The sequence below is a fragment of the Argiope bruennichi genome, chromosome 3 (assembly GCF_947563725.1).
Source record: "Argiope bruennichi chromosome 3, qqArgBrue1.1, whole genome shotgun sequence".
Classification (NCBI taxonomy): domain Eukaryota; kingdom Metazoa; phylum Arthropoda; class Arachnida; order Araneae; family Araneidae; genus Argiope; species Argiope bruennichi.
Window position 1 is genome coordinate 105298015 of NC_079153.1, and position 144179 is coordinate 105442193.

Consider the following 144179-nt stretch of genomic DNA (forward strand, 5'->3'; position numbering starts at 1 on the left):
TTCGATCTCGAGATTCGAACAGAAAACCAGCAAAACACAATGACACACCCTGCCGATGTAGCCACCAAGACTCGTGTATCGAGAGCTTCTGATTGGTCAAAGATTCTGATTACGACTCGGCAATAAGTTTTAAGTATTGTGTAAATCTGGTTTTAAAAGCACAATGCTAAGAATATTAATAGATTCTGCGCATGTGCGGGAACTTGACTCTTAAAATTCCGATAAAATATAGAATTATTTTAAATGTATAATATTGTTTTGAAATATATGATTTGGAATGATTCATAGTAACTCTATGAATAATCTAGAAATAAAGATATAATTTATATTAAAAAAAGAAAAATTATAAAATTATTTGTCGATCTCGAGATTCGAACAGAAGACCAGCAAAATACAATGACACACCCTGCCGATCTAGCAACCAAGACTCGTACCCCGAGATCTTTTGAAGGGTCAAAGATTCTCATTACGACTCGGCAATAAGTTTTAAGTATTGTGTAAATCTTCTTTTAAAAGCACAATGCTAAGAATATTAATAGATTCTGCGCATGTGCGGGAACTTGACTCTTAAAATTCCGATAAAATATAGAATTATTTTAAATGTATAATATTGTTTTGAAATATATGATTTGGAATGATTCATAGTAACTCTATGAATAATGGAGAAATATAGATAAAATTTATTTAAAAAAAAGAAAAATTATAAAATTATTTGTCGATCTCGAGATTCGAACAGAAGACCAGCAAAACACAATCAAACACCCTGGCGATCTAGCCACCAAGACTCGTACCCCGAGATCTTCTGAAGGGTCAAAGATTCTCATTACGACTCGGCAATAAGTTTTAAGTATTGTGTAAATCTGGTTTTAAAAGCACAATGCTAAGAATATTAATAGATTCTGCGCATGTGCGCGAACTTGACTCTTAAAATTCCGATAAAATATAGAAATCTTTTGAATTTAAAATATGGTTTTGAAATATATGATTTGGAATGATTCATAGTAACTCTATGAATAATGGAGAAATAAAGATAAAATTTATATAAAAAAAAGAAAAATTATAAAATCTTTGTCGATCTCGAGATTCGAACAGAAGACCAGCAAAATACAATGACACACCCTGCCGATCTCGCCACCAAGACGCCTACCTTGCGAGATTCTGAAGGGTCAAATATTCTCATTACGACTCGGCAATAAGTTTTAAGTATTGTGTAAATCTGATTTTAAAAGCACAATGCTAAGAATATTAATAGATTCTGCGCATGTGCGGGAACTTGACTCTTAAATTCCGATAAAATATAGAAATATTTTAAATTTATAATATTGTTTTGAAATATATGATTTGGAATGATTCATAGTAACTCTATGAATAATGGAGAAATATAGATAAAATTTATTTAAAAAAAGAAAAATTATAAAATTATTTGTCGATCTCGAGATTCGAACAGAAGACCAGCAAAATACAATGACACACCCTGCCGATCTAGCCACCAAGTCTCGTACCCCAAGATCTTCTGAAGGGTCAAAGATTCTCATTACGACTCGGCAATAAGTTTTAAGTATTGTGTAAATCTGGTTTTAAAAGCACAATGCTAATAATATTAATAGATTCTGCGCATGTGCGGGAACTTGACTCTTAAAATTCCGATAAAATATAGAAATATTTTGAATTTAAAATATGGTTTTGAAGTATATGATTTGGAATGATTCATTGTAACTCTATTAATAATGGAGAAATATAGATAAAATTTATTAAAAAAAAGAAAATTTATAAATTACTTTTCGATCTCGAGATTCGAACAGAAAACCAGCAAAACACAATGACACACCCTGCCGATGTAGCCACCAAGACTCGTGTATCGAGAGCTTCTGAATGGTCAAAGACTCTGATTAGGACTCGACAATAAGTTTTAAGTATTGTGTAAATCTGGTTTTAAAAGCACAATGCTAAGAATATTAATAGATTCTGCGCATGTGCGGGAACTTGACTCTTAAAATTCCGATAAAATATAGAAATATTTTGAATTTAAAATATGGTTTTGAAATATATGATTTGGAATGATTCATAGTTACTCTATGAATTATGGAGAAATAAAGATAAAATTTATATAAAAAAAAGAAAAATTATAAAATCTTTGTCGATCTCGAGATTCGAACAGAAGACCAGCAAAATACAATGACACACCCTGCCGATCTACCCAACAAGACTCGCACTTCGAGAGCTTCTGAAGGGTCAAAGACTCTGATTACGACTCGGCAATAAGTTTTAAGTATTGTGTAAATCTGGTTTTAAAAGCACAATGCTAAAAATATTAATAGATTCTGCGCATGTGCGCGAACTTGACTCTTAAAATTCCGATAAAATATAGAAATATTTTGAATTTAAAATATGGTTTTGAAATATATGATTTGGAATGATTCATAGTAACTCTATGAATAATGGAGAAATAAAGATAAAATTTATTTTAAAAAAAAAGAAAAATTATAAATTATTTGTCGATCTCGAGATTCGAACAGAAGACCAGCAAAACACAATCACACATCCTGCCGATCTCGCCAACAAGACGCCTACCTCGAGAGCTTCTGAAGGGTCAAAGATTCTCATTACGACTCGGCAATAAGTTTTAAGTATTGTGTAAATCTGATTTTAAAAGCACAATGCTAAAAATATTAATAGATTCTGCGCATGTGCGGGAACTTGACTCTTAAAATTCCGATAAAATATGGAAATATTTTAAATGTATAATATTGTTTTGAAATATATGATTTGGAATGATGCATAGTAACTCTATGAATAATGGAGAAATATAGATAAAATTTATTTTAAAAAAAGAAAAATTATAAAATTATTTGTCGATCTCGAGATTCGAAGAGAAGACCAGCAAAACACAATCACACACCCTGCCGATCTAGCCACCAAGACTCGTACCTCGAGTGCTTCTGAAGGGTCAAAGATTCTCATTACGACTCGGCAATAAGTTTTAAGTATTGTGTAAATCTGATTTTAAAAGCACAATGCTAAGAATATTAATAGATTCTGCGCATGTGCGCGAACTTGACTCTTAAAATTCCGATAAAATATAGAAATATTTTGAATTTAAAATATGATTTTGAAATATATGATTTGGAATGATTCATAGTAACTCTATGAATAATGGAGAAATAAAGATAAAATTTATTTTAAAAAAAGAAAAATTATAAATTATTTGTCGATCTCAAGATTCGAACAGAAGACCAGCAAAACACAATCACACATCCTGCCGATCTCGCCACCAAGACGCCTAAGTCGAGAGCTTCTGAAGGGTCAAAGATTCTCATTACGACTCGGCAATAAGTTTTAAGTATTGTGTAAATCTGGTTTTAAAATCACAATGCTAAGAATATTAATAGATTCTGCGCATGTGCTTGAACTTGACTCTTAAAATTCCGATAAAATATAGAAATATTTTAAATTTATAATATTGTTTTGAAATATATGATTTGGAATGATTCATAGTAACTCTATGAATAACGGAGAAATATAGATAAAATTTATTTAAAAAAAAGAAAAATTTTAAAATCTTTGTCGATCTCGAGATTCGAACAGAAGACCAGCAAAATACAATGACACACCATGCCGATCTAGCCACCAAGACTCGTACCTCGAATGCTTCTGAAGGGTCAAAGATTCTCATTACGACTCGGCAATAAGTTTTAAGTATTGTGTAAATCTGGTTTTAAAAGCACAATGCTAAGAATATTAATAGATTCTGCGCATGTGCGAGAACTTGACTCTTAAAATTCCGATAAAATATAGAATTATTTTAAATGTATAATATTATTTTGAAATATATGATTTGGAATGATTCATAGTAACTCTATTAATAATCTAGAAATAAAGATAAAATTTATATAAAAAAAAGAAAAATTATAAAATCTTTGTCGATCTCGAGATTCGAACAGAAGACCAGCAAAATGCAATGACACACCCTGGCGGTCTCGCCACCAAGACGCCTACCTCGAGAGCTTCTGAAGGGTCAAAGATTCTCATTACGACTCGGCAATAAGTTTTAAGTATTGTGTAAATCTGGTTTTAAAGGCACAATGCTAAGAATATTAATAGATTCTGCGCATGTGCGGGACCTTGACTCTTAAAATTACGATAAAATATAGAAATATTTTGAATTTAAAATATGGTTTTGAAGTATATGATTTGGAATGATTCATTGTAACTCTATTAATAATGGAGAAATATAGATAAAATTTATTAAAAAAAAGAAAATTTATAAATTATTTTTCGATCCCGAGATTCGAACAGAAAACCAGCAAAACACAATGACACACCCTGCCGATGTAGCCACCAAGACTCGTGTATCGAGAGCTTCTGAATGGTCAAAGACTCTGATTACGACTCGTCAATAAGTTTTAAGTATTGTGTAAATCTGGTTTTAAAAGCACAATGCTAAGAATATTAATAGATTCTGCGCATGTGCGAGAACTTGACTCTTAAAATTCCGATAAAATATAGAATTATTTTAAATGTATAATATTATTTTGAAATATATGATTTGGAATGATTCATAGTAACTCTATTAATAATCTAGAAATAAAGATAAAATTTATATAAAAAAAAGAAAAATTATAAAATCTTTGTCGATCTCGAGATTCGAACAGAAGACCAGCAAAATGCAATGACACACCCTGGCGGTCTCGCCACCAAGACGCCTACTTCGAGAGCTTCTGAAGGGACAAAGATTCTCATTGCGACTCGGCAATAAGTTTTAAGTATTGTGTAAATCTGGTTTTAAAGGCACAATGCTAAGAATATTAATAGATTCTGCGCATGTGCGCGAACTTGACTCTTAAAATTCCGATAAAATATAGAAATATTTTGAATTTAAAATATGGTTTTGAAGTATATGATTTGGAATGATTCATTGTAACTCTATTAATAATGGAGAAATATAGATAAAATTTATTAAAAAAAAGAAAATTTATAAATTATTTTTCGATCTCGAGATTCGAACAGAAAACCAGCAAAACACAATGACACACCCTGCCGATGTAGCCACCAAGACTCGTGTATCGAGAGCTTCTGAATGGTCAAAGACTCTGATTACGACTCGGCAATAAGTTTTAAGTATTGTGTAAATATGGTTTTAAAAGCACAATGCTAAGAATATTAATAGATTCTGCGCATGTGCGGGAACTTGACTCTTAAAATTCCGATAAAATATAGAATTATTTTAAATGTATAATATTGTTTTGAAATATATGATTTGGAATGATTCATAGTAACTCTATGAATAATCTAGAAATAAAGATATAATTTATATTAAAAAAAGAACAATTATAAAATTATTTGTCGATCTCGAGATTCGAACAGAAGACCAGCAAAATACAATGACACACCCTGCCGATCTAGCAACCAAGTCTCGTACCTCGAGATCTTCTGAAGGGTCAAAGATTCTCATTACGACTCGGCAATAAGTTTTAAGTATTGTGTAAATCTTCTTTTAAAAGCACAATGCTAAGAATATTAATAGATTCTGCGCATGTGCGGGAACTTGACTCTTAAAATTCCGATAAAATATGGAAATATTTTAAATGTATAATATTGTTTTGAAATATATGATTTGGAATGATTCATAGTAACTCTATGAATAATGGAGAAATATAGATAAAATTTATTTTAAAAAAAGAAAAATTATAAAATTATTTGTCGATCTCGAGATTCGAACAGAAGACCAGCAAAACACAATCAAACACCCTGGCGATCTAGCCACCAAGACTCGTACCCCGAGATCTTCTGAAGGGTCAAAGATTCTCATTACGACTCGGCAATAAGTTTTAAGTATTGTGTAAATCTGGTTTTAAAAGCACAATGCTAAGAATATTAATAGATTCTGCGCATTCGCGAGAACTTGACTCTTAAAATTCCGATAAAATATAGAATTATTTTAAATGTATAATATTATTTTGAAATATATGATTTGGAATGATTCATAGTCACTCTATTAATAATCTAGAAATAAAGATAAAATTTATATAAAAAAAAGAAAAATTATAAAATCTTTGTCGATCTCGAGATTCGAACAGAAGACCAGCAAAATGCAATGACACACCCTGGCGATCTCGCCACCAAGACGCCTACCTCGAGAGCTTCTGAAGGGTCAAAGATTCTAATTACGACTCGGCAATAAGTTTTAAGTATTGTGTAAATCTGATTTTAAAAGCACAATGCTAAGAATATTAATAGATTCTGCGCATGTGCGGGAACTTGACTCTTAAAATTCCGATAAAATATAGAAATATTTTGAATTTAAAATATGGTTTTGAAGTATATGATTTGGAATGATTCATTGTAACTCTATTAATAATGGAGAAATATAGATAAAATTTATTAAAAAAAAGAAAATTTATAAATTATTTTTCGATCTCGAGATTCGAACAGAAAACCAGCAAAACACAATGACACACCCTGCCGATGTAGCCACCAAGACTCGTGTATCGAGAGCTTCTGATTGGTCAAAGATTCTGATTACGACTCGGCAATAAGTTTTAAGTATTGTGTAAATCTGGTTTTAAAAGCACAATGCTAAGAATATAAATAGATTCTGCGCATGTGCGGGAACTTGACTCTTAAAATTCCGATAAAATATAGAATTATTTTAAATGTATAATATTGTCACAATCAAACACCCTGGCGATCTAGCCACCAAGACTCGTACCCCGAGATCTTCTGAAGGGTCAAAGATTCTCATTACGACTCGGCAATTAGTTTTAAATATTGTGTAAATCTGGTTTTAAAGGCACAATGCTAAGAATATTAATAGATTCTGCGCATGAGGTCGAACTTGACTCTTAAAATTCCGATAAAATATAGAAATATTTTGAATTTAAAATATGGTTTTGAAATATATGATTTGGAATGATTCATAGTATTTCTATGAATAATGGAGAAATATAGATAAAATTTATATAAAAAAAAGAAAAATTATAAAATCTTTGTCGATCTCGAGATTCGAACAGAAGACCAGCAAAATACAATGACACACCCTGCCGAACTAGCCACCAAGTCTCGTACCTCGATATCTTCTGAAGGGTCAAAGATTCTCATTACGACTCGGCAATAAGTTTTAAGTATTGTGTAAATCTGATTTTAAAAGCACAATGCTAAGAATATTAATAGATTCTGCGCATGTGCGGGAACTTGACTCTTAAATTCCGATAAAATATAGAAATATTTTAAATTTATAATATTGTTTTGAAATATATGATTTGGAATGATTCATAGTAACTCTATGAATAATGGAGAAATATAGATAAAATTTATTTTAAAAAAAGAAAAATTATAAAATTATTTGTCGATCTCGAGATTCGAACAGAAGACCAGCAAAACACAATCACACACCCTGCCGATCTCGCCACCAAGACGCCTAAGTCGAGAGTTTCTGAAGGGTCAAAGATTCTCATTACGACTCGGCAATGAGTTTTAAGTATTGTGTAAATCTGGTTTTAAAATCACAATGCTAAGAATATTAATAGATTCTGCGCATGTGCGCGAACTTCACTCTTAAAATTCCGATAAAATATAGAAATATTTTGAATTTAAAATATGGTTTTGAAGTATATGATTTGGAATGATTAATTGTAACTCTATTAATAATGGAGAAATATAGATAAAATTTATTAAAAAAAAAAGAAAATTTATAAAATCTTTTTCGATCTCGAGATTCGAACAGAAAACCAGCAAAACACAATGACACACCCTGCCGATGTAGCCACCAAGACTCGTGTATCGAGAGCTTCTGATTGGTCAAAGATTCTGATTACGACTCGGCAATAAGTTTTAAGTATTGTGTAAATCTGGTTTTAAAAGCACAATGCTAAGAATATTAATAGATTCTGCGCATGTGCGGGAACTTGACTCTTAAAATTCCGATAAAATATAGAATTATTTTAAATGTATAATATTGTTTTGAAATATATGATTTGGAATGATTCATAGTAACTCTATGAATAATCTAGAAATAAAGATATAATTTATATTAAAAAAAGAAAAATTATAAAATTATTTGTCGATCTCGAGATTCGAACAGAAGACCAGCAAAATACAATGACACACCCTGCCGATCTAGCAACCAAGACTCGTACCCCGAGATCTTTTGAAGGGTCAAAGATTCTCATTACGACTCGGCAATAAGTTTTAAGTATTGTGTAAATCTTCTTTTAAAAGCACAATGCTAAGAATATTAATAGATTCTGCGCATGTGCGGGAACTTGACTCTTAAAATTCCGATAAAATATAGAATTATTTTAAATGTATAATATTGTTTTGAAATATATGATTTGGAATGATTCATAGTAACTCTATGAATAATGGAGAAATATAGATAAAATTTATTTAAAAAAAAGAAAAATTATAAAATTATTTGTCGATCTCGAGATTCGAACAGAAGACCAGCAAAACACAATCAAACACCCTGGCGATCTAGCCACCAAGACTCGTACCCCGAGATCTTCTGAAGGGTCAAAGATTCTCATTACGACTCGGCAATAAGTTTTAAGTATTGTGTAAATCTGGTTTTTAAAGCACAATGCTAAGAATATTAATAGATTCTGCGCATGTGCGCGAACTTGACTCTTAAAATTCCGATAAAATATAGAAATCTTTTGAATTTAAAATATGGTTTTGAAATATATGATTTGGAATGATTCATAGTAACTCTATGAATAATGGAGAAATAAAGATAAAATTTATATAAAAAAAAGAAAAATTATAAAATCTTTGTCGATCTCGAGATTCGAACAGAAGACCAGCAAAATACAATGACACACCCTGCCGATCTCGCCACCAAGACGCCTACCTTGCGAGATTCTGAAGGGTCAAATATTCTCATTACGACTCGGCAATAAGTTTTAAGTATTGTGTAAATCTGATTTTAAAAGCACAATGCTAAGAATATTAATAGATTCTGCGCATGTGCGGGAACTTGACTCTTAAATTCCGATAAAATATAGAAATATTTTAAATTTATAATATTGTTTTGAAATATATGATTTGGAATGATTCATAGTAACTCTATGAATAATGGAGAAATATAGATAAAATTTATTTAAAAAAAGAAAAATTATAAAATTATTTGTCGATCTCGAGATTCGAACAGAAGACCAGCAAAATACAATGACACACCCTGCCGATCTAGCCACCAAGTCTCGTACCCCAAGATCTTCTGAAGGGTCAAAGATTCTCATTACGACTCGGCAATGAGTTTTAAGTATTGTGTAAATCTGGTTTTAAAATCACAATGCTAAGAATATTAATAGATTCTGCGCATGTGCGGGAACTTGACTCTTAAATTCCGATAAAATATAGAAATATTTTAAATTTATAATATTGTTTTGAAATATATGATTTGGAATGATTCATTGTAACTCTATTAATAATGGAGAAATATAGATAAAATTTATTAAAAAAAAAGAAAATTTATAAATTATTTTTCGATCCCGAGATTCGAACAGAAAACCAGCAAAACACAATGACGCACCCTGCCGATGTAGCCACCAAGACTCGTGTATCGAGAGCTTCTGAATGGTCAAAGACTCTGATTAAGACTCGGCAATAAGTTTTAAGTATTGTGTAAATCTGGTTTTAAAAGCACAATGCTAAGAATATTAATAGATTCTGCGCATGTGCGCGAACTTGACTCTTGAAATTCCGATAAAATATAGAAATATTTTAAATGTATAATATTGTTTTGAAATATATGATTTGGAATGATTCATAGTAACTCTATGAATAATGGAGAAATATAGATAAAATTTATTTTAAAAAAAGAAAAATTATAAAATTATTTGTCAATCTCGAGATTCGAACAGAAGACCAACAAAACACAATCAAACACCCTGGCGATCTAGCCACCAAGACTCGTACCCCGAGATCTTCTGAAGGGTCAAAGATTCTCATTACGACTCGGGAATAAGTTTTAAGTATTGTGTAAATCTGGTTTTAAAAGCACAATGCTAAGAATATTAATAGATTCTGCGCATGTGCGCGAACTTGACTCTTAAAATTCCGATAAAATATAGAAATATTTTGAATTTAAAATATGGTTTTGAAATATATGATTTGGAATGATTCATAGTAACTCTATGAATAATGGAGAAATAAAGATAAAATTTATATAAAAAAAAGAAAAATTATAAAATCTTTGTCGATCTCGAGATTCGAACAGAAGACCAGCAAAATACAATGACACACCCTTCCGATCTCGCCACCAAGACGCCTACCTCGCGAGATTCTGAAGGGTCAAAGATTCTCATTACGACTCGGCAATAAGTTTTAAGTATTGTGTAAATCTGATTTTAAAAGCACAATGCTAAGAATATTAATAGATTCTGCGCATGTGCGGGAACTTGACTCTTAAATTCCGATAAAATATAGAAATATTTTAAATTTATAATATTGTTTTGAAATATATGATTTGGAATGATTCATAGTAACTCTATGAATAATGGAGAAATATAGATAAAATTTATTTAAAAAAAGAAAAATTATAAAATTATTTGTCGATCTCGAGATTCGAACAGAAGACCAGCAAAATACAATGACACACCCTGCCGATCTAGCCACCAAGTATCGTACCCCGAGATCTTCTGAAGGGTCAAAGATTCTCATTACGACTCGGCAATGAGTTTTAAGTATTGTGTAAATCTGGTTTTAAAATCACAATGCTAAGAATATTAATAGATTCTGCGCATGTGCGCCAACTTAATATTCTTAAAATTCCGATAAAATATAGAAATATTTTGAATTTAAAATATGGTTTTGAAATATATGATTTGGAATGATTCATAGTTACTCTATGAATTATGGAGAAATAAAGATAAAATTTATATAAAAAAAAAGAAAAATTATAAAATCTTTGTCGATCTCGAGATTCGAACAGAAGACCAGCAAAATACAATGACACACCCTGCCGAACTCGCCACCAAGACGCCTACCTCGAGAGCTTCTGAAGGGTCAAAGATTCTCATTACGACTCGGCAATAAGTTTTAAGTATTGTGTAAATCTGATTTTAAAAGCACAATGCTAAGAATATTAATAGATTCTGCGCATGTGCGGGAACTTGACTCTTAAATTCCGATAAAAAAAAGAAATATTTTAAATTTATAATATTGTTTTGAAATATATGATTTGGAATGATTCATTGTAACTCTATTAATAATGGAGAAATATAGATAAAATTTATTAAAAAAAAAAGAAAATTTATAAATTATTTTTCGATCCCGAGATTCGAAAAGAAAACCAGCAAAACACAATGACACACCCTGCCGATGTAGCCACCAAGACTCGTGTATCGAGAGCTTCTGAATGGTCAAAGACTCTGATTAAGACTCGGCAATAAGTTTTAAGTATTGTGTAAATCTGGTTTTAAAAGCACAATGCTAAGAATATTAATAGATTCTGCGCATGTGCGAGAACTTGACTCTTAAAATTCCGATAAAATATAGAATTATTTTACATGTATAATATTATTTTGAAATATATGATTTGGAATGATTCATAGTAACTCTATGAATAATCTAGAAATAAAGATAAAATTTATATAAAAAAAGAAAAATTATAAAATCTTTGTCGATCTCGAGATTCGAACAGAAGACCAGCAAAATGCAATGACACACCCTGGCGATCTCGCCACCAAGACGCCTACCTCGAGAGCTTCTGAAGGGTCAAAGATTCTCATTACGACTCGGCAATAAGTTTTAAGTATTGTGTAAATCTGGTTTTAAAGGCACAATGCTAAGAATATTAATAGATTCTGCGCATGTGCGCGAACTTGACTCTTGAAATTCCGATAAAATATAGAAATATTTTAAATGTATAATATTGTTTTGAAATATATGATTTGGAATGATTCATAGTAACTCTATGAATAATGGAGAAATATAGATAAAATTTATTTTAAAAAAAGAAAAATTATAAAATTATTTGTCGATCTCGAGATTCGAACAGAAGACCAGCAAAATACAATGACACACCCTGGCGATCTAGCCACCAAGACTCGTACCCCGAGATCTTCTGAAGGGTCAAAGATTCTCATTACGACTCGGCAATGAGTTTTAAGTATTGTGTAAATCTGGTTTTAAAAGCACAATGCTAAGAATATTAATAGATTCTGCGCATGTGCGGGAACTTGACTCTTAAAATTCCGATAAAATATAGAATTATTATAATGTATAATATTGTTTTCAAATATATGATTTGGAATGATTCATAGTAACTCTATGAATAATCTAGAAATAAAGATATAATTTATATAAAAAAAGAAAAATTATAAAATTATTTGTCGATCTCGAGATTCGAACAGAAAACCAGCAAAATACAATGACACACCCTGCCGATCTAGCAACCAAGTCTCGTACCTCGAGATCTTCTGAAGAATCAAAGATTCTCATTACGACTCGGCAATAAGTTTTAAGTATTGTGTAAATCTTCTTTTAAAAGCTCAATGCTAAGAATATTAATAGATTCTGCGCATGTGCGGGAACTTGACTCTTAAAATTCCGATAAAATATGGAAATATTTTAAATGTATAAAATTGTTTTGAAATATATGATTTGGAATGATTCATAGTAACTCTATGAATAATGGAGAAATATAGATAAAATTTATTTTAAAAAAAGAAAAATTATAAAATTATTTGTCGATCTCGAGATTCGAACAGAAGACCAGCAAAACACAATCAAACACCCTGGCGATCTAGCCACCAAGACTCGTACCCCGAGATCTTCTGAAGGGTCAAAGATTCTCATTACGACTCGGCAATGAGTTTTAAGTATTGTGTAAATCTGGTTTTAAAAGCACAATGCTAAGAATATTAATAGATTCTGCGCATGTGCGCGAACTTGACTCTTAAAATTCCGATAAAATATAGAAATATTTTGAATTTAACATTTGGTTTTGAAATATATGATTTGGAATGATTCATAGTAACTCTATGAATAATGGAGAAAGAAAGATAAAATTTATATAAAAAAAAAGAAAAATTATAAAATCTTTGTCGATCTCGAGTTTCGAACAGAAGACCAGCAAAACACAATGACACACCCTGCCGATCTCGCCACCAAGACGCGTACCTCGCGAGATTCTGAAGGGTCAAAGATTCTCATTACGACTCGGCAATAAGTTTTAAGTATTGTGTAAATCTGATTTTAAAAGCACAATGCTAAGAATATTAATAGATTCTGCGCATGTGCGGGAACTTGACTCTTAAATTCCGATAAAATATAGAAATATTTTAAATTTATAATATTGTTTTGAAATATATGATTTGGAATGATTCATAGTAACTCTATGAATAATGGAGAAATATAGATAAAATTTATTTAAAAAAAGAAAAATTATAAAATTATTTGTCGATCTCGAGATTCGAACAGAAGACCAGCAAAATACAATGACACACCCTGCCGATCTAGCCACCAAGTATCGTACCCCGAGATCTTCTGAAGGGTCAAAGATTCTCATTACGACTCGGCAATGAGTTTTAAGTATTGTGTAAATCTGGTTTTAAAATCACAATGCTAAGAATATTAATAGATTCTGCGCATGTGCGCCAACTTAATATTCTTAAAATTCCGATAAAATATAGAAATATTTTGAATTTAAAATATGGTTTTGAAATATATGATTTGGAATGATTCATAGTTACTCTATGAATTATGGAGAAATAAAGATAAAATTTATATAAAAAAAAAGAAAAATTATAAAATCTTTGTCGATCTCGAGATTCGAACAGAAGACCAGCAAAATACAATGACACACCCTGCCGAACTCGCCACCAAGACGCCTACCTCGAGAGCTTCTGAAGGGTCAAAGATTCTCATTACGACTCGGCAATAAGTTTTAAGTATTGTGTAAATCTGATTTTAAAAGCACAATGCTAAGAATATTAATAGATTCTGCGCATGTGCGGGAACTTGACTCTTAAATTCCGATAAAAAAAAGAAATATTTTAAATTTATAATATTGTTTTGAAATATATGATTTGGAATGATTCATTGTAACTCTATTAATAATGGAGAAATATAGATAAAATTTATTAAAAAAAAAAGAAAATTTATAAATTATTTTTCGATCCCGAGATTCGAAAAGAAAACCAGCAAAACACAATGACACACCCTGCCGATGTAGCCACCAAGACTCGTGTATCGAGAGCTTCTGAATGGTCAAAGACTCTGATTAAGACTCGGCAATAAGTTTTAAGTATTGTGTAAATCTGGTTTTAAAAGCACAATGCTAAGAATATTAATAGATTCTGCGCATGTGCGAGAACTTGACTCTTAAAATTCCGATAAAATATAGAATTATTTTACATGTATAATATTATTTTGAAATATATGATTTGGAATGATTCATAGTAACTCTATGAATAATCTAGAAATAAAGATAAAATTTATATAAAAAAAGAAAAATTATAAAATCTTTGTCGATCTCGAGATTCGAACAGAAGACCAGCAAAATGCAATGACACACCCTGGCGATCTCGCCACCAAGACGCCTACCTCGAGAGCTTCTGAAGGGTCAAAGATTCTCATTACGACTCGGCAATAAGTTTTAAGTATTGTGTAAATCTGGTTTTAAAGGCACAATGCTAAGAATATTAATAGATTCTGCGCATGTGCGCGAACTTGACTCTTGAAATTCCGATAAAATATAGAAATATTTTAAATGTATAATATTGTTTTGAAATATATGATTTGGAATGATTCATAGTAACTCTATGAATAATGGAGAAATATAGATAAAATTTATTTTAAAAAAAGAAAAATTATAAAATTATTTGTCGATCTCGAGATTCGAACAGAAGACCAGCAAAATACAATGACACACCCTGGCGATCTAGCCACCAAGACTCGTACCCCGAGATCTTCTGAAGGGTCAAAGATTCTCATTACGACTCGGCAATGAGTTTTAAGTATTGTGTAAATCTGGTTTTAAAAGCACAATGCTAAGAATATTAATAGATTCTGCGCATGTGCGGGAACTTGACTCTTAAAATTCCGATAAAATATAGAATTATTATAATGTATAATATTGTTTTCAAATATATGATTTGGAATGATTCATAGTAACTCTATGAATAATCTAGAAATAAAGATATAATTTATATAAAAAAAGAAAAATTATAAAATTATTTGTCGATCTCGAGATTCGAACAGAAAACCAGCAAAATACAATGACACACCCTGCCGATCTAGCAACCAAGTCTCGTACCTCGAGATCTTCTGAAGAATCAAAGATTCTCATTACGACTCGGCAATAAGTTTTAAGTATTGTGTAAATCTTCTTTTAAAAGCTCAATGCTAAGAATATTAATAGATTCTGCGCATGTGCGGGAACTTGACTCTTAAAATTCCGATAAAATATGGAAATATTTTAAATGTATAAAATTGTTTTGAAATATATGATTTGGAATGATTCATAGTAACTCTATGAATAATGGAGAAATATAGATAAAATTTATTTTAAAAAAAGAAAAATTATAAAATTATTTGTCGATCTCGAGATTCGAACAGAAGACCAGCAAAACACAATCAAACACCCTGGCGATCTAGCCACCAAGACTCGTACCCCGAGATCTTCTGAAGGGTCAAAGATTCTCATTACGACTCGGCAATGAGTTTTAAGTATTGTGTAAATCTGGTTTTAAAAGCACAATGCTAAGAATATTAATAGATTCTGCGCATGTGCGCGAACTTGACTCTTAAAATTCCGATAAAATATAGAAATATTTTGAATTTAACATTTGGTTTTGAAATATATGATTTGGAATGATTCATAGTAACTCTATGAATAATGGAGAAAGAAAGATAAAATTTATATAAAAAAAAAGAAAAATTATAAAATCTTTGTCGATCTCGAGTTTCGAACAGAAGACCAGCAAAACACAATGACACACCCTGCCGATCTCGCCACCAAGACGCGTACCTCGCGAGATTCTGAAGGGTCAAAGATTCTCATTACGACTCGGCAATAAGTTTTAAGTATTGTGTAAATCTGATTTTAAAAGCACAATGCTAAGAATATTAATAGATTCTGCGCATGTGCGGGAACTTGACTCTTAAATTCCGATAAAATATAGAAATATTTTAAATTTATAATATTGTTTTGAAATATATGATTTGGAATGATTCATAGTAACTCTATGAATAATGGAGAAATATAGATAAAATTTATTTAAAAAAAGAAAAATTATAAAATTATTTGTCGATCTCGAGATTCGAACAGAAGACCAGCAAAATACAATGACACACCCTGCCGATCTAGCCACCAAGTCTCGTACCCCGAGATCTTCTGAAGGGTCAAAGATTCTCATTACGACTCGGCAATGAGTTTTAAGTATTGTGTAAATCTGGTTTTAAAATCACAATGCTAAGAATATTTATAGATTCTGCGCATGTGCGCGAACTTGACTCTTAAAATTCCGATAAAATATAGAAATATTTTGAATTTAAAATATGGTTTTGAAATATATGATTTGGAATGATTCATAGTTACTCTATGAATTATGGAGAAATAAAGATAAAATTTATATAAAAAAAAGAAAAATTATAAAATCTTTGTCGATCTCGAGATTCGAACAGAAGACCAGCAAAATACAATGACACACCCTGCCGATCTCGCCACCAAGACGCCTACCTCGCGAGATTCTGAAGGGTCAAAGATTCTCATTACGACTCGGCAATAAGTTTTAAGTATTGTGTAAATCTGATTTTAAAAGCACAATGCTAAGAATATTAATAGATTCTGCGCATGTGCGGGAACTTGACTCTTAAATTCCGATAAAATATAGAAATATTTTAAATTTATAATATTGTTTTGAAATATATGATTTGGAATGATTCATAGTAACTCTATGAATAATGGAGAAATATAGATAAAATTTATTTAAAAAAAGAAAAATTATAAAATTATTTGTCGATCTCGAGATTCGAACAGAAGACCAGCAAAATACAATGACACACCCTGCCGATCTAGCCACCAAGTATCGTACCCCGAGATCTTCTGAAGGGTCAAAGATTCTCATTACGACTCGGCAATGAGTTTTAAGTATTGTGTAAATCTGGTTTTAAAATCACAATGCTAAGAATATTAATAGATTCTGCGCATGTGCGCCAACTTAATATTCTTAAAATTCCGATAAAATATAGAAATATTTTGAATTTAAAATATGGTTTTGAAATATATGATTTGGAATGATTCATAGTTACTCTATGAATTATGGAGAAATAAAGATAAAATTTATATAAAAAAAAAGAAAAATTATAAAATCTTTGTCGATCTCGAGATTCGAACAGAAGACCAGCAAAATACAATGACACACCCTGCCGAACTCGCCACCAAGACGCCTACCTCGAGAGCTTCTGAAGGGTCAAAGATTCTCATTACGACTCGGCAATAAGTTTTAAGTATTGTGTAAATCTGATTTTAAAAGCACAATGCTAAGAATATTAATAGATTCTGCGCATGTGCGGGAACTTGACTCTTAAATTCCGATAAAAAAAAGAAATATTTTAAATTTATAATATTGTTTTGAAATATATGATTTGGAATGATTCATTGTAACTCTATTAATAATGGAGAAATATAGATAAAATTTATTAAAAAAAAAAGAAAATTTATAAATTATTTTTCGATCCCGAGATTCGAAAAGAAAACCAGCAAAACACAATGACACACCCTGCCGATGTAGCCACCAAGACTCGTGTATCGAGAGCTTCTGAATGGTCAAAGACTCTGATTAAGACTCGGCAATAAGTTTTAAGTATTGTGTAAATCTGGTTTTAAAAGCACAATGCTAAGAATATTAATAGATTCTGCGCATGTGCGAGAACTTGACTCTTAAAATTCCGATAAAATATAGAATTATTTTACATGTATAATATTATTTTGAAATATATGATTTGGAATGATTCATAGTAACTCTATGAATAATCTAGAAATAAAGATAAAATTTATATAAAAAAAGAAAAATTATAAAATCTTTGTCGATCTCGAGATTCGAACAGAAGACCAGCAAAATGCAATGACACACCCTGGCGATCTCGCCACCAAGACGCCTACCTCGAGAGCTTCTGAAGGGTCAAAGATTCTCATTACGACTCGGCAATAAGTTTTAAGTATTGTGTAAATCTGGTTTTAAAGGCACAATGCTAAGAATATTAATAGATTCTGCGCATGTGCGCGAACTTGACTCTTGAAATTCCGATAAAATATAGAAATATTTTAAATGTATAATATTGTTTTGAAATATATGATTTGGAATGATTCATAGTAACTCTATGAATAATGGAGAAATATAGATAAAATTTATTTTAAAAAAAGAAAAATTATAAAATTATTTGTCGATCTCGAGATTCGAACAGAAGACCAGCAAAATACAATGACACACCCTGGCGATCTAGCCACCAAGACTCGTACCCCGAGATCTTCTGAAGGGTCAAAGATTCTCATTACGACTCGGCAATGAGTTTTAAGTATTGTGTAAATCTGGTTTTAAAAGCACAATGCTAAGAATATTAATAGATTCTGCGCATGTGCGGGAACTTGACTCTTAAAATTCCGATAAAATATAGAATTATTATAATGTATAATATTGTTTTCAAATATATGATTTGGAATGATTCATAGTAACTCTATGAATAATCTAGAAATAAAGATATAATTTATATAAAAAAAGAAAAATTATAAAATTATTTGTCGATCTCGAGATTCGAACAGAAAACCAGCAAAATACAATGACACACCCTGCCGATCTAGCAACCAAGTCTCGTACCTCGAGATCTTCTGAAGAATCAAAGATTCTCATTACGACTCGGCAATAAGTTTTAAGTATTGTGTAAATCTTCTTTTAAAAGCTCAATGCTAAGAATATTAATAGATTCTGCGCATGTGCGGGAACTTGACTCTTAAAATTCCGATAAAATATGGAAATATTTTAAATGTATAAAATTGTTTTGAAATATATGATTTGGAATGATTCATAGTAACTCTATGAATAATGGAGAAATATAGATAAAATTTATTTTAAAAAAAGAAAAATTATAAAATTATTTGTCGATCTCGAGATTCGAACAGAAGACCAGCAAAACACAATCAAACACCCTGGCGATCTAGCCACCAAGACTCGTACCCCGAGATCTTCTGAAGGGTCAAAGATTCTCATTACGACTCGGCAATGAGTTTTAAGTATTGTGTAAATCTGGTTTTAAAAGCACAATGCTAAGAATATTAATAGATTCTGCGCATGTGCGCGAACTTGACTCTTAAAATTCCGATAAAATATAGAAATATTTTGAATTTAACATTTGGTTTTGAAATATATGATTTGGAATGATTCATAGTAACTCTATGAATAATGGAGAAAGAAAGATAAAATTTATATAAAAAAAAAGAAAAATTATAAAATCTTTGTCGATCTCGAGTTTCGAACAGAAGACCAGCAAAACACAATGACACACCCTGCCGATCTCGCCACCAAGACGCGTACCTCGCGAGATTCTGAAGGGTCAAAGATTCTCATTACGACTCGGCAATAAGTTTTAAGTATTGTGTAAATCTGATTTTAAAAGCACAATGCTAAGAATATTAATAGATTCTGCGCATGTGCGGGAACTTGACTCTTAAATTCCGATAAAATATAGAAATATTTTAAATTTATAATATTGTTTTGAAATATATGATTTGGAATGATTCATAGTAACTCTATGAATAATGGAGAAATATAGATAAAATTTATTTAAAAAAAGAAAAATTATAAAATTATTTGTCGATCTCGAGATTCGAACAGAAGACCAGCAAAATACAATGACACACCCTGCCGATCTAGCCACCAAGTCTCGTACCCCGAGATCTTCTGAAGGGTCAAAGATTCTCATTACGACTCGGCAATGAGTTTTAAGTATTGTGTAAATCTGGTTTTAAAATCACAATGCTAAGAATATTTATAGATTCTGCGCATGTGCGCGAACTTGACTCTTAAAATTCCGATAAAATATAGAAATATTTTGAATTTAAAATATGGTTTTGAAATATATGATTTGGAATGATTCATAGTTACTCTATGAATTATGGAGAAATAAAGATAAAATTTATATAAAAAAAAAGAAAAATTATAAAATCTTTGTCGATCTCGAGATTCGAACAGAAGACCAGCAAAATACAATGACACACCCTGCCGAACTCGCCACCAAGACGCCTACCTCGAGAGCTTCTGAAGGGTCAAAGATTCTCATTACGACTCGGCAATAAGTTTTAAGTATTGTGTAAATCTGATTTTAAAAGCACAATGCTAAGAATATTAATAGATTCTGCGCATTTGCGGGAACTTGACTCTTAAATTCCGATAAAATATAGAAATATTTTAAATTTATAATATTGTTTTGAAATATATGATTTGGAATGATTCATTGTAACTCTATTAATAATGGAGAAATATAGATAAAATTTATTAAAAAAAAAAGAAAATTTATAAATTATTTTTCGATCCCGAGATTCGAACAGAAAACCAGCAAAACACAATGACACACCCTGCCGATGTAGCCACCAAGACTCGTGTACCGAGAGCTTCTGAATGGTCAAAGACTCTGATTAAGACTCGGCAATAAGTTTTAAGTATTGTTTAAATCTGGTTTTAAAAGCACAATGCTAAGAATATTAATAGATTCTGCGCATGTGCGAGAACTTGACTCTTAAAATTCCGATAAAATATAGAATTATTTTACATGTATAATATTATTTTGAAATATATGATTTGGAATGATTCATAGTAACTCTATGAATAATCTAGAAATAAAGATAAAATTTATATAAAAAAAGAAAAATTATAAAATCTTTGTCGATCTCGAGATTCGAACAGAAGACCAGCAAAATGCAATGACACACCCTGGCGATCTCGCCACCAAGACGCCTACCTCGAGAGCTTCTGAAGGGTCAAAGATTCTCATTACGACTCGGCAATAAGTTTTAAGTATTGTGTAAATCTGGTTTTAAAGGCACAATGCTAAGAATATTAATAGATTCTGCGCATGTGCGCGAACTTGACTCTTGAAATTCCGATAAAATATAGAAATAATTTAAATGTATAATATTGTTTTGAAATATATGATTTGGAATGATTCATAGTAACTCTATGAATAATGGAGAAATATAGATAAAATTTATTTTAAAAAAAGAAAAATTATAAAATTATTTGTCGATCTCGAGATTCGAACAGAAGACCAGCAAAATACAATGACACACCCTGCCGATCTAGCAACCAAGTCTCGTACCTCGAGATCTTCTGAAGGGTCAAAGATTCTCATTACGACTCGGCAATGAGTTTTAAGTATTGTGTAAATCTGGTTTTAAAGGCAGAATGCTAAGAATATTAATAGATTCTGCGCATGTGCGCGAACTTGACTCTTAAAATTCCGATAAAATATAGAAATATTTTGAATTTAAAATATGGTTTTGAAATATATGATTTGGAATGATTCATAGTAACTCTATGAATAATGGAGAAATAAAGATAAAATTTATATAAAAAAAAAGAAAAATTATAAAATCTTTGTCGATCTCGAGTTTCGAACAGAAGACCAGCAAGATACAATGACACACCCTGCCGATCTCGCCACCAAGACGCGTACCTCGCGAGATTCTGAAGGGTCAAAGATTCTCATTACGACTCGGCAATAAGTTTTAAGTATTGTGTAAATCTGATTTTAAAAGCACAATGCTAAGAATATTAATAGATTCTGCGCATGTGCGGGAACTTGACTCTTAAATTCCGATAAAATATAGAAATATTTTAAATTTATAATATTGTTTTGAAATATATGATTTGGAATGATTCATAGTAACTCTATGAATAATGGAGAAATATAGATAAAATTTATTTAAAAAAAGAAAAATTATAAAATTATTTGTCGATCTCGAGATTCGAACAGAAGACCAGCAAAATACAATGACACACCCTGCCGATCTAGCCACCAAGTCTCGTACCCCGAGATCTTCTGAAGGGTCAAAGATTCTCATTACGACTCGGCAATGAGTTTTAAGTATTGTGTAAATCTGGTTTTAAAATCACAATGCTAAGGATATTAATAGATTCTGCGCATGTGCGCGAACTTGACTCTTAAAATTCCGATAAAAAATAGAAATATTTTGAATTTAAAATATGGTTTTGAAATATATGATTTGGAATGATTCATAGTTACTCTATGAATTATGGAGAAATAAAGATAAAATTTATATAAAAAAAAAAGAAAAATTATAAAATCTTTGTCGATCTCGAGATTCGAACAGAAGACCAGCAAAATACAATGACACACCCTGCCGAACTCGCCACCAAGACGCCTACCTCGAGAGCTTCTGAAGGGTCAAAGATTCTCATTACGACTCGGCAATAAGTTTTAAGTATTGTGTAAATCTGATTTTAAAAGCACAATGCTAAGAATATTAATAGATTCTGCGCATGTGCGGGAACTTGACTCTTAAATTCCGATAAAATATAGAAATATTTTAAATTTATAATATTGTTTTGAAATATATGATTTGGAATGATTCATTGTAACTCTATTAATAATGGAGAAATATAGATAAAATTTATTAAAAAAAAAGAAAATTTATAAATTATTTTTCGATCCCGAGATTCGAACAGAAAACCAGCAAAACACAATGACACACCCTGCCGATGTAGCCACCAAGACTCGTGTATCGAGAGCTTCTGAATGGTCAAAGACTCTGATTAAGACTCGGAAATAAGTTTTAAGTATTGTGTAAATCTGGTTTTAAAAGCACAATGCTAAGAATATTAATAGATTCTGCGCATGTGCGCGAACTTGACTCTTAAAATTCCGATAAAATATAGAAATAATTTAAATGTATAATATTGTTTTGAAATATATGATTTGGAATGATTCATAGTAACTCTATGAATAATGGAGAAATATAGATAAAATTTATTTTAAAAAAAGAAAAATTATAAAATTATTTGTCGATCTCGAGATTAGAACAGAAGACCAGCAAAATACAATGACACACCCTGCCGATCTAGCAACCAAGTCTCGTACCTCGAGATCTTCTGAAGGGTCAAAGATTCTCATTACGACTCGGCAATAAGTTTTAAGTATTGTGTAAATCTTCTTTTAAAAGCTCAATGCTAAGAATATTAATAGATTCTGCGCATGTGCGGGAACTTGACTCTTAAAATTCCGATAAAATATAGAAATATTTTGAATTTAAAATATGGTTTTGAAATATATGATTTGGAATGATTCATAGTTACTCTATGAATTATGGAGAAATAAAGATAAAATTTATATAAAAAAAAGAAAAATTATAAAATCTTTGTCGATCCCGAGATTCGAACAGAAAACCAGCAAAACACAATGACACACCCTGCCGATGTAGCCACCAAGACTCGTGTATCGAGAGCTTCTGAATGGTCAAAGACTCTGATTACGACTCGGCAATAAGTTTTAAGTATTGTGTAAATCTGGTTTTAAAAGCACAATGCTAAGAATATTAATAGATTCTGCGCATGTGCGAGAACTTGACTCTTAAAATTCCGATAAAATATAGAATTATTTTACATGTATAATATTATTTTGAAATATATGATTTGGAATGATTCATAGTAACTCTATGAATAATCTAGAAATAAAGATAAAATTTATATAAAAAAAAGAAAAATTATAAAATCTTTGTCGATCTCGAGATTCGAACAGAAGACCAGCAAAATGCAATGACACACCCTGGCGATCTCGCCACCAAGACGCCTACCTCGAGATCTTCTGAAGGGTCAAAGATTCTCATTACGACTCGGCAATAAGTTTTAAGTATTGTGTAAATCTGATTTTAAAAGCACAATGCTAAGAATATTAATAGATTCTGCGCATGTGCGGGAACTTGACTCTTAAAATTCCGATAAAATATAGAAATATTTTGAATTTAAAATATGGTTTTGAAGTATATGATTTGGAATGATTCATTGTAACTCTATTAATAATGGAGAAATATAGATAAAATTTATTAAAAAAAAGAAAATTTATAAATTATTTTTCGATCTCGAGATTCGAACAGAAAACCAGCAAAACACAATGACACACCCTGCCGATGTAGCCACCAAGACTCGTGTATCGAGAGCTTCTGAATGGTCAAAGACTCTGATTACGACTCGGCAATAAGTTTTAAGTATTGTGTAAATCTGGTTTTAAAAGCACAATGCTAAGAATATTAATAGATTCTGCGCATGTGCGGGAACTTGACTCTTAAAATTCCGATAAAATATAGAATTATTTTAAATGTATAATATTGTTTTCAAATATATGATTTGGAATGATTCATAGTAACTCTATGAATAATCTAGAAATAAAGATATAATTTATATAAAAAAAGAAAAATTATAAAATTATTTGTCGATCTCGAGATTCGAACAGAAGACCAGCTAATACAATGACACACCCTGCCGATCTAGCAACCAAGTCTCGTACCTCGAGATCTTCTGAAGAATCAAAGATTCTCATTACGACTCGGCAATAAGTTTTAAGTATTGTGTAAATCTTCTTTTAAAAGCACAATGCTAAGAATATTAATAGATTCTGCGCATGTGCGGGAACTTGACTCTTAAAATTCCGATAAAATATGGAAATATTTTAAATGTATAATATTGTTTTGAAATATATGATTTGGAATGATTCATAGTAACTCTATGAATAATGGAGAAATATAGATAAAATTTATTTTAAAGTAGAAAAATTATAAAATTATTTGTCGATCTCGAGATTCGAACAGAAGACCAGCAAAACACAATCAAAACCCTGGCGATCTAGCCACCAAGACTCGTACCCCGAGATCTTCTGAAGGGTCAAAGATTCTCATTACGACTCGGCAATGAGTTTTAAGTATTGTGTAAATCTGGTTTTAAAAGCACAATGCTAAGAATATTAATAGATTCTGCGCATAAGCGCGAACTTGACTCTTAAAATTCCGATAAAATATAGAAATATTTTGAATTTAAAATATGGTTTTGAAATATATGATTTGGAATGATTCATAGTAACTCTATGAATAATGGAGAAATAAAGATAAAATTTATATAAAAAAAAAGAAAAATTATAAAATCTTTGTCGATCTCGAGATTCGAACAGAAGACCAGCAAAATACAATGACACACCCTGCCGATCTCGCCACCAAGACGCCTACCTCTCGAGATTCTGAAGGGTCAAAGATTCTCATTACGACTCGGCAATAAGTTTTAAGTATTGTGTAAATCTGATTTTAAAAGCACAATGCTAAGAATATTAATAGATTCTGCGCATGTGCGGGAACTTGACTCTTAAATTCCGATAAAATATAGAAATATTTTAAATTTATAATATTGTTTTGAAATATATGATTTGGAATGATTCATAGTAACTCTATGAATAATGGAGAAATATAGATAAAATTTATTTAAAAAAAGAAAAATTATAAAATTATTTGTCGATCTCGAGATTCGAACAGAAGACCAGCAAAATACAATGACACACCCTGCCGATCTAGCCACCAAGTCTCGTACCCCGAGATCTTCTGAAGGGTCAAAGATTCTCATTACGACTCGGCAATGAGTTTTAAGTATTGTGTAAATCTGGTTTTAAAATCACAATGCTAAGAATATTAATAGATTCTGCGCATGTGCGCTTACTTGACTCTTAAAATTCCGATAAAATATAGAAATATTTTGAATTTAAAATATGGTTTTGAAATATATGATTTGGAATGATTCATAGTTACTCTATGAAATATGGAGAAATAAAGATAAAATTTATATAAAAAAAAGAAAAATTATAAAATCTTTGCCGATCTCGAGATTCGAACAGAAGACCAGCAAAATACAATGACACACCCTGCCGATCTACCCAACAAGACTGGCACTTCGAGAGCTTCTGAAGGGTCAAAGATTCTCATTAAGACTCGGCAATAAGTTTTAAGTATTGTGTAAATCTGATTTTAAAAGCACAATGCTAAGAATATTAATAGATTCTGCGCATGTGCGGGAACTTGACTCTTAAATTCCGATAAAATATAGAAATATTTTAAATTTATAATATTGTTTTGAAATATATGATTTGGAATGATTCATAGTAACTCTATGAATAATGGAGAAATATAGAAAAAATTTATTTAAAAAAAGAAAAATTATAAAATTATTTGTCGATCTCGAGATTCGAACAGAAGACCAGCAAAATACAATGACACACCCTGCCGATCTAGCCACCAAGTCTCGTACCCCGAGATCTTCTGAAGGGTCAAAGATTCTCATTACGACTCGGCAATGAGTTTTAAGTATTGTGTAAATCTGGTTTTAAAATCACAATGCTAAGAATATTAATAGATTCTGCGCATGTGCGCGAACTTGACTCTTAAAATTCCGATAAAATATAGAAATATTTTGAATTTAAAATATGGTTTTGAAATATATGATTTGGAATGATTCATAGTAACTCTATGAATAATGGAGAAATATAGATAAAATTTATTTTAAAAAAAGAAAAATTATAAAATTATTTGTCGATCTCGAGATTCGAACAGAAGACCAGCAAAACACAATCAAACACCCTGCCGATGTAGCCACCAAGACTCGTGTATCGAGAGATTCTGAATGGTCAAAGACTCTGATTACGACTCGGCAATAAGTTTTAAGTATTGTGTAAATCTGGTTTTAAAAGCACAATGCTAAGAATATTAATAGATTCTGCGCATGTGCGCGAACTTGACTCTTAAAATTCCGATAAAATATAGAAATATTTTGAATTTAAAATATGGTTTTGAAATATATGATTTGGAATGATTCATAGTAACTCTATGAATAATGGAGAAATATAGATAAAATTTATTTTAAAAAAAGAAAAATTATAAAATTATTTGTCGATCTCGAGATTCGAACAGAAGACCAGCAAAACACAATCAAACACCCTGGCGATCTAGCCACCAAGACTCGTACCCCGAGATCTTCTGAAGGGTCAAAGATTCTCATTACGACTCGGCAATGAGTTTTAAGTATTGTGTAAATCTGGTTTTAAAAGCACAATGCTAAGAATATTAATAGATTCTGCGCATGTGCGCGAACTTGACTCTTAAAATTCCGATAAAATATAGAAATATTTTGAATTTAAAATATGGTTTTGAAATATATGATTTGGAATGATTCATAGTAACTCTATGAATAATGGAGAAATATAGATAAAATTTATTTTAAAAAAAGAAAAATTATAAAATTATTTGTCGATCTCGAGATTCGAACAGAAGACCAGCAAAACACAATCAAACACCCTGGCGATCTAGCCACCAAGACTCGTACCCCGAGATCTTCTGAAGGGTCAAAGATTCTCATTACGACTCGGCAATGAGTTTTAAGTATTGTGTAAATCTGGTTTTAAAAGCACAATGCTAAGAATATTAATAGATTCTGCGCATGTGCGCGAACTTGACTCTTAAAATTCCGATAAAATATAGAAATATTTTGAATTTAAAATATGGTTTTGAAGTATATGATTTGGAATGACTCATTGTAACTCTATTAATAATGGAGAAATATAGATAAAATTTATTAAAAAAAAGAAAATTTATAAATTATTTTTCGATCTCGAGATTCGAACAGAAAACCAGCAAAACACAATGACACACCCTGCCGATGTAGCCACCAAGACTCGTGTATCGAGAGCTTCTGAATGGTCAAAGACTCTGATTACGACTCGGCAATAAGTTTTAAGTATTGTGTAAATCTGGTTTTAAAAGCACAATGCTAAGAATATTAATAGATTCTGCGCATGTGCGGGAACTTGACTCTTAAATTCCGATAAAATATAGAAATATTTTAAATTTATAATATTGTTTTGGAATATATGATTTGGAATGATTCATAGTTACTCTATGAATTATGGAGAAATAAAGATAAAATTTATATAAAAAAAAGAAAAATTATAAAATTATTTGTCGATCTCGAGATTCTAACAGAAGACCAGCAAAACACAATCAAACACCCTGGCGATCTAGCCACCAAGACTCGTACCCCGAGATCTTCTGAAGGGTCAAAGATTCTCATTACGACTTGGCAATGAGTTTTAAGTATTGTGTAAATCTGGTTTTAAAAGCACAATGCTAAGAATATTAATAGATTCTGCGCATAAGCGCGAACTTGACTCTTAAAATTCCGATAAAATATAGAAATATTTTGAATTTAAAATATGGTTTTGAAATATATGATTTAGAATGATTCATAGTAACTCTATGAATAATGGAGAAATAAAGATAAAATTTATATAAAAAAAAAGAAAAATTATAAAATCTTTGTCGATCTCGAGATTCGAACAGAAGACCAGCAAAATACAATGACACACCCTGCCGATCTCGCCACCAAGACGCCTACCTCGCGAGATTCTGAAGGGTCAAAGATTCTCATTACGACTCGGCAATAAGTTTTAAGTATTGTGTAAATCTGATTTTAAAAGCACAGTGCTAAGAATATTAATAGATTCTGCGCATGTGCGGGAACTTGACTCTTAAATTCCGATAAAATATAGAAATATTTTAAATTTATAATATTGTTTTGAAATATATGATTTGGAATGATTCATAGTAACTCTATGAATAATGGAGAAATATAGATAAAATTTATTTAAAAAAAGAAAAATTATAAAATTATTTGTCGATCTCGAGATTCGAACAGAAGACCAGCAAAATACAATGACACACCCTGCCGATCTAGCCACCAAGTCTCGTACCCCGAGGTCTTCTGAAGGGTCAAAGATTCTCATTACGACTCGGCAATGAGTTTTAAGTATTGTGTAAATCTGGTTTTAAAATCACAATGCTAAGAATATTAATAGATTCTGCGCATGTGCGCGAACTTGACTCTTAAAATTCCGATAAAATATAGAAATATTTTGAATTTAAAATATGGTTTTGAAATATATGATTTGGAATGATTCATAGTTACTCTATGAATTATGGAGAAATAAAGATAAAATTTATATAAAAAAAAGAAAAATTATAAAATCTTTGCCGATCTCGAGATTCGAACAGAAGACCAGCAAAATAGAATGACACACCCTGCCGATCTACCCAACAAGACTGGCACTTCGAGAGCTTCTGAAGGGTCAAAGATTCTCATTACGACTCGGCAATAAGTTTTAAGTATTGTGTAAATCTGATTTTAAAAGCACAATGCTAAGAATATTAATAGATTCTGCGCATGTGCGGGAACTTGACTCCTAAATTCCGATAAAATATAGAAATATTTTAAATTTATAATATTGTTTTGAAATATATGATTTGGAATGATTCATAGTAACTCTATGAATAATGGAGAAATATAGATAAAATTTATTTAAAAAAAGAAAAATTATAAAATTATTTGTCGATCTCGAGATTCGAACAGAAGACCAGCAAAATACAATGACACACCCTGCCGATCTAGCCACCAAGTCTCGTACCCCGAGATCTGCTGAAGGGTCAAAGATTCTCATTACGACTCGGCAATGAGTTTTAAGTATTGTGTAAATCTGGTTTTAAAAGCACAATGCTAAGAATATTAATAGATTCTGCGCATGTGCGAGAACTTGACTCTTAAAATTCCGATAAAATATAGAATTATTTTACATGTATAATATTATTTTGAAATATATGATTTGGAATGATTCATAGTAACTCTATGAATAATCTAGAAATAAAGATAAAATTTATATAAAAAAAAGAAAAATTATAAAATCTTTGTCGATTTCGAAATTCGAACAGAAGACCAGCAAAATGCAATGACACACCCTGGCGATCTCGCCACCAAGACGCCTACCTCGAGAGCTTCTGAAGGGTCAAAGATTCTCATTACGACTCGGCAATAAGTTTTAAGTATTGTGTAAATCTGGTTTTAAAGGCACAATGCTAAGAATATTAATAGATTCTGCGCATGTGCGCGAACTTGACTCTTAAAATTCCGATAAAATATAGAAATATTTTGAATTTAAAATATGGTTTTGAAATATATGATTTGGAATGATTCATAGTAACTCTATGAATAATGGAGAAATATAGATAAAATTTATTTTAAAAAAAGAAAAATTATAAAATTATTTGTCGATCTCGAGATTCGAACAGAAGACCAGCAAAATACAATGACACACCCTGCCGATCTCGCCACCAAGACACGTGACTCGAGAGCTTCTGAAGGGTCAAAGATTCTCATTACGACTCGGCAATAAGTTTTAAGTATTGTGTAAATCTGATTTTAAAAGCACAATGCTAAGAATATTAATAGATTCTGCGCATGTGCGGGAACTTGACTCTTAAATTCCGATAAAATATAGAAATATTTTAAATTTATAATATTGTTTTGAAATATATGATATGGAATGATTCATAGTAACTCTATGAATAATGGAGAAATATAGATAAAATTTATTTAAAAAAAGAAAAATTATAAAATTATTTGTCGATCTCGAGATTCGAACAGAAGACCAGCAAAATACAATGACACACCCTGCCTATCTAGCCACCAAGTCTCGTACCCCGAGATGTTCTGAAGGGTCAAAGATTATAATTACGACTCGGCAATAAGTTTAAGTATTGTGTAAATCTGATTTTAAAAGCACAATGCTAAGAATATTAATAGATTCTGCGCATGTGCGGGAACTTGACTCTTAAAATTCCGATAAAATATAGAAATATTTTGAATTTAAAATATGGTTTTGAAGTATATGATTTGGAATGATTCATTGTAACTCTATTAATAATGGAGAAATATAGATAAAATTTATTAAAAAAAAGAAAATTTATAAATTATTTTTCGATCTCGAGATTCGAACAGAAAACCAGCAAAACACAATGACACACCCTGCCGATGTAGCCACCAAGACTCGTGTATCGAGAGCTTCTGAATGGTCAAAGACTCTGATTACGACTCGGCAATAAGTTTTAAGTATTGTGTAAATCTGGTTTTAAAAGCACAATGCTAAGAATATTAATAGATTCTGCGCATGTGCGGGAACTTGACTCTTAACATTCCGATAAAATATAGAATTATTTTAAATGTATAATATTGTTTTGAAATATATGATTTGGAATGATTCATAGTAACTCTATGAATAATCTAGAAATAAAGATATAATTTATATAAAAAAAAGAAAAATTATAAAATTATTTTTCGATCTCGAGATTCGAACAGAAGACCAGCAAAATACAATGACACACCCTGCCGATCTAGCAACCAAGTCTCGTACCTCGAGATCTTCTGAAGAATCAAAGATTCTCATTACGACTCGGCAATAAGTTTTAAGTATTGTGTAAATCTTCTTTTAAAAGCACAATGCTAAGAATATTAATAGATTCTGCGCATGTGCGGGAACTTGACTCTTAAAATTCCGATAAAATATGGAAATATTTTAAATGTATAATATTGTTTTGAAATATATGATTTGGAATGATTCATAGTAACTCTATGAATAATGGAGAAATATAGATAAAATTTATTTTAAAAAAAGAAAAATTATAAAATTATTTGTCGATCTCGAGATTCGAACAGAAGACCAGCAAAACACAATCAAACACCCTGGCGATCTAGCCCCCAAGACTCCTACCCCGAGATCTTCTGAAGGGTCAAAGATTCTCATTACGACTCGGCAATGAGTTTTAAGTATTGTGTAAATCTGGTTTTAAAAGCACAATGCTAAGAATATTAATAGATTCTGCGCATAAGCGCGAACTTGACTCTTAAAATTCCGATAAAATATAGAAATATTTTGAATTTAAAATATGGTTTTGAAATATATGATTTGGAATGATTCATAGTAACTCTATGAATAATGGAGAAATATAGATAAAATTTATTTAAAAAAAGAAAAATTATAAAATTATTTGTCGATCTCGAGATTCGAACAGAAGACCAGCAAAATACAATGACACACCCTGCCGATCTAGCCACCAAGTCTCGTACCCCGAGATCTTCTGAAGGGTCAAAGATTCTCATTACGACTCGGCAATGAGTTTTAAGTATTGTGTAAATCTGGTTTTAAAATCACAATGCTAAGAATATTAATAGATTCTGCGCATGTGCGCGAACTTGACTCTTAAAATTCCGATAAAATATAGAAATATTTTGAATTTAAAATATGGTTTTGAAATATATGATTTGGAATGATTCATAGTTACTCTATGAATTATGGAGAAATAAAGATAAAATTTATATAAAAAAAAGAAAAATTATAAAATCTTTGCCGATCTCGAGATTCGAACAGAAGACCAGCAAAATACAATGACACACCCTGCCTATCTAGCCACCAAGTCTCGTACCCCGAGATCTTCTGAAGGTTCAAAGATTCTCATTACGACTCGGCAATGAGTTTTAAGTATTGTGTAAATCTGGTTTTAAAATCACAATGCTAAGAATATTAATAGATTCTGCGCATGTGCGCGAACTTGACTCTTAAAATTACGATAAAATATAGAAATATTTTGAATTTAAAATATGGTTTTGAAGTATATGATTTGGAATGATTCATTGTAACTCTATTAATAATGGAGAAATATAGATAAAATTTATTAAAAAAAAGAAAATTTATAAATTATTTTTCGATCTAGAGATTCGAACAGAAAACCAGCAAAACACAATGACACACCCTGCCGATTTAGCCACCAAGACTCGTGTATCGAGAGCTTCTGAATGGCCAAAGACTCTGATTACGACTCGGCAATAAGTTTTAAGTATTGTGTAAATCTGGTTTTAAAAGCACAATGCTAAGAATATTAATAGATTCTGCGCATGTGCGGGAACTTGACTCTTAAAATTCCGATAAAATATAGAATTATTTTAAATGTATAATATTGTTTTGAAATATATGATTTGGAATGATTCATAGTAACTCTATGAATAATCTAGAAATAAAGATATAATTTATGTAAAAAAAAGAAAAATTATAAAATTATTTGTCGATCTCGAGATTCGAACAGAAAACCAGCAAAATGCAATGACACACCCTGCCGATCTAGCAACCAAGTCTCGTACCTCGAGATCTTCTGAAGGGTCAAAGATTCTCATTACGACTCGGCAATAAGTTTTAAGTATTGTGTAAATCTTCTTTTAAAAGCACAATGCTAAGAATATTAATAGATTCTGCGCATGTGCGGGAACTTGACTCAAAAAATTCCGATAAAATATGGAAATATTTTAAATGTATAATATTGTTTTGAAATATATGATTTGGAATGATTCATAGTAACTCTATGAATAATGGAGAAATATAGATAAAATTTATTTTAAAAAAAGAAAAATTATAAAATTATTTGTCGATCTCGAGATTCGAACAGAAGACCAGCAAAACACAATCAAACACCCTGGCGATCTAGCCACCAAGACTCGTACCCCGAGATCTTCTGAAGGGTCAAAGATTCTCATTACGACTCGGCAATGAGTTTTAAGTATTGTGTAAATCTGGTTTTAAAAGCACAATGCTAAGAATATTAATAGATTCTGCGCATGTGCGCGAACTTGACTCTTAAAATTCCGATAAAATATAGAAATATTTTGAATTTAAAATATGGTTTTGAAATATATGATTTGGAATGATTCATAGTAACTCTATGAATAATGGAGAAATAAAGATAAAATTTATATAAAAAAAAGAAAAATTATAAAATCTTTGTCGATCTCGAGATTCGAACAGAAGACCAGCAAAATACAATGACACACCCTGCCGATCTCGCCACCAAGACGCGTACCTCGCGAGATTCTGAAGGGTCAAAGATTCTCATTACGACTCGGCAATAAGTTTTAAGTATTGTGTAAATCTGGTTTTAAAAGCACAATGCTAAGAATATTAATAGATTCTGCGCATGTGCGGGAACTTGACTCTTAAAATTCCGATAAAATATAGAATTATTTTAAATGTATAATATTGTTTTGAAATATATGATTTGGAATGATTCATAGTAACTCTATGAATAATCTAGAAATAAAGATATAATTTATGTAAAAAAAAGAAAAATTATAAAATTATTTGTCGATCTCGAGATTCGAACAGAAAACCAGCAAAATGCAATGACACACCCTGCCGATCTAGCAACCAAGTCTCGTACCTCGAGATCTTCTGAAGGGTCAAAGATTCTCATTACGACTCGGCAATAAGTTTTAAGTATTGTGTAAATCTTCTTTTAAAAGCACAATGCTAAGAATATTAATAGATTCTGCGCATGTGCGGGAACTTGACTCAAAAAATTCCGATAAAATATGGAAATATTTTAAATGTATAATATTGTTTTGAAATATATGATTTGGAATGATTCATAGTAACTCTATGAATAATGGAGAAATATAGATAAAATTTATTTTAAAAAAAGAAAAATTATAAAATTATTTGTCGATCTCGAGATTCGAACAGAAGACCAGCAAAACACAATCAAACACCCTGGCGATCTAGCCACCAAGACTCGTACCCCGAGATCTTCTGAAGGGTCAAAGATTCTCATTACGACTCGGCAATGAGTTTTAAGTATTGTGTAAATCTGGTTTTAAAAGCACAATGCTAAGAATATTAATAGATTCTGCGCATGTGCGCGAACTTGACTCTTAAAATTCCGATAAAATATAGAAATATTTTGAATTTAAAATATGGTTTTGAAATATATGATTTGGAATGATTCATAGTAACTCTATGAATAATGGAGAAATAAAGATAAAATTTATATAAAAAAAAGAAAAATTATAAAATCTTTGTCGATCTCGAGATTCGAACAGAAGACCAGCAAAATACAATGACACACCCTGCCGATCTCGCCACCAAGACGCGTACCTCGCGAGATTCTGAAGGGTCAAAGATTCTCATTACGACTCGGCAATAAGTTTTAAGTATTGTGTAAATCTGGTTTTAAAAGCACAATGCTAAGAATATTAATAGATTCTGCGCATGTGCGGGAACTTGACTCTTAACATTCCGATAAAATATAGAATTATTTTAAATGTATAATATTGTTTTGAAATATATGATTTGGAATGATTCATAGTAACTCTATGAATAATCTAGAAATAAAGATATAATTTATATAAAAAAAAGAAAAATTATAAAATTATTTGTCGATCTCGAGATTCGAACAGAAGACCAGCAAAATACAATGACACACCCTGCCGATCTAGCAACCAAGTCTCGTACCTCGAGATCTTCTGAAGAATCAAAGATTCTCATTACGACTCGGCAATAAGTTTTAAGTATTGTGTAAATCTTCTTTTAAAAGCACAATGCTATGAATATTAATAGATTCTGCGCATGTGCGGGAACTTGACTCTTAAAATTCCGATAAAATATGGAAATATTTTAAATGTATAATATTGTTTTGAAATATATGATTTGGAATGATTCATAGTAACTCTATGAATAATGGAGAAATATAGATAAAATTTATTTTAAAAAAAGAAAAATTATAAAATTATTTGTCGATCTCGAGATTCGAACAGAAGACCAGCAAAATACAATGACACACCCTGCCGATCTAGCAACCAAGTCTCGTACCTCGAGATCTTCTGAAGAATCAAAGATTCTCATTACGACTCGGCAATAAGTTTTAAGTATTGTGTAAATCTTCTTTTAAAAGCACAATGCTAAGAATATTAATAGATTCTGCGCATGTGCGGGAACTTGACTCAAAAAATTCCGATAAAATATGGAAATATTTTAAATGTATAATATTGTTTTGAAATATATGATTTGGAATGATTCATAGTAACTCTATGAATAATGGAGAAATATAGATAAAATTTATTTTAAAAAAAGAAAAATTATAAAATTATTTGTCGATCTCGAGATTCGAACAGAAGACCAGCAAAACACAATCAAACACCCTGGCGATCTAGCCACCAAGACTCGTACCCCGAGATCTTCTGAAGGGTCAAAGATTCTCATTACGACTCGGCAATGAGTTTTAAGTATTGTGTAAATCTGGTTTTAAAAGCACAATGCTAAGAATATTAATAGATTCTGCGCATGTGCGCGAACTTGACTCTTAAAATTCCGATAAAATATAGAAATATTTTGAATTTAAAATATGGTTTTGAAATATATGATTTGGAATGATTCATAGTAACTCTATGAATAATGGAGAAATAAAGATAAAATTTATATAAAAAAAAGAAAAATTATAAAATCTTTGTCGATCTCGAGATTCGAACAGAAGACCAGCAAAATACAATGACACACCCTGCCGATCTCGCCACCAAGACGCGTACCTCGCGAGATTCTGAAGGGTCAAAGATTCTCATTACGACTCGGCAATAAGTTTTAAGTATTGTGTAAATCTGGTTTTAAAAGCACAATGCTAAGAATATTAATAGATTCTGCGCATGTGCGGGAACTTGACTCTTAACATTCCGATAAAATATAGAATTATTTTAAATGTATAATATTGTTTTGAAATATATGATTTGGAATGATTCATAGTAACTCTATGAATAATCTAGAAATAAAGATATAATTTATATAAAAAAAAGAAAAATTATAAAATTATTTGTCGATCTCGAGATTCGAACAGAAGACCAGCAAAATACAATGACACACCCTGCCGATCTAGCAACCAAGTCTCGTACCTCGAGATCTTCTGAAGAATCAAAGATTCTCATTACGACTCGGCAATAAGTTTTAAGTATTGTGTAAATCTTCTTTTAAAAGCACAATGCTAAGAATATTAATAGATTCTGCGCATGTGCGGGAACTTGACTCTTAAAATTCCGATAAAATATGGAAATATTTTAAATGTATAATATTGTTTTGAAATATATGATTTGGAATGATTCATAGTAACTCTATGAATAATGGAGAAATATAGATAAAATTTATTTTAAAAAAAGAAAAATTATAAAATTATTTGTCGATCTCGAGATTCGAACAGAAGACCAGCAAAACACAATCAAACACCCTGGCGATCTAGCCCACAAGACTCCTACCCCGAGATCTTCTGAAGGGTCAAAGATTCTCATTACGACTCGGCAATGAGTTTTAAGTATTGTGTAAATCTGGTTTTAAAAGCACAATGCTAAGAATATTAATAGATTCTGCGCATAAGCGCGAACTTGACTCTTAAAATTCCGATAAAATATAGAAATATTTTGAATTTAAAATATGGTTTTGAAATATATGATTTGGAATGATTCATAGTTACTCTATGAATTATGGAGAAATAAAGATAAAATTTATATAAAAAAAAGAAAAATTATAAAATCTTTGCCGATCTCGAGATTCGAACAGAAGACCAGCAAAATACAATGACACACCCTGCCGATCTACCCAACAAGACTCGCACTTCGAGAGCTTCTGAAGGGTCAAAGATTCTCCTTACGACTCGGCAATAAGTTTTAAGAATTGTGTAAATCTGATTTTAAAAGCACAATGCTAAGAATATTAATAGATTCTGCGCATGTGCGGGAACTTGACTCTTAAATTCCGATAAAATATAGAAATATTTTAAATTTATAATATTGTTTTGAAATATATGATTTGGAATGATTCATAGTAACTCTATGAATAATGGAGAAATATAGATAAAATTTATTTAAAAAAAGAAAAATTATAAAATTATTTGTCGATCTCGAGATTCGAACAGAAGACCAGCAAAATACAATGACACACCCTGCCTATCTAGCCACCAAGTCTCGTACCCCGAGATCTTCTGAAGGTTCAAAGATTCTCATTACGACTCGGCAATGAGTTTTAAGTATTGTGTAAATCTGGTTTTAAAATCACAATGCTAAGAATATTAATAGATTCTGCGCATGTGCGCGAACTTGACTCTTAAAATTACGATAAAATATAGAAATATTTTGAATTTAAAATATGGTTTTGAAGTATATGATTTGGAATGATTCATTGTAACTCTATTAATAATGGAGAAATATAGATAAAATTTATTAAAAAAAAAGAAAATTTATAAATTATTTTTCGATCTCGAGATTCGAACAGAAAACCAGCAAAACACAATGACACACCCTGCCGATGTAGCCACCAAGACTCGTGTATCGAGAGCTTCTGAAGGGTCAAAGATTCTAATTACGACTCGGCAATAAGTTTTACGTATTGTGTAAATCTGATTTTAAAAGCACAATGCTAAGAATATTAATAGATTCTGCGCATGTGCGGGAACTTGACTCTTAAAATTCCGATAAAATATAGAAATATTTTGAATTTAAAATATGGTTTTGAAGTATATGATTTGGAATGATTCATTGTAACTCTATTAATAATGGAGAAATATAGATAAAATTTATTAAAAAAAAGAAAATTTATAAATTATTTTTCGATCTCGAGATTCGAACAGAAAACCAGCAAAACACAATGACACACCCTGCCGATTTAGCCACCAAGACTCGTGTATCGAGAGCTTCTGAATGGCCAAAGACTCTGATTACGACTCGGCAATAAGTTTTAAGTATTGTGTAAATCTGGTTTTAAAAGCACAATGCTAAGAATATTAATAGATTCTGCGCATGTGCGGGAACTTGACTCTTAAAATTCCGATAAAATATAGAATTATTTTAAATGTATAATATTGTTTTGAAATATATGATTTGGAATGATTCATAGTAACTCTATGAATAATCTAGAAATAAAGATATAATTTATGTAAAAAAAAGAAAAATTATAAAATTATTTGTCGATCTCGAGATTCGAACAGAAAACCAGCAAAATGCAATGACACACCCTGCCGATCTAGCAACCAAGTCTCGTACCTCGAGATCTTCTGAAGGGTCAAAGATTCTCATTACGACTCGGCAATAAGTTTTAAGTATTGTGTAAATCTTCTTTTAAAAGCACAATGCTAAGAATATTAATAGATTCTGCGCATGTGCGGGAACTTGACTCTTAAAATTCCGATAAAATATGGAAATATTTTAAATGTATAATATTGTTTTGAAATATATGATTTGGAATGATTCATAGTAACTCTATGAATAATGGAGAAATATAGATAAAATTTATTTTAAAAAAAGAAAAATTATAAAATTATTTGTCGATCTCGAGATTCGAACAGAAGACCAGCAAAACACAATCAAACACCCTGGCGATCTAGCCACCAAGACTCGTACCCCGAGATCTTCTGAAGGGTCAAAGATTCTCATTACGACTCGGCAATGAGTTTTAAGTATTGTGTAAATCTGTTTTTAAAAGCACAATGCTAAGAATATTAATAGATTCTGCGCATGTGCGCGAACTTGACTCTTAAAATTCCGATAAAATATAGAAATATTTTGAATTTAAAATATGGTTTTGAAATATATGATTTGGAATGATTCATAGTAACTCTATGAATAATGGAGAAATAAAGATAAAATTTATATAAAAAAAAGAAAAATTATAAAATCTTTGTCGATCTCGAGATTCGAACAGAAGACCAGCAAAATACAATGACACACCCTGCCGATCTCGCCACCAAGACGCGTACCTCGCGAGATTCTGAAGGGTCAAAGATTCTCATTACGAATCGGCAATAAGTTTTAAGTATTGTGTAAATCTTGTTTTAAAAGCACAATGCTAAGAATATTAATAGATTCTGCGCATGTGCTTGAACTTGACTCTTAAAATTCCGATAAAATATAGAATTATTTTAAATGTATAATATTGTTTTGAAATATATGATTTGGAATGATTTATAGTAACTCTATGAATAACGGAGAAATATAGATAAAATTTTTTTAAAAAAAAGAAAAATTATAAAATCTTTGTCGATCTCGAGATTCGAACAGAAGACCAGCAAAATACAATGACACACCATGCCGATCTAGCCACCAAGACTCGTACCTCGAATGCTTCTGAAGGGTCAAAGATTCTCATTACGACTCGGCAATAAGTTTTAAGTATTGTGTAAATCTTTTTTTTAAAAGCACAATGCTAAGAATATTAATAGATTCTGCGCATGTGCGGGAACTTGACTCTTAAAATTCCGATAAAATATAGAAATATGTTAAATTTATAATATTTTTTTGAAATATATGATTTGGAATGATTCATAGTAACTCTATGAATAACGGAGAAATATAGATAAAATTTATTTAAAAAAAAGAAAAATTATAAAATCTTTGTCGATCTCGAGATTCGAACAGAAGACCAGCAAAATACAATGACACACCCTGCCGATTTCGGCACCAAGACGCGTAACTCGAGAGCTTCTGAAGGGTCAAAGATTCTCATTACGACTCGGCAATGAGTTTTAAATATTGTGTAAATCTGGTTTTAAAAGCACAATGGTAAGAATATTAATAGATTCTGCGCATGTGCGGGAACTTGACTCTTAAAATTCCGATAAAATATGGAAATATTTTAAATGTATAATATTGTTTTGAAATATATGATTTGGAATGATTCATAGTAACTCTATGAATAATGGAGAAATATAGATAAAATTTATTTTAAAAAAAGAAAAATTATAAAATTATTTGTCGATCTCGAGATTCGAAGAGAAGACCAGCAAAACACAATGACACACCCTGCCGATCTAGCCACCAAGACTCGTACCTCGAGTGCTTCTGAAGGGTCAAAGATTCTCATTACGACTCGGCAATAAGTTTTAAGTATTGTGTAAATCTGATTTTAAAAGCACAATGCTAAGAATATTAATAGATTCTGCGCATGTGCGCGAACTTGACTCTTAAAATTCCGATAAAATATAGAATTATTTTAAATGTATAATATTGTTTTGAAATATATGATTTGGAATGATTCATAGTAACTCTATGAATAATCTAGAAATAAAGATAAAATTTATATAAAAAAAAGAAAAATTATAAAATCTTTGTCGATCTCGAGATTCGAACAGAAGACCAGCAAAATGCAATGACACACCCTGCCGATCTCGCCACCAAGACGCCTACCTCGAGAGCTTCTGAAGGGTCAAAGATTCTAATTACGACTCGGCAATAAGTTTTAAGTATTGTGTAAATCTGATTTTAAAAGCACAATGCTAAGAATATTAATAGATTCTGCGCATGTGCGGGAACTTGACTCTTAAAATTCCGATAAAATATAGAAATATTTTGAATTTAAAATATGGTTTTGAAGTATATGATTTGGAATGATTCATTGTTAATCTATTAATAATGGAGAAATATAGATAAAATTTATTAAAAAAAAGAAAATTTATAAATTATTTTTCGATCTCGAGATTCGAACAGAAAATAAGCAAAACACAATGACACACCCTGCCGATCTAGCAACCAAGTCTCGTACCTCGAGATCTTCTGAAGGGTCAAAGATTCTCATTACGACTCAGCAATAAGTTTTAAATATTGTGTAAATCTGGTTTTAAAAGCACAATGCTAAGAATTCTAATAGATTCTGCGCATGTGCGGGAACTTGACTCTTAAAATTCCGATAAAATATGGAAATATTTTAAATGTATAATATTGTTTTGAAATATATGATTTGGAATGATTCATAGTAACTCTATGAATAATGGAGAAATATAGATAAAATTTATTTTAAAAAAAGAAAAATTATAAAATTATTTGTCGATCTCGAGATTCGAAGAGAAGACCAGCAAAACACAATCACACACCCTGCCGATCTAGCCACCAAGACTCGTATCTCGAGTGCTTCTGAAGGGTCAAAGATTCTCATTACGACTCGGCAATAAGTTTTAAGTATTGTGTAAATCTGATTTTAAAAGCACAATGCTAAGAATATTAATAGATTCTGCGCATGTGCGCGAACTTGACTCTTAAAATTCCGATAAAATATAGAAATATTTTGAATTTAAAATATGGTTTTGAAATATATGATTTGGAATGATTCATAGTAACTCTATGAATAATGGAGAAATAAAGATAAAATTTATTTTAAAAAAAAGAAAAATTATAAATTATTTGTCGATCTCGAGATTCGAACAGAAGACCAGCAAAATACAATGACACACCCTGCCGATCTACCCAACAAGACTCGCACTTCGAGAGCTTCTGAAGGGTCAAAGATTCTAATTACGACTCGGCAATAAGTTTTAAGTATTGTGTAAATCTGATTTTAAAAGCACAATGCTAAGAATATTAATAGATTCTGCGCATGTGCGGGAACTTGACTCTTAAAATTCCGATAAAATATAGAAATATTTTGAATTTAAAATATGGTTTTGAAGTATATGATTTGGAATGATTCATTGTAACTCTATTAATAATGGAAAAATATAGATAAAATTTATTAAAAAAAAGAAAATTTATAAATTATTTTTCGATCTCGAGATTCGAACAGAAAACCAGCAAAACACAACGACACACCCTGCCGATCTAGCCACCAAGACTCGTACCTCGAGTGCTTCTGAAGGGTCAAAGATTCTCATTACGACTCGGCAATAAGTTTTAAGTATTGTGTAAATCTGATTTTAAAAGCACAATGCTAAGAATATTAATAGATTCTGCGCATGTGCGCGAACTTGACTCTTAAAATTCCGATAAAATATAGAAATATTTTGAAACTAAAATATGGTTTTGAAATATATGATTTGGAATGATTCATAGTAACTCTATGAATAATGGAGAAATAAAGATAAAATTTATATAAAAAAAAGAAAAATTATAAAATCTTTGTCGATCTCGAGATTCGAACAGAAGACCAGCAAAATACAATGACACACCCTGCCGAACTCGCCACCAAGACGCCTACCTGGAGAGCTTCTGAAGGGTCAAAGATTCTCATTACGACTCGGCAATAAGTTTTAAGTATTGTGTAAATCTGATTTTAAAAGCACAATGCTAAGAATATTAATAGATTCTGCGCATGTGCGCGAACTTGACTCTTAAAATTCCGATAAAATATAGAAATATTTTGAATTTAAAATATGGTTTTGAAGTATATGATTTGGAATGATTCATTGTAACTCTATTAATAATGGAGAAATATAGATAAAATTTATTAAAAAAAAAGAAAATTTATAAATTATTTTTCGATCTCGAGATTCGAACAGAAAACCAGCAAAACACAATGACACACCCTGCTGATGTAGCCACCAAGACTCGTGTATCGAGAGCTTCTGAATGGTCAAAGACTCTGATTACGACTCGGCAATAAGTTTTAAGTATTTTGTAAATCTGGTTTTAAAAGCACAATGCTAAGAATATTAATAGATTCTGCGCATGTGCGGGAACTTGACTCTTAAAATTCCGATAAAATATAGAATTATTTTAAATGTATAATATTGTTTTGAAATATATGATTTGGAATGATTCATAGTAACTCTATGAATAATCTAGAAATAAAGATAAAATTTATCTAAAAAAAAGAAAAATTATAAAATTTTTGTCGATCTCGAGATTCGAACAGAAGACCAGCAAAATGCAATGACACACCCTGCCGATCTCGCCACCAAGACGCCTACCTCGAGATCTTCTGAAGGGTCACAGATTCTCATTACGACTCGGCAATAAGTTTTAAGTATTGTGTAAATCTGGTTTGAAAAGCACAATGCTAAGAATATTAATAGATTCTGCGTATGTGCGCGAACTTGACTCTTAAAATTCCGATAAAATATAGAAATATTTTGAAATTAAAATATGGTTTTGAAATATATGATTTGGAATGATTCATAGTAACTCTATGAATAATGGAGAAATAAAGATAAAATTTATTTAAAAAAAAGAAAAATTATAAAATTATTTGTCGATCTCGAGATTCAACAGAAGACCAGCAAATTACAATGACACACCCTGCCGATCTAGCAACCAAGTCTCGTACCTCGAGATCTTCTGAAGGGTCAAAGATTCTCATTACGACTCAGCAATAAGTTTTAAATATTGTGTAAATCTGGTTTTAAAAGCACAATGCTAAGAATATTAATAGATTCTGCGCATGTGCGGGAACTTGACTCTTAAAATTCCGATAAAATATGGAAATATTTTAAATGTATAATATTGTTTTGAAATATATGATTTGGAATGATTCATAGTAACTCTATGAATAATTGAGAAATATAAATAAAATTTATTTTAAAAAAAGAAAAATTATAAAATTATTTGTCGATCTCGAGATTCGAAGAGAAGACCAGCAAAACACAATCACACACCCTGCCGATCTAGCCACCAAGACTCGTACCTCGAGTGCTTCTGAAGGGTCAAAGATTCTCATTACGACTCGGCAATAAGTTTTAAGTATTGTGTAAATCTGATTTTAAAAGCACAATGCTAAGAATATTAATAGATTCTGCGCATGTGCGCGAACTTGACTCTTAAAATTCCGATAAAATATGGAAATATTTTAAATGTATAATATTGTTTTGAAATATATGATTTGGAATGATTCATAGTAACTCTATGAATAATGGAGAAATATAGATAAAATTTATTTTAAAAAAAGAAAAATTATAAAATTATTTGTCGATCTCGAGATTCGAAGAGAAGACCAGCAAAACACAATCACACACCCTGCCGATCTAGCCACCAAGACGCCTACCTCGAGAGCTTCTGAAGTGTCAAAGATTTCATTACGACTCGGCAATATGTTTTAAGTATTGTGTAAATCTGGTTTTAAAAGCACAATGCTAAGAATATTAATAGATTCTGCGCATGTGCGCGAACTTGACTCTTAAAATTCCGATAAAATATAGAAATATTTTGAATTTAAAATATGGTTTTGAAGTATATGATTTGGAATGATTCATTGTAACTCTATTAATAATGGAGAAATATAGATAAAATTTATTAAAAAAAAAGAAAATTTATAAATTATTTTTCGATCTCGAGATTCGAACAGAAAACCAGCAAAACAAAATGACACACCCTGCCGATGTAGCCACCAAGACTCGTGTATCGAGAGCTTCTGAATGGTCAAAGACTCTGATTACGACTCGGCAATGAGTTTTAAGTATTGTGTAAATCTTTTTTTTAAAAGCACAATGCTAAGAATATTAATAGATTCTGCGCATGTGCGGGAACTTGACTCTTAAAATTCCGATAAAATATAGAAATATTTTAAATTTATAATATTGTTTTGAAATATATGATTTGGAATGATTCATAGTAACTCTATGAATAACGGAGAAATATAGATAAAATTTATTTAAAAAAAAGAAAAATTATAAAATCTTTGTCGATCTCGAGATTCGAACAGAAGACCAGCAAAACACAATGACACACCCTGCCGATTTCGGCACCAAGACGCGTAACTTGAGAGCTTCTGAAGGGTCAAAGATTCTCATTTCGACTGGGCAATGAGTTTTAAATTTTGTGTAAATCTGGTTTTAAAAGCACAATGCTGAGAATATTAATAGATTCTGCGCATGTGCGCGAACTTGACTCTTAAAATTCCGATAAAATATAGAAATATTTTAAATGTATAATATTGTTTTGAAATATATGATTTGGAAAGATTCATAGTAACTCTATGAATAATGGAGAAATATAGATAAAATTTATTCAAAAAAAAGAAAAATTATAAAATTATTTGTCGATCTCGAGATTCGAACAGAAGACCAGCAAAACACAATCACACACCCTGCCGATCCAGCCACCAAGACTCGTACTTCGAGATCTTCTGAAGGGTCAAAGATTCTCATTACGACTCGGCAATAAGTTTTAAGTATTGTGTAAATCTTTTTTTAAAAGCACAATGCTAAGAATTTTAATAGATTCTGCGCATGTGCTTGAACTTGACTCTTAAAATTCCGATAAAATATAGAAATATTTTGAATTTAAAATATGGTTTTGAAGTATATGATTTGGAATGATCCATAGTAACTCTATGAATAATGGAGAAATAAAGATAAAATTTATTTTAAAAAAAGAAAAATTATAAATTATTTTTCGATCTCGAGATTCGAACAGAAAACCAGCAAAACACAATGACACACCCTGCCGATCTAGCCACCAAGACTCGTGTATTGAGATCTTCTGAAGGGTCAAAGATTCTCATTACGACTCGGCAATAAGTTTTAAGTATTGTGGAAATCTGGTTTTAAAAGCACAATGCTAAGAATATTAATAGATTCTGCGCATGTGCGCGAACTTGACTCTTGAAATTCCGATAAAATATAGAAATATTTTAAATGTATAATATTGTTTTGAAATATATGTTTTGGAATGATTCATAGTAACTCTATGAATAATGGAGAAATATAGATAAAATTTATTTAAAAAAAAGAAAAATTATAAATTATTTTTCGATCTCGAGATTCGAACAGAAAACCAGCAAAATACAATGACACACCCTGCCGATCTAGCCACCAAGACTCGTGTATTGAGATCTTCTGAAGGGTCAAAGATTCTCATTACGACTCGGCAATAAGTTTTAAGTATTGTGTAAATCTGGTTTTAAAAGCACAATGCTAAGAATATTAATAGATTCTGCGCATGTGCGGGAACTTTACTCTTAAATTTCCGATAAATTATAGAAATATTTTAAATTTATAATATTGTTTTGAAATATATGATTTGGAATGATTCATAGTAACTCTATGAATAATGGAGAAATATAGATAAAATTTATTTAAAAAAAAAGAAAATTTATAAATTATTTTTCGATCTCGAGATTCGAACAGAAGACCAGCAAAATACAATGACACACCCTGCCGTTCTCGCCACCAAGACGCGTACCTCGAGAGCTTCTGAAGGGTCAAAGATTCTCATTACGACTCGGCAATAAGTTTTAAGTTTTGTATAAATCTATTTTTAAAAGCACAATGCTAAGAATATTAATAGATTCTGCGCATGTGCGGGAACGTGACTCTTAAAATTCCGATAAAATATAGAAATATTTTAAATTTATAATATGGTTCTCTTTTCAGATTTACATCGTATAAAAATATCGAATTGTGTGTCCGATTTTTTTATAATGCGACTCCTTTTTAAAGTTCCTTAACGAACGGAATAAAATAGTTTCTTTCAAAGTCGTAAAAGAAACAACAAAAAGATCTTTTAAAATATTATTTCTATTCTTGAAGATATTAATATTAGTTAAGTTTTTAATATTTAGTTAGTTATTAATATGAGTTTAGTTGTTAATGATTAGTTATTAGTATTTATTCCTTGATGTAGATGAAAACAAATAGCAAAATAAATTGAATCAAATGTTTGAATAATTTTGTTAGGAACATTAAGAGACTGATAACATCGTAAATGTCTTTAACACAGCAAATTATCTTAAGATTTTTTTTCAATAATTTATCAAAGAAGATATATTTCTTAGATAAAGTAATAGATTTATAAAATCTAAAAAAAAAAAAAAAAAAAAAAAAAAAAAAATAGGAATTTCAAAAATTCTATATTTATTTGACAGTTCTTTGAAGCATTTTTTTTTTGTTGTTGTTAATATGCTATTGAGAATTCTTCATTAAAGCCTAAAATCTGAGTGGATAAATGAGATAGCTTTTGATGAATCTTGCGCAAAGTGCAGCAAGATTTTTAATTACATGTTTTTAAGGACGTTCTAATGCAAAATAATGCAGATAAATTCTTCAATGGTGCACGGACAATAAATTATTTTTGAATATTTAGAAGTGTAACATTCATAGTTATGCCTTGAAATCACAACCTATTTACTCGTGTAAAATAAAGGATTATACATTACTTCACTCAGATTTTGTTATGGGAGTGTTACTTATGGAACTAAATTTCATAAACTGCACACATTGGGGCAGGATCAACCTTAAAAGTTCCGGGGTCCAAACTGGAAAACAAATTTTATCAATACTTTATTATTATTATTATTATTAAAAGCAATCTAAGGATTTGCAATCAAGGTAAAGATCAATGCTATTATTTACCTCCCTACTTTCTCCTATGCATATGCTTATGAATGCAGCGGTATCCGCATTTGGTTAGAATAGAATCAAGTATAAATTAGGTACTATTAATGATTAGTTCTTCCTATCCTTTTAGATTGGAGCAAAAATTCGATACATATTTGTAATAATGATGTCAAAGCAAAGAACCAAATTTCATTTATCTATTTTTTGCAATTTTAAATGATTAATCAAACACTCACGAATAGACATACTTACGGATAATTAATCCTTTTACAAATTATATTAAAAAAAATTAATATAAATCTACATTTTGATAAAATTGCATGATACATTTAACTGATCTAGTCACTTTTGTTTTGGGGTATCATGCTCACGCATTCACTGTCAGATAGATTTCCCATTAGCCAGTTTCATCTAATATTTGAGATAAGATTACATTTAAGTTAATTGCAATACGTTGCCTTACGAGACTGATTTGCACTCAAAAATTGTATGTTTTATTATAATAGAAGATGATACCATTTCTTCTAAAATATAATACATCAGCTCTTTATTATTATTTAAGCATTTCAGATTAGCAGAACTATTTATGATTAGTTCTAATTTTAGACATATGCTACCACGTTGCAAATGTTATTGCTCGATACAAAAATATTACAATGATTTATTTAAAAGAATAATAAGGAAATATGAAGAAAATTTTATCCTACATTGACTGCTCTCTCTCTCTCTCTCTTTATATATATATATAATGAAATGAGACCGAATATGTAATGAAATTTTTGTTCTACGATTCTGCTGTGCAACGATTCGCAAAGTGTTATATCAGCGACGACCGTGGTTAAAAAGAAACAGAAGTCTTCCCATTCACTATTCTTAGAAACCCTCTGATTTTTGTAGCCGTACAAAATAAAGGAAAGCAATAAAATTTGACTTGAATGAGCGGTAACTTGTTCCTACCCTTAGGGACTCTTGACCCACATGACGTTTGGGGGAAAGCAAAAATTCGGCTAACGCTTTCAGTGCATCTCGTTTGGAAAACCGATGCGCTTTTACGATACATTACTAGTCTGGCATCTCTCGCTTTTCAGAAGTTTCACACGTAAAAGGAAACCACCCAGAGGGTTAATACTGCTTTATAAGCGTAAAAGATCAGCAAATCTGGAAAATATTATTTTATAAAATTGTTGAAATAAAAGATATAAAAGCTATTTATTTTTTCCAATTAATTCATTAAAAAAAACAATACCACATGATTTTTAACTTTAACTTCCGAATTCCAAAATTTGAGCGTTTCCAGACTGCTTACGGTCTAATTTCTATAACGTTATCTCCCTGGAGGTAAGCTGCAGTTTCATGTGAACATCACTCGCCTGAAGCAAACGCGTGCTAAGCTATATTTCCTAAAAACCCCCTATTGAACTTACATAATTTCTGAACGCTTATCTTTACTGTATTTTGCCTTTCTTCAATGAGTGCCACTTCTTGAGTATGCATTTAGGAACGAACATTTAAAGTTTGTTAAAAATTAAATGAAATTACAAGAAAAAATAAAACAATTTAAAAATAATTCAACTTTTGCACTTTTACCAAAATTGTTAGTTGTTAGTTTTGTCAAAATTGTCTTCTTTATTATCAGTACAGATATAAAAGATATTGATTTCAATAAATCATTTTGAATATCTGAAATATACCAAAATTGTCATCACACACACACATTTTTATTATCAGTACAGAAATGAAAGATATTGATATTTCAACAAATCATTTTGAATATCTAAAATATGTAAAGCATATTTTTGCAAAACTGTAGAACTGGAAATATTTAAAAAAAATCGGAGAAGCAATGCCAGATATATCACGATGAGTCACCTTCATTCAACATGCGTTTTTAGTTATTTTTCATCATCATTTACGTCTTATTATATATTATTTTTCAAAATCTTCTAAATATTAAAATTATGAATTTCATATTTTTAAAAATATTTCAATACAATCCAAGTTTAAATAATGTCTGAAAAAAAGGAAAATAGTGGAAAGAAGAAAAATAAATTTTTGCATTTTATTGATATCCCAAAATTTTAAAGCAAAACAATCAATATATTCATATAATGATTATATAAATTAATAATACAGAAAATAATTTGTTTAAAAATGTTATGAAATGATTTCAGATTTCCAGAAAATGAATTCGATTTTACCCACAATAATGAAATAAAAATAAAGGAATTCTTAATTTTAAACCTAATAAAATCGAATTTCTTTTAGAATAAATTAGTTTATTTCATTTTTTCATAACAAATATCTATGATATCCTTATCTTATTAGAATATTTATCAGAAATCAGGAATTTCTAAAAAATTGTAATCATATTGCATATTGCGTTTATTTTCAAAAATTATATGTTTAGTCCTTAATAAATCTAATTGAAATTTTAATAATGGATTTTTTTTCAATAAAATATTATTGTAATACAATTTGATAAGAAAAACGCAGTTGTATATTATTTTTATTTATAACTATTTTAATTGAATTTAGTAGAGTAAATATAGCAAGTTAATTAATAATATGAAACTTCTATATTTTTTTTCCTTTCAAAATGCTATACCTTTTTCTGATTTTATTTAAATGTTTCGATATTGATGAGAAAATTCATATTTCCATGTTATTGTATTTCTTTCATACAATGCAATCAATAATTTGATCCATTAATTCCCGTGAATGCTAAACTTTAAACACATAATATCTTATTGAAATTTCGGATAAATATTCTTGGACACAACATTTTTCCATATTAGTTCAGGAACTTCTAATTTTTAATTCTGACTGCAATTAAGTCAAAACATCATAAAAAAAGAAAAAAAAAGTAAATATTCTTTACAAGTTATATAAATTTTTTTATGATAGAAAATGTATTCTGCTTCGTATATGAAATGGAATTTTTGTAACTATAAAACATTCAGTTCTTCATTGGTAATTCTATAGGGAAAACAGGCCAAACCTTGAATTAATTCTGAAAGGAAGCGAAATATTAAATTACATTTTTATTTGATACATCAATATAATCTTAAAATGTGTGATATTTTCAGATATGAATTGATGTAAATATACTGAATATTCTTCCAAAAATGTGTCGACAGTAATTAATACATACCATAAAAATCATCAATCAATCAATCAATAGTTTAATATAATATTGTATTTAATTTCGAATGTTAGTTCTAAAATTAAATTCTAATGGATGCATTTGTTATAAAATTTTCATATGGTTAAAATGCTATTTTTTTAAAATTTTTGTTCGGGAATTAATTTTAATTCTAGCACCTAGTAGTGCAGTCTAATATTAGGAACCTACAGGACAAATTTATATATTTAATAAATATTTTTAAGCTTAAATATCTGAGAAATTATGTATGGCTTTTAAATCCAAATATTTGATGCTACCCATTCAGAAAAAAGTAGTAAAAATAAAGTAGAATTAGTTTCATTTTTATATTTAAAATTAGCATCATTATATATTTAAATTATTAGCATCATTTTATATTTAAATTAATGAGGCGATTTTGTGAGCAACAAAGAAATTCGCTAATATCCCCTCAAATTTAAAATATTTAGCTTTATTGAAATTAAAAAATGTTCTTTTTTATAATGTTAACATTTTGTTTTCCAGACTAAGGAATGAATTTTTAAAGTCAAAAAATAAGTAAACCTATCCCATATATATATATATATATATATATATATATATATATATATATATATATAAAATTTAAACTTGTTGTTCCACAGCTTTATAAAAGTCAGCTACTTCCCTAGTAGTTTTTTATTTAATAAATAATCATTTCAGTTCCATAAAGAAATTTAATCAGGGCTATTGTTATATTTTTATACATTGCGCTATAAATTCTTTCTAACTTTCCAATAAAACTTCCAATCACAACTAAACAATTACATTTCCATTCAATAATTCCGGAATGAATTTGCAGCTTTTGTTGCAGTAGCAAAAATATTGAAGAAAACATCTTTCAGATGTCAGTCGCATGAAAGTGCCGTGGATGCGCGAGATGCCTGAAGAAGGTGAAAAGAGGAAGCGACATGTAAAAAAAATACAAAAAAAAAAAAAAAAAAAAAAGATGAAAAAGAAGAAGAAAAAGTGGATGTAATCCGCTCCGACAAACGCACCTCATTGGTCAATGAGTTCTAGACGAGCGCCACCTCACGGAGAGCGCTCGAGGTGAAAGACAGGAGCCTATATGAAGGCATCTCACCGTGAATCGCGCCTGAGTTTGGTGGGAAGATTGCACCTTTGCAGGAAAAAGGGAGCTTCCTGTCATCGGATGTGGTGGTGATATGGTTTCGGTCGCAGTTATTAGCAAGACATTGAAAGAATAGTGACAAAAATAGGACTGGTTCAGATTTTATTCTGGCTATCTGGTCTATCAAATTATTAGGATTTTAATTTACAAATGTTTTTCTAAATTTTAATTTTATTGGACGACATATTTTTTTCTGGTTAATATTTTAAAGACTTTGCATACAGGACTATCAAGGAGGTGAAAATTACATAACGTAAAAAACTTTCCTAAACAAACTGATTTCGATATTGCGACGAAAAAATATTTAAAACTTATTTCCCAAAGTTTTCACACAGAAAAGGTGAGTTGATTTTTTTAAAAAACTTTTCTTAAATATTTTTTTTAACAAAAAAATTATTATATAATTTTTTGCAGAAAATAATGTAAATTTCCATTGCATATTATTTGCAAGAAGAAATTGGAAAATGAAATGAAGAAAGAAAAAAAAAAAAAAAATAGAAATCTTGTTTAAAAATTTTTTTATACAAAATATTATAGGAAATCTTATAACATTTTATACATTGACAGTATTTATTCCTATAACTGCACTGTTACCAAAATTAAATAAATTACAAAATATCACGAAGAATTCATTTATGTGAAAAACGAAAAATTATTAATTATATTCTACAAAAAATGCTATTGATTTATTTTGGGGATATAAATGTTACGAAATTTTTGGTATTCTATTTGATAGATGATTATTTTTATATCATTATACTGCTGTACCTGATATCATATTATTTAAAAAAATAAAACGTATATTTCGTATGTCATAGTAGGTTTACAATTTGATTTTTAAAAATCGTAAAAAGGCCATTTTTTTAATTACAGTATTTTTTTAAATAGTTGAAGCTATTCATAGATTTTGTGAAATACAATATTTATTATAATCATTTATCTGTACTATTTTAGTATAAAATTGAATTTCATTCGGAAAGTTTGTGAAATATCTTTAAGCAGGTATTTTTTATTTACTATCTATTTTTTCTTCGATGAATAATAGTTTTCTAATTTCTTTTCAGTCTGACACGATATGAGAATTATGTTGCCAAATAATAATTTTACATATAATTTGAATGCAAAAATCCTTCTTGATCTTTAAATATTTATTGAATGCAAAAATATATATATTCTTGATCTCTTGATAAGTTTTACTAACACTTTATTATTCTTGGAAAATTACATAACATGGATGTCTTTTTAAATTTTAATATCATTACTTAATAAAATATTATTTTAATTATTTTGAAATGAAATTAAAAAAATAGGCAATTAAATGAAATTAAAAAATAGGCAAACTGCAGGCATTAAAGTTTATCTACTAATTTTTGCATTTTATTTAATTCAATTTTATATCTTATTGAAAACTGGGGGGGGGGGATCTTTGAAAAAGAGTTAAAAAATTTGATGAAAATGAAACTTAAAGTTTTTCTGTCCTAATACTAGAAAAAAAAAATTGTTCAAGCCAAATCGTCTTATCGCCAAAATCGTCAATCTTCCCTGAGAGTTTGATATCAATCTTTCTTCATCTGCATTAGTCCAAAAAAAGTTCTTTAGATTATTTCTCGTGATTCCCGAGAACGATTGATTCTTTAATAGACATGACAAATTCTGTCATAACTGCCTGGTAAACATGCGGATATTTGTTTTCCAACGTAATGCATTTTACTAACTGTTATCTGAAGATAATATTGTAAATGGCGCAAATACAGCTGTTTGGCATTATCTTAAACTTTTAATATAAAAGGGTTCTGTCGTCTTAGAGAAACAGCTAAGAAGATGTTACAGAAACGTTTCGAAATGAATTAACCCAATAACCTTCTACGAGGATAAGAGATGTAAAGATAAGGGTAATATGTTTCTGATTGTCTTCCACAACGGTTAGTTTGAGTTTATTCTTTATTTATTATTGTCTTGTTTTAAGTTAATTTTTTTATTATTGTCTTGAGTTTACTGCTTATTTATTATTGTATTATTTTGAGTTTTCTCTTTATCCGTATTGTTACAATATTAAAGTAATTTAATATTCTGATGTATCTAAGAGTATTCTTAATGTTTTTCAATACATTTATAGTGAATTTTATCGGAATCTTTATGTTTTTTTCTTGAGTTGAAGATATAATTTTCTTTCAAGAAATAAAACCATCATTAAGTATAATGTTTGCATAATCTTATTCCTTCAAAAATTAAATTTTATGTTTGTTTAAATTATAAACCTTCTTGCCAGATGTAATTTAAGCAATCACTTTCAAAATTGAGAAATTGAAATTGTGAATGCATATTAGAAAGTATTTAGAATTTTTGAATTTTCAAACTACATTTTTAAGTAAAAGTAAATAATTCATCTTTATCATTTACATTTATATTGATTAGAGCGTTTTTTTCAGTTTTTGTAATTATAATATAAAAACTTATAAATACAGAGCATTCCAAAAATTTTGAGCACCATTTATCTTCCTAAATATTCCGTACAGAGATATACTTCCAATCCCAAACTTTCATTAAATAAATTAGGCAGTTGCATGAAAATGTTTTGTCTTCTTCTAAAGTGAATTACAATATTTAGAAAAAATAAAAATATTTCTCCCCAATAGTGTAAAAGTGTCGATTAATAAAATGCTTCTTTTACATTCATGTATGCTCACACAATGTTCCATGAATCTATCTATAAAACTTGCAGAGATGTGCTTATCTAAAAGTTAGGGGGTTTGCCACAAATTTAGATGGAAAATTTTATTCCATATTTATTATTCAAATTTCAGTAAAAACGATCTTTAAATGTACATTGAGAAATTTAATATTTAAAATATCTCAAAAATGTAGTAGCCTCTTGAAATCTTTTGTTAAGATTGCAGGCTGAGTATGATAAATAAAGCTTTCCAATAAAATGATATTCTTCACAAAGGAATAACGTTTTGAGGTGTTGATGATTCATACTGTATTCAATCCCTTGCTCAAATTGTAGAAAAATACGGCGTTTTGCGAGTATTCGGCATCTTTCTAGAAAATGTTTTTATAGGACGGCATAGCGATTTCATATCAAATGATTCTTAGTACCGAAGGACAAAAAAGCTTTATACAAGTGAAGTAGAAATTAATATTTCGGTTTATTTAATTTTGAAAGTACCCTGATGCTAAAGTACGAATTTTCTGTTGAATATTAATTATTTTAAAAATAACGGCGCATAGATTACTTTAACGTTATTGTTGCCATTTATATAATATTAGCGGAGTTCATTTTTTTGCCGTTTGACACTGTTTTAGGTAGAATCAAATCTTTCTTTTTGCTCAGAAATTCAATTTTGACATATATACGTCACACTAATCAATATAGAAGCATCACTTGTCAAACTGATCACTTTTCAAACGAAAAGAAATATATTCTTCGTACACGAGGCTTATCATCAATATTATGTTTCTATAAATGTGTGGGGAGAAATTTTTAGATACTCTTTGATTAGTCCAATTTGCAAAGCAGTATGATGAATATAGTGACCGATATGTTCAGTTGGTTTTGAATAGAATTATATTTGAACTCTTTGGACTTTAAAGATAATTTCTCAAATATAAATCGTAAATAAATGATGCTTTCTCTTTCAACAAACTTCAACTTTAAGATGATGGATAAAGGTTAAAATCTTGATAAGCGGATTGGCTTTAAAGGACACATTAAATTTCTTCCTATATCACCTGACATGGAGTCTCTTGATTTTTATTGGCTTGTAAGATTGCTGGCGTTTTTCTTTGTATAACATGCTTCCTATAAACTCGGCAGATATTTGAAGACAAATTGCAGGAGTTTGTCTCTGTATAATAATTGATGAACTGGATCTTTTCTAACCAAGTATTGTTAGAATAATGCATCATCGCATATACTTCAAAAGCGTTTATTTTGAACTAATTTTTAAATTAATATTTTGCTATATGACTTTAAAAACTTTAATGAAAGTTAATAAATGTATCGCTATGCAAATATAATATGATCCGACATTTAATAACCTTTTATGGTATGCATATTATCCCCGAAAAAGGCAACGAAACACACCCTTAGACACTAGATTTCGGCATAGAAAAAGGTTATAAATCAATAAATATATCATTTAATATCTCAACAAATTTTACGGATAGTAAAATGAAATATTGCGTGCTTTTAGAGGAGTTAAAAAAAGCTTTTCGCTCATTAACATTTTATCGCTATGGGAAACATAAAAATTTGATTTTTGTAATTTTTTATTCTTAGCTTTACAGAAGCCAAATTATTTCTACACGTTTAGATATCATACTTGATGAATTTTTGCCATTGGAAGTATATGTCTAAATTCAATAATTACCGAAAAACAACACATGCTCCTTATTTTTGGGACATAATGGTTAAATATATAGATCGAATGTGATTTAACAGGATTCATGTAGTAAAAACTGTGAAGGTCAAGACATTTTCGTAGATTAGATGGGTATTAAAGCTATACCCAACTAATTAAGATAGAAGGTTTATTGAAATTCCGCCGACAATTATCTCATCGTAATGACCAAAGCAGAAATGCTTCTTTTACGGTCATTTTGTAGATATAATTCAATGATCGTACTCATTAAAAAAATCATTATATTCATATTAGTTTTGTTGTTTCTACTTTGACGAGAATGTCATGATCTTCTGATAAAGTCTTTTATTCTAGACCGATTTTCCTGGATTCGGTTCTAAAATATGTTAAATTTGCCGAACATAAACCATCTTTCCAATCATTCAGTGTTACGGCTGGATGAAGTATCATCTGGTCAGTGATAAAAAGCATAAGACAATCTTCTTATCCAATAAAAAGTTGAAAGTTAAAGAGCGAAAATAAGCTTATATAAGATAATATATTGCAATATTTAATTACTTTGATTAGATATTGTAAGTAACTTATTAACTTCAGCGGAAGGAAAAGAAATATACCTTTGTCAACGAAATTATCTTGACGGATTAATTATTTTTATCATTAAATTTAGGCAAGAATCTTTTTATTTGTTTCTAGTTATTTATTTCCGTTTATATACTGTACGTTCCCAAAGGAAAAATATTTTTACTATCCGATTAATAATGAAGTCCAATATTGAATATAATGAAAACTTTTCTCAATTCAATCTAGAATGAAAGGAAAGTTACCAACTGATGAGGCACTGCTATTCATTTTGAAAAATAATTATTCAAAATTATTATTAATTTTCTGAATTTCCAAAAATTCAGAAAAAACTGTATTAATGTCTTTTTTAAGTTAAAACAAAACAGGAAAATACAAAGTTTTTTCTGAATATTTGGAAACTAAAGTACGTTTTCAATTGACATTAAAAATTACATCTGATTACAGAATTAACTTTTGAACTTAGATTCCCTAAAGTTCGATCATTTGAACATCTTTTTGCTATCATAATAGCTTATATTCTTTTTCAAGCCGATAAAATGCAGTTATTACACCATAAATATCTTATCATATTTGTTTCGCCCTTTTTTTGGAGGGGGGCGATTGTTTCTTTTTCTAAAACAAAATTGTAAGCCTTTCTGATATTTAATTTTAAGAATATTTTCTTTCTTTGTGAAACTGCGTAAAATGAACAAACTACTATAGATATTATTGATTCAATCATTTTATATTATTTTAATGCACAGACATGATGTACGTCATTTTTTTTAACTCTACGTTGGCACCATTAAGACATACTAACCTATCAGATAACATACTGATCTGTCAGATAACTAATGAAAACGAATTTATTATGCATATAATATGTTCTTCAAAATTAGTCTATCTCTGATACATCATCAGATATTTTCACCTAGAATGATTGCAAAAAAAAAAAAAAAAAAAAAAAAAAAAATCATATCTTTAACTATGAACCTCTAAACACTAACCATAATTGCACTGAACTTCAGTTATAAATGATGCGTCTAACAGTTTCAATCTATTTCATCTTTATAGTTTGTGCGAAGATGGAGTTTAGTAATAGAATTTCAGACTCGTTCATTATTATAGTTTGCTAAAAGATGAAGTGTAGTTTCAGAGAGTTGGCAGGTAATCTAGCTCTTCGACGATGTGGGAAATGAGAGTATTTCGCGTTAACTTAAAACTTAATCACTTATAGCTAACAAGAGTTGTATTAGTACATACAGCGTCTGCGGAGAGTATTTATTAGTCGGTATAAATTAAAACTGTAACATTTTAACTGAAAAGTTAAGAACCGAAAGGTAATTTTTCTGTATTATTTACTAATTAGAACCTACGTGATTTGAGAAGAGTTATTGTAATTTCATAAGCTGTAACTACAGTAATTTATTACTTTCTAGTTAACATTATTTAACACTTTCTATATTTTTTTCATTCAATTTAGATGCATTTCTCAGAGATATTTCATTTATTACGATACTATTATCGATGTTTGGAATATAATAAATGTCTTGGTTAAATAAAGTACTAATAGACTTCAAAGCATTCTTAATCAGTAATAATAATTTATAAATCAGTGGCTTTAATGTAATTTTAAAATAGCACGACGACATGATCCTGGCCATAGTATTTATTAATGTCAAAAATTAATATGACATATATACTTATCCTCTTCAAATATATATAAGGAAAAAAATTGCAAATTAATTCTAATATTCACTTGGAAGTTTAATGTATATGACTTACTAATTGAATTATTTTTAGCAGTTTTTTTTGCTTATAAAACTTATTGATAATTTTTCTCAAAGCAAGGTGTAGTTTATCTGAACTGGGAAATTGGAATTCGAATGATTTCTTCTGATAAGTATGATAAGAAACATTTCACACTGACGGAATTCAATATATTAGAATATAATCTCTTAAAATCTTAGAAATCTCAAATATTAATATACGGTAAATTTTTCCACGATGCAATTTAATTCAAAACTACAAAATATGATGAAAATTTAAAGATTTAAATTTGTTATAGTGATTTGTGTGTGTGACGTTCCTTCAATAATGTGAGCGTGTTTATTTTCCAAATAAAACTTAAGTGATTAACCAATTTTCTTTGGTCGCATAAAATATCTTAAGAAATAAGTCTTAAACACTAAATGGTAATAAATGTTAAATAAAAAAAAAACCTTTTTTAAAAGCTTTTAAAATTTTATTAAAAAGTAAAAAAAAAATATTTTTTTATTAAAATTATGGAAGTGAAAACAAAAATAGCAAAGGCATCAGGTGTGGAAATTGATAAAAGGCATAAAGCCACCCTGAATGTCATGAGAAAATAAACTATCTTAAAACTTCATTACACAAAATTAAAAAAAAGACGATAAAGGTATGATTACAATTAAGTTTTCTTATTAGATTATTTCCGTCTGTGTTTCCATCTTTGCAATTCTTGTATTGATTTTCAAATTTTTGGAATAAAATTATTTTATTATTTTTAATACTTTGAAAAAATGATTTTTAATTTCTTTTGGATTTATTTTGAATGCGAATTTACCATTGTTGGAACCTTCTGAATGTAATATCGGAAATCGAAACATAAATCGAAACTTGTCGAATTTTATTATTATGTTTAAATTACGTGAAATTGCAATTATAAAAAAATTATTTTTAGTGAAGTCCCTAAAGTATTTTTGAAAATATGCCATGAGCTATCCATTCATTTGTATCTATAAAAGCTTGAGAAAACTGATTTTAAAAGTGTTTTTCTTAATCTTTAATATTGTCTCAAAATGATTTCGTATAGTTATTTCTCCTTTGTTCGAAATTTGTGCTTGTGAAATCAAAATCAAAATCACACCTTGAACAAGAACTACTTCGAGTCACATTCTACTATTAAAAATATGATATGAAGCAGAAGTTTATGGGACAATATAAGCACAATTCATAATCTAATTTCCCAGAATATGATATAAAAAGAAAAAAGCGGAGAAATATGACAACATTTCGTTTTTCCAACTACTCGAAAGTTATTTTTCAATTGAACCCATAATTTTCTGGCAAACCCTGAGCCAGACCACTATTCTCCAGACATATAGCCCTCGCAAGCTTGGAAACGTTCGACCTACTAAAGTAGATTTAATGTCGGGGAAAGAATCTTCGGTGGAATTTAGTTTCAATAGTACGATGCTGAGACTGAGATCTTTATCAAACTACCACAACACATTCATCACATGCTACCAATGTTTCGAAAAGTATTGGATTTTAAGGCTTACCATTGAAGGAAAAAGTATTTGAACGTAAATTTTGTGTCTTAAAGTAAAGCATATTATTATGTATTTTCAATCAAGATAATATCAATGCTAGTTAACATAAAAAATAAAATATTTAATATATAAAATGGTTAAAGACAAAAGTTAAAGAAAAGAACTTTCCGATTGCTTTCCAAGTATTTTCAAACGTCCCTAGTTGCACCATTACTGAACGAATAGCAGAATAGTCCACTACATAAAGTTTTTTTTTTCTTTTCTTTTTTTAAAGATGAATTTGAATCTGAAAGTTTATGGTAAGAAAATCTCGTCATTATTGCGAATTCTTGTGGAAAGAAGTTTGAAGCATTAATTGCAAAATTCATTAATACATAAATGCTTAAATATGTAATCATATACCTAAAACTAACTAAAATATTTAATAATTGAGTATATATATATATATATATATATATATATATATATATATATATATATATATATATATATATATATATATATATATATATATATATATATATATATAATAAAAATATTAACATACATTTACTTTATTGTTAATGTGACATTTTTTCACAATATCTACCTATATAATTGAAGAATTAATATTTTTTTATACAAATACATTGATAAGTGGCGTATTAAGTCGTCATATTTCTCTTTATGTTAATTGTGGGAAAAAATCGCGAGTATATTTTAATAAAGATTGTACCTGTTTTCCTTTCCCAGTTACCTGAAGTTCAGTTCTATTGAAATGCGTATGAATTAAATATATATTATATTTGTTCTTACCGCCGGTGTTCTTGCATAGGGGTAGCGCATTTTCCCCATGATTTGGGCGTCCCGGGATCGAACCCCGGTTCAGGCATGGTTTTTCTTCATCTGTATTCTATCTGTGAGGTTTGTGTCTGTGTCCCCCTGTAAAAAGAGGTTGTGCAAGCGAAGTGGGAGTTTTATCTTCGTATAAGCTAGAAGTCAGACTTCTGCCCTCGGGTGCTCAGGGCTATTTACCCTCAGAAGCTACCGCACCCCCTTTTCGTGGTAGCGGGGACCCGACATCATCATCTTTATCCTTCCTTAATTAATTTAAATCTGTCTTATCATTATTCCTTTATAATTAATTTAAATATATCATATATGATTTTGGATTTAGATAAATTCCTCTAGTATGTTGATTGTAATCTTCAGTAATTTTATTTATCATCATACGGTTACAGTATTGATATGAGTCGAGGCACAAAAGAATAAAAATTATTTCTTAGTACCTGAACAAGTGTTTTATAAAATGAGATCACACCTATCTTAGTAAATGATTTTAAAAATAATATTTTATAAACTTAGAATTAGGTTCCCAATTCTAAATCTTCAATTATAACTTCTTTTTTCATTCGAGTAATAAAATTGTTATTAGATGTATTCCTTAATTCACTAAAAACTAACTCTGGAATTAGTTTTCGTAGTTGGAGTTTAAAATAGCATATACTCGAGTATCTATGAATGCTTTCAGAAATAAATCCCTTTCGTAAATATTCCGATTCAATTAGGAATGTCGTAGAAAATATGAAATGCAATGAAAGCCTAGTTAAAAATCGAATGAATACTCGATCATTGTTAATGATATTTCCTTAAGGATGTTTGAATTTGTAACGAAGATATTATATTCAATCATCATGTACATTTAATGGCCGCGGTAACAGTTTTTACATCATCTGCTTGATTGAGCATATGTATCATTATGCTCTAATTATTTGCAAATTGTTTCGTAGCAAGAAGTAAACGTAAGCAATATGTCATTATTAAAGAAGAAAGAAATATGGTGATCATTTATAATTCAAGAGGAGAACATAACTCTCTAAAGTAAAATGATAAAACTTCGATAAGCATTTTTTTTCACTGAAAATGCGTCGCCTAATTGGAAAAGTTTCCACGAGCCCAAAGATGCCTGCCTTCCATGTTTTAATGGAAGCTTTATTCAAATTTATCGTGATGCTGCTCCAGTTTGAAACGATGTTTGGCGCCAAAACCTGAGCCATATGTCTGAAAACCTCAATTCTTCTTTCATTCCTTATGTTTTGCGTCTCGTTGTAATTTGCAGTTTGGCTATTAGCAGAAGAATTAGAATTCCAATTAACTTAGTCATGATTTGATACTAACTGCTTATGATTTAAATTTGCTTTTTTATTACCAAATATTTATATGGCAAATTCTCTATTGATTATCATACAAGCAATTCTTGATGTAAAGAATTGCTGATTCATTTTAAATTAAATTAAAATTTGTGAAATAGGAATAATCTTCTAAAATATATGTTTCCGATAAATATTTAATTTTTATTTCTGTTTTTGAAATCCTTTAAAACTTCTCCTGTTTAATTCTGTATTGAGATGTGTAATTTCTGTCAGTCAGTTTAGCTACTGATTTTTTTTAGCTCTTTTACTTCATTCATCTTTAAAAATTGTGGATTATATTAATCACGCTTCGGTAGAAATCTTTTAATTATTTACATTTTACTTTTAGTTTGTGTGCAAATTCTTTTGCTTTTTTATACGAATGATTATATTCAACGGAACATCTATTGAATGACATTGCGATAATGTTTCATTAAAATTATACTAGCTTTCAGGAAATATGCCTTCTTGCGTACGCACTTCATTCCATGGGAATTTCCGGAAGATGTAGTGTTGTTTTTGATTTTCTTTTATCTATAAAAACAACATTCTTCAGAATTGAAAAGGAACTAAACAAACTTTTTTTTGCTTATTCAATTTTTTTATTGGTTTTCCTACCTTTTTCAATTTAAATTATAATCTTTCATTAAAATTTAAATTGGAAACTTTCGTTGTTTATGTTTCCTGATATTTTAAGCTATTAGGAAATAAAGAGATCAACAGCACATTATAAGTATGCTTTTTCGAAGATGTAATTAGTTCTTAATAAACATATTAGACAAGTGAAGAGACTTTTGTTCCGTTCTCTACCTTTCAACCAAAAGAACTTTCTAGATGCTCTATATCTTCAGTAACTTTTAATTTAGAATTGGTGTGAGAAAAAAGGGTGTAATTCCTCTATTTTCTAGGAACGTTTTTCATTCTATATGTATGGATAAATAATGATAGGGGAAAAAAATGTGCATTTTTTTTATGAAGGTAAAAAAAAAAAAAAAAAAAAAAAAAAACGTTGTTAAACAGAATATGCGAATCCTACAGACGAAATCCTTTATCATTACAATGGATACAAGTGAATCGCCACTTTACAAAAATGATGCATAAATAAAGAATGAATTATAAATGAGAAAAAATAAGACTACTTTATTGTTTGAGTGTGAGGGTATATGCAGTATGATTTCTAAGATTTATTCTTCTTTCTTAAAAGAACTAAATTATGTCCCATTCATAAAATTATTTTTTAACATAATATTTAAAATATCAAGAGTTCTTTATGAAATTATAAGGCATTTTAATATTGAAGTTTACTTAATTTTTTTTTTCGTTATAAATAATTAAATTTCTGGAATCAATCTCATCACGACGTGAAATTGTTTTAATTTCACATCGATAATGCAAAAGACAGTTTTCAGTATTAAAAAAGCTTAAATTTTAAAATTAAATTTTTTAAAGTGTAAATTCCAGAGTAACTTCGCGAGAGAAACAAAGGAATTTTGAAATATAACTGCACAGATACCCCAAAAAAATTGATTTATTTCCAAAAAATTAATAATTTAAAATTGCAGAGATTTTAAATAATTTACTTCGATTTATATTTTAACTACGAAGCATTTAATATGCTTATAATTTGTTACTTGAATGCTTATAAATTGATTATTCCGTACAATTTCAATCTTTAAGTGACGAAGACATTTATTCGCAAAAATAATTACATTGTATTATAATATTGATTGAGTTATTGCATTAAAATGTTTGCTTACATTCTAACCTAGTATCAATAAAGACTAAATAAGCAAATTCGTAGAAATGAATTATTATTAAAGCCGATCATTCATTTAATGAAAAAATTGATTAACTGAAAAATATTACTTAGAAAAATTACGGAAGTATGCATGTTTATAAGAACAAATATCAACTCAGGAACTCCAAAGCATCTTTTTGACCATAACTGCTAACAGGTTCAGGAAACGCCGTTTCATAAACAAAATTATTTACTTGGAAGATCATTTTATCATCATTTACTGAGAAATTGTATTTTAACTATAACTTTCGTTAAGATGTTCCGCTTCATGATGTTCAATAGTTAGTGAGTGATAGAGCAGGAAGTGCTGCTTTTTAGGAATTCCAATATTTTGACCTACATACTCCTCAATACACTGCAGTGATTTTATTTTATTCATGGAGATACAATTTAGTGTTCCGGATATTTTTTCACCTTTTTTCCTGGAATCCTTTCCCGTGAAAATTGCTCCTTTTCAAAACGACTCGCAAAGTTCGTCCAAGTTCTTTCCTTCCTAGGAGATTGCATTGCTTTGTTCAGCTTCTCCATGATTTTGGCGCTGGTTCTAGAAATCTATTAATAGAATCTTTCTAAGCATAATGTATATTTATATTTAGTTTCACTTAAATAGAAAATTATTTAATTCGATTGCATTATATTACAGATAGTTGTTCTTAATTGATTATTTAAAAATAAACATGAAATATTTGAGGTTATTTCTTGTAAAATAAATGGATATATATGGGATTTCAAAGCACTTTTTGAAAACATTTGTGCTTTCATAGATAGTGTACTTATATCCAGAGACAGATTCACAATGAAATCAGGATTTATGAATATAGCGCGTCTGAATATTATACGGTCAAAATTTGTTTGGTAACTAAAAAATGCAATAATCGTGAAGCAAATATTAAATATTTGGAATTGGAAAAAAACTTATTGCAACAAATAAATATAGTACAAACTTACAGAATTTTTGTAAAACCGAAAAATATATAGGGGGCCTTAAAAATATATAGAATTTTCGAGTATTTCATATTTAAATTCAAATTTTGGAGTCTTTCCTTAGAATTATCTTCGAACGTTCTTTAAGTTAGCGTTTGCAGAATATATACCTCTGAAGAGAATTGACTGAAGACCATGGGCATGCAGCATTGTTGCTACTCTCCAAAAGTTTTTAATTAAAATCAGGATTATACTGATTTCTATAATAACCATCTAGTTCTGCTGAAACCAAGTTCTTGTTGAGGAAGAGGTATGAATCGATGCATTGACCAGTGGAAATTTTTAGTTTTCCTCTCCTAAGATGATAACAATTATTTCAATACATAAATGTAATGATATAAATATTACATTTATGTATTGAAATAAATTTATATCATAATGCTAATTAACCTTTATCGTGAATTTTGAATCATTTTTTAAACTGTTATTTTTTTTAAAAAATCGACTTTTCACATAATTTTGAAAAGCATGGTAGTTAAAACTTAAATTTAAATTTATATTTGGAGGAATTTAAATTTAAATTTGAATTAATGAATTTAAATGAATGAACTTATCCTAATTAAATTTAAGTTTAGAATTACTCATATTCAAATTTAATTTTTTAAAACTATTATTAATTTTCAGGTAGATTTTCAAACCATTAATTTCTAACTAAAATGCTCCTTAATTAAAATGAAGATGTGAGTGGGAAAATCAAAAATAAAGTTCGTTTTTTATCAGTTTTCAGTTTTAAATGTTCGAATTTCTGCTTCATTTTGTCTCTAAATGTTTAGAAAGAAGCGATTTTGCGGAAATTTAAAATCTGAGAAATATAATATTCTTATTGGAAAACGCGATATTTTTCTGAATATCATATGATGCACTAAAATGAAATTTCAGTATTTTAAGATTCGAGGAAGAATCCTTTTGAAAATATTGTTCAGTTTTATAAAATAAGAAGTGTGAGTGCGTGTGAGTGTGAATCTGAAAAACGTGCATATAATTAATATAAACGTAAATTTTGACCAATGAAATAGAGAGGCATATTAAAAATTAAGGTGCATCTATTATACTATCCTATAAGAAAAAAAATACCCCTTTGAAAAAATGGGAAAATGTTTTTTTTCATGTCGATACGCTATTAGTTTACCTTTGTACGATAATGACTGAGTCTTACATTTGGAATGGGCTGCATAGAGTTGATTAAAACTATTGTAAATTATCAGCATTGAATTATGAAATTAATTTTAGGGATGCCATACAACTCTTAAATAAACACTACGGGAAGTGGAATTCGTATTATTATCAGGAATTAACCCCCGGAGGAGGGACCTCGAAATGAGGATGAGACGCTTCCGGCATGATGGTTGGATCTCGCCACCCTGGAGGGTACACAAATAGATGGGGGATCTGACTCCTCCCATCGATGACGGGACGTACTTCCTTCGGGGAGAGTTGTACCGTGGCCGGTGATGGCGCTTAGGACTCAACCACAGTTCCCGCCAGTGTTGCTGTTGCGGCAGTCCGGTCATTCAGCCTTATGGTTTAAATCCGTGTGCCTTCGTTTCGGGTCGGAGAGTCAATTGGTTGACTTACTATCTGGAATTGTAGAACAAACCATAGTCGATGCTTGATAGAATTAAAATCGGGAAAAGAAATCAACCGGCTGAAGGGAATAGTATGCTCTTATTTCAGGACATTCATCCATATTAGTGATTTGGTAGGAAAGAGTATTGTCAACAATAAAGATATATGATGCCCAATATCGCGTAGCATGTTGCACTGCATGGGAAAGAAGTATAAAAAAGATAAATGTATTGTTTTAAAATGGAATCTCCATGAGAATATGTGTCATGGTTTCAAGATGAAGACTAGAGGCACATCGGAATAAAGAGATTTCCCAGAGTGCAATACGTCACTAGCGGTATCCATGTCAAAATGTGACATGAATTAAGAGTGCAAGTTAAATTCAAAGTCTTCAGTAAAATGCAAAAAGGTATAATTAATATTTTACCAGATTCTACGGTACCGGAAGAAAGCTGCCATAACAGAAATATATCTGGTAAGTTTGTTAGCACACATAATGTACTCTCCACATCCTTTGTACACTAAATACTGGAATGGGGCATTCATAGCTCTATCTGCATTTCATTTACTTATACGTGAATTGAAATCATACATATATATAAAAGAAACATAATTGTTTTAGGTAAGTGGGTTTTTTAAAAGGGAATTAACAATTCTGCTAACAAAAAATAAATTATTAAAAATCAATTTTTCCATTAATATAAAATCTGTCATGAATATTATAGAAAAGGTGAAATAAAATTTATGATACGTGTGTCTTTTTTTTCTTAAATTGTTTAAAAAAATGAATGAATAAAAATATTGCTACTTTTGATTTTTGAATTTCCTATTTATAATCATATGACTACTACTATAATTGTTAATTGTGATATATTAGATCTCAAACGTTTTCTTAGCTAAAATTATTTTTCTATTTTTGTAATAAAAATACATTTTGAACTAATAATTATATTTGAACACATCCTTTAATTACTACAAAGTTAAGAAAGTCTCATAATTTTGCGAAATCGCTCTAATCACCATCAGGAAAATAAAGAAATTGATTTCGCAAATCGCGTCAATTTCAGACAATAGTAAACAATACTTCTAAGTTGTCGTAGCTAATTATTCAACTAATAAAAGCTCGAAATAAATCCTCGAAGCTCTCTAAGTGCATTTTAAGGCTCGATGTCCTTGATTTTCACGAGACACAATCCTCTGTCTAGACTTTTTTTTTATTCCCAGTTTCCTAAAACATTTAAGCACCCAATTATTTTTATACTTTGGCTTTCAGGAGTGAAAATTAAGCATAGTGAATGAATAAACCACTCTTTTCAATGAATTCAATCCCTTTAATCTCACGAATATCTTAACCGTGAAAGGTATATATATATATATATATATATATATATATATATATATATATATATATATATATATATATATATATATATATATATATATATATATATATATATATATATATATATATATATATATATATATATATATATATATATATATATATATATATATATATATATATATATATATATATATACTTCTGACGCATAGAAAATCTCTAATTTTTGAATTGCACAAACAAAGGTATTATTCAACTGAATTAAAGAATTTTTCTTATCATTTTAATAAACTAAACTTTGAAATAGTAGCACAGTTAAAATATTAAAAGAGAAATGTAAATGTCTTTTAAAAATTGAAAGCTTATGACATTTAGTTAATATTAACTCTCTTATATATATATACATATATATATATATATACATATATATATATATATATATATATATATATATATATATATATATATATATATATATATATATATATATATATATATATATATATATATATATATATATATATATATATATATATATATATATAGTAATAAAAACCAAGTTAAAAGTAAAAATTAAAATTCAACCAAATAAAAAAAGAATCTGGCCTGGAGACTTTTTCAAGGGTCACCCTCAGGCAGGGGAAAAGGGACTTTTTTCTGTGAAGGAATGCAGACTAAACAGTCTAATATCGATTCCTCGTGATCCGAAAATCCCCTGAAATTAGGCCTAAGAGATATACCATTTTAACAGAAAAGAAAAAGACAAAACAATAAATTAGAAGAATACGTCCAATAATAAGCAAAAATACAATAACAAAAAATAACATAAAATAACCATATAATAACACCCAAACCAGTAATGCAAACAAAAAGGAAAGGACATACCAGCAGCAGGTATATGTATATATATGTATGTATGCATATATATTAATTTATATAATATTTATCATTTTATATTACTGATTTTCTTCATGCTACAATATTCTTTTGACATTCATAATAATTCCTGAAGAGATAATGATCAAGAAAAACCTACAAAATAGTCATATGTAAATCATTATTTATCCATCATATTGTAGCATGTATTGAAAAGATATATTGTATTCCTCATAAATCAAGTATCGCAAAATATTCTTCTGAAATGTTTAATATCAAGAAACAGAATACTAGCGAATTACTACTTGTAAAACAAAAAAAAAAAAAGTTACGCATTTTTTATCTTTTAATGATAAATTAAAGAAAGCCAGAACCTTTCTTTTTATATGTAAAAGAGTCATTCTTACGACATTTTGCTAGACGATATCATTTTTCTGCTTAGGTTAGATAGGGCCACATTGCTTTTCTATAAAGACGTTTCCTTTGCTGTTTTTACCACAAAATATTTACGAGATGCTCATTTGAAATTCAGAATTGGAGAAGAAATTAGGAGAGATGCAGAAAATGCATTATATTAGTCACTCCTGAACAACAGCTAATATAATTATTCTGCGATGAACTGAAATGTATTCTTTACTTTATTATGATAATTAACTTGATTCTGCAGACAATGTATGTTTTTCTAAGTCTCTGCATAAAGATAATATCTATTTTTTTTTAAATATTTTCCAGACAAGTTTTAACAGATCTTAAGAATATGTCTAAGGCAAGATTATTTAGTTTTTAATTTTCATATTTTTTTTTATTTTAATAAACATTTCTTGTTATTTATTTTGAAAACTAATATATCAATTAATAAAGGCATGTAAAATATTATATGCATCTTGCAGGTATGCTTGCAGAGGAAGAATTAAATTTCACCTGCATATATTTTCAGAATTACATTAATGTTGTTTTTATAATAGCAAATAAAGCTCACGGGAACTAGAATGTGAAGTCTTTATAAGTTAAGAATAAAGAAGTTACATTAGAATAAATAAATTTTTCTTAAAACTATTACTCCAAAAACGAATTTAATGAATTTTTAAAACTGTTTTCTATTATTGGAACATTCAGCTGTCTTAATGTTACATTCTTCTATGTACCATATTTGTACAAAGCACGATTAATATGAATGTATAAATAAGTATAATAAATTGAGGAAATAATATATTCTTTGAAGTAGCAGAAGATAAATAATGAATAAAATAACATTAAAAGTATAAAATACATGACGATTGTAGCAATAAAAAAAATCTATAGAATAAAATTATGTATCGTGTAAAATAAATCCTTAACCTATATTGAATTCTTTTTCTGAGCAATCTCAAAGTTAATTCCCAAAGAATCTGAGAAATTCATGCATTCATTATTAAATATATTCATACAAATTCATTACATTTTTTAAATAAAATTTCACCCCCCTTTTTTTTTTTTTTTTTTTGAAAATATCTGTTATTCTAGTGGGGTAGAAAAAATGCTCCTTCCCCCCAAAAAAGGCATGAATGAAGGGCATATTTATGACCATCAGTGAAATATTTTTTGGTCATAGATGTATGGAAGCTCGCGATTTCGAATTTTCGATCGTATGGCAAAGGTAATGTTTACACAACATTGACCATCTAAATTTTCCCATAATAACAATATGATCATTTTATTTAAGACGTATTTTAAACTAAATCAAAAATGCATTATTCAAAGAATTTTTATGGATTAATGTATTTTTGGCATCGAAACAATGCCATCAAGTAATAAATTGCTTTTTGAAACTTGATTTAAAGAAAATTATAGGAATCTTTGTCATCGATGAAGATAATTGTATTGAGTCCTTAAAAGTTTTCTAAAATAGCTATTTATTTTGAAGTTTTATTAATGGAATGAAACTGAAATTACACACAATGTGATAAAGTTATATTCTTAAGGCAAAATTGATGCACTATATTTTTTCTTTCTGTAACATGGATCAGTTTCATCGTTTGGAACTTACAAGATATCACGAAATTTCAGCAATCATCTCCATAACTTGTTTTCTTTGAAGTTACCTTTTCTGAACGTATTAAAAATGTATTGCATATGAATCATTTAAAAATCGCTTTATTAGACAGTTGCAATCATCAAACCTTAGTTAACTGGATATAAAGATTGAATTATCAGCATATGTAGTTAAAGATATTTCTCGGTATACTTGAAGGTAAAAAAAAGGGATAAGGAGTTTGAATGACGTTAATTTCATACTGTGCTTCTGGAACTCTATATACTCAGAAATTGAGGCATAACTCTTTAGTGGCATGCTCTTAGGCGTATTAAATGCAGTTATTTCAGGCAATACCATTTCATTTTTTTTTTCAAATATTTAATTTATCATTCTTTACAGGGAATTTAAGTCATTTATTAAAAGAATTGAAGTGTTTCAGATTTTCTTCTGTGGTAATATATTCTATAGTTTCAATGTATCAATTGAAAATATCTCTATTAATTCATAAACTACTTTGATAAAGTAATGCTGTTAAAACTATTGCCATTGTTAAGTAATAATGCAACTATAATATGTTATAATATGCATAATTGCAAATTTCATATAAATATATGTTTTAATATTTATTCATGCTATAGAATGCAAAGTAAATTTATTTTCTAACAATTTAAATATTCATAGAGAACGAGCATTTAATTATTCCGTAAATTAGCATTGCATAATGGAAGAATTTCTTATTATTTGTAACAATGATCGTGAGATACTCATCTTAAGAAATTCTTCATTTAAAAAAAACCTATATTAAACAAAATTTTATTCATAACACACACACACACACACATATATATATATATATATATATATATATATATATATATATATATATATATATATATATATATATATATATATATATATATATATATATATATATATATATATATATATATATATATATATATATATATATATATATATATATATATATATATATATATATATATACATATATATATATATATATATATATATATATATATATATATATATATATATATATATATATATATATATATATATATATATATATATATATATATATATATATATATATATGTCCACTTATACGATTGTTAACTGAATGTTAAAACATTATTGTAAATATTGTTCGGAGTTTTTTCGATTTGTTAGATGAAGAAGAAACACAATCGACAGGTTTCAGTAACAAACAGCGATTTTTATTAACACGAAGACACGGATACGTAGAAAACAAATGCAAGAGACGGACACGCGTAGTACACAGCAGCACACAACAAACAGTAGCCCATAAGTAGTAATCGGTAATAATAAAAACCACAGCACACAAAGCGATCAGGCAGAGTTCAGCAGGAGAAGGTACGGTCTCTCCAAACGACTGTAATTCTACACTGTCTCCTCGCTTTCGTTTATCCAATTGCCGACTTTCGTTGTATCCAATTGTTGTTTCTACAATAAACACCAGGACTCGGTACACAGCTAAATTCAGCAATCGCTCGAGCTCACATAACCCTTGTGCTTCGCTGGACTAATACAACTATACACCGTTGATTCTTCTCACGATTAATCTTCAGCCTAGATTGCCGGCTTTTTATAGCTTACGGAGTCGGGCATAGAAAGTTCAGTAACAATCAGACATATATCGTTTCCTAATGGTGGAATCTGAAAAATTCTGGAAGATTTCTGTATTATATATTTTGTAGCCAAAGTCGCTAAGTCGCCAAATAGTCGCCAAGTCCTGAGATCACTGATTCGGCATCCGATCAGCATCCAACAGAGCTGATCGTAAAACGGTATTTCCAGTGATTGAACTGACAATGCTGGGAAGCAACATTGCATATTTGTAACAATATAATGTGATATTATAGCATAGACCATCTATCAACAAGACTTTATCGAATTAATTATACATTGCACCGTTAAAATCCTATCCATGGCTCGCATATCATCTTCATACACTTTCAATTCATCGTCCTTCTTTGTTCCCAATATATGCATAAATATTACATTATGATCATGAATGCCAGAGTAATGGATATATACTTGCCGACATCCTTTCAAATCGGCACTGCATCATCATTACCAATTACATTTTTTTTCTTATCAAATTTAAAATTAAACTTCCATAATAGATTATAGTTTGAACTACTGAATTATTGGTACCAGTTATCCCAGCACATGTTACTGGATAAAATAGTTTAATGATTTTATAACTAAGTTTCTTTTTCCTTTCAGTAATGTTTTGAAAAGATCTCCAACTGATATGAATATAAATAGTAATATAAATTATTAGAACAAATATTCGAGTTCGAAAAGATCTTTCATAACGTTACAAATATAACTTTCTTCACTGTTATGAAATATTCTGCCATCTTCTTTTAAAGTTTTCTAAATTCGATTACGTTTTTCTTTTTTGCATTTTTTTAAAAGAACTAGAGGCTTTTGAAACCACATAGTCCATTCAGATATCAAATTAATTCATCTATTTAAAGAATATAACATAATCCAATATTTATTCAGCCATTAAATTGTTTTCTTTCGCTGAATTCACATTAATTATTTTATTTTACAGATGACATCATCGAATGAAATTGAATTTTAAATAGCTAGCAGATAATGCATTCACTGAGAAATTTTATTTTTTATTGCAGAAAACAATAAAATCAAATAAGAATTATTTCTATATCAACTTAATATAAATATTATTTTTCACTATATCTTACTAAGTAGATTGGAAAATTAAATATAAGATTGAAATCTTATACCACGACTGAAATAGTTTCCTCTTGAGTATTTTCGGAAATTTGATTACTTAAAAAAATTAAATAAAAATTAATTATTAATTGGATTAAAATTGAAAAAAAAATGATTAAATTTAATTAAAATTGAAAAAAAATGAATTAAAAATTGAAATTTCAAATTCTTAGGGACATATTGAAGCACAAAAACTGCCTTTTAAGCTCTCTTTAAATCCATAAACTGATTAATTTAAAATGATTATTTTCAAGCAATGTTTTTTTATAATTCCAGTAATTTTTCAAACATAATTTGTAAAAATGTTTTGTACAGTTATATATAAATTTAAAATTTCTGATAAATTGGGCATGCCACCGATAGAAAGAACTGCTTGACTTATACGTTAGCTCAAGAGCAGAAAAATCATTTATCAAACTTTTATCATCAATAATTTATTGATGAAAACGTCTTCTATAGGTATAATAAGCATCTTCACAAAGACGGTTTGTTCTACCAAAATAACATATGCATGTAGAGGTTCAAGATATTGTATGAAATTTTGATATGTATTGTTCATTTAATCAATCTACTTTTTATTAGAACAAAATTACTGTTTTTTCGTTTTTTTTTATTGTTAGAGAAAAAATTCACAGTATATCACCAATATCAGTGGAATATATTATCATATTTTATATCAGGTGCCTGGATTTATATTTCATTTAAATATCAATCAACTACTTTTAATACCCCTGGAAAGAAAAAAAAATATTAATTTTTCGTTTGTTTTTATAACGTCTCTTCATAGAATATTTAATCAAATTATTTCACATTATATCTCGGAATTTAATTATAACGTTTTCTAGTGAAATATATAAACATAATTTAAATTTCTAATTAATTCTGAAGATATACAGAAATATTTAAGTTGAATTATGAGTTGCTTTGCATTTTTTTTTTCTTTTTGCGTTATGCGAAATTTTTTAGATTGGTATAATATAGATCAATTTAAGATTCAACAAGTTTATAAATTGCAGAACTTTAGAACATTTCAAAACTTATCTGTAATATATCTTACAACCGTACATTCAAAATTGAAAAATCGCTTTTCCTTTCAGCTTATTGAAAAAGTATTATGGTATTAAAATATTAATGATAATTTTGCTGAAAATCAGAGTCATTGCAAAATTTTAAATTAAAAATGCACAATGTGAATACCACCACGAGCCGTCAGGTAAACTTAATATTCAATTATATAAAGAAAAATAAAAAAATATATATACATGTGTCTAATCACTTAATTATCCTTTTACCATGAACTAACAGTTTATTTAAATGTTATTCTGAAAACCATATGAAGGATTTAAACATCTACCAATACCAGAGTAGATGAATGCATTCCAGAATGGATGTTAAATTCAATAATTTATCTCGCAATGAAATTAGTAAACAGATTAATGAGAGCTTTATTTTTTCAATGAATTATCAATTCAATAGGTCAATAGCATCAATTTACATTTCATACAATCTCTACGACCTAGATGAAATTGTTCGTCAAAATTATTATTATATAACATATACATTTTAAATAAATAATGTACATATAAAATTATCAATTATAAACTAACTTATTGAATTGCTTCATCAAATCAGATTTATATTTACCATTTGGACATTATACGCAATTAGCTTCCATTCTAAATGTTTCTTCAATCTACAGTTTAACAGCATTAAAAGTAAGATGCAATTCTTAATGTATTTAATATACTATTACATTGAAATAGAAGGCATTAGTCATCCAAACAAAGTTAATAATTAATGAATTTCGGCAATATATTTACATGAGCTTAATAAGTCTAAGAAAGTATCTCATTGTAATAGAATTAACTCAACACATGTAAATTCTAAATAGTATTTCTATTGTGCCTTAAAGAATATTACCGATAATTATTATGAAAGGATTTCTTGTATTTGTAATTTCTTTTGGGTTAAATATCAAGAAAAATCTCTACTCAGTCTGAAGAACTATTAGTTGTTTGTATAAATCTATATATAAATCTAAGAGTTTTCCCGCTAAATATCCATCATACTAATTATTTAATGCAGTAAATTCTGAGAAACTGAAAGAAGAAATAAATTAAATAAAATTAAAAGAAATTAAATAAAATTTTCAGTGAACAACACATTCAAAGATAATTTATTAATACATGGTGATAATTTCTGTAAAACAACTTCATTGAAACAAAATTAGTTATGTAATGAAGATTTTTTTTTTCAGAAAGCCCTTTTTTCACTTTAATTTATAAAGGAGAAAATGGTTAGCTCATGAATTATGAATTCGGAAGTAAGTGAATTTAAACATCACCATGATAAATAATATATTAGAAACTCATTCTATAAATCGGATAAAATTGATCTATAATAGAAAATCAGTCTGTAAAATGAAGGAAATTGATTTATGAAGTAATAGAAAAGCTTTCTATAAAATGAAGGAAATTGAAGACATTTATTCAGGTAAACAAGATAGAACCATCTCTCAACAAATACAATAATCATAATTAATTAAGTGTGTGGATGAAATGACACGAGACGCACCTTAAGCCTTATTTCTGGCTATTTATTTTTTTTCTTTAGAATTGCATTTTTTTGTCGTTTGTAATATTTTCTGTTTATATACTTCGAAAATAACATGTTAATTGTTTAGAAAGTACGAATACTGAAATTTGTGCTATTGTCAAATGTGCATCTAAAACCTATCTCACCGTTCAGGAGGAACATGATATATCTCGAAATCTATTTCAAGAGTTTAATCAAAATTTAACAGATATTTCCAATTTTGATTCTAATATCATATATTAAACTTCATTTACCTGTAATGTTAGGCGTCTGTATTATTTAGCTAACAAACATTAGACTGAGAGACATAATTACGAAAATAATTTATTTCGTATTCAGTATGGTCTCATTCACATTTTTTTTTAACATTTTGTTTTGTTTTTACTTTTTATGCTTGGTATACGATATAAACTAAGCTCAAATTCAAAAAGATATGTATTTTCAGTTATTTTCTTTTGTAATGTTTTCCGACTACCTCAGATAATAACATCTAATACAAGATTTTACATTATTTCAGTTTAAAAATAATTATTGCTAGTTATTTTTAAGTGGTTATTCATATCAGCAATAAACATATATTCATATCAATAAAAATTTCCCCTTGAAATTGTCATTTTATCGCCTTTTGTTGAAATGAGAATAGAAGAAGCATGTAATTGAATGAGCAATTTATTCGATTCATAAAATTCAAGTCAATTTTCCCTTTCATTAACTTCCTTGCAAAGTTAGAGTCATCTATTTCAGGAACTGCATCATAGCTCGTTTGATAACGATTACAATGTTTCTAATGATAATGGTGGAAGACATTTAACCAAATAACCGTTTTGACCTTAACTTGTTGAATTGCTTGCTCTAAAGCAACTTAATATCTCATTGCGCTTTTCAATATCCTTTGCACAGCAGGACTCCGAATTTTTTAAAATAATAGATGAAGTCATTTTTAAAACATGAATCCATATAAATAAAAGAACAATATTAATGTGACTCATATTCTAGATTCATGAGCAATTTATAAGTTGAGGTTATCTTTTTTACATTCAATGATATTTTTTATCTAAAGAAATATGTAATGATTACATAATTGACATAGCATTTTTTTGGTGTCTGCAATCTATTTTTTTAAAAGTTTATAGACCGGATTTGGTTGAAATTACCAAACCATCATTATTTAATTGTAATACATGTAACTTAAATCCTTACTTATTTCAGTTAAAGACTATCAAATATATGAATAATGCATAAATGATTTTGAGATTTGTTTCTTATTTAAAATATTATCCGTCGGGGAGCACATCGAAATGAGAATGAGAAGCTTCCGGCATGGTGGTTGGATCTCGTAACCCTGGAGAGTACACGAAAAAGTAGAGGTCTGGCTCTTCCCATCGATGACGGGTCGTACTTGTTTAGGGAAGAGTTATACCGTAAACAGTGATGGGCCTTATGACTCAACCACAGTTCCCGCCAGTGTTGCTGTTGCAGCGGTTTGGTCATTAAGCTTTTTTTTTTTTTTTTTTTTTTATCCGTGTGCCTTTGAAGCGGGTCGGAGAGTCATATATATTAACAGAAACCGATACATTTTTTTTTTTCAAATTTAAAGATATATTTATAAAAATGTAAGATTTATTCGTTTGCTAATAGATAAATAACAGGAATATATTCCAAATTAAGTAAAACATGTTTTTTTTTTTTTTTTGTATTTCTTTAAGAAACTATTAAAATTTGGAATTTGAAATTTCCGCAATGCACGATAACAATATTTATTCAATTTACTAATTTTCTAATTCATTAAATAATGAAAAACGATTCCTATAAAATTCATTTGAATAAATTGAGATAGTTTACAGTTTTAAAGAAATAGTGCTATGTATGTTTAGTTTTTAGTGATCTTACAAAGTTCCTCCATTGACGTAATAGTTACTTATGAATTTCAATAAAATAAGTTCTAGAAACAGTTAAAATAAAATTCAGCTGTCAGTTTATAGTTTATTTGCTATTTATTTTGTTCAACGTCTTACAAGTGAATGGATAAAGTTTGTCAGTAAGATGCTAAATAACATATAATTATCTCTTGAATGCTTTTGAGTCCTTAGATGTTTAATTATGGTCTGATTAAATAGTGATTATTTTATGTTTTTAACATTCGCAGCGTGTACTCAAGAATCATAGTGAGAGAAATGCAAAACGATTATTGGGTCACTATATTGTTTATGAAAGTAAATTTATATTTACTTTTAACGTAAATGATACTTTTTATTTTGAATTTTAGTAAGCATTTAATTTTTTCGATTTATTTTTAAAAAGAAAGTTTCTCAAAATACATTCTTTAGACTTTATGCATTAGAATATTATTAAATACTTAAAACGGTAATAAAATTGCAAATCTTACATCAAATATTATGATTATTGTAAAAGCAGACACATGATTATGATGCCAATTAAGAGAAATATCGTAGGTGAACAATTCCTTAAAACGCATTTTCGTACTGGATAGTTTTTCTATAGGAAATAATCTCAGTCAATAGGAAAGCATCGAAATTGTTTATTCATTTATAATGGCGTGTTATTCTTACATATTTGTTTGTATCGTGAATATGTATAAGCATGTTCGGTTTTCCAAATCCAAATCCTCTGCCATTTTGTTACACTAAAATTTGAAAAGAAAACTTTCATTCATTCAGAACTGCGGAATTTATATTAATTCATTATTTTTATTTAAATATTGAAATTTTAAATTCCTTCAGATTATTAATAATTAATGAACAGATTTTTAGAATAAAAATTTAGTTTCTTTCATGAGGAAATATATATTTGAACATTATAAAAAATCACAAAGTCTCTAGAAGCAATCATATTAATTTCTTGCTATATTCGTTTTGAATAATTAGACAGCATGATGGAATTATGATTATATTTAAACAACATTTTATTGACTTCTGAATTTTAAATAATATTTTTTAGCTTTCCAACATATTAAAAATTTTAAAGGAGAATCTTTGTTCATTTGAGTTTCACAGTGTTTAATATAATTTTGCGGGTTTTTTTTTTCCATTATTTCGAAAACATTGTAGGTCAGGTTTTGTTAGATATAAAGCTTGAGATTTTATGGTGCATTAGCCCTAATAATGGTTATACTGAATAAAACACTATATATTTTTAAAATTGAGTTTAAAAGAAAAATAATTTGAAAGATAAATTGCTGAATGTCGAGTTGGGTTCCAAACGTCTGAACTGCATCTTTCCTTTTGTTTACAAATTAAAAGTTTAAGAACATTTTTGAAAACTGGAAGAACACAAAAGAGTATTATTTATTGGGTTGTACTTATTTTTAAAGAGAAAATTGCAAAATGCTTTTGTAAATGTTTTTTGGCTTGAAAGATGGCAGAATTTGCCCCCCGTCGCTGCGTTCACTCATGTTTTACTAAATATTCCTTCTTTATATATATATCGTTGTGATACATAACAGCCTGGTTAATAAAATTTATTAGCCTAATATCTATAAAAAATATAGTTAAAAGGGGGAAAGTCTAGATAATATGATGTTATTTTCAAAGGAAAGTACTAACTTGTCGTTCATTTGTGAGAAAAATTTTAGAAATTTTTGTAAGTTTTCTTTCTTAAACTGGACAAATGACATGATGCAAAAGCATTTCTTTATTTTATTGCAGTATATAAATTTTGTTTCTATTTTTAAACTGGAATGGTTTCCACATTTAGCTGGTATTGTGGTACCTTTAAAGGATTTTAAACTTCATTTTTTAAAAAAAAATTACATTAAGGACAGGATGACACCATATTTCACCCTTTAAATTTTAAAGATATTTTCGGTTGTTTTGATTATCTCCACTACAGTTCAGTCATTATTGTTGTAAGAGTTTAGGTAAGTCTAGTCATGTTACAATAAGGTCGTGATTATTTCCTAATGTGGAGCTATACAGACCTAATTTGCTTAATCGGATGTTCAGGAATTAGATTGATTTGCTCGGAGTTTGAATTTCAATCCCATGTAACATGTATGGGATAAATCGAAGCATGGACGTCAACTTTCCTACATTATTGAAAGGACATACCATGATATTAAGCAATTCTTAATAAAACATTAAACAAATATTTTAATGAATAACAGCCTTTCTTATAGTAGCTTATTTCACGTTAGTACTTGATGAATGTTTAAGATAAGCAAAACATATAGATACAGTACTGAATAGTATATAATGATGTACTGTCTTAGTATAGATTTTACAGCGTTTAACAGATTACATAGTACCACAATATTATGCATACAATGCGATAAGCATAGTAATATTTCATGTCGTTCATAATGCTTAATTTGTTTGCTATTGAATTACGCAGATGTATATGAATGGGGGGAAAATTTAGCATATTTAACACAGTTATACAGTTCGAAGATTTATTTTTTTAATTAATAGTTTCATCATGTAACTTAAATTCTATACAATGACAATACCACTTTGAATTTTTCTGGTATAAAACTGAAATTTTCATTTAAGTTGTCCTATACTACAGTGCCCGAAAAAATTATAAGGACACGCGAAAAATCGCGAAATCTAGAAACCTTGTTTACAGAATCGTATGCAAATTTTTTCAGCAAAAATAGAAGTAAAACTAAAATATTTTATGCGTAAAGTAATTAAAATTTTCAATTTTAAATCTGATAAAATTTAAATTTTAATTTTTAAACCTAAATGAAAACGGAAAAAAGTATAAGGACATTGCTTTTTCTCCAGTAATTATTTAAAGATTTGCATATTTGAAAGCATAAAATGACAATTTCGAGTTAAAAGATTCATTTGCGAAAAGAATTTCCCACTCGGAGACTTTCAGTGTGAATTTTTAAACGATGCCCAAAGGAACTCAACTTTCTGACTCTGAAAAAGGAAAAATTGTTGCTTTTCGAGAATGTGGATTAAGTGGATGGGAAATTTCAAAAAGAATTAAGAGATCTAAAACGGTGGTTTATAATTTTCTAAAAAATCCTGGGATGTATGGTATGAAAGAGCGAACTGGAAGACCAGACATTCTCACTCGTCGACAAAAAAGAATGATTGTAAGGAGAGCTTGCGAGAAAAGAGAAACTGCAAATGAAGTTAGACAAAATTTGAGTTTACCATGCTCAACAAGGACTGTTCAAAATGTTTTGAGTAAACATCTCTTCAAGTTTCTTATGGGAAATTAGTGTCACGCCCCCCTCTTACAAATCATCATAAGAAAAGAAGTTTTTACTTTGCCAAAAAAAAAAATACATTTCTCTTGGTCAAAAGTGGGCTGATGTAATTTTTTCGGACGAAAAAAGTTCAATCTTGATGGACCTGATGGTTTTCGTTATTTTTGGTATGATCTGCGAAAGACCAAGAAAATGTTTTCCAGGCGTCAATATGGTGGTGGCTCGCTTATGGTATGGGGCGCTTTTGCGGCAAATGGAACCACTCCAATTATATTTATCAACCGTAAAATGGATTCGGACAGGTATGTTGATATGTTAGGAGAAAGTTTGTTACCTGAAGCGCCACTAATTACTTCAGGGGGACTATACTTTTCAGCAGGATAATGCTTCGATACACGTTTCTACGAGTGCAAAACTCTGGTTTGAAGCTAATTCTGTAAATTTACTTGATTGGCCGGCGAGAAGTTCCGATCTTAATCCAATCGAAAACTTATGGGGACGTCTAGCTCGAGAAGTTTATAAAAACGGCACACAGTATCAATGTACACAAGATCTTGTCATCGCTATCAAAGACGCTTGGGAAAAAATATCTATGGACATTTTAAAAGATCTATCAGGATCTATGACCTCTCGGCTTATTCAAGTGATTGAAAAAAAAAGGTAGTTTTCTTGATTACTGAAACATTTTTTAAGTATTTTACAACATGTCCTTATAATTTTTTCCGTATTTCCTTTAATGTTTAATTTTGTAAAATCAATATTTTGAAGCTAAATTATGTTTTTTATGTGGTATAAGTGTTATCACAAAATTATGCAGCAGAAGTAAGAAATATAAAAAGTTTATTTAGGTGAAATGGAAATAAAGCATATTTTCATGCAATTACACGTTGTCCTTATATTTTTTTCGCTCACTGTACATATGGATTCGAAATCATCTTATATACTATCTATGTCATCAATATTCATTTTTTCTCAACAAAAGGTAAACATGCAGTGATGAATAAGGAAGTATTTGATGGGGACTTACTGATTTCAATAATATTACGCCCACATTCACTTTATATTAAATATATATCATTTGATTTCTAAATTCGAATTTAAAAAAAATAATTTATTACAAAAAAATAAATTTTAGTCAATTTAATCAAACTCAATGGAATCTTGCATGAAACTGCAGACATTATTTTATTACATAATTCTATCATAAAAAATGTCGCACACCTGAATTGACATAAAGCAGATGCCTGGTCCAAAACCATAAAACCTACCATGTCTGAGAGAGATTCTTGTTTCAAAAGATTTTATCAATTACAACTACAAACCTTAACAAGCACAGGAACAATAGAAAGAAAACAAAAATCCTTATAAATGGTATATCTTCAAAATGTAAAAGTTGAAAACATCCATTAAAAAATAAATACGAGATACAGCAATGTCAGGTTTCGATGTAAAAAAAAGTAATGTGCTGTAAATACAACTGCGAATAATCATAAAAAGAACTGGTGTTTTTTATTGATGATAACGAAGAAGTAAGCAATTGTAGTCAATACAGCATAACATGTTTGCTTATGTATAAACTTAGCATAGATCCGATCATTTTACTTCATCTAGTGTAGGCTTGCAAGTGATTTTTTTTTTTTTAGAAATGCTGCCATGACTGACTGCATTGTATCGAAACATTTTGAAGATCGCATGGACAGTATTTGCAAACATTGTTGTACAAAACATGTTTTCTTTAGAAGTTTTAGAGGAATGTTTGACAAAAGCTAAGATTGTTAGGGTGAAGTTGTTATTTGGGATGAATTTATATATCTTACAATTGCGATGAAAACACATCTAAAAGCTGTTTAAATTATGTTTGTCACTTTACTAGTACTTTTGCTGTGGCATATATTCAAGCAAATCGCGTGAAAATTCCAGGGTGGTCCCATTTTGTTTTAAAATCCATAGGCAAATGTATAATGTGGTCAATAATTTGCAAGACTCTGGAGATATTAATTTTTTTAAGTAGATTATTTATTTCGAAATATTAATACCTCTAAAGCTTTATTTCCATTATGGACTAAAATGAAGCTTTGAACAAAGACTAAGAAAATGTTGAAAATGTATCCTTAAACACAGAAATAGTATTCCTGTTACAATCAATAATCGTGCATTATAATCTTTAAGCTTAAATATTCAAATTCTTCCATTATTACATGCTGAATACTGTAGATGTCGAATTTCAATTCACAAAAGAAAACACTTCTTGTCGAAAAAAGTTTACAAAGACCAGAATTATTTCGTCTAGACACCATATTTACTCATGCAGATTTCTATGCAGACTTTTTCAAAGTCGTTCGGTTCACAACATTTTTTAATCATTTACCAAACAGTGTTTGGTAAAATTCTACATGATTTTATTCTGATATCCAATTTACGATGAAGTATTTTGTACTGTAAATAATCTGATATTGTAAACATTATCTGTTATTTTATGTAAACACGTCACTGAGTATTTAATTTCAACAAATAGCAATTGTCTTCCGCTGCGTCCATCATTCTTGAATATAAAATCAGTTAAAGACGGACTGTTCTTAAATTTGGAGTGGTTTCCAAATGAAAGAAAAAATATACAATGTTTGAAAATTGTGGTGTTAAAAATCATTTTGCAGGAAATACCATTGTTTACTCGCATATTCAAAGCATTTACTTTTAGTTTAATTCAGTTTATTTATAGCCCATTGTTACACATTCTGTAAGTTTACTAAGTTTCTATGTTATTTTCCTATTCTGAGATTTCAATACGACCTCTGCATGTTAAATAAAAAACAGATACAAAATATGTAACTATTTTGATAAAAGTTTTACATTATTTTTGAAAATAAGTGTGATTTTTACGAAACTGTGTGAATGCATTTTACATCAAACAAAACATTTGATGTAAGTTGAAAATCATTATAATTTTTCTATGAAACGGAATTTGCTTGAATCTTTCTCTAACGAATTTTGTTGATTTTTCACAGGTCTTCACAAATATGACTTCAAATATATATTTTTTTACATAGTAAAAATTCAGGGTCAGCTAGTCATTTGTTTTAGGCAAAATTCGAAGGAAAAATGTATACATTCAAAAGTGTCCAATTGTTTTTTTATCATATTATGCAATTAAATATTGATTCCAAATAAATTAAACCGAAATGTATTATGTACATTTTATTAAATGCTTAATAAAAGGTTAATGGTGTCTCTTTTTATAAACTTTAAATACTGAACTAAACTGAAATATGAAAGATTCGTTTAATTTCAGATAAGATCTCGATTTCTGAATTGAAGGGTAGCAGTTTCGATACTAATTCAACTAATGTATGTAAGCATACTTCATTTGTAATCTATCTGAATTCGAAACCCTTGCAAGTAGTTCGAACAGAAAGATTTGAACTGTAAATTTCTATAAAAGTATCAGATTCATCACCTGATGAAATGTTAAAATTTTATATGACTTATTATAAAGGCAAAATAGTTCTTCTATTGCTTTAGAATCAGACGTCAATGTAAAAGAAAAATCTAAAAATTATATCAATTTAAAACTACCCTTTATGATCCCGATAATATACAAAAGTTTCCATTCCATTCATATTCAACCTTTATTAGTTTTCTTTTTTGTCTACAAAACCGTCTGCATTTTGAATGGGTTTCCTAGAATTGTTTGGAGCATAAATTTCTTTTATATTTCCCTACAGTGAGATAAATTTTACATAAATCCCATTTTCAGTAATCTAACTTCAAGAAACAAACTCTGAATATAAACATGCAAACAAAAGTAAATTTACTACTTCAGTTATATAATTTTTAATCCTGAAATGAATTATTTAATTTTAGCATAAATACTGCATTCAAAATAAATAGATAAGAACGATCGAAATAGAACGAGACGTAAATACTTTTACAAAAAATTATGCAATGAATTATGAAATAAAGCAATAAGAAACTAATGTCTTGAAAAACTTTGACTGAAACTTTTAAAATAATTTTATATAAGTTTATAATTTTTTGAAGAAAATTAAATAAAATGTTTTATTATAAGCATGAAAAAATTTAAAGATATTAAATTCAAAAGAAATAATAAATGAAAGAATAAATCAAATATTTCAATTTTTTCTATTCTTCTCCTTTTAAAATATTAACTTCTTTCAAAATTTAATGCATGACTCTTTTTTAATTCAAATTTAATCCTAAAATAGTCCGTATTTATTAGAAAAAATGTGCTATAATAGGTTGAAAATTTTCTCTCCTAGATTATTTTCGTTATTTGATTTTTTCTACTGAATTTTAAATAAAGTTTTGAAAGACAGTTAAAACATTTCGTAGAATGTCGAATATTTCAAAGAAATTCTTATAGAAAAATTTATTACTTTAAAGAATCATTTTATATTATTACTTTTATATTTAAAGAACTATGTATTTTAAGAAATATGGTCCTGTCACTTTTTAGGAGTTTTTAGGAAATAATTACTTTTTTCGCATTGGGCGTTCTGATGAGATTTTTTTACATTACATTTCTTTTTAAAAAAAACTCATGAATGTGTATTTCTTGCATACAATTGTTCTTAAACAAAATGCACTTTTAAAACCCATGAATCATAAAGGAATATTCAAATTTCAAATGGCTTCATACATACGGAAGCCATTATGCTATATAATCATTTTTCTTTTTTCTAGCAGTTTTCATATTAGTTTTTTCTGTTTGCCTTTATGTCATTTCTTATGAAAGAGATTGTATTATATTAATTAAGTATTATTATGTAAATAATTTTATGCATTTTATAAAAATAATTTATTACATATTTAAATTATTAATAAATTAAAAATATTTTAAAATAATAAATTAGAAACAATTTTTATTATTTATAAATACTATTATTTATATATTTTATGCTTTTTTGTAAAAGAAAAAAATTAAAATGTTAAAAATTATTATTTCGGGCTTTTTTTTTAGTTTGAAAAATACATAAATGTCAATATGCCCTGCCCTATTTAATTATTCGCAGGTCATAATTTATTGTCCTATAATAATTATAATATCTTTGAAAATATTTTTGGAAGGCTGATAAATCTATAGTACCGAAAATTGTTTAGTAAGCATATATCTGGAAATGACGCATTTGAAGAAAAATGATTGAATATTTGAGTGGACCCAAGATAGTTATAAATTGGCATTAGACATTGCCACATGTTAAAAGAAATTACTATACTGATGGATCAAACACAGGAATGTCTGTTATTAGACAGAGTAGATGTGTGAAACCGATGCGCGAGATCTAATAAATGCTTCGAAACGATTCATACATTATAGTTTAAGCTCCTGCTCTCTTTTGGGAGAAATTAATCTTCAATAAATCAAATTAGTATGGGATCAACCCAACAAGTCCTATAGATCATGATAAATTCATGAAATCCTCTTGTATAAAATGAATTTCCCCATTATGTTTGAAACTACGAGTTAGGTCTTCAATTTGCTGGAATAAAGTCATGGAGGCTTGATCAGATTTGTTTGAGTGAGCTCAGATATTTCTCGGAAAGTATGGGTTATGATAAAATTAATGACCTAAATAACATATCGCGCTACTTACAAATCTATTGTAAGATATGTAGGAAAGGGGCGAAACGCTGCAGTATTTGTGAGTTACAAATTAGTACATTTCAGACGTACTGATTCCCTCTTTAACCAAATAAAAACTAGAGAAATCACTTTTTTGTCATTTTCATGGAAATATCATTTAATAGAATGTCATTGCGATGTAAAAAATCATCTACAATAGGCTATAAAGACGGAAGAAATTGAAAGCATTATATGCACTGTGATCAGAAATTTTAAATACAGAAATAAATACGCCATAAGAGAGATTATATTATTGACAAAAAATACTTTAATTATTTCCTTAAAATTCACATTCATATCTTTTATTGCATTTTCTAACCTTGCTTAACTTAATAAACAATAGTATTAGTATAGCATACTAAACATAATGTTTTTCTTCAGTTTGAGAAAAATTAAAATATACTAATTCAATTGAATCCGTTTTAAATTTTAAAAACAACCAGAATGTCCCTTCTCCTCTAAAGTTAAATTCAATAAAAAAATACTTTAGAAGTCCAATCTCAAAAATAAATTTTCTCAAATCTTGTTTAAAACAGTGAATTTTGAAAACTGCGTTGACAATTAAATCAAAATAGAATTGGAATATGTAGATAAACAATAAATAAAAAAGCAGTGTATTGGAACAAAACAATCTCCAATACACTTCTCATTTACACCACAGATTTGGAAGGGAAAGAATCAACGGATTTAGAAGAAATCATCCGTCTCGACAAGTGTTGAGGGTAATGCATATACATCTTGGATACGAATTGAGGTGACTTCAAACCAGGATGGGTCATCAGGGAGATGGCTCTATTTCTTAGATGTTCTCTCATAAATTATTTGAAATTGGATTTACTCTTTTATTGTGTCATGCTTAATATGCTTGTATGTGTAGGAATTGTCTCTTGAAATAATCCATTTCTCGGTAAGTGCAACAACATACAAGAAAAATAAGAGCTTATTTTGCTTTTTCTGTTTGTTTGTTTCTTCCAGTAAGTTTATTGGGAAAATCTTCAAAAAACTGTGAAGAGTGTTTAGCACCATTGTTTTTTACTATTCGTTGATTAAAGGTTCCGGACTGCATTATTTCTTCCAATTGTATTGTTGGAAAAGGACTATGCATACATTTTTACTGTTATGTAGATACAAGAGTAATATGCACTATACCATAAATTTCAGAAGTGTACCACAAAAAATTTCAGAAATAGCTATTTATATAAAAATATATAGTGTTTTATTTTCAATTGAGAATCATTCATATGTCATATGTAATATCTATTTTAGTGCATATTCGTTTTGGAAACCATTTGATTTTCCAAATATTTATCATATTTTAGAATGTGCAATATATTATCATTATATTTTTATTTTTAGTATTCTGATATAATAATTATGTAATCCATAAGATCTTAAAATTTATCTTCGGCCAATTAACTAGTCTCCAAATGTAGGTAATATATATATATATATATATATATATATATATATATATATATATATTTATTTAATTTATATATATATATATATTTATATATATTTATATATATATATATATATATATATATATATATATATATATATATATATATATATTATTTAATTTATATATATATATATATTTATATATATATATATATATATATATATATATATATATATATATATATATATATATATATATATATATATATATATATATATATTATTTATATATATATATATTTATATATATTTATATATATATTTATATATATTTATATATATATATATATATATATATATATATATATATATATATATATATATATATATATATATATATATATATATATATATATATATATATATTTATATATATATATATTTATATATATTTATATATATATTTATGTCCTTATATTATGTGTGTGTATGTCCTTATAATTAAGCTCTTAAAATCAAGTGCCCTTATAATCCTATTAATAATAAATAAAATGTGTCTGTGTGTATATATATCTGCTTATGTATGTGGATATTGGAGATTGACTCTCTCCACAACAGATCATTTCATATTAGTCTCAAATTTGGCTTAAGTATACTTTTGAGGGAGCAAATTTGTATCTATAGCAATCCTTTACTTTAAAAATTTTAATTTGGATTATATTAATTAAAAATAAATCATTTTTGTTATTTTAAACTTTAATCGTCTGAAGTACATCTGCATAAATCCCCTTTTGCATCATTTTTAAATTTAAAAGCTTGTCTTTTAAATGGATCTAATAAAATTGAAGGGTAATTTAAAAAAAAAAAATATTTGTTTTTAGAATGATTTTAACAATGAATTCCTTTATTGAAATAAAATTCCAGTACTATTTATAGTTTCGTTAAATATTTGAACGCTTGAATTTCTTTTCTTGTTTAATCTGTAGAAGAACTAGTCTGCTAATTGTCTATGCAAGAATAATTTGTTCTTCTTAATCATTTATATTGTTTCTTTGAGACTGCAAAAAGTAACTTTGTCCACATGAATAAATTAAAAGTTAATTAAGAATTTTACAGATCTATAAATCTAAAATATTTTCTCTATATAACATTTCCTAGTACTATTCTTAATTTTTGGGATTTATATTATTCAATGAATAATGAAAATGCTTAAGATTCTTTAACAGGGTATTAAACTTTCTTGAAATCTTTAAATATTATTTTTTAACTTTTTCGTAATATTAGCAGAAAAGGATAATTTTATTCTTAAACCATGATCATAATAACATAGCAGGCTTAAATGCATTTTCAGAAAATTTAAATAAATGACAGAGACTATTTGTTTCCAAAATACTTCTGCTTTGAAAAAAGTGAATATGAAAATAAAGCACAAAATATATACCATGATTATTCTTCATCATCTAGTCACCTTAAGCCATAAAATAAAGCATAGTTTCCAAAATACTTAAACCATTTTTTTTTTTTTGAAAACTTATCACCTAAACCATGTATTCTGGTAGCTCTAAAACACTCTCGGCTTGAATGCTTAAAAGTTAAATGATATAAAATGAATCACATTCACTATCAATGAAAATTTCCACCTCAAAGAATAAAAAAATGAAATTGTGGTTGCTATTTTAAAATAAGCGTTAGAATGAATTTCTATACTAAAAAACTTTTATTAGGAAAATTTATGCGCCCTAAAAAGCACGAACCAGGACTCGAACGCGGAGCGCGCAGATCACAGGGAAGACGCGCTACCCTTATGCCAGGACGCCGCATTGGTTATAGTTTAAAAATAAATTTAGTATAAATATTTCAAGAGGATTGGAAAAATTAAATCCGAGGGGGGGGGAGTCCTTAGATTGAATGGATATTAAAATTGGTACTACGTATAAAATTTTCCTAATATTACCAATAATTAAGTAGATTTTAGTCAATATGTGGAACGTTTTTTCCTTTGATGTTCTTCACTCTTAACAATAGTTAACCAATCTGCTCAAATTTGCCAATATTAATTCACCAAATTTGCCAGTATTGTTAATTAACATACCAACCATGCAATCGTAAACATTTATTTCCAAATTATTCTTCTTTGAACGAATTTTATATGATTATTTCCTGATTCTCAGGACTAAAACTTTATTGGTCACACACGCTTATCTTCAAATGTCAATGCGTTTCCTTTTTCATGTATCTTTTGGTGATTTATCTGAGAAGGTTATTATGAATGGATTCTCCATTTTCGTTTGTGTTATTTTAATTTCAATATCCCCATTTATAAAGCTATGTGAAAATAAACAGATGTCGAACATATTACCGAATTGGGATAGTAGAATGAAATAAAAATAGTTGAATATTATAGAAGTTCTACAGCATAACAAAGCGGGCAAGACTTTTTCACTTTTTCAAGGCAAAATGATGAAAGCAAGCAATTCAGAAATCAATAAACTTCTTGAAATGAAATCTACATTATCATATATATATATATATATATATATATATATATATATATATATATATATATATATATATATATATATATATATATATATATATATATTCAAAAAAAGAATAAAAGTGGCAGAGTTGGGAATTTGATGTTTTAATATAAAGCAGTATGTTTGATGAAAAATTGGATTCAGATATTTATCTAGGCATCGAATTTTCAATTTTATTATAACCTAAAAAATAACCAGCTTTTTGAATGATTTATATCATTGATATTATAAAAGAGCAAGCATATAAACATGTTGGCATTATTTTAAGTCAATAAGAATTTTCTTTTCCTACAAAGATTGGATAAAGTAGGATTAAAATAAAAATTTCCAATATTTTTATTTGATTCCATAAAAAAACATCATAAATTTTGGGATTACTGAGATTTGATATATTAAACGTTACTTGAAGTATTAGGAATTCTTCAAATAGTATAATAGCGTATGATTTGCATTGCAATTCAAAGTCTTGTTGTGTCATATTCATTTAGAAAAAAAAAGTTTTCAAAATCTAATCAATAAATCATACTAAAATAATGGAGGTATAATTAGAAATTCAAACAGAAGAATTGTATTAAAATCTTATAAATTTGTCTAAATTTTTATGACAACTTGTTTTCGAATATCTGTGCAAATAATGCAAAATTAGATAACATAGTTTAATAAATTCGGGTATAAATTTATAATAATGTAGGGGCTGTCAAGGTGAAGTAAAAGTTTGAATCACATTTTAGGTATATGGCTATGTTAAAAAGTTGATTTTTTTTACGAAAGTTTGTTAATTTAATTTAATATCTGAACAGATTCCTTTATAAAACCATTAGATATTTTAATTATTTTGGTTATTTATTAATATTTTTAGGAACATTCAAACATTCAAAAGAAGCTAGATAAACTGGCATTTTGTAAATTCATTAGAAATGGCAGGGTTGTTTGTAGCAATGATCACGTAATTAGAACATTCTGAAATTCCCTACAACGTCTAATTTCCCCCCAAGAAAGCAAATTTTTGTCATTAGATGTCGTGGAGCCTCTTATGAGGAGAATGTTCCTGATATAACATTAAATAAGAAAAAAAAATTCACCTTTGTTAGAATTAAACTTTCTTATTCAGAAAGCTCTATTTCGGATTTATGACTTTATTTACGGAAAAAGGACATAAAATTAACGTGATGCAATCTGGATACATACACAAAAATAAAACATATACTATGCAGTGATAAATAAATAAAAACATCATTACCTATACTCAATAAGCATTCCATTATTTTCATTCATGCATTCAACTATGAAATACGTGTATACTTTTAGATCAGATATCAACTCAATTTGTCTTTCAAAAACACTCCATAACCAAAACCCGCATCACGTGAGATAAGGCGATCATGGTGGCCTTAATATTTCAAAAAGAAGACTTGTTGAAATCGGGCTTTAAGAAACCTTGAATTGAGCGACTCTGCCAGCCAGTGCGCCATCTTGCACAAAAAGGGTATTTTGAAGCAGGCATTACCTATATTTCTCTATATCTGCTCTCATTTAAGGGAAGTCGTATATCACCTATTCTCACCCTGTAAAGATGCATATCGACTTCTTTTGCAATAACTGCTAACTAAAATTCATATAGAGTCTGATTTGATAATTGTACTGCAGTAGTAGCAAAATCATTAAGATTAGAATTCCTCACTTGTTTTTGACATTTTCTAATAAGAATATCAAATCTTTTTATTGCCTCAAATATTTTGATTGTTTTGTGAATGCCACGATCAAACATGATATGCATGTATAATGTATAGCTGCCTTCGAAATTCTTCAAAACAAGCCGCTGTGTTATAGTTATTTTAATGAAATAATTTTAAGTGATGAGTTTTTTCTTTCAAAATAAACACTTCTCTCAAAATTTAGAGACTTACCTCTATCAATAATGAAAGACTTCAAAGACATGTGCAAGGTATCTTCAACGGCCGCTAGAAAAACCTGGTTATCATTGAGAAATTTCCTACCCCCTCTCGTTAAGTGAGAGACGATGTGCATGCCTTGATTTTTAGAAATGTTCGCCATCGGTTAAAAGGAAATCTCTTTCCTATGTAAAGCTACTAAATATTCCTTAATTCTGAGGTACCTGAATTCGAATGAGAAACATGAAGTTTACTGCTTTTTCAGCAACAATAAATTTGCTCAGTAGGAAACAAATCACAGATATGTGGTTATAAACTTATCTATTGATTTTGGAGCTATGACATGCTTATGGTAATGTAGTTCATCAAAGATTTCAAGAATGTGATATTCATCTATGATATATATCGCATTGTAACTAAAAAAACTTAAATGAATTATTCAGTTTTTAATTCTAATGAAAATGAAAGGAAAAATCCACTTAAATGTGAGTACTCTGTATGGATAAAAATGCAATATCTCCACACATTTAGGTGCACATTAGAATGGTGAATCCGAAATTCATGGAATAGCTGTTCCTAATTTAATAACTATTTGCAGTTTGCAGTAGAATTTGTATTCATGATGTTTTCACTTTTCTAACTTTTGACTGATGATGGATCCTATTACCTGCTAAGTGATTAAATATATAAAACATTGCAACATTCTAAATATTAACGGAAAAATATATCAGGTACAACATGCATCTCCAATGAAAAAAAAAAAAAAAACTCCGTTGAAAATCAAATGTGATAATCAACAAAACAGAAAAAAAAAAAATTATTCTTTTAGTCAGAAATCTATAAAACCATCATTTTTTTGTATTATTTTATTCAGATATCTATAAAACTGCAAGTATTTTATAATTCAAAATACTCTACAGTTTTATATAATAATGCGAATGAAATGAAATGAAATTTATATGATAAATATTTAATCTTTCATCAATTTAATTATTTTATTATTTTATGAATTTTATCAGGCTTGTTTGAATATTGTTTGTGATAATCAAATAAGTGCTTAATATTCAATAGATAGAATGATAATATATTTGTGTCAAATTCATCAGAAGATTTGCAATATTATTATGAATATCGCCAAGATTTTATTATAACGAAATTCAAGAAAATTTAGAAATAAATTTTCAGTTTTGCTCTTTTGTCTATATAGATATAATATTTAAAAAGTTTGGAAAGGCTATCAATATAATAGTTATTACATCTTAAATAGTTTGTATGTACATAAACAGAAACGTGACAAATTTGAAATGAACGCAAGCTGATTGTTAAATACATTTCATGTTTGAATCAGAACATTAAATTGAATTCCGAAGTATAAATTATTATCGTAATATTCCAGCCATTCTTCAAATTATTGTAGTAATTTGAAGAATGGCTGGAATTGTAACGGAAGATTATTAGCCACGGAAAGCAGGTCCATTCTTACTCAACTCAGGATTACTATTCATTTCAAATGATAATTGCTTTCAACATTAATAATGCTCAGTGCAGCAGTTATATTAAAGCTGAAATGATCAATAATGATGAAGTGATGAAGAAAGATTGTTTGCAATTATGGTTAATGTATATTGATGTATAATAAAATCGATAATCGTCAATAAAATGTAACTCTTAATTTAAATTTTCCTACTAAGATGATGCAACTGTGGTGTAAAGTAATTGTTACACGGATATATACAAAGAGAAAATATTCTAATCATCAGAAAATTGTAATTCTTGATTTTGATGAATCTTCACATTTTCAATCTCCCTGAAGCCGAAAATAAATTTTCGAAATTTTGTCTGTCTGTGAACATATTAGCAAAAAAACCCCACTTTGAGCTAGAAAAAAGAATTTCATTGTCTGTCTATGAATATATTAACATAAAAAACCACTTTGAGCTAGACAGAAGAATTTCTTTGTCTGTCTGTGAACATATTAACAAAAAAAACCACTTTGAGCTAGACAAAAGAATTTCATTGTCTGTCTGTGAATATATTAAAAAAAACACTTTGAGCTAGACAGAAGAATTTCATTGTCTGTCTGTGAACATATTAACAAAAAAACCACTTTGAGCTAGACAAAAGAATTTCAATGTACAATTTAAATGAAATCCATAGACTTATTTCATATTTTGGACGAATTCGTCTGGGCAAAATGTCTGCCAGAATATGAACAAGAGAACATAAAAACGCAAACAGATAAATAGTGGCATTCAACAGATTGTTATAATAATAATAAAAAAATGTAAATATGTATTAGATTTTTGATCAACCGTTCATTTAGTGTTCATCTAAATGGATGCTTAACGCCTCAGTGCATCGGTATATCCACATGTATGTAAACACAATAACTGAAAAATTAGTACTTTAGATGAATATTTAAATTTCGTATGTAAACCTAGGATCAAAACTACCCTTTTTTTTTAAATTAGTTCCCAAATCTGTACAAAGGAAGGCAACTAAAATTCATTGAAGTTCCTTTCACTTTTTTTGTACCATAAATTATAAATTGATGTATTTTACGTCACTTCATGTGGAAATTTGAAGCGGGAGGGTACATTGACGCATTCGAAATTGGCATGATTTCCAATAATTTGGCAACTACTTTACCAATTGGCTTCAATAATTCGATATTAATTGACATTTACTCATTAAAGTTTGAACATTGAGAAAGAACAATTTAATTAAAAATATAATTTTAATTTCAAAATCAGTGTTTGAGGAAGTAGGTTAATTTCTTAGTAGTTATATTTAAATTCATATGGTAATAACAATAAAACATGATTTCAAAGCTAATAAAGATTAGTCATAAAATGAATTAATATATAAAATATACCTTTTCATAATTTAAATGAAATGTTCGTGTGAATAAGTAAAAGAAAGTTCAATTTATTTACATTTATGAAAAAAAAAATTTATAACAAACTATTGAGTTAAGGCTTATTGAACCTTAAATCTATAATACAATTTCATTTAATAATGAAATTTGAATTTTATCTTATTTTGTAAGTACAAAACAAATTAAACTAATTTAAGTAAAGATATTGATTAATAATTTCATAATGTGCATAAATTTAAATTTTTGAAAAGTTTTCAATTTTTTTTCTTTTTTTTTAATGTTTCTTTGATTAGTCAAACTACATTGAAATAATTCAAAATGAATTTTTATTAACAGTTTTCTCACAAGCACAGATTTTACAGGATTCTTATCAACACTTTCTTTTAAGTTAATGCATTTTGCATATATGTGGGTATACAGATATACTGAAGCGTCAGCCATCTATTTAGATGAGCTGTAAATGGACGGTTGATCCAAAATTCAATACATGTCATCAATCTTAATTATTATAACAACGTGTAGAATTTCACTATTTGTCTACTTGAATTTTTATGCTCGTATGAACGCATTTATATATCATTTCAATATAAATGCTCAATATTAATTGAATATAATTAATATTTATAATGATATTCAATGATATATAAATATATTCAATTGAATGCATTTATATATCAATCAATGGACGGGATAGCCTGGTTAGTCGAGCATTGGATTCGCGTCCCTTAGGCTGCGAGTTCGAACTCCGCCGGCCGAAGATCCCCCGCGCGCTTGGTGGCTGACGAGCATATTAATCTGTCGTGGTCGCAAAGTCCTACTTGTCGAGAGTAATACCACTGGTGGTACTGGATCAGGGGTGATCGTTCTCTGATTCAGGTTTCAATTACGATCTGTGGATGAGTGGATGAAGCCCGCCCAGTAAAAAGGCTTGTGACGTGTGTGTAGATAAGTCGTTCTCTTGGCCCTAAATGGCGCTACTATAAAAACAAGAGACGCTCCCCACCAGCTTAAAATCGCTGGCATAGTAACAGTGGGCTTGTCCATGGCAAGTGCCATAAGAAACAACACAACAACAACATATTTCAATCAATATCGCTATCTATCAATATCTAAGATTCTAGAAGACATTTTACTAAAATGGATTCCCTCAAAATTTGAAATAAGCCTATGAATTTGATGTAAATTGTACATTTAAATTCCTCTGTCAAGTTCAGAGTGGTTCTGTATGTGGGTGTGTTTGTGTGTCATCATAATCATTGATAGATGAAATTTCGAAAATTTGTTTTCGGTTTCAGAGAGGTAAAAAAATATGAAAATTTATCAAAATCAAGAGGTCAAATCTTCTAAGAATTAGAATATTTTCTCTTTATAAAATTTTGTATGCGAGAAAAATTTATCATGTTAGGTTATTAGGCAGTTACTGTTGGTCTCTATAGATCTGAACAATTCAATTCCTTGTGCAAACATTATCAATGGTAATGAAATATTCAAACATACACTGTGTAAGAATAAAATGTAAAATAAGTATAGATATTCTCAAAATAAATATGGCAGTCTGAACAAAAAAGTTACGTGGAAAATATAATGGCGAGTAACAGATTTTCCTAAAATAAATCGAACATTATAATGAAGTCCTAGTACAATGTTATGAATCTTCATTGTCTGGATAAATAATGTTTGAAACTTTAATGACTATCATAGAAGTGCATACAAGTTCGAAATTATATAGAAGCTTTCTGAGAAATGGAAAACTTTATATAATATGTAAATTCCATATAGCTCATAAAATTAATTTTGTAATTTTATAATATTGTTTATTTAATTTTCTGAAATGCCTATCTATACACTTTTTTTTATAAGAAATCTATTATTTTTTAAACTTATTTAATTAAGGCCCAACGCTCGAGAAACATAAAATGAAATTTTTTAAATAGCAGTATCTGTAGATGGTGTTGCAGAACATGCATGCGCTAATTTTATAAAAAAAATTATTCTTTTAACAAGGCGGAAAAAAGTAAAAATTATAAAAAGCGGTAAAATGCTAATTATTAAAATTGATTCCAACGAAATATGCAAAACAGTAATAAAGAAACGTTCTTCTCTTATGCTTTCTAGATATTTCAAGGAAATATTTCTTGGGAAAATAGTTTGATTTCCATTTCAAAAATAAAGAAAACACATTTCCTTGATGTCATTAATTTCAAAATGTAAAAATATTTTAAGACATACGTATATCTTTCAATATCATTTGCCACAAAATTATTTTTGCATAGCTTCGTTTACATTTTTAACACATTGGAACATGGAAAAAGAAAAGAAAAATTCCTAAGCAAATAAATTTATATTAACAAAATCGATATAAAAAAAAAGGAATGGATGATGAGAGTAAAAAAATAAGATTAATTTTGATTTTTAGGTACCAGTTTTACATCCACGGCGACATGCCAAGGGAGTCCTTTAAAGATAAAAAATTCAAAGCGAAACGCTTCTACACCCATTCTACTAACCATAAAAAATTACTTTTACTACTAACGCTGCATCGATTATCATTATCTCAATAAAAATTGCCTTTTCGATGATTTTATCTCCGTGGTTGTGTCGTAAAAGCACGACAGTCCCTTTTTTTCTCTTCGTGGAAAGTTGTGTACTCTGGTATCACTATGATGTTGCAGGAAAGATTCTCTGAAACTAATAAAATTTCTGGAAAGCATAGTCTGTGGTTGAACTTCTATCTTTACTGGCAAAAGCATAAATTAGTTTGCATGTTAAAAACAAAATTACTGCGAAATGATGTCCAATAGGGAGAAGATGTGAAATACATATTTCTGAGATTAATGAACGAAGTGGTGTCGTGATATAAACATGGAGAAACCGACATCAATAATTTATTTTACGGTGTTATGAATATATCTTTTCCAAAAAAATAGTTATAGAGTTGATAAATTATAACTAGATAATTTACAATTTCTTAATTTTAACATAATTTTCAAAACTGAGTATTAAATATTAATTAATTTTTAGTTTTTTTTTATTTGTATGTGCTTTAGATTAATATGTGTTTATTCTGAGTTGCTATACGTTTTGCTGTCATATTATTTCTTTTTTATGGACATTCTATCAAAAAATAATAAATTGCTCACAATTTTTCAAATTCCAACTATAATATTTAATATATTTATTGTAATATCAAAACACAATTTTTTCAAACTAAGAATACATTTAACTTTCTTTTAATTATTTATTTTTAGAAAAAAAAATTTAAATGAAATCAGGGGGGCATGAAGTAAACGCTCACTTTTATTAATAACAGTCAATTATATTTATCTTTCCCGGTGACAGAAAGAAACAGGAAAATAATGATGGGAAATCTCCTATCTGTTTATGAGACATCACGTATAGCAAGGATAAATTTTTGAACAGAGAGACGTAATGCTTCTTGTTGTCATTTGTAATGAGGATGTAAAACTTAAAATGAGTATGTAAAAATAAATAATCGAAATTAATATATGCTTGCTCATTATAATTTACGTTTTATTTTTTTTTAACTAAATTATTTCTTTCAAAAGTTTCCAATGTTGTGATAGGGATATTATATTTTTTGAAGGATTAATATGACTTAGCTGTATCGCTAAAGGAAATATTTGAGTATAGAAACATGCTTATATGACTGCATCAGATTTTTTAAATACATATACGACAATGAATATTTTAAGAAACATTTTTGAAACAATAATGATTTATTATTTTTTTAATTTAAAAATAATCCTTTATTTTGATAGTCTCTTTCATTAAGCAAGTTATTGGAAATATAGCGTGTGTGAATTCTGTTAATCTTGTTAAAATCCTTCGGAACTTTTTATGCGGTAGAGCATTAAATTGCTAAATTTCCTCGTATGCGATATAACGTATGTATATTTCCTCATATGTGGTATAACGTATGTATATTCCCTCATATGAGGTATAACATATGTATATTCCCTCATATGTGGTATAACGTATGTATATTCCCTCATATGAGGTATAACGTATGTATATTCCCTCATATGTGGTATAACGTATGTATATTCCCTCATATGAGGTATAACGTATGTATATTCCCTCATATGTGGTATAACGTATGCATATTTCCTCATATGTGGTAAAACGTATGTATATTCCCTCATATGAGGTATAACGTATGTATATTCCCTCATATGTTGTATAACGTACGTATATTCCCTCATATGGGGTATAACGTATGTATATTCCCTCATATGTGGTATAATGTATGTATATTCCGTCCTATGTGTGACATATACCTCAGTATCTAATAAAATATCTAACTTCTCAATTCAATATTTGTTTAAATTTCTGTACAGTTATAGATCTTTAGTATTCTAGATAAAAATCCTTTAAATTGTAATAGGAAGAATCCTTCAATTTATGAGGAGTTATATTCTTCCCATATGCGAAGCATATATCTTCGGCAGCTTAGAGTGGCTCAAGAATGCTTCCTTTATGTTACCTGTCGCTTTAAGGAAATAAATCTATCTTTTTCATGACATTGAGCTCTATAATTCCCCGTATCTGAGAAATGATATTAATTCTATTTTTCAAAATATATGCAGAATTTTGAATCCATATATTTTCTATTGTTTCTAAAGAGAACGAATGAATAAATTCACTTACGACTCATATTAAATAAAGGAGGTAATTCAATATTTTGTAAGCCACATCAAATATTTCGCATGAGAATATTTTTTGCACTTTCAAAACATCATTCTATCCTAGAAAGGATGTTTTCATTAATAATTGCAAGGAACACGGTAAAGGAAAAGATATCCCTGTTTATATCTATAACATGTTTATGATTTCCAAAATTCTTTCTCAGAGAAAAAAAAAAAAAATACTGGTGGAAAAAATTTTGAAGCCCATATGGAATACTGGTATTGTTAAAATAAAAGTTGTATTATTTAACATTTATTTTTTCAAGATCGTATTAGATTAAACTACATATTTACAACTGATTTTAATGTATATAGAAGTTTCTTGCTCAAAGAAGAAAGGTGCAGTTAGTTGGATTAATTGATGTTATATGGAATGACAAAGATATTCTTACAGAATTATTAACACTAAAAAGGTAGAATATAAGAAAACATGAAAATTAAAACAAAATTATTTGAAATTTTTCGTTTTATTTAACAATTAATAAGATTCATCGATTTCTCTTATGGCGCATTTCTGTTAGTACTTAAAATTTCCAACATTTTATTGCAGTCATTGAGTTCATAGAAATTAATAATTTTAATTTAAGGGGTTTTAATAATTAATTTTTAAATTAATCATTTTAATTAATTCTTAAAGGACAATAATATCATAGAAAATAATTTATGAAAAAAGAACCCGTTTTATTCGAGAAGAATTACAAAAACTAAGAACTATTGCACTTCTACTCAGCCGGTAGTGTCGAAATATTAGCCATTCTCCGAATGACAACTCCATCTTAAGAAAGAAAGTTAAGCTCCATCTTGATATTTTTTGGAAATCCTAAGGTATTCTGACATCACTCCTGAGGGAAATACTCAGGAATGTGATGTCTTTTGATCTTGCCGATCACTCGATGAAGCAACCACTACTTGCTGTTTGAGAGCGATCAAATATCCTGTGATCTTTTTTGCTTTTCTATGAGTTAGACAGTTATTTATATTTCGTAATGATACTCTATCACATCTTAGTGTTTGTTTCAAAAGCTTTCAAACACTCTTATATTATTCCTTAAGGTTGTTCTATCATCTATTAGCTTACAGTAATTGAAAACAAGTAAGCAGTATACGATTTTAAAAAGTCTTTCGATTATTCAAAATATACAATTCTTCAAATAATAACGATAAATAATAATTGATTTCATGAAACCATATTTGTTTTTTTTAACGAATTCTCATTTATTACAAATAGAGAAAATGTTAATGAAAAAAAAAGATATAAATCATTACTTAGTTTAACGTGAATCAAATAATATCAATATTTTCCATTTTGCCATATCGATTTGTATTCAAGCAATAATTTTTAATGATACCTTTTATTTGTCGCGTTCTGAAAATTTGAATATTTTTTTTTCAGCTTTGAACTCAAAGTAACTTGATTTAGAAGTATTTTACATCCTCAAATTATTTCGAAATATATAAAGTTACAAATGAAAAACTTTCGATTTATAGACACAAAATATTCAAACACTTTAAATAAATATATGATCTTGTTAATATTTTTTTTTAAATTTTGAATATTTTTGAAAAACTTTCGATATTAAAATATATAATTTAAATAGAATCATTTTATTCAAACTATTTTTATTTATTTCACTATCTGAAATTATTTTTTAATTAATTCTTTAAAATATTTTTTTTTTTACTTTAAACAGAAAAAATCATTTGGCTTAAAGTTCCATCTGTAAATTTAAAGAAATTAGTAACATAAAACACAGCATGGATTTTAAGATAAAATTGAAATTATTATAAGCTGTCATGAATGATAAAAAATAAGGATTTTAACCGGTCTTTATTTTCCTTACATGTTATATATTTTTTTAATTTTTTTTTCTAGTTTAAATACATTTCAATCAGACCTTTTCTACAGAATAGATTTTTATATTTTCATTAGAATTAATTATATATATGATTTAAAGAAAATTATGAAAACCAGATGAATATGTTTTAGAATAAATTTGATTAGTAATATGAAGTTAAGATCCCTCTTGATTGTCTCAGTAGAGTTCACTTTCGTGATGCTACTGTCACCTGGCTAATGTTACTTTGTAAGTTATCTAACATCTGTGTACGTGCGTTGTCTTTTACTGTATCTGGACATCAGCCTTCTCTTCCCCAATCTGCAAAATGTACTGTGCATTTCAAAATGAAATTGGAAAGAACCGCTTGGAGTTTATCATGGGAACACAAATTCATTCTATTTTCTACTTGAAGCCACTTCTAAATATTTTATGTAGAAAACGCAGAAATACTTAACGAAACTGAGCCAAAGGAGATTAAATTTCCAGCCTCTGAGAAGTTTTTCAAAAGTAAAAGAGTTAAAAGTGGCAAAAATGTTTTAAATAAATAAGTATTTCGTTGAGGTACTTTCTTTTACGAGTGTGATATTTTTGGCAAAATCAATAGGTAGAACAAAAAAAGAATTTACACATCCTATTAAAAAAGTCCACATTATATAATATTTTCAAAAAATTAAGATTAAAGTTTGCTAATTTGATTTAAATATTATTGTCAAATGTTAATTAATGTTATTTGAATGTTTAGTTAACTAAGAATGTTATAATAGCAGAAAAATCAAAATGGAAGTGTTGAAGGTCATTTCACAAATAAGTCTTAAGTCAAATAAGTTAATCTATAAGTCTTGCATAGACTTATAGATTAACATTAGACCAAATAAACTCAAGATTAATTTTTTCAAACAAATTATAATGCAGGAAATATGAACTCTTCCCCCAAATTTGTTGCACGAAACAAATCATCTATGCAGTTTGGATCAAAATCTTCAAAACATATTTATCAAAACATTTTCAATTGTACGCCATTTAAATAGGAAATACTAGCTGGTAATAATGTTTGATAAGAGTATAAAAGTTCCATTACCTTGATTTTTAAAGAAAAAAAATAAAGTTTAACAAGCGACAACATAAAATTAATACCTTTAAAAATTTGTTTTTATGCAATAGAGTATTTTATTAAATGAACTATTAATGATCTAATATTTCATTTGTGAAGATTTTTTTTTCAAATTTAAATTGATCACATAGTATTTGTTATAAATTTCTCAATTTTTTAAATGTTGAAAGCAGATATTTAATAACATTTATACAATATTTAACGCTTAAAGTTATTTATTTCAATTCCATCAAGAAAAATTACAAAGACTCATATTTAAGTAACCATTAATTTAATCCTTTCAATAATGACTGTATATTAATTTTGCATGTTTTCTTTCTTTGATAACAGGATATTTGTCCAATTATGTCAGATTATTGGATCCATTATATATCTGAGAACTTAACTGTGTTGCAATACAAGTACGCTAAATAAAGCAATAAGCATCATAATTTGGTCTTTTACAACCGACTTTATGCTTATAAGATTCAAACAAATGTTGAAGGAATTAGGCTTGCAGCTGACTATTTGTTGCCATAATGTTTAAAAGTGCATTTTATTATCACACATTGATGCTTTTTGATATACAAATTTCATCCGTTTGGATTCTTAATCTATCGAAAACATTAAATGCGAAAATAAAAATGAATATTTAATGAATTTTACAATAAACTTGGCAGTTAATATATTAGATTAACTCCAAATTATATTTTTTCAAGAATTATGAAGAAGAATTTCATGATGCGCAACAATTATTAATTGGAGTGGCATCGCAAAAAAATTCTTTCTGAATAAAGAATACTTTCTAGGCCTTCTTTCTCAATATATGAGATAGTTAAATCGTAGATCAAAACCTGACTCTATAACCTTATGTCAAATGACTGAAAATGTGAGCATCGAAATTCAATCCATATATTTGCCAGCAACAATAATGAGTGTATAAATTATATTTCTAATATTTGAACAGCCGCTATTAAAGTATTGCTTACATGTCACTGAGTCTCAAGGCACTTGTATAAGATCGATTCATATTAATGTATAGAAACAAGCACATGCCATCGGTTTAATATTTAAAAAGTTGCTACTTTTACTTCATTTAAAATATCTTCATGTTAAAAAATAAACTGTTTGGAGGAAATACAGAATATTGCTTTATTAAGAAGAAATTTGATCCATTTTTGATAAAATAGATAGATATAAAAATATAAGGAACTGAAAGTGTTAGAAACACAACTAGAATTCACGATAAGCCTTACCCAACGAAGAAGTAATATATATATATATATATATAAAGAATTGAGCTCATTGGAATTCTAAAGAATGGTGAAAACAAAATCCTTTATTTAAGAGTGTTTACGTCCCTTTATTATTGGAGACGGTGTAAGCTATTTAAATCGTTTCAATATTGTTAAATAATGTTAAAACCACATTAAATCAATGGAAAATCCATAGTCAATGAATTTGTAAAAAGATTTGAAACAAAAAAATGTATAGAATATGGCAAATTACAAAATGAGGTAGGTTTTTTAAGTGGCATTTTTCGTTGGATGATACAGAACATAATAAGAAAGCATTAGAAGTACTTCACTAGAATGTTTAATTTCGCGGGCCTTGATCCCCCAAATGTGTCTTGATTTTCAGAAAAATCAAATTCTAATGTTTACTTAATTAAATTACCTTTATCTTTTATCTCCAAATTTATTTTTTGCTGTACGGATTTGCAAATATTTGAGTTTCTAGTAGAGCATACTTTCATAATGAATTATTCTCTCATTTTTGCAACGCCCATGCTTCTTTTCTTTATACAAACAAGTTCAGATTCAAATTTTTACACTCAGTGCTCTCGGGTTTATTTATAACTAACCATATATACAAATGGAAGAGCAGAATTTTGCGTCAATGATCTTTTCTCTATTTTCGAATAGACGTGAAATCATTTCTGTTGCCGCATTTATAAGATTTCTTTGCAGTTTAAGTATTTTAAGTCTCTTTTTCTTCAACTTTATAAAGTCTTTTTTCCACTCTTTTTTTTATTCGCAACCCGCTTTTATTGAAACGCAGAATGTAATCCTCTTACAAACTGGAGTATCCTGGACCTCTGGCAATTCTCTTCCAAAAGAAAGTATTAAAGGATTTGGTTATATAGAATTGAAGGTTTCTAGCGTTTTAATACTAGTGTCCATAGAATGATAATTATTTTAACAACTTCAATATGGGTTTATTTCTGAATTTTCAAAAAAATAGTACTATTTTAATAAAATTAAAATAAATACGAATTAGTGTTGGGGGTATTATAATTTGTTAATTACGTATATTACAATTTTTAGTACAATGCAATGCAATACATTACAATAACTAACAAGTCACCTCTTAATGTTTGTTTCAAAAGTTTTCAAATACTCTTATGTCATTCATTATTAATACATACATTATTAATACATTACATACAATACAATATACAATCTTAAAATATCACATTATATTTATATTACAGAACTATGATTTATTTTCAGTTATTTGTATTGACGTTTAATCACTCTCAACTATACTATTACAAGGATTTTGATTGCATTTATCTCTGAAAAAAAATACTATTAAGTTTCCTTCTTTGAAAAACAAGCATATAAAATAGGATTATTACATTTGTGAAAATTCTCATAAAATTTCGCAACGCAAAACAAGGTCATGTCGCAATGTAACTTCCGCGCTTGTTGAAAAGTAATGAATTTTCCTTAGTATTTGATAAAAGATTAAATAATATATATTTTTTAAAATCAGATAAAATACAAAGTGTAATGAAACTATATAAAACTTGACATTCTAGCATATATTTCTTGTCCTAATCTTTTTCAAAAGTCATAATAAATTAATTCAAAATTTTGAATATAAATTTTGTATCGACATCTTGGTTAAAACTGTTTATAACTACATCAGTTTGGGCGCATAAATTTTGAAATAAACCTCTTTTCGTAGAAATTTAAAATAAAAAAATTTTTGAAAAAATGTAGATGTTTCATCAGAATTCATTTTAATAATTCTAAATTGTTCTTATTTAGATCCAGCAAGTTTCATGGGTAAATTCTCTATTGTATTTTGTTACAGTTACTCTAAGCTAATAAATTAACTTTATTTCTAATTTCCTTCTAGGATTTTTTTTTTGGCAAAACCTTAAAAAGGACAAAAAATAATTCGAAGCATTTATATATACTGATTATAAAGAATTCAATACAATTGAGAATAAAAATGTGCAAACAGAGAGACATTTTTATAAATTTACGAAAATAAAGAGTTTACAAAACTACGCAAATGATAACCCATAAGTTTGAAAAACCTAAACATTTTAGAAATAACACGCATTTAACTTTACGACATGATATGAAAGTCCGATTTATTTAAAAGTACTCCAATTTAGAAGGTTTGAAAACATCATGGTTGAATGAAAAATGAATTAACATTTCATTAGTTCCAATAATCGATAATTTTGTATGACACAACAGACTACCAATGTCATTGTGAAGAATTCTGAAAGTATTTTCATTTATGACAAAAATTTAAAGTCAATTTCTTGAGAATTTTCTTTAATCATAGAAAGAAAATTCTCAATAAAAACGCATCTATAAAACACGAATATAAATTGATGTAATATTCGATCATTGTATAAGAAGTGTTCTCCTGAGAAAATATTTCAGATATAAATAAATCTGGAATGAAAATTCTGCTTTTTAATATGTGCTTTTTAAATTCTTTACTACTCTTTATTTACATGACACTTTGAAAAAAAATCTTTAATGTCTTCTCCTTCAATTGTTTGACATAAGTCTTCTTAAATATCTATTCAGCCTATTCAGAGAGACAAATCTTGTAAGGAAAATTATCTTCGAACATGATTCCCTTGATATTATCTAAGTAAAGTAAAGCCCCTAAGGAAAAATTATTCGTCCATGGCTTCATTATACCAAGATTTAAGAAGATCTTAGAGCAAAATTGCTCCTAAGAGGATTTCAAACATCAAGAATGTCACTTTTCTTTGTCTTATTGTGCAAAGGTAAAAAAAAAATCATTATAAGATAATGATTTGAATATTTTTATGTTTTTTTTATATGTAGCTTTCTTATTTGGTCTCATTTATAATTTATTTTGATGTACTCACGGGGAGCCATATTTTTGATATTGACTACTTTAGACTAATAGTTATTTTTATTTATTATATTAATCAAATTTATTTATGATCTTGTATATTAACTCTTGTATATTACTCTTTTGTGATGTCAATAAGCTTATCCTTATGTTCATTTGAAATGGTTATACAAATTGCTACCATGAGAACTATTAGTCATAATTATGAAGTGAAATTTTTCAAAATATATTCAGAGTATATTTTCAATATGCTGGGCTGTTTCTTTTACTTAAATCTAAACCAATCAGGAGAAAGAATCCAATTTAAAATTCAGTAATAAAAAGTTGCATTAAACAGTTTTTTATCAGTCAAAAGTAGATTTATTTATCACAGTATTAATTCTAATGGAATTGAATCAGCTGAAAATTTTATTTAATATGTTAATTTAAGAGTTCATGATTTGAAAAATATATTTTTAAGTTTAATTAAGATAATTAATTAAATAATAAAACTGTTTGACTGGAATTTAATAATCCTCTCTTGAACTATAGAATAGTTCATTTATATAGTTAATTTATCTTTATATTGTTTTTGGTTTCAATTTAAAATAAAGTTATATTTATATTAAGGAGAATTTTAGCATACATTTTGAAATGACAGAAATAATATTTTTTTATTAAAAATAGTGATTTTAATTCAATTTTAAATCTAATGATCGTTTTATATGGACTTCCTAAGGAGTTTAAATAATATGTTTTTATTCAATTTAAAGTTTGCCCTTTTTAAGAAATGCAAACCATACATTAGTCTTACGAAAATCTTAGAATCTTCTTTATCAGACCACTTCGATTAAATTTTATTGAAGTCTCCATGCGTATGGGTGAAAAATGTTACTAAATTTTATTATGCATGTGTGCAAGAAATACCGTTGATAATGATTTTCCTGAAATATTTTAATCATACATAATGGCCATCTGACTCCGACAACTAGTTGCTTATTCGCTATATTAATAGCATTAATTTATAGCGTCAACAAACATGGATGAAACAACATTTTGTAACACAAATTGAAAAAAAAAATTCTGAATTTCACAATAAATGATGAACTATGATTAGCTACGCACACAAGATAGCTTGATAAATTGAAAGCAAAAATGGTGAAATAAGTATAGTTGCTGTGGATGGGTAAAGTTTCAAGGTTTTATTTAAGAAATGCCTTGAAAATGGAGGGTCTATTGATGATATATAAAATAAAATGATCATCACAAGCATTCAAATAAAATAATAAAAACTGGCATGGTGGATGCAGTATTTTATTTGATGAGTTCTGTTAAACAGTTCGGAAAAAGAAAATGGTCAGATGACATTTTCAAAATTTCTGTCGAAATATGAAGGTGAAAAATGTCATGGAAATGTTTCCGACAGATTTTGTAGCTGATTTTAATTTTATTGTTTCTAAATTCATAAATATGTAAATGGGTACGTTAAACATTAATAATAAATGTTTTAAAGTAGCTTATTTGTCACATTTTTACCCCAGAAATTGCTAAATGTGATAATTTCTGCTGATTTATTTTCTTTAAAATCTGGGGAAATAATTATTAGTAGGATTTAAAAGACTGTAAGATTGTTTAACTGATATATAACGGATAAAATATCTAATGTTTTACACTTTCAATACGATGATAAAATATTATGATTGTCCACTATTTCTTCTGTTGATAAATTGATTAATTGATAAAAGTTTGATTGGAATCTTTTCTGAGACTCTTTTCCCAAACAATAAAAGTATAAGAAAAAGAATCCAAAAAGAACCATTATTTACTAAATTGCAAGTAAGTAAATAATGGTATATCTTTATGGAACGATAAAAATGCTATGCGGGCAAAGGTTTTATTTAGAATTCGATAAAACAATTACACAGTTCAGTTCAATTACAAGTTACAGCGACGAATTAAATATTGATTACATCTGTGATTTACTAATTCTCATGAGAATTTTACCTATAAACGTGCAATTTTAACAAAGATTATTTCTGAATTCATTGAAGGAATTTGTATAGAATATCGTAGTTGGAATTCGGTATCTTCTAGTTTCTATTTGGAAAATCAATACATACCTAAAAAGGATTTTAGAGCATCAATATTATTCACAGAGACATTTTAAAATAACATGCCGGAAAATATGTGTTAATTAATAAATAATTATTTTTTCGATATAAATAATTTCACATAAATAAATTTTAATAAGATTTGCTATCCTGATATTCGACGATTTTTATTTTGAGAAATTTCAACATTGGAATATCGAATATAAGAACATAATTTTATATTACTTATTTGTAAGCTATAATCTGAAACTACAAAGTGTATACCGGTGTCCTGGCCTAGGAGTATTACCCATGGTGCATCTTCCCCGTATCTGAGCCTCACGAGTTCGAATCCTGGTTCGGGCATGAATATTTTTTACCCTGTTTTCTATCTGCGACGTGTGTGAAAGAGATATCTTGTAAAAAGATGTTGTGGAAGAGAGTTGTGAGTGTCATCTTCATATGAGCTAGAAGTCAGACCTCTACCCATCGGCGCTTAGAGACCTTTACACTCAGGAACTTGTGCATGAACTCGGCTTAAATTGCTGACCTCGTCAGGGGGCTTGTCTATAGTCAGTGCCATAAGTAAAAATCACAACAACACAAAGCGTTTTTATAAAGATTATTTAAATAAATCAGCAATCCTTGCTTATTGCGATACACTGAGTTGAAATAAATTAGATTATTTTAATTCTGATATTTTTTTCAATTTTATAACCCAAACCATTTCAATTAAAATCTCGCATATTGCATACCAGAAGTTCCAGAAATAAATTTTAAGTCAATAATTCTAAATAACGTATACAATGAGCAGAGAATAAAATTAAGTATTTTCAATAGTTTCATTGTGAAAAATTGGCCACTTGACGTTGACTTTCTGGTTTTGGTTTTTCGTACTTCAGACGTGCCTTTTCCTGAGCAACTTAAACCAATTTTTGAGGCAGACCTGCAGTCTCAAAATTTGAATTTCGGTCAATCATTTGAATTCTTAATTAAGTCGGAAATAAGTTACTGCGTTTTTGAATTATTGTACTTGCATACTTGTGTATAAGCTCAAAGACAGTCAATTATTTGGCATATTTGTTTCGAAATTTCAAGCATGTTTATTGTTTAGATGTTAAACTTATATACAAAATTTCATCCGTCGAGTTATCTTCATTTTGAAGCTTCTATTCTTAATAATATATTCGTATATTATATTATTTGTGTTAACTTATATTCGAACAGCCACGCTGACAGATTTTTATACAAAATTTTGGCATATATCTTCAGATTTAGGATAAAGACTACATACCATATTCCATTCATATGGTTCTTATATTCTTAACACCAGAATGTTACAGAATGAATTACCAGAATGACAGATGGTTTTAATTAAAAGTATATATATATATATATTTGCTTTAGGTCTAAAAGATGGATATTCGTTAAAATCTCAAGTTTAAAATTTTTGATGGTTACATCACATTCTGTTTGTGTACATTGTATGCTTAAAAGCAAAAACAAAGAAATAAGTAATGAAAATAAGAGATAAACTTATTAAAACTTTATTAGTAGGAACTTTTATTAATATTGCATTTAAACAACAAAAGAGTACAATTGAATGCATAGAGAAACTTCTCATTCCACCACTAAAATCTTGTAAAACATTGAAAAGTTCTTTTTAAATATATCAAGAAAGGACATAAAGTTAAAAAGATCTATTCCCTCTTAGTCTATTTATATGTATTCCTTTCTTTTCGATATTTCATCAACAGGCTGTGTGCATTCCTTTGGGACAAAAGATATACTACAGCCTTAAGATTAATGGTGAAAGTACATCTATGTCTTTCGGATATGTGCTTCAAAGAATTCTTCTAAATCTTGGCTTGTTCTCAAATATTCCTTAAGGGATTTGATTTCAGTGATTTCAAAGAAACAAAAGAAGTAACTATCTAGAGTTTGATATCAAATAAATCATCAAAAATACAATAAAAGTAGATAGTGTTTTGTTTTACTGAAGTCCGAATTTCAGGAGACTGGGAAGTTAACTGGGTTATGTGTCTGTAGTTAAAACAAATTTTCTTCCTCTATAGGTGGTTTGGGATTTAAAATTTCTAAAACTGTTACAGTCTGTAGGACGCTGCAGAATGTTGAAGAGAAACATTGTGGAACAATGGTATAAAAAGGACAAATAAGGTCATTTCTTAATCAGAATGACTGAGAATGCCTGTAGATGACCTTTGACACTCTACAGTCAAATATTTTTATTCAGAGCTCTCTTTTTTTATTCATAAAGGATTCATACTGAATAGTATCGCATTTAATTTATTATACACTGATATTTCCTTAGCTCTGATATTTTTAAACGAGCAATTCTTTATATATATTTATTTCGTGTAACACGGAAACGACTCTTACGATTTGTTTAAAATTTTATATTAGATAAGGCTTTATTTTTTTATATTTATCTATATGGGTATCTTTCCTGAAAGAACTGCGATTTTACACAAAATTTCCTTATAATTAACTTTTAGAATAAGTTTTATCAACTTCCGATTCGAAAAGTAACAACATGAATGACGCGTGTGTTGTGAGTCTTTCATTCGATTCTCTTCTTTTGTTTTATTTTTTACTTATGTATTTATATTTAATATTTTTGCTTTATAAGTAGTGTAACCCTATACATGTCTTTCCTAAAAATAAAACGCGATTTTACATCAAAAAAAAATTATAACTAACTATCAGAACCTTTCTCTATCTGCTCACATGTTGGCAAGGGCATATAGTGCTATCTAGGACCCGATTTCACCATGGTAAAACTGAGTGTACGTTCAAAAAAAAAAAAGGAGTAATGATAGATAAACTGCTAAATGAATGCTGTAATATAGCACATTGTTTCGAATAACATGTTAAACTAAGAGCATTCATGATTTTTTATATTTAAATGACCAGTTTATATGTAGGTAAAATTGAAAAATATTCATATATAATCAGTATACGATTCATATCTAAATATTTTCGCCGAAAAAACACGATTCTACAAAACCAAACAAAAATGCCAATCTAAACTCAGTCTTCCTGGTACTTTATTAATAATATGTCTAAAAGCTGCTTTATATAATTTTGAAACTATATTACTATAAATGTCTTCAAAGCTGTATATTGCATTTTTATTTCATCTTAAATCTTCAATTCTAATTTTCAAAGTTATTATTTAATACATTTAAAAAAAATTCTTTAATAATTTGTTATATTTTACCTATATACACGGCGTTTGGGTATTATCTATATTCTTTGTAGAATTCTTTACATTTTGAAGCGCTTATAATTAAAATGCGAATCATTATAGGAAAGAGTAGAGTCACTCAGACGGAACAGTGTCTGTGCTCTAAACTGAGAAAAGGCGTAAACAAGAAGTAACAAAACAGATGAAAAATTACTTTGCTAATCTTCGGACTTAGGGAGGAAGAATGTTAATGGAATTTAACTAGTAAACTATTCATCAGCTGGTTGTGATTATTCACTAGGACTTAAAGTTGACGAGACTGAATGAGTTGTTTTAGCAGACTGCCATGCAGAAGACACTAATCTGGATCTTACAAAGAATGTTTTCGCAATGATGATGAAAAAGAAAAGCTTCCATTCTTTAAATGGATTACAATCATAGTTGATTTAAAGTATAAAAACGATAAATATATTGATTATACAGATTTTTAATAATTTTTACTATGTAATTAATCGAATAATTTCGCTTTAAATACAATGTATTCATAGATGCTTAAAATTTGAGATTAAATATTCCAAATATTATCAATATATTATTTTAATTTTCACTAATTTTAGAAGCTTTTTTCTCATTATTTTGGTTTATTAATATATTTTTAAGAATTATAAAAATGCTATTGAAGTCGTAAGCAAAAAATAATTACTATTTTAGAAAAAAGTTGCTTCTTATCATATTTCTATGAATCTTTTATATAATGAATTTAGTATCTAATGCATTATAATGCTCTATAATAATAATGCATTTAGGTAATATTTTATGCTACAAACCATATTTTACATTATTAACAAAAAAATATTAAGAAATATTGCCTTTTCTTCGAATACAGGTGTTGTTATTTTTGTTCAAAACTTTATTCCCAAGCTAAAATGATCACTATATCCGAATGATAATAACTAAAAAAATGCCTTAAAAATAATAAATATTCTATAGGAATAATGGATGCCAGAGAAAAATACTCTGCCACATCATCCGTTTTTATACAGAAAATTGGTATAGTGGTCAGAATAAAAAAAAAAAAAATATTATAAATATTTAACTTTCTAAGCTTTAGTTACATAATTTATTTTGATTATTCAGATTTTTTTAAAATTAGGAGGCACTCGTTAGATACATCATTCATATTAACCAAAATGTTTAGTTCGATATTGTAATTATCTTAGTCTTTGATTTTCTAACGAAGAAGTGATACATTAACATATCCATTACTTTGAAAATTCACTTCTTCAAAGTTTCTTCCGTGTACTTTCCATATGCATTTCGGTGACACGTCAAAATACAGTTTGTCTGGACTGAGTATCACTAAGAATTTCAGCAAAGGATTAAGCAGCAATTGAAAAACTTTCAACATACCTGTAGCTTTCTGCTGATTTAGTAAGAGAAGTTGAGCATGCTCTTTCAGAAGATCGTACTTTTTTATGTGCAACACACGACTTTTTCGCATCATGAAACATGTAATATATTTTTAACAAGGATGCAGAACACTTTAGATGTTAGAGGGAAATGGTTTGTTCAATGATGATAACGTTATAGATAAAATCTTTCTTTTCACAGTTGATCATAGATTTTTGCATCCAATCATCAATATCGATCCCTACAAGCGAATTGTTGATCATTAGAACCGTAGGATTTGTATTTAGCTATGGCGGATATTTTTCATGCTTCTTCGATCGAGAGAATTCAAGAAAGAACCAGACGAGGGAAATAAAGAATGCCAGAAAAATTTACATACACTATTTCTGTATAATGCATCCTCTTGTAATTTGATTAATGTAACGGGAATAAAGAATTCTATTCTTTTATAGTTCTGGTTTTAGTAGCACTCGTATATTGAGATATACAATTAAGATAAGTTTAGCATTTTCATATTGTTAGTTTATTAATCTTTAGACTAATATGAGAGATGATTTTCATGATGGATTTCCAGGATATTTCCACACACCTTCTACACTGTGTCTATAACTCAAAACCAACTTTCCAGCTAAGGTTTACTTCTCTAGGGAAATGAAATTAATGCAAACAACATAAACGATTTCTAGAGTTTTCTGCAAAGAGATCGGACCATTAAAGTGAAAAGTCACTGCTTCCATCCTTTAATGTAATATTTTCGCATCAGTTCCATTCCCCTAATGAAGCATTAAAGCGTGTTAAATGCAAATTTTTACTTATGATGCCTCCGTTTATGTCTCCGTAATCCCACAGCGCCCTTACAGCATACTACGTAATCATATTACTTTGTGCTCTGAAGTTTTCCCTTGTTTTTTACATATTTATTTCTCATTTCGTTCTATTCGATATTTCCTTCTTTATTCAAGTTTATTTAAGGTATTTGTCTGTTTTTGATTTTTTTTTGTATATATTTACTAATACATATTATATATATCTATTTATCTGCATTAATACCGATCTCTGACATTTTACTAACTCTATCTCTCTCCATATAAGTTAATTATTTTGCTTAATACTATGTATGAAAGATCACATTTACACGTTTCAGTCGAAAAATATGGAAAATACTATATCATAACTTGCTTAAAACTGCTGCATATACAGTAAATTATCTTTGGTATTAATGTTTCAGAGCTCATTACTAATTATGATAAATGTATTATATTTTCTAATCACACCTGTTTGAATTTGCATTTAAACAATAAAATTTGACACAAAATAATGGAGGCTTTTTGCCTAACTATCTTGCTTTTCTACATTTAATGACATACAACATATGCCACTGCTTTAAATTTCAATAAAAAATAATAATTTGCAAGAAAAGCTGTATTTGTATTTAATTAAACTACAATTGATCGCTCATTGTGGAAATCAAGATTGTTTTATATTGTTTGTTATATGACTGGGTAATAATTGGTATTTTAAATCTGAAATTGGTAATAGAAAGAAATATAAATATAGAATTGCAATTAATAAATTTCAATAACTTAGGATTATTCGTTCTTTTTTAAAGTCAATCCAATATTTTTTTGTGAATTATGAAGAATAACAAAAGTGTTTTAATATTTACTCCTGAAAGCAAAATTTTTTTGCAGTTTGAAAGGAAACACAAAAGCGCCCATTTGTTGATGGCATCGAGACAACTGAGGCCATTACCTTTTACAAAACATGTTATTTTTTTACATCAAATATAGCAAAGTTAAAGCGATTATTTTCATTCAAGGAAACCTCCATGTCACACAGTGCATTAGGATTAGCACTGGCAATTTGTCGATGAGCTTATTTTAATGAAGATGTATGTTTACAATTACAGAAAATATTATTTTGTATAGTGACATAATTTTGCATTTTCTATTGATGAAGTTTAAAATTGATGTATTCTTAATATAAAACAATTATTTTAGATTTAAAATTGAATATTTTTTAATAAAACTGTCATTTACTCTCATATACATATTTTTTAATTCTTATCTTTTTCTCTATACTTTATCATTAATAAAATCGTTAAAAATCCTTAAGATAAATGCTTAAACCTGACGATAAACAAAGCTAAATAAAGGTATTTAAGCTTTCCTTTTGAACAGCAAATACTCTTCTTCCCTTGATGCACCGTACCTAATCTGAAAAGATATTTATATCGAACTTAAATTCTGCTGGAACTTCACATCCAGTAACTTTCAATTTAATCACGATTATTGGCCCATGCTTCAACTTTACGACGAGCACACGATTTTAAATGGCACAGAAAAAGGGTAGCGTAAAAAAGGCCGATGTTTCCAAGTAACATACTACAGCCTAAAACGATGAAAAATTGCCAAGGATCACGTCTTTGTTTTGTTACAGAAAGCTTAGAAATTCGCCGCCTGATATATTTTTGAAAACCTTGAGCAAGATTTGTTTGTCCCATCGTCGATAAACAAAAATAAAAACCGTAAAGAGGATATAAGATTGATGGTATTTGAGAGTCGTTTTTATAGGAGAAAGCAGTAATATTTTTGTTCACTGACTAAAGTTTTGGTTACTTTGAGAAACAGTGGTCCTTTATTTACTTACTAAACTTTTGATTATTCGATAAGGATACAGATTCCCATAACAGTGTGGCATTCCTGATCTTTAGGCAGCAATGTTTAGAGAATAAATTAAGAGTTATTAAATATTTTACTTAATATAAATCACATAATTTTTTTGTACAGACTGAACACGGTTCCTAATCAAAAATAATACTCATTGTACTGAGTTTGAACTGTGCATTTCATTTTTCTGTTTGTAATAATTTCATGTAAATGAAGGTTTCTTTTAGCAAAAAAGAAATGTATTGTTTCTGTTTAATCATGGCAAAAAATTGAAATAATTTTCTTTTATTTTCTTTTCAGATTGTTGGACAAAAAAAACTGAATCATCCTTGAAGAAACTAATATTACGCTGAAGTAAGACTTATCTGGGAGGACATCCCTTATAGTAGTACACTGTGCACTTCCCACTATAGTCTGAATAATAGCAATAGGAATGGTGAATTTGATTCATTGTCATCACAAGACAAATTTCGTATTCTTTAGTACTTTTATAGCACATAGGTTATTTTGACGAAAAATAATCCGAATTACTGGTTAGAAAGTATTTTGTTAGGTTTCTGAGTAAGAACATATTTGATAAATTTTTAGCACTGATTCTACACCATTTTAATGAATTAAAAAGGACGTTAGAAAATATTTAGTCTCCCAACTATTTTACAGAATTCCCATGCATAAGAATTAGAGAAATATAATTCCAAAACATTTTAGCGCAGCTCAAATAAAAACCAACATGGAAACATTAATGGACATAATGAATTATTCAAGTATATTTCTTAATGACACAGAGGATTTTATGGATAGAAACTTTAGCTTTTGGAATTCGACTGGTGTTGCTCTTGAATTTCAAGAACCGTCACCTTATTATGGAGAATACTTAACAATATTCCGAAATAGTTACGGCTCTATCCACGGTTATTTGAGCCTAATTGTATGCATGTTTGGAATAACAGCAAATGTTCTCAATATAATTGTTCTGACAAGAAAGAACATGGTGTCACCAACTAACGCCATTCTTACAGGACTTGCTGTAGCTGATATGTTGGTAATGTTTTCGTACTTACCTTTCACATTCCATAACTACATTCGCACAGATCTGAGTGAAAAGGAAAAATTTTCATATGGCTGGGCAATTTTTACACTTTTTCACGCTCATTTTACGGTGGTAAATCACACAATATCCATTTGGCTAACAGTCACCGTTGCTATTTGGCGTTTCATGGCAGTTAGTTTTCCAGCCAGCAGTGCCAATTTGTGCTCTATGCCACGTGCCAAGTGTGCAATCATCGCTACATATGTCACATGCGCAATTTTCTGCATACCAGTGTATATCACATTTACAGTCTCTAAATTCAAAGGGAATGATGGAGATGTAATGTACCGTGTGGACTTCAGCAAGATTGCCCAAAGACATGACAAACTCCTGGAAAAAATTAACTTCTGGCTTTTCAGCGTCATCACGAAATTAGTACCTTGTGTCGCTCTTACAGCACTCAGTTTGGGTCTTATACGAGTTCTTTATGAAGCAAATCTTCGACGGCAGCGGCTCAAAAATAGGGCAGAGAGTGATAGATCCCATGATCGCACTACAAGGATGTTGCTGGCAGTACTTCTGTTGTTTCTTCTAACTGAATTTCCAGCTGGTCTCCTAGCTTTATTGAGTGGCATATTAGGGACAGATTTTTTCAATAACGTTTATCTAAATTTTGGAGAAACTATGGATGCTCTAGCTCTAATTAACAGTGCAATAAATTTCATTATTTATTGTTCAATGAGTAGGCAATTTCGAGACACATTTGCGTATTTATTTTTGCCTAAATGTAGTAAAACTCAAGAATTGACACCAATTGCGGAACCGTCCCGTACTGTGGCTACAACATGTGTTTAGATGTTAGGTACTTAACGTATGAAAGAAGATTAAGTTCAGAAGTGAATTCGTTAAAACTGCCGCTGAGATTACATAATCTTGAACTTTGGGTATAATTTCCGCACATAAAAGGATTTCAGCATTACAAAAGTGATGCATTATAATAACCTGTTATGGAAAAACTGGAAAAATCAATGCAAGAGATAAAAATGGCATAGCGTTGCACAAATGAAACAGTTTTATCTCATGTTTACTTCTAATCAATAGATTGGAAATTTTATAACATTTCCAGTCAATAAGAGGTGCACAATATTTGCGTTTAAATTTGGAACTCTATAGTTATATTATAGAAACTAACGCCAAAAGTAGATAATTTTCCGTGAATGAAGCAAATTACTAATGGTTTATAGTTGAAAGAGCCTTTATTATTATGATTGGTCATCTATTTTATCCGAAGACACTTTCTCAAGGTTAACTGAGAGGAAATGGTAGAATATACCAACTTTCTGATGAGGTGCTAAATCATATAATTCAGCATATAGACTGGAAAGAACAATCTATAATTACTTTTGATTGCATTATTATTTATTTTTAATTTGATAATGTCTAAATTATATTAAAATATGAAGTATTCTTCAAGATTTAAATTATCATTACTTCTTACTAGCTTAAAATCAATATGCACATACTGTATAGAATTTATCTTTAAAGAATTAGACCTCATTGCTGATAAATACAGATATAAAGTTCAGCTCAAGCTCAAGAATTTGCAATGTTACATCAGAAGATGAAACTGCATATTCTATACAGTGTCGTTTTGTTAAGATCTATATTTCTAATCTGTTTGAAGAATTCAAATGCCTTTAATATTAAGATATATTTTTCAGGTTTATTTTCATTTATATTGTCTTCTCTTACAGTTAATTTATATGTGCATATTTGAATTAAATTTGTGTTTAAATTATTTTGCATATTACATCGGTGTATACTTATGCTTGTGCATTTTGACATCCAAGCATACTTATTTTTTCTGAATTAGAATGTGAATTACATTGTTTTACTGGTAAGGATATTTAGATATTATTTCTTACCAGAATTTCTTATTGGGATTTCTTTTTGAATCATTTAGAAAGTTTTATTCATTTCTTTCAATTTCATTTTATAGTTGTTTATGTTTATAATTATTTTCATTACTTTTGTATTTTTTTTTTTTTTTTGAGAAAAGGAAAGGTTAGGGTGCTTATAGAATTGTCTTATATTACTACATTAAAGCAATAACACTAGATTTTAAAGTCCCGTGTTGTAAATTTTTAGTTCATCAGGAAAAGCATAATATTAAAAAACAAAATATTTCTATTAACGAAAGAAATAATAAAAATACCAAATTTCATTCAACCTTTACATAAACTTTTTTTTGTGCATATGATTCTCTAATAACCCCATAAATAATTTTAGATTTTTAAACTCGACAAGTATAAAAAATGCATTCGTATTGCTTGGACTAAAACCTCCACATATAAAGCAAAATGAATTCAGAAAAAGAGAAAAATTTCTTATTAAATTTTCTAGTTTATAAAGAAAGTAATAGTTAAGAAAAAAAACTAAAGGGCTTCAAGTCTTACCTCTGACTTTAATGAAAACTTTTCCCTGCCTGAAATTTACTAAGAGCAGTAAATAATGACTTAGATGTAACTTAGAGTTGATTATGACCTCAGATGGACACACATTGCACTAGAAACGTGCATTTAAAATATCTTGATGTATGTTTAATGAATGTACATCATTATTTATTTTGAAAGTTTAATAAAAATGTGGGAATTATTTCGTTTATTAAAATTAATATTCGCCCATAAAATTAATAAAATTGCAGGCATATATTTTGTTTTCTTATTCAATTTCAAAATGACCAAAAAAGAACTATACATAAGTCATCTATTAAAAAAATTAGAAATTATGACATCATTCTGTCTAACATTCTTTTTTTTTAGAATGAATATTATATTTTCATTAGCAAATAAATTTGTTATTAGTTTTATTAAATCTCGTCTTTTTTTAATTATTTCATAAAGAGTAAATGTTAGAAATTTTTTATTGTTAATTAATCCCTCTATTGATTGTTGTCATTGCATGCGATGTAGTATATGTTTCTTCTGATGGATATTTGGTGGTAACATGTCCTTAAAAATCACTTAACTGTCAATATTGTCACTCTGTATGGCTGTTCCCCTGTATTTGGACACTTAAAATATTGCTTTCCGATTCTTACTAATGGAGAATTAGCAAAGATAGATATGTTATCAAAGTAAGATTACCATATAAAAATAGAATTACTCAGACGTATATCATACGCGTTTGGTTAAAAATGGCAATGCCGATGTACATTTTCAAGATATTTGAAAATTTTAAATGTAAATTAAAGTATTGTAAAATTCTAGGATTGATGATATCAATGTTATAGTAATAATGTTATAGCCAAATTTAAAAGAAATCGGAAACAATATTCGGGGCTCTTAAGTGTCCTAAATATAAGGCATGTAAAATGTTCCCAGTAATTTTCATGAAGTTAAAGCACTCCGTTGTCTGTTCAATGAACACATTATTATCTGTATTTAAGCTTGTTAAAAATATGTTACATTATTTGTTGATGTATTTGTTTTATGTGTAATAATCGATTATGATTGTGAATGTAGAAATAAAATATTACTGGTGAAAGAACTTTTTATTTATTTATTTTACATTCTTTAAAAAAATTGCATTGCTATAAAGTAAAAAAAAAATGTAAAATATTTCTCATAGTATTATCCAATAACGTGTTACACTGATTTTATTGAAATAATATCCCAATGATTTTAAAGAAATTTCTAATGCCGATTTCGAATCTGGAAGAATTTTAGCAAAATTAGTTCTTTTTATTATGATAAGATGAAAATTATATTTCATTAGTAATTTACAAGTTGAAATAAAATCTATATTAATTGCAAATTTTAAATTCTGTGACTGCAGTGAATTAGTCCTAAAGAATAACAAAGTTAAAAAAACGATAAAGAAGATAAATAAAAGCAGAAATTGTATTAATTTTGTGTCATGTAGTGTTTAGTCTTTCAGTAAAGGAATATAAATTAAAATCATATGATATGAGTAAAATCATTTGCATATGAGTATAGAAAAATACAAGATTAATATGAGAGCAAGTGATGAAAATTTCTTGATTATTACTACTTTTGTAATTTCAAATGATTAACCTTGCAGGGAAAAAAATAAATATTTAACTAAGATATTGAAGAATACAATTCTAATCAATGAAGAAAATATTTTTCTAAAGTCTTATTTATTATATTAACTGTCAGTTTCAGGATATTGTTTCATTCTTAAGCTGATATAAATATTTGAAAAACACATCTTTTATTCTCGATTTAAATCTCAAAACATTTGTTAAATATCTTACTTAGAACTATTTTTTATGTGAAAAAAAAATCGAAAACAAAGGAAAATAATTTGCAAATGCTCCTGTTTTTTTCTCAATACTTCTCTTTATTCAGCCATTATAATTTTAAAAGAATGCTAGGGATATAAGAAAGGTTTTTCTACAATAAAAAAACTAAAATACACAGTGAATAATGCATGTTTAACTTTTGTATTTCATAATTGGGAAACACGAAAGTTAACTAAGCTTCCATATCGATTTAGTTCCCAATATAGAAATTCTATATTGAAAATCAATATAGAATTTCCGTCCTGAACAATAGATGACGATAATGGAACTAACAGAAGAATATAAAATATAAAAGAATCACATTTATTTTACACAATTCATATTTTTTGCAAGAAGTGCTGAATAAAAAAAAATAATGTATTCTTCGCAGTATTTCTATTTAGAATAGTAAGAACAAAATATGATTGCAAATGCGAAGGGGAAAAAAACCCTCAAGAAATAATATAAACTATAGTGAAGTTCTTAGAATTTTTTACAGAATAATACCTTTCATTCTAAATTTAGTTAGCAACATTCCACTCATACTTTTTATAAACTGAGATTGAGTTTTGTTAGAAATTGTTAAGCAAGATTGAAAGATTAGTTGCTAATGGAATTATCAATCAAAGAATTTCATATCCACATTTATTTTATTGTCAAGCATCCTTGTATACAAAAGAGAGAAATACTGTTCTCTACTTTTACAATTACAAAAGGAATTCGTAGAAAATAATAATTGCAATCCGTCTTATAAAGAAGCAATATGCCCTTCTTACCTTTGATTGCATTTAGCTCCTTGTAACCATTTTCAAAATCTTTTAAATAATAAATTAGCTTCAATTGCTTGCGATTTGTTCCTTCACTATTCAATAAATAAATTAAGGACATCTAAATATATATATTACATTCAAAAAGTATAATTATCCAAGCTATAAAACAGGACAACTATTTATCTTCGAATCAAATTAAAATAAAGAGCAAGTTAAACGCTACTCATAAATTTAAGTTGGTAATATAAATATACTTGACTTATAACCACTATTTCTTTACATAAAGTATATTTTTTTAATAAAATAATTCCCGCTTACAAGGAAAGGACATTAAAATATGAAAAAGCAATTCGTAATACAAAGCACAAAAGAAAAAAAAATACAATGGAGTACACTATGAAATTATTAAGATTGTAATTCTATGCCAATTATACAAAATTAAATTTAATGAAATGCTATTCTTCTATCTCTTCCTTTCTATTTAGTAAATCAGATTATATATTTTAAAAGTAAATTTCACACAATAAATGCAATTAGGCTTTCTATACGGCATAATTTCTATTTATCTTTTGTAAGAAAAATCTTTATTAGAATCCCAGTAAAAACACTTCTAATTAGAAAAATCTGCGATCGTTTAAGCAACTTGGAATATCGAAATTCTTTCTTTATGGATTTTATTAGAATGGTACGTAATCAAAATATTTTTTTTAAGTATTAAATACTGCATGCATTAACAGCTCCCCGAATCAAGTTAACACTTCATACACAAAGCGATATAAGATTTACAGAAGCGTTACTAAAGGCGAATGATAATTTCTGATAATAACAATCTAAATTTTATCTAAAAAAAATTAAAAAAATGTGGAGTTCAAACAATTATTTAATTTATTTTCATCTGTCAAGTTATTTATATTTTGTACTTTTGGACTGACAGGATTCATCCGAAAATAATAACCATTCATGGTTTTATCTTATAAAATAAAAATCCTGCAGCAGTTTAAATTGAAATAAACTGTTATATAGCTTTACAATTTGAAAATTAATATAAATAATTTTGTATAACGATCAGACACAATGTGACAATAATTTCTATATTTTACTCAAAAATAAAATAATTATGAGAAATAGTTTTTTCATTTATTAATTTTTTTGGTCATTCTATACTCAGTTTTGTTATTTATAGAACACAGGAACTACACACAATGTTTTATTCCATTTATTTTTCTGGTGTTTAATAATGAATTTAATGTAATATATTTCCACAGAATGCCGAAATTTATAGAACACAGGAACTACACACAATAAGTTTTATTCCATTTTTTTCTGGGGTTTATGAATGAATTAAATGTATTATATATTTCTAGGGAATGCTGAAATTTTAACAACTAGGCATTTACTTTTTAAATCACCTATGTTATGTATGATGACTTAGTAGGGAAAGGATCATAAACATAAGAATATTTAAGTATCGTTTTCTTTCATGAGTTCATTTCTATTTTAATATATTTTTTCAACTATTGACACTTTTCCCATTTATATTCCTATGGGTAATTCCAATTTCTAGCATGACTATTTTTTTGATAAATATTATATAGTAGAAACACCTTTCAGCTTGGATTTTCACCTAATGATTTCAGATAATTTTCCGTATGGCAACAATTTAGCTAAAAAATGCCATGACCAACCACATAATGCAAGGTAAAAATAAGAAAAATCTCTTATATAGAAGATGTATTCCTTGCCAACAGCAGAACACCAACGTTTATAACCACAAAGTAAAATATTAGGTCCATGAATAGAAAGACCCATTCCAAAAGTAATTGTTCGGTTTTATAGAAACAGCGCAGGATTACCAGGGATTATCTGCTAAACAAAGAAATTTCTCATCAACTCAGAATTATTTTCCAATGGACATTGTGAATTTATGACACGAAGGGCACTTTCGGGACACTTAGGGAATAATTTTGTAACTACTTTTCCTTTTTCATTAAAGAATTACATTATTTATGCATTTATTCACAAATTATCACTTGAAGTTCCTTAAATTTGGTTTTTGGAGACTTAAATAAATTTGTGCTTTTATTTGAAGCAAACTATATTATAAAATCCTTAGCATTAAATTTATTGAAATGAAATGTCCTTACTTAAAAATTAATTTTCTTTATTAATTAGGAGTTCTACCATTTATCAAAAAATATTGTGCTAGTTTTTTTTCTATGAATAAAGACAATTTTCAATCAAATTTATTCTTATATTCCAAATTTTACTGTCATGCGTCAAAACAATTTGATTAAAAAAGTGAGAAGCAATATTTTTTTTTATTTCTTCGCATTTTAATATTCAATTTTAAACAATTCTCTAAAGTCTGATGTCATCAGTGCAAAATTTTTTCGATTTTCCGCAAAATAAATGGTTTAATATGAAAAATAACTTTATTCTGTCGTATGTATTCTTTATTTGAAATTGATTATTTGATACTTTACCCAAACATTTGATATACATAAGGCATAATTTTATTTAAATCTCTTTTATTGTTAATTTAAACACGTGAGAAAGAAAATTCGAATAAATATTATATTTTTCTCTTTCTATCTTTTTAATTAATGGAAGATAGCAATTAAATATCAAGGAACGATACGAAACATTATGGTATAAAAATGCTATTGATGTCCCGTTCATTATAATACCACAATTTTGATCCGCCAAATTATCTTTCCTTTGTTTTCATAAAAATCATTGAATGAAGAAAGTTAGAATGGTAATGATACAGTTCTATAATTCTAGATTCAAATCTTTATTATTATTTTTTTGATAAAAGGCTTAGAAATTGTAGGAATGTGAAATAATCATATTATGATAAAAGAATAATCAGATATGATACAACATAAAAATCAACCATTGAGAAATGACAATTCAATGTTTGAATATAAATTTTTTATTGTATGGATATATTTTCTCATGCACTTAGATGTGAAATTACATACATTATGCTCTGAAAACTTTTATTTATTCCTTTCTTGTATCATCACATATATAAACAAATGAATAAAATATTTCAAAATTTATAAAAATAAAACCAGTTATTTGTAATATTGATTTTCATGAGATGCAAATTTCACATCAAAAAAGATTTTACGATGCACATAAATAAGTAAATAGGAAACTAATAAGCATTCCTTACAATTACATTAAATCATTCAAGCATGCACTAAAGGATACAAATAAAGTAATTCTAAGAAAATGCATAGAAGGAAACAGAATGCAATTACTCGGAACATCCGTTCAAAAATAAAAACACAATCGAATAAAATCAAAATTTAATCGTTTCACTTTATTACCATTGATAGAATAAATCGGATCCTTTAAACTTTAAATATTCTTTTTTCTCAATTCGGGGGAAATATTTTAAGATGAAAGGTAAGTACCGATAAATTAAATTTAAAATATATTGCGATATTTTGAACTATTTCAGATACTCTACTTTATTCCATTTAAATTCAATGAAGTAAATGCTGCAAAAAAATTGAAAATTCATTTTAAAATAGCTTTAACCGTATTTGGTACTTGTACATTAAAAATTTTAAATCATTCCTCGTAAAAACAAACTTTTTAACACTCGCAGTTTATTACGGCCATTGGAACAAATTAGAAGTAAAAGTTCTTCAAATATATTGCGTTTTTCGAAACCCAGTCACAAGTTTTATATCACAGTATTTTCTATTTAAAAACGAATCTAAGCAGAATATATTTTGCAGCCTTGATTGAATTCAGCCTTTTATCAAACTGAATTTCTAAAAGAGATATTTGTTCATTAATACATGCAAAACAAGAATTTGTGCAAATATAATTTATATATTCAATAGCATTTAATTGTTTGTTGCCATGCTGGTAAGCCCTTACTTTAATACTTTAATCTCGAAATAAGTTTGTAAATACTTATTTAATCATTAATGGTTTTTACATCGAGTAAAATGTATGAAAAGTGTTTTTTAAGCTTTTGAAGTTTTAAAATATAGCTTCACTTTATTGTGAGGTGATTCTTAAATATAGTGAAGTTTTCAGTGGCAAATATAATATTGCCAATGACCAAGAGTTCATATTTTTTTCAACTTTTTATCTATTTTTTCTGTTTTAATATATACATTTCAATATTTCGCAATTTGCAAATGACAAATAGAATTATTTCTTATGATTTTTTTCAATAAATTTTCAATTTTTTAATGCTGTTTATGTAATTAAATTCTTAATGCCTTTTATGGGCGGCATTCTGACATAATGGTAGCACATCTTCTCCGTGATTTGGACGTCGCAAACATGATGAGTAACGCAGACATGACATTATCATCAATGTCTTTTATGCAGAAGCTGCTCAGTTTAAATAATGTTCTTCACTTATCGAAAATAAGCGTTTTGTTGCTAAATATCATTAAAAAGTTAAATTTTCAAGGGTGGCAAAGCAATGTCTGCCTTTTTTTTTTTTTAAAGAATAGAATTTTATAATCTTGTCTGCCATTTTACAAAAACATTATTTCAATGGATATTTTAAAGCTACTTAAAACTAATTTGAATAGTTTCAAAATAATTTTAAATTTAAGCATTTTCAAATGATGAATTTGTTTATACTCTATTCATGAAACATAGTAGCTATAAAAGTGAATCCTTGTTTTATGCGTTACAGAAATTTTTGTTTTCTCATATACTAAGTTTAGAGGAAAAAATATAATCGCCAAACAATTCCAACTCGAGGTTTAGAGAAAATTTCTCATTTCAAATTACTATGAGCCAAGAAAACATATTTGTTGTCATTAAATTTGCAAGTGAGTCCTCAGAAACACTTTCGGCAAGATTGCTAAAATTAGGACTGAGGAATTATGACCATATCTGTAGATTTCTATCAAAATGTCGAGAAAATCCTTTCAGAGAAAGTCTATCTGTTGGGTTTTTTTTCGATTATAAGTGAACTCGATAACAACAAAACACAAAGACCAATGTAGTTACAATTTAGCACAGTATTTAGCATTTAAATTGTATTGAACCAAATTTGGCAAGCAGTTTACCATATGCATGTAAATTTAATTACCCATGAACAAAATGACATAAATCAAAAAAAAAAAAATTATATAATATTATCTTGTGAGTACAACTGTAGTTCTGTATAGTTTTAGTGTAAATCGATCAGCAAAAATGTGCCAAAAAGGCTTATTCTCATTTTCGATTCAGTAAAAATATTCACACTAATTATCTATATTTCGTAACTACTGTACGCCAATGTAAGACAATGGCGAACGGTTGTCGGCTTCAAAATTTGAAGCCTTACCCATGACCCCCGATTTTCAACGGAGAAAGGGGAATAATTGAAAAGAAGCGAGAAGATTTTATATATGTTTGTTTTAAAATATTTAGGAGATTATTTGTTTATCATTATAAATTTTGAAAGATTTCACAGTATTATTTTAAAAATCAGCGACACATTCGATCTTCTTGGAATGTTTAAAGCAAAATAGTGATATATATATATATAATATATTCTGTGATAAATATAGCTAAGCATCAATATTAAACCACAGAAAATAAGATTGTTGAGATCATGAAATGCATCGTTTTCTGTGTCTGATTAAAATAAGTTTTTAATCAGTGTTTTTCTTCTAATAACTGTTGGACACTTGGAAAAGATCCATACAGAAATTTATTTCGGATCCGAATTTTTATGGTGTCCTTGTGTTTTTCCAATTCCGCGCCATGATCTCAAGCAAACAAACCGATTCGAATCCATCCTTTTTTGCAAGTTTCGGGAATTGTGGTTGGCAGCAACTGCAATGCAAATTTGGCTACTATTTAAACTCGCTTCGTGTAAGCATTTTTTTAGACGGAGTGTGAGAAGTGGTTTAAGCTCTTCGGTCGAGGCGAAAGAGAAGTTAGTTGTGTGCAAGTAGTTTATTGCTTCACCATTTTAAGATGGTTTCTTTCAGTTCGTTTAAATGTTAGAAAGAAAGGATGAATGGTTCGAATCTGTTGAGCAAAGTCTGGTAATGTTAATTTGACCTTTGGTATTAATATTTAACGTATTATTTTGATTACTCCAGTAATGAGCACATTGACTTTATATTTTATAATCAATAAAAGTTATTTTAAGGAAACTGTTTTAACTTTGTTTCCTCGACATAAAATTCCACTGTCAACTTTGAAAAATTTGGGTTAGTTTACTCAGTCACCATAAAATCTTTTTCTTTTCATATAATATAATAATTTTGAAATGGGTTTCGCTTTTTTATATCTTTTGAACAACATATCAGAAGAAAGAAAAAAAAATATTTAATTTGCAGAAAACTCAAATCATATGAAAATAATCATGAATGCTTCGGTAATGCCATTTCAAAAGAAATGTTATAAATTTTATGCAAATTTTATTATATCATGAATTATCTGTCCCTCTAATCTAACTCTAAGTCAAATATAACTAATGTAACTCTAACACTTGCTCGCTTTTATTGCAACTTAGTCTTATTTACATTCATAATGCCTGCTGACTAGTTAGTGCCAATTATACTAAAAACATATGATTGTGTCAGCAATATGTTTCAAATTTAAAAAAATGAAGATGAATGCATATTTGAATACTGAAATAGAACAGCTGTTTTCGTTGAATCTTTTATTTAAAAGATCAAACTTTCTGAATAAAACAAAAAAAATTATCTGAATAATATTTACTGTACATCCCTCCCACATTCCTTCGAAATTCATCCTGAATCAATACAAGATCATGTAAAATTTTTAGTCACTCCGAAAAAAGCAGTTACTATGTTTAAAAAAAGGGCAAAAGGCAGTTAATGTTTTATTAAAAAAAACATCGGAAGTTTAAACGTTTGGTATCGGCAAGAATTTTTATTTTTATTTTCAATTCTTTAGAAATCATTAGGGCGCTATTAAAAAAAAAGTGCAAAAAAAATAATTTTCTTAATGGATTAAATATTTTATAGAAACCTATATTAACATATCGATGGCTTTAGATTTGGAGTTTATTACTTAATTGAAAAAAATACAGTTGATTAAACGCCATTGTTCCATTTAAAAGTTGCATGATAATTTATTTAATGCATAATGGAATTCTGTACATTGAATTCCATTATGCGTATGTGTCACCGAAATTCCATGTTTTTTTTTCTGCGAACCAGTTCGAAGATTATTGAATTCTAATTGATAGATTTAAGTCTTACAAACCAGTCTCAAGAACTTCAGGACATTCAGACATTCGACGGATAAATATCCATGATTGAAATTGGGAATATACTCTCGGATTTAAATTACAAGTTTTAAACAAACCCTAAAAATTAAAAATGTGAATGACATATTACCCTCCCAAATGTCAGAATATTTTACTTCATTTTCAAATCAAGAGAAAAAACAAAGTTAACATAATTGCTTGAACCTGGTATAAAAATGAATTTTAAAGGCCAATTTCGAACCAATTTTATTTTTACGGAAAGAAAGCAATTTTACTTTCCATCAGTTTAACTCCCCAAGGTATCGCAAAATATCTCTGTTCATCTTCAAAACTCGTTTCTTTATTCTAAAACTTTCTTAACAGAGCATGAAATTTATAATATGTTTGAAACAATTCAATTATAATTTTAAACACAATTTTTACAACTTTAAATCATTTGAACATTGTTTCCAAAAATAGCTGGATGCAAGGAACATGTCAGCGAGATGTGTCACAAGACTTTTCTCAGTCGAATAATTTTGAGGGGATTTTTCTCAAAAGTGACAGGATAATAAGAAACAGCTCTTTTTCAGCCATGTTTTCTAAATCTGGTATTTCTAATCGTTACAAAACTTAAAGGCCAATTTCTTTTTAATATCGCGTTAAAGAATCTCTTTTTGGAAGAATAACTAATTCTTTTAAAGCTTATAATTTAATATTCCATTTTCCAAAAACAGTATAATTCTTTAAAATTTATTATATCTTATTTGACATAACTCGTTCTATTTGTTAAAATCTTCCAGGTGCTATAAAATTCTTAAAAAAATATATAGGCATCATTAAGATTAACAATGAGAATTTCTCATAAGATGGAAAATTCTTTTGAAATAGCTACTTGCTATATTAATGAAATGCAAAATTTTATTTAAATATTGATTGATTCGGTTAAATAATAATTTGACTAAGATATTCATAAATGTAATGACTACTATAATTCAATAACAGAAGTAACTCAGTGATCACATTCAATAATTAATCATTTATCAACACGCTATTGTATAACTAACTAGTTCTCCTACTTCTAGTAACTACATTTTAATAAAACCTTTTTCAACTAGTATTATAAAAAATATAAAAAATTCAAATTGCTGTTACTGTGTGATGTGATTTACAGAACATCGAAACTATGGTTATTATCATGTCATTCGCCACTTCGAGGAAAATGCAATGATATTAATAATAATGATAAAAATAAATAAAAAAATATAAAGCATGGCTTTTTATAGAATGTCTTTGATTGATCTGAAATAATTAAATTAGAAGTTTTATATTTCGATTATCTTTTGACAACATGCATTTGGAATTCTTTTATTTGCATTTGAGTGTTTCATTAATATTTCGCTATATATGGCTACAAGCACCAACCAAATGCATACAAATTTAGTTAAAGAGATAACAATTTAAAATAAAGTTAAAACGTATTATGTATTTTTTTTTATTTTCTGAACAATTATTAAATTTACATCTTGATTTTAATGATCATTTATCTTTACGCGTTGTTATATGGACACTAAATAAGCACTCAGTTCATGCATTTTTTTCAGAAATGTATACATAGACGAATTTTTTAAAATTTATATCTGGCACTTGTTTTTTACTAAACCGTGCTGTTCTGCTGAGGTCTATTTTAGCAAATCGATTCTCAACTGCTTATGGAAAACAATGGTATGAAGTTATTTTATAGATAATTATTTAAAGTATTTGTTATTCAAGATATTATGCTATTTATTAATCTTAAAACGAGTTTTTAAAATAATTACTACATTTTTTTTCATATTATATTTATGTATTGTTCGGGCTGTTATGAACTGATGAGGTTTACTCTAAAATGTTTTTAAAACTTCTCATAATATATCAACAATTGAAATAAAAAAAAGATAAAATTAAATTCTTTTAAAATTTTCTTTGATAAAAAAATCTATGCTTCAAGAAAGGTGTCATATAGATAAAATTCGCATGTCTGTGGCTATTAAGGAAATATAGCAAAAAAATCAATCAAAAATATTTATCTGTTTACGAAAAGTTTTTTTCGGAATTAATGAACACTATATGCCAAATAATCCATTCAAATAAGGAGTTCAAGAGTCTTTATGCGATAATAATAAAAAAAATATGTGTCACACACAAATTTATAATGGATGTGCAATTTATAATGGGAAAACTCGGGCAAAACTGGTTACACAAATGAGGCTGAAGATCAGTAAATGATCTGATATCTAACTTAGCGGGTACGTGACAACTTCACTTCCTGAAAACGAGGTCTATTTTATATAAAATAAATTATTGTGATCTTGAAAATCGTGTGAAAAATATATTAATTTCGTAACAAAGTGATAAAAAAAGATACATTATTCAAGTTATTATAATACAGATGATAAAGCTGCTGTGGATTCCAAAATATAATTCTTATAGTCATATCATCATAAATAAATTAGTAAAAAATCATAAAATAGCTAAAAAATTAATGATATTATATTATAACACCAGTAAAAGAGGTGTATATACTTTAAGACAATTTTTCAAAGTAGTAATTGTATAAAGAAAAAAAAACACTGATTTAAGATCGTATTTTCTTGTCTTTGTTAATTTTGCTTGGAACATGTTTATTACCTGGACATTTATAAATACCAAATAAATCGAAAATAAAATGACTAAAAGAAAGCTTTTTCAGAAGAATCAGACATATAAAAATCCCTTCAAGAAAACATTAGGCACCTCAAAAATAAATATTTGAGGGATTTAGTCGAAAAATTGCAGTGTAAAAGACAAAATAGTTTATTCTCAACTTCAACTAATAATTTATAGCTGAGTAATAAATATTTGCCTTTCTGGTTGTGGTAAGTTAATTATAAAACAAAAATAGTTAAAATGAGGTATCAATATAAAAAAGCATATCTACAAATTCGAAGTAGCATATTTCCATGTAAATAGAAAATACAAATTGATAATAATTAAAAAAAATGTATTATATTTCTTTTTTTACTTTAGATGCAGGATTTTTATATTTAGAAACCTATTCTATTTTTAAACTATGTCAAATTTAAACTATTAAAATATTTATTTTACATTTAAAATTATTATATTTTTAATAAATATGAGAATATAGTTAATATGTCATATTCACTTGAATGTTACATTAGCATGTAAAAAGCAAATAAAAAATGGTTAAAATGATAAAAAGTAACGCAATTCCCGGTTTTGACTGTATTTAAATTATAAATGCATTTTTTTTGTTAAGTGAATAAATAATTGACAATCGTAATAAAACATCATTAGTTTAAGTGGTTTGAGTACACAATTTAGAGGAAGATAAAATGAACGCATTATATGAATTGCAAATGAAAACTGATGGGAACATTATCGTTAAAACCATCAAATTAGATTCTGAGTACTAATAGGGAAGGAAAATAAATGAAATAAAATATCTAATGACATAATTGAGATTAAATATGTTTTATTCATTACTGTTATATCACGCACTTCTTGCAGTTTTTCAACGTCGATTATAGGTTTTTAATATAATAGTCATTGTAAAATTGTTTAAAAAAACAATGCAAATTGTTCTTTAAACTATTTAGACGCATAATTTCCAAAAATGAGTTAACTAAAAACATTTACTAACAATTAATATTCGTTTGTTTTAATAAAAATTTCACTTTCATAAGATGTACAATGTCTTAAATTAAGATAGTACATATATTAGCTTTTTACAAATGGAATAAAATTTATTTTCCTAAATCGTTATTTTTGCCTTTAAAAATGTTCCACTATATGCATTTTAAGATAATTATTGAGTTGATTGAATTTATCAAAATATATGAATTTCTCCTATTGACCATGCTCTAAATTAACAATTTAAAAACAAACATAGAAAAATAAAATTTTATTTTAATATTCTTATAATCAGCTCAGTTTTTTTTCTTGTTGTTTTGAATTAAAACTGAGATCTTCATCAGAGGTTTAAAGTATTAAGATATCTGAGAAATTTCAAAGCTTTATTTAAAATGCATTGCATTAAAACATCATTAAATGATTATTAGCTCTATACAAATTATTAATTTTGGGCAACAATTGCCATAAGTTTTTTAAAATACTTAATTCATTTTATTTGTAGTTGAAATTTCCAGAAATTTAACCATTTTAAGCACCGGAGCTCTAAATTTTGGTGCTTGAAATGGATGCAAATAAATTTAATATCAACAGGAGTAATAATTTTATAATTAATAAGTAAAGAATTTAGAGCATACCAAGCAATTTTTGTAATTGTTTTGATACATTTTCTTTCTAGTTTTCAAATATATTCTAATAAAACGACGATAACATTATTCAACGAATTACTCAAAAAAAAATTTCAAATCAATTTTTTGATACATTTAAAACGGAAAATTACTTTTAAAATCGTCTTTTGGGTAAATATCTTGTATTGCCACATTTGAAACGAAAAACTGTAATTAAACTGTTTTTATTTTTAAAAAATGAATTTTTAGTCAAAATTGTATAAATAAATTAACAATAGTAGATCCTATAAATTTAATGATTGTCCCTTAGTTTCATAATGAGTAATATACTTCAAAATATACATCAAAAAAATTTTAAAATTCTAAAAATTCTTTAGAATATTTAAACTATGTTAGAGCTATCAGTTCTCTCAATATTAAACGGACTATATATATATTTCACTTAGGTACACATTTCTTTTATTATTTAATCGTATTTCTATGATTATGCAATTTCTTACTCCTTTAAATCTTACCTGATTTAAATAATTAGGTAAGATTTAAATCAGGGAGAGTAACCTTTTAAAATCGTATTTTATTTACATATGATCGAAATACGATTAATTCTATTAGACGTAATAATCTGTTAAATCACTATAAATCTACTGATCACTATATATTATAAAAACTCTTTCAAAAATATAAAAGTTTAAAGACGTTCGCCGTTTTAGAATTATCATGCTGTTTCTAGAGTTACATTAACGTTGCTGAGGTTTTCATGTTAAGTGTTATTGATAGTGTAAAAGTTTTACAATGCCGTTCCTGTCTGCTGGACATGAACATGCATTAACTTGACGACCACTGCATTTCATTCCAGTTCTCCCATGGGAAACATAAGAGAATAGAAGTGCTTGAGCCAATGGATCACAATGTGGGCAGATAGTGAGTAATATCTACATCTCACCGCTTCCAAGTTTAAAATAGCAGGTCGTTTTGAAACTATATATCCGTTAATTGATTTGTGATAGATTGTCATTTTATCAACTGTTTGAAGGTTCAATTAAATATTTATAGCTTGGCTAATGTTAAACAATATAAATAATAGGGATTTCCACTTTAAATAGATAATTGCTGCTAATATAAATTCTAATGTGAGAGGAAATATAGAAAATCTTAATCTTCCAAATAAATCTTAATTAACTTAATATTTATTTGGAATTCTTAGCTAGATGTAGAGTTAATATAAAGAGTTACTCCCACCCTGCAATAAACTAAATCGCTTTGCAACTGATGGAACTTGAGGATTAAAAGCATAATGACCATGGTTTAAATACCAGCTGCATACAATAGCCATTATCTCAATCCTCCGGCATAATCCATCTTGACAGTGGATGTACAATCGATCCTAAACCGTTATTGAATCTAACAGGAAAGAAAGACAGAACTATTGAACCAACAACTTCCCTTTACTTTCACTGTGGAACTTCATCCCTTTCGAATATTAGAATAAATAAACACATGAGCTGAATTTCTCTTCTGTACAACAAATTGTATGTACACATGTCGTTGAATAGAAGGTTCAATAGATCATGAATTTCGAATTGCCCTTGTAATAATTCATTCTTAAAATCTCTTCTTGTAAATATTCATTCTTAAAAGTTATTTGAAATTATATATATTTAGTAAATTTATTTTGGAAGTAAATTATTAGGTTATTCCAGCGCCATCCATCCGTGATTTCCGTGACCTGCCACACAAGTCAGTCAAGGCCTACATCAATTATAAGACGACGCTCAACTACATCATCTTATGGAATAGAAAGCTGTAATGTATCAGTTTATTTCTGTAAATTGTAAATATCATAATAGACTTTTGAAACCAACCCTGCTTAATATGCGAACTCTAAACACAGAATTGATGGCATTTATCTATATCGAGGAAATGAAGAATTGATAAATGATATAAACAATCTCACCCCTAATGCCGACCGAATCGTAAAATTGATTTAACAACAATAATTAATCATTGTTTTCATTTATTTTGTTAGGAATCTCAGTACAAATGAGTGAATAATTTGCTTGACGGGTCAAACCCATATTTGGATGAATAATTCTGTCACTTCAAAGTAGACCATCAGCATTGCAATCAGCATTCAATGGCAATATATTTATATCATTGTTTTATAGTTTTGGAATTGCAATGGATAAGTAATCAGAACGCGATTACTTATATATAATAGCAAATAAAACTTCTTTTACTGCAAATACAATATTAAAATGCAAATCTTAGTTCTATGATTTTAAAATATCGAGTTAACTAACAATTCAATTATTTTTTTTTCCAAACAGAAAATCCCCCCAAAAAAAACAAATTAAATTATGAACTTTTTATATTCTTCAAAAGAAGATTTTATGCTTCACAAAATGTTTTATTTATTTAATTATTTTTATTGATTCTTCTGTATCTTGGAATTTTAAAAATTCAATCTCAAGTGATCAAATATTGGTATCATTTTGTGTATATAAGCGAAATATTAAGACGTCTAAAGATGTTCATGATTTTTATAAATTTAGAATAAACAATTCTTCAAAATTATGCCTACATCCATCATTTTGAATTTAAAAATAAATAAACAATTATATGCAAAATCAAATTCTTTAAAAAAGCTCTAAAATTTTATAAATTATTTAAAAAATAAGAATAAAGTTCAAAGTTAATTAAAATTTTAAATTAATATCTTATTAATAAAATAAAATTCAAAGTTAATTTTGAAAAAAATAGAAAAAATGAAAATTATATAACATTCTAATAATTTCTCTAAAATATATCATTTTCTATCTTAATTTATATTATATAAGAGAGTTCATTAAAATAACGAAAATGTAAATCCTTTTACATTTTTTAAATGTCATTCAAAAAATTTTAAGTCATTTTTAATATATTAAAAATTATATTATGTCAATATGAGGCTCTTCACAATTAAAGATTTACATATTCAATTTTTAATGGCATTTTGGAGAAGATATTAAAATCTAAATAATATAAAAAAATTAATACATTCTTATAAAACAAAGAAAACCTTCTAGTTTTCCTTCTTAGCAAATGACGGAAGAGTATTTACTTTCACCTTTCCTTGATGTGTTAAGAAAGCATTTATAGTAAAGGCGATTTCCGTTTTACCTATATTCATATTTTTAAAATGTTATTATGTAACAAAACTAATGGAAAAATGATGGTTATTTCTATATAAAAAAACTAGTTTTACTTTATAATAATTATTAGATTATTCAATTTAACTTTCCTTCTTAATTTATTAGTTTTAGAAATTAAGAATGAAAGTTATATGGTAAATATATATATATATATAATATAAAGAAGTTTGTTATTAAATGCAAAATGTCTGTTACGGGCTTCATTATCATTAATTAATACCAAGTAGGAAATGGAAAAGTTTTGAATAGTAAAGAATAAATCTAAAGCGACAATCGTTTATCAAATTCCTTTTATTCTTTATACTAGTAGCATTATTTATTCAATTCTTGAATAGCTTAAACGAATCTTTGAGCCGTGTATATTTGAACAATACTCTTTTAAACTGCCGACATTTTCACAAATTAGTGAATGTTATGCTCCCATTTATTTTGCATCTTAAACTATTTTAATTTGAAACTAAAATTGAATTTTTTAGACTTTTCGATTGCATTGACAGTAAACCACTTTTATTCGTGAGGTTGTAAGATTTAAAGGGAAAGAGATGCTCTAAACATTTTTTAAATAATTTAGTATCTTTTCAACTCTTTCCAGATTCAATTTTACCATTTAAAATGTCGAATTAATATACATTTTCTCCATATGATATTCTTGTAGAGTACAATACAAATTTATATATTATCACTGTAATTACTTAGACATTTCAATTTGGATTTTAAGACTATGACACAAATATAACATGCGATTAACTATAAATAAAAAAAACCCATCGTTTATAAATCAGGACATCATTAATTTTGCTATAAAAATGAAACAAATATAAATATTAAACATATCATTCGTGTATAGTTATATAGTAATACATAACTGTATATAAAATATTATTAATAGAAAACAAATGATATAAGGTTATTTTCTTAATTTATTTTCAGAAAATTCATTTTTTATGGTTTTAGGTATTATTTCTCCAAGAGGAAAAAATTCGGATTTAAATATACCAGTCATTCTTTCAGATAAAAAAAAAATATATATTATGCTAAATCTAATTTTAAAAAAAAAACTCTTTGAAAGGATAAAAAATAATGATTTCAGCATATACCAAATGATATTGATTAGATATACAACACACAATTTACCATTTTGATAAATTGTAATAACTTAGTATTTTTTTTTTGATACACGCAGCTGCAATTTATTATGATTTCTTCTCTATCAAATAACAGAAAATAAATTGACTTGATTTTACAAATTTATTACAGTGTCTGATTTAAGCTGGTATGGGTCAACTAGCGTATGGAGGCTGGACGTACTCTCGGCTGTCTGATCTTGGGTAAGTTAATCATTAGTTTTAATGATACATGATGAAGTACTCATGATATGTAGCTCTCGAATAAAATGCATTTGAAAGTATCTCCTTTTCTTGCTTGCATAGTGATTTTGAGAATTTAATTTAGCTCGATGTTGATCCTGCGCACATTTTTTTTTATTTTAATTTTTTTCTTCTTTCTTTACATAAATTCGTTAAAACGGAAATTCATCTAGAAGGTTTGCGGTCTCCTATCTTCTAGATGAATTGCTGTGTGTGGGACTTAATTTTTCAATCTTCATGAGTATAATAGTGGCAGATTCGGTGAGTTTTTATAAATGTAATATTCCGTGTCCTGATTCCTTAAGACAGTTTATAGAATGTATTTTTAGTCATTCTACAAAATTATATTTCCGCAATCGCCCTAGATATTATTAATTAGCTTGATTTGAATAATAACGAAATCAAAATATGCAAATACACTCAAGAATTCAAAAAATGGTACATAAATCAAATATTTTTTCTAAAACTTTCGATATATATAATATGCAATTTGCGAATTTTCTAATAATGCTCAGAAGCATTTTCCGTATTTATCACCAGTTCCATAAATTTGGATGAAAAAAAAGATTTCAAAAGTATCTATATAATGTCATTGAAATGTACATTCTTTTCCACATTCAAAATTTATTTCTGTGTTTTATTCTATTTGTTCAGCTGAATTTCACCTTCGCACTTTCTTTCAGTTTTTCTGTCAGGGTCATTTTTATTATAGGAAATCTAAAGATGCAAATGCTTTAAATACTTCATTCCATGTTACAGAAGAAATTAGTAGAGCACAAAAAATAAAACACAATTTATCGACAGAATAATTATAAACAGAGTGGTTATGAAAGAGCCCCCCGATGCATGAACTTTTAGCACCATGGAAAGGAAATTTCAGTTATGTCAGAGATATGTTATTCGAAGATATGCACTCAAGATTGTACCAATTTAAATTTAGCTTCGTTAACGCCTCGTTTTAACGCACCACTAGGGTCGTAATTTTTAACCACGGTCAGATGACGAGGACGACACCTGAGTAGGCACTCCCGTTTCCATGCATCCTCGCCACATCTGCGGGAGGACGTTTGGCCCCGACGGATGTAGTGTACACCTACCCCGCTTACACGACAGTACTTCCGTGGAATCGGGTCTTGAACATGAAGCCCTACAGTTCCGAAGCAGAGGTCTTATCACCAGGCCACCGCGGCCCTCTGAGATTGTATCGAGATAAGACGACATAGCTCTTTCACTTATGATTAAAGTTAAAAACTTTCAAAATATTCGAATGTAAATTTCTATTTTTTTTTCCAGCACAAATTGATCAGAGCATTAAAAAAACCCATAAAAGACGGTAGAATGTTACGTGAATAGCGAAAATTTCCATCTTAAAATATTTTCAAAGATGTAACTGTAATGGATCAATCATAACACAGAGAAGATGTTCAATGAAAAATTTTGCATAATTTACCAGGACACACAATAGAGATTCGAAACACACAAGATCATGTTCAAAGGAAAGCATTCCGTATGTACACATTATGGAAAATCTTGTTGGAAAAGACGTTGTTGAGAGGATTGTTTCTTCGGTGAGGAACACGAACATGCTAGTAAGAGGATTTTCGTAAATCTGTACATTAGTCGGTTAAAAGAAACACTAGATGCACGTGTGATAGACAAAGATCATGTAACGTACCACGACTATTTTTTGCTGTTGAAATATCTGCAAAAGTGCATAATATGTTTACTGAAGCTATGTTGCGTATTGAAGAAAATGTTACACTTAAATGTTGGAAGTATCGAAAATACATTTTAACTAAGAAACGAGCAACAGAATGTGGATTTTCAGACATTTTCCTCATCCAATTTGATGAAGAAAGCAGTTGGTCATTGTGAACATAATGAACTAATAAGGAATATCTCTTCTTAATTGGGAGCAAGAATTATAAGAAACGTATTTACTAGATTGCTGAAAAACTTCATTTTGTGGTAGCAGCGTATTTACACGCGACTAAAGTGATTGTGTAAAGAAGCATTGCAATCAGATTCGTTTTCGGTCAGAACTTCTTCGACGATATCGCTTCTGCATATATGAAATAGTGCTCCATGCCAAATGCTATGAAAAGATAAGTGTTACAGAATTCTGTAATTTTAGAATTGCAGTAGCGAAATGTGATTATAACATTGTTTGGGTGCTAGATGGGGCTTCTCCATATGTCTCCACATGTGTCAGACAAATGTTACAACAGCATTTTGGTGATAATATCTCCCATGACCTTGCAGCTTTCACTACGATTTTCGACCTTACATTGATTTATCTAGCTCTGGTGTATTTGATATCTGAAGAGTACGCATCGAATTCAGTAGATTTGACAGAATTGAAACATGCCATAAAATATGGAGTTATACGGATACCTCCTGCGAAGCTATTATTGTCAATAATCTTCCTTATGCAATGTGTAACATTCTGCAAATGTAATTTCAATAAAGAAAATAACAGTTTATATTATTATAATAATTTTAACCTTATGGTTATATTAGATGAAAATCACATTTTAAAACAATATAGATTATTAAAAATTAAAAGTGAAGAATAAGAAAGGAGTATTGAAGAAAATGAGTTCATTGAAAACATAAAATACTAAAATTATATTTTTAAAAGAATCACAAATTCAAATTTTTGTTTAATCAGCCATTTAATTTAAATTTAAGTTCCAGGTCATTTTTGGATTAAAAAAAACCATAATTTCAATAATTTTGTACTAAAATATGCCTCTATATTTTCATAAGAAATATCTATACCATATTTAATAATAAAAAAGAAAATCACCGTATGTGAAAGAAGAGGGCAAAAAACACATGCGATGAGAATAAAATGTCCTTGTTTGGTTTAAAGATAAATTCAAAGTTCAGTTTGTAATTATAAATAAAGAGAAATTTTCTTAAGGCAGTTTTATTCAAACGTAACTTAAGTAATGCCATTAGTGAGAAGTTTTCATTTCGTATTCGACATTCTTTCATTGAAAAGAATCCATTTAAAATTTTTCATTCAACCATTCGAATCTTAAGAATTCATAAAATAATTAACTCTCTCGATTCAGATTTCAAGGAAGTTACTAGTATTTTATTTATTTACTTGTATTTGGAATTATATTTATTTAAAGCACAAGCGACAGAATTGCATTCATAAGTTATTCACGAGTAATTCTAAAATATCTCTGGCACTCAAGTGCATTAATATTTATTTTTCTAAGAAAATCAATGATTGCAAAGGATTTAGTTGTCAAGAATTAAAACTTTGTCTTATTTCGCTTTTGAATTTATATTCACGTTTTATAATGTTTAGGTGAATTCCGTAAGTGTAAAACAAAGAATTTGCTAAGCCGATTCTTGAAATGGCAAAACAAATAATGAATATTAGGAATTTATAATGCTAAGAAAGTGAAAGGGTTTTATGTTATACTTAAGCGTTCCATTTCCAATACAATAATTTCGAAACAATGTGAAACTGCAAGAATGCGAAGAATAAATATCTAAACGAATTATAAAATTGTTTCGGTTTATGCCATTTGGTTTTATCTCGATGTTGATTTTGAATATTTTAAATTGTACTCATGAATGAAAGCAATGTTTTTTTGTATTTGAAAGCAGAATGCAAACTGTATTTAATTGATGAACTAAACGAATAAACTTTTTATCGTAGAACAAGTTTTAAAGTTGAAGCAAATTATTGGAAAATGAAACAATAGTTTTTATTGTCACAATTTCGCTCTAAAATGCATTTTTCGATAGACTTCATGAACCATTATTTATATTTGTTAATAATAGTTTATTGTTTATTAAATAATGAAGATCAATGCTCTGGGAAAATGTCTTTTATCTTATAATACATTTTAAGGCAATACTTTCTTAGATAGTTATAGTTAAATATTTAGAGTTTTTCATTCTCATTAATAAATTTGAATCAACTGTTAATTTAGCATTTACTACGAAAATACAATGCTCAGGTCAATGTGACCCGGACATTAAATAATATTTAAATCTACGCTATCTCCTTTTTAAGAAAACAAAATATCGTATTTATAGAAAAATAAGAATTGCTTGAACAGAATAAACTTCGCATCATTCAAAGGTAGTACAATAAATAAAAAAGAACGGAGAGCTTATGCACCTAAAAAAAAAAATAGGAACAAGAATTTTTTTTAAAAAACATTACTTTCTTTATATTTTCAATTTGGATAAAAATAAGTTTTTAATATTTTGTAATTCCTGAACAATATAATTTATTTGTTATCAATATTTGATATATTCACCTGCTTATTTATCAATTGTAAATGGATATGTAAATGATAAATAATTTCAACTTCTTTTCAGCATTGTTTTTTTCTTATTATATTGCAAGAGCCTTAAATTTCTGTTTGAGTCCTCTAAATTAATACGTTAGACAATTTACAGCTCCTCCATGCTTTGACTTTGTTATGATTTCGAACCGGCATCAATTTTTAGTACAGATACTTTTAAAATAAATAAAATTCTTCAATCACATTGAAATAATATTCAAATATTTAGTCATTTACTTGACATGTGCTTTTTAGTAAAGCTATTATAAAACTAACTGCCCATCTTATGTAGCACTTTCATTCAAATAAAAAGTATTTCCCTGAATTCATAAACATTTTTATCATAAATCTATCGAATTGCAGAAAACATTTCAGTACGATTTCTTTTTCAAAAAATTGATCTGTTATCAAAGAGAACACTTTACAGATATTTTTTCAAGTTGTATTAGTAAAATAGTGTGCAATATTTTAAAAATAATATAGAGAGAACAATACCTAGTCATAGCTCAGGCAATAGATAAATTCAGTCTTTTTATATGCTAATAATAAAATGTAATATACAGGGTGATTCAAAACCTATCGTTCAAATTTTGTGAAGAGTAAGG

General features: G+C 28.2%; 1 protein-coding gene across 1 annotated transcript; it reads left to right on the plus strand.

Moving 5' to 3' along the window:
• Window positions 1-52062: 52062 nt before the first annotated feature.
• LOC129963570 (G-protein coupled receptor dmsr-1-like) lies at window positions 52063-119881 on the plus strand. The gene is made up of 2 exons (XM_056078031.1): window positions 52063-52411; window positions 117393-119881. Exon 2 carries the CDS (start codon window positions 117823-117825, stop codon window positions 118975-118977), a length of 1155 nt encoding a protein of 384 aa, XP_055934006.1. The 5' UTR covers window positions 52063-52411; window positions 117393-117822; the 3' UTR covers window positions 118978-119881.
• The last annotated feature ends 24298 nt before the right edge of the window (window positions 119882-144179 follow it).

What these genes read in the sequence shown, in the direction of transcription:
- LOC129963570 (XM_056078031.1), top strand. Translation starts at nt 117,823, where the DNA reads ATGGAAACATTAATGGACATAATGAATTATTCAAGTATATTTCTTAAT.